Genomic DNA, 112562 nt, shown 5'->3' on the forward strand with positions numbered 1-112562 from the left:
TAGATGAGGCAATTGACTTTCGATAAGACGTAAATACCATTTTAATGCCTTTTCCAAAGTTTTGACAACCGTTTATGAGCGAACTTTATATCATGTTCTTCAATGGTAAATATCGGCTTCTTAATCAAAAGATGCTATTAAACTTATGACAAACTCGTGATAAATTTAATCGCGATCCTTTTCGTGTTGAACAATGTTTAAGGCGCGTCTTATAGCAAGAATACATAGGAATATTTGAAGAAAGCATGATTTCGGAATAAAGTTAAATTTCATTGCTTACTTGTTCTGAAATGTGTTTTCCTATTGAAAACATTCGTCGATCACTATTTTAGGTGTACGTGTGTGTTCCTATATTTCTCTTTTTTTCTATTTTGTAATATGAACCCAAATACTGGTCAGGTATACGAGAATGTTAATAAATGGGAATTAAATTTTCCGTAATTGTGGCGAAACTTAATAAAAATTGTGTGTCAAAAGACTTTCATGGCGTGCGTTTAACAAATAAATGATTAATTGAACAAATATATTGACATCTTTTAAATTAAACTATTCCGAAATAAGAGATTAGGGTATTTTACAATATAAAACAGATCGTATTATGAAAGCTTGGAAAGTGAGCCGTTTGTTTTATTACATCTGTGGGATATAATGTTTCCAAATAAAGAAACGTTATAATGGTCTGCTGGTAACAATGTAAAATAGTTTCAAGCAGATACAGCGATACGTGTGTAGCTATGTATTCACGAATGTTCTCCGCTAAAAACTATTCACACGCATTTTTTTGTTGTTGGTTTTTTTTCTATTCATTACTTGATGTTGAAATATTTGCAAGAAATGGATTCTAATAGATGTTAGAACAGACACAGAAAGTTTATCAGCTAATTGTAGCTAACTAAAAACGTTAACTGGATTATATGTGTTTATTTGTGTTTACTTTTGAACTTAAGAATACAATCTTTTTTTCAGTTTCAAAGTATTATTATCGCGTGAAATAGCCAACAAACTGAAAACTTAATATTATAAATTTTTAAGACGGAAACCAAATCGTGCATAGTTTTTGATTGATGTAGTAAAGATGGCGGCCGAGGAGCTTCACCGTCATGAGGGAGGACCGCTAGAGCGCAGTCACATGAAGGATATGGTGCAGAGAAACGCGCTGGAAAGCGCTGCCTATAACAAAGTGGCCAAGCATCTAGATAACCAGAAGAAAGCGTTTGTAAGACAGAACACGCGTGATGAAGGGGAGATGAAAAATTTACTTTATCGTCTGCAAATGGAACAACAGACAACACTCAATGATACAGACATTGATCCTGGTAAGAACAAAGTATTTCATGTAAATATACGAAATGTATCAAGTAGTACACTATGAATGTATGTGAATTAAGTGTTTAAAATATTTAGTGGGTTTTTTTTAAAGATTTTCAAAATGTACGGGTCGTTTGACAGTTGAAGGTGTTTCTAGATGCCCGACAAAAGTCTTCTTAAGGACACGTCACGGTTGAGAAATTTTAGCATTATTGTCTTACAGGAAATGTATTAAAGTTTTTACAGTCATGATCTGTCGTCATTACATACATCCTCTATTTTCATGTGAAATAACTAATTGCAACATCGGGGATGACTCTAATTAGTGTCAGCTGATTGAAACAATAGGATTTCTTACGTGACCCGGACAGAGAAAACGACAGTAAATTAACAGTCAGTTCTGTTGTTGTTTTGATATATGAGTTGCAAGCTACTTTACAGAAGAGCCTTTTTCAAAAACATCGAACTCGAAGGTAGAAATAATAGCAAACTTTTCATAATATCATTCTGAGCCATGCCTGTCATTTTTGTCATTAGTTTTCACGATCTGTCAAAATTATTCTTATCTCTACATTTTTCACATCGTTTGTTATTGTAAGTATCTTGGTAAAACATTGCTGTATGCAACATTATAATGAATTCCATATCAATTTGTGTGCTTGAAATTGTCTTATTGAGCTTATTGGAGTCACAGAATAATTTCTATTGTTTTAGAGGATAATTGTCGGTAATAAGGGTAAAAAACTCGATCTTAAAAGATAGGAATGGTTCCTTTCAGATGGGTAAAGAAAAACCGTCAGATTGAATCTTAACGTTTATAATTTTAGAAACAAGTGAATACTTTTCTGTTTTCTGCCTTCACCTGAAATGCAAAATGTGGTACAACCTATTGAGGGATTTTGCTGTAATTAGTTCGAATCCAGCGAAGTCGGCCAAAATGGCAAATCTTTTTCATAAGTTTGACCATTGCTTTAGGGAGCCGGATATATATGAAATAGAGTAATATTTAGTAAATATTTGAGGTTTTGTCCCCGTCTCATTTTAAAAATAGCATTTACTTGTATTTTGTTTTCATCGGAACATTCATGACAACTTTAAAAAAGTTTTAAAACTTTCTCCAAATTCCCTGAATACATCGCAATATAAGGTTGTTATAGATAATTTCTACTACAATAGTTTACCCTGTATCAACATTGGCAATTAGATGAAATTTTATACCAAAATTGCTTTGATAGCGTCTAGCGATAACATGTATCAGAATGTTTTAACTGAGCGATCAATAAGTAATTAAATCAATTATTTACCAAAGACTTAAATATTACAAAATCGTTTTATTATAAATAATGTCTTTCAGGGTATAAACGAGCCACTATTTTTAACAATTTCTTTCCCCTATGGCGAATGCGGCGAAAGAGAGAGCTGTATTTTATCTGAATGCATATAAACTATTCTTATTTGGACTATTTTGATAGCGGGACAAGGGCCAGTTTCGTATTGTGACCGGAGTAAAAGTGCTAGACGTATTTTAAAGCCAGCTGGTAATTCGTGATGTTTTTAGAACAAAGGATTCCCACAAATTAATATTTGTGTAAAATAAATGAATGCATGAATTGATTTCCCTTGTGTTTTAGGTATAAAAGTACTAACTAAGTAATCAAGCAGCACCTCAATTTTTTCTCAGTTAAAGGGGCATTTTCAAGATTTTATGTACTTCTATAAATGTAAACAAACCGTGTTTCAAGTGTATTCATACCCACATTTTAGCTGTCAGTCTGGAAAATGTTCCACAGTGGTGATCTGTCAGACCAAAAATCTCTCTTAGAAGGTACATGACCCCTATTTTTCTGGCAGTTTTGTGTAGTCTATAGGTCGCTTATAACCATAAGGTTACTTAATCTTTTGCAAAATGGCCCTGTCTATGTCTGACAACTCTTAGAAGGTTTATTTTACACTGAACATATAGCAGATTTATTTACTACTGTCCTACCTTTAGAGAGGGCCGGGTCTAATAACTTACCCGGGGTATCGAAAATCAGTCAAACCAGAAACGGTCATCGATCTTTTTAGATTCAGCTCATATTTGCGAAAAAGATACGCGGTTGTGGGACACTTTTCTCACCACCGTTGTTTACATCTGGACTTCTGTGTTATTAAGATATGTATACGTTTCAAGTCAGTGATTTGTAGATAATATGGGGCGGGTCTACTAAAGTATAGAATCTGAGCCAACTTAGTGTGCCGTAAAAGATATTTTACTCGTTCTTATCGTAAAAGACAACTGAACTGGCAGGCTGAAAGTACCTTACGTTGAAGTTCTAAGTATGTATAATACATTTGCTCTATTTTCCCTGACATTTTCACAAAATTGCATTTTTCTGATCTTTCTGGGACTGGTATCAACGCATTTTTGCGGAAATTCCAAACCGCTTTAGCGTCCTCCAACTAAGCTGCAAAACACACGAGAAAGTGTGTGTGTCGTGGGGGGTGGGGGGGGGGGGGGGGAGTCCCCTGTTTGTGCAGCATTTATTTCATGGAAACAAATCACTAAATTGCAGTAGATATGACAATTAAAAAATATTTTAAGACCAAGTCCATACCAAAATAGAAAGCTTTTATAGTGTAGCTTGGATTTTTAAAGGCATACGTCAAAATTTGTACAATGTGGAGAAATGGCAATTCTAGTTAAGATCGTAATACCTATATATATAGTTCGGGATCTTGTTTAAGAAAAAACATCATGTACAAGGATTGATATAGATAAAAACAAAGATTCAGAAACCACAGAAGAAGGGCCCTTTTAACGTGACTACTCACAAACAGTTATTGTCTTTCAGGCGGTGGTACTGGCAGTGACATTGACGAGGTTGACGGAACTGGACTCCGACTTCCGGCTGGCCGTCTAGAACAAGAATCCGTTGCAAATCCGTATCCAGTCACTATTATTCCAAGGTTTGGCGGAAACACTCACATAAAACAGTCAGTTTCTTCAAGGGATACGATACACAGACCAGGTATTAGTAAAGAACTTTTATAATTATATGTTCCCAGTCTGGTGATACTGACTGGTTTGTCTTTTCTGTCTACCTTTCATGTATAAATAGTCTGTCTGCACTATTCTTTATACCTAGTTTTGTAGATAGACGGTTCCAAATCGAGATTTTGTTACGTATAATAGTGTGTTCCATATTTTACCTAAAAGCTGACAGTCGATTAATCAGTTTGAATAACATTCCTCAAGCCGATAATCTCATAGCGGTCAGATTTTCTATATTTAGGAGGACGTGCACACTCTTTGCTTGATATAGAAAATACTAAAAACCAGTCTAAGTGTAAAAGGTTTATCCAAGTTCAGTGTTTCATTCATCGCATGCTAAATTCAAAATATTTTTTTTTTCTGAAATTTTGGCCGATCCTGGTCATGATTTATAATGCTATCACTCCACCTTTTTCATAAAATGTCTAAAATGGTCATATATTTGGTCATTTTAAGAAAAATGTCACAAAACCATTAATAGTAAACCTCGGGTGCAAACGTTTTCATTTTCTCAATAAATATATCTTTTGAATGATCTACATTTCAATTTTGTAAATTGTTGCGTCGATCGGAGATTTTTCAACCAGCGATCGCGACAAGATCTCAGATGATTAGAATACATATCTGTTTATTCTAATAATAAATATAAAACTTTGTCCGGACTACATACCGCAGCTTGTTCCTCAGCGGCAGTACCCGCCAAAGATGGCGGTCGGTTTTCGGTTGAATCACTTTGGCAGTTTTACATCAAACTTTACGAAAGTGATCATTGCCGAGCTTAGTTGTGCATATCATCCGCATGGTCTTGTTCAATTATTTTCAGTGGATTATGGCACATGATTCGTTAAAATTTACGATGTTTTGGCTGCTTCTCTTTTATATTAATTGACAAATTTCCACAGTGATCAGTGTCAAGCCTAATTACGCATATTATTGGCATATCCCTGTTCAGCTATGTGCAGTGGAGGTATGGCCCTTGATTTGTCACAGTGTACCTTGTCCGCGCAACTGCCCCGAAACCACTAAGAGGAATTACACCAAACTTCATAAGGTGTGACCATTGATCCGTCACATGTTATGTTTTGGCCACTTCTCTTATATAATTGGGTGAATTTTCCCCAAACCTCACAGGAGTGATCAGTGCCAATTCTAATTGTGAGTATTATCGGCATGTACTGGTTCAGTGGTTTTCAGTCGAGTTATGGCCCTTTACTTGTCCAGTTTTATAGTATTTTAGCAACTTCTCCTACACAGTTATGCAGACTTCCTCCAAACCTTACAGGAGTTATCATTGACAAGCTTATATATGCATATTATGGGCATGTTCCGGTTCAGTGATTTTCAGTGGAGTAATGACCCTTGATTTGTGAAATATTTGTTGGCATTCAGCCAAATTTCATAGGAGTGATCACTTCCAAACCTACTTGGAGATATCGTTGGAATGTTATGGTTCAGTGATTTTCCCTAGAGTTATGACCCTTAATTTGTGGCATTTTACAATTTATGCATGGTAAGTGGTTGGGGATGCCATAATTGCATATCGTTGGTATTTTCCAGATGAATGTCTTAGGCAAAATTAGGGTTTCGTATCGGGCATGAACTGAATTTATTTGAGAATTCTAAATATAGTATACTTATCTCTTGACTTTGCAGGTTCGTCAAAACTCCATTCAAGACGGAAGTCGATTGAATATGAAGATATACAAGAATCTTTGTCTTCAATGACAGTTTCTGATCTGTCTTCAGCATCAGCCATTTCTGAACAGACGATTTCAAGCTCGTATACATGTTTGCCACATGATGATCATTCTTCGCGGGATTGGCTGGCTACACCAGGAGCAATATCTTCCGTAAGACGCATGCGCAAGTCTGTTACGGAACAAGCACACCAAAGAATTTTGAGGAAAACAAGTTGCGAACATTCAGAGTTTTGCGCGCCGAATTCAAATAGCCCTCCATCACACAGCAGAAACAACTCATTGAAAGAGAAAAAGAAATCAATCGCCAGTGAATCAACGTCGCCGAAGCTAGGCTATGCGAAGAGGAGAGGAGGCTCTCTGAAGGAGAGAAAAGCTAGCACTGCAGACAGAACCGACGTTGGGGTGCAGCCTTTGTCTCGTTCATACTCCGTGCTTTCAAAAGTAACATCGTCAGAGTTCAATAAGAAACAGGAAATTTCCTGCAGTGGACCTTGCGGAGGAAAAAGCGAGGAGGGACTAAAAATCAGTAGGAAGAATTCAAAAAAGGGTGATAAGCAGGGTCTATCAAGAAAGTCAAGTAATGACTCTACATCGTCCATTGACGGTAGTTCCCTAGCTTCTCGTAAGAAAACGAATGTTCGGCGTAAAGTGGGTATAGCCGGAAGTGCGGAGTCTTCGCCTGTGATCAGCCCTCTAGCGCGAGATGTAGAGACATTTAAATTTTAACTGTGCAAATATACATTTATTCATTATGTGTTTATGTTTTGATACCAAAATCTTCGGAAATATAAAGAAAACGGAAATGTTGGTATGCTACATCCGGTGAACATTGACAAGTAGGCATAACACTGGTAAATTTCAGGCTACGTGATTTTTTTATAGCTCAGCAGACGAGTTCTACTCTCAAACGTGAATTATAAAATAAATGGTTAAGAAGTAAGTTGCCACTACTTTCAGTGACCCTAGAGATGTTCCTACCAGAACCAGCTTTTGGCTTTATTCAAATTTATTTGCATATGCTCATGTAGTATTGTATAATACCTTGGGTGAAATTAAGTTATCTGTCTGTCTGCCTGTCAGATGTCTATAATCAGCGGAACTATCAAGTGTATAAATGTATACCTCAAACAATGTTCTTAAGGTAATTCTGCATGTTTGATAAACCGGAAGTTATGGCGTAACGTCAATTATCCGGACTGCGTAGAATAAAGTCTGAACTCTGCACATGCAAACGGAAACACGACGAAAATAATTTAATGAATTAATGAAAACTCTTTGAAGTAGGGTCTTAAATGACTTTCCTACTGTCCAAATTCTGTTGGTTGTTTATTTCTTTTTCAATTCATTGATCCAGTAAAATACATCAAAGAAACCAATGTTTGGTTCACCTGGTTAAACTTGCAAGCTTGTTTTGGCGTCCTTATTTGCAATTCAAATTCTTAATACAAACAAACGTAAAACTGGAATTAAATGATAAAGAATTCAGTTTTTAAGCAGTAAACACAATTGAACTTTTGTAGATTTCTGTGCATGGAACAAAAACTGATGTTCAAAGGGTGTCCCATATAAATGAAGACCTGCAACGCATGTAACATTTTTACTGTTTCTCTTAACTTAGTACTACAGAGTATTAACACAACTTCTGCTCTCACATTTAAAGGTGGTGAATCTGATGATTTCGTTCGAAAACTTTAACCTCCGATAATTTACAACTATTCATGTTCACTTTGGACAAAATAAATGTCAGATTTTCACCGAAGATATTTGAATTTTTTTATTTTATCCGGGTTGCCCAATCAAGATAGATCTATTTTAGCATAAAGATGAATTTGATTAACCTACTTTACCCAAGTGATATGCATACAAGAACTATTGTATTACTATGTTAGAGGTAATAATAATTTATCGATGCAAACTTTCCCTGCCTACCAAGCAAGATAATATAAATGAATTACGAAGCTACGCAGTTTTAACTTGCTTTTTGTTTCAGATTTTTGAAGTATCCAAATAGTTATCAATTGCAAGCATTATTGAAATCAACATAAATTATCATCTTTTTATATACTTTCACAATATGGAAATAGAGGTTAACTCTGACGGGAAAAAGCCCATAAAATTAAACAAAATAAAGCTGTTATTCACGGTTACGGATTTCAAGGATAAAATAAGTCAAAGTTAATCATGTCTGGATGATACGCAACCAGGTAAATTAATGGTAGACTCAGTTCACCAGAGGTAATGAAATGTTCAACAGCATCCAATCCACCGCCCCTCTCCTAAAACATGCTTAAACAGAGCTTTAATTTACAAGATTATTATATACAGAAACATATAGAGTGGATTCCATGATCTCAAAAGACAAGAAAATAAAACAAGAGATAAGACTTCCGGGAGATCGAAGGCACTCGTGAGTCCTTCGTACCTATCTTATTATTGTCTACCTTCCTGCTGCCTGGAATTAAAGCTGTGTTACTCGTGTCTGTAGGTGTCTCATTCGGTGAGCGGTGGTCTAGGGGTTAATGTGTCGGCTACTCAACCCGAAGAGCGTTAGTTCGAACTTTTCCCGGGGATTACGACAATGCCTTCTCATATAACGCAAGTAGATTTCTAGGCAGACTTGAGAGTAATTTACATACCTCAAGCTTTTATCACAGTAGAGTTAAAATAAATTAGTTTAAACTTACGAAATACTTAGCCAAACATGGATGGCCCTTTCAATAACGTAGTAATAAACAAACACTTTACCTTTATATAATACACCCTTATGCTCCCCAATGAATATTCCATAGCGGAATTCACTGCGCGCATACCTCTTCTTAACACTGTAGCTTCAAAAGAAGTTTCTTAGAACTACAGCAAGTTGTTGTTGGGAAAAAGCACACATAAGATATGCGCATCTCCTCTTTGAAATGAAGCTTCCGATGAAGTTTTGTGGAATATCAGCCAGGGGTTGCTGAGGAATACTCCCTATAGTTTACTAATGTTGAGTAATCAAATGGTGATAACTCATACCACCGAACATAACATGCGCATCTCCTCTTGGGAGTGAAGCTTCTTTGAACCTTCGCTGCATTCCAGGCAGGGGTTGTTTAGCAATACTTTGGACAATAATGGCTTTATAGTTAACTAATGGTGAATAACAAAAGGGCAATAACTCTGAAAAAAAATCACCAGAATGAAACATTAAGACAATATGCCGATCTCCTACTGGGAGTGAAAATTGCTATGACAGTCAGTGTATGCTGAGAAATACTTCGAACAAGATAGCTGGATGGATGGACGGAAGGACAAAAGTAGCGGCTATATGTTTAATAGCTCGGGAGCACAATAAACCATTATAAATCGACTATGTGTAGTCTTTCTATCTCTAAGTACAAACCAAACATCCTATACATTACACTGGCGATGAAGATGGGATTTAGTTGTATTTAAACAAAAAGTAAATAACAACCAATTGTCATTTTAAACAACAAATATAACACGGCTGCAAAACTTGTTTATCAATACCACAACAATTTATTGTTACAGAACAACACGCAAAGTTGGCAAAGCAATTATTATTATTATTATTATTATTATACCAGATTGATAAAGCGCCCTTTTCATGATCAATTTCACGTTCAAAGACGCTTTACATAGTTCAAATGTAGCCACACAGGGCGCATAATTCATCCTCTACTAGTACAGACACAGAGCGATCTGACCAGAGGAACAGACTGTGACAAAGCCCCCACGACAGAGAGATCAGAAATCAGATACAGGCTTGTCCGGCTAACTTATCCTAGTTCGTTGCGAATAGACAGCCTAGTTCTTTAACGTGCCCAGTGTATAGCACTGATACACGCAAGGATTGCCTGGGTTCCTGACCAGTACACCGCTAGTTGGGTGGGAAACACTGAAAAGCGTTTCTGAAAATTCCTGAGTAGCTGCCGGAGCTCGAACCCCCGACCTCAGGATTGGAAGGCCAGTGTGCAAAACACTGAGCTATCCGTCCACTTTGGCAATGTTTGAATTACAGTGCCGAAAATATAATGAATAATAATTCATTTCATGTTTAGATTGTTGTATGTATGAGCATTATCATAAAGTTATTTTAATGTCCACGTATGGTCGAAAAATTGAAGTTAGGACAAAAAAAAAAACCTATAACATTTTACAGACCTGTTAGAAAAAGATCAAAGTTGACTTTTGACCTTTAAGTATGACCTTGACATTTAAGCTAGAGATCTAGATGTTTTGCGTGACAAATTATTGTCTTTTTATTCGGAGCATTTGAGCCTTGTAATATTAAAATCCTTATGACGGATGACAGAGATATATACCAGACAGGACGAAAACCCTATTGAGCTCCAAGTGTGACCTTGACCTTTGAGCTAGAGGTCTGTGTGTTGTTCATGACATATCATTTCATTCGAGGAATAGTTTTTGTCAAGTAATATTAATTAAAATCCCTTGATTGATAATAGAATTATGGACTAACAGGGGAAAAAATCTATTGACCTTTGACTTCCAAGTGTGACCTTGTCTTGGCATTGTGCTTGACAAGTTGCCCAATTATGGTGAACATTTGTGATAAGTAATATTGAAATTCACCTGCCAATCTGACTGCCGGTATGGCTACAGCAGGCACCCTTGTAGAAACACCAACCTCCCACAAGGCAGCTGGATGGCTGCTGGTAGGCTATAGTGTTGGATGGCAAAATAACATTAAAGAGTTCAACTCCTGGCAAGATTTTTGAAAAAGCCAGACGAGGTGGTGGCAGACTGTCACCACACCCCTACTTTCAAGCAATAGATGCATACCATCTCTTATTCTGTTATGTTGTAAACGGCAAGTTACGATTATTGTAGCAGACATTGTAATTTCGTTTTACAGACATAATACCTCCATCTTGCATTTTTAGTGCGAAAATATATAGAGCTATCTGTCCACTCATACATATAATTGAAAAATGGTGTCCAAAATGGGAAGGGTAGTAGGTGCGACGGATGCGTTTTCTCGGCAGAGATTGCAAATGTTAACCCATTTACATACTTTTAAATGGTATTTTCTTATTTTCTCGACAATCTTGCATTCATATACTGTGTACGTTGTCACATACACAAATATTTTGCGTGCCAAACAGTATTACTTTACATACAGATTAGCGATTTTATACTGCGGTAGAAGTTTGAAGATTGAGTGTAACAATATAGTTAATGTCAGAAATCAACAGCACGCCCAGAAGCTTCAATATATGACCGAGGCATTGTGATGACATACCGTCGCCCGGCACATTCTCGGACCATTAGACTGGAACTTAAAGGTCTTATCTAAATAATGTTATACGGTATGCGTTAATGCAACGCCGAAAAATGGCGATTTTTTAAAACAAATAAAAAATGAAATAAGAGCTTACTCTAATGTAAAAGCCCTGATTGCGACATGCTCTTAATGCCCCCCCCCCCCCATCCCACTTTATACAGACAAGTTGCTAAAATTATATGCGGCTACAGCTCAATCAATGAGTTCAAGTGTTGGCAGGAACTTTTTGAGAGTGGCCACACTCTACAATTTTTTTTCTCTCTTTTTCCGGTACATGTTTACAGAGTTTGACGTTATTACGCAATTGGTGCGAAATACGTCACTGACGTTGTAGGTGTTAACGTCAGGAACGCCAATGTTGTTCATAGTAACATAGAGCGCATTCGAGTTAAGACGACGAAATATCGGCAGCCTTTTTTTACGTAAACAGTTGAAGAATTTATAGCAATAATGACGAAAACACACATTCACAATGTACATGACGGAATCATTTATAAAGGTATGTACAATTTGCGAAAATTAATTAATCCGTTGATTTCTAGAAGACATGAATTGAATACTTCTTGCATAGGCAGATCTAGATCCACCCAATGTATTTTTTTATTTTGAATGTTTCATGTAACAAACATATATGTATTATTCAATAGTTTAAAAGAACAGTTATTATTTTCACTAAAATAGAAAACCTACAGAAAAAATCTACAATATAAATTACCATTAGGTGCGTTTGTAGCACTTGCAAAAATTCATAAACTGAATGAAATAGAGTAAACTTAACCCTTTCAATAAAAAAATACGACATGCAAACAAAGAACTAAAGGAATAACAACAGTTTCATTTATAACTTGCCACATAGATTATCAAGAAAACAACTGAAGAGTGAATATATCCTTTATACAGTTATGTATAAAATACATTTTTTTTTTCGTTCTGACATGACAGGATTTTAAATAATTTAAGTATTCAAAGGTTGTTTCTCCACAGAAATTAGCTAAATTGGTTTTTGTACAATGACGTTAGTGCAAAGTTTGATTTAAAACCACATTTATGTCATTGCAGGACTGTTGTTGGACTGTTCACATACCTCTGGCACAGAACTGGACTACGAGTATTCTGAAAGTCTTCTAGCATCCGAAGATCACAGGTTAGAAGAGCAGACATCAAAGCCAGATAACTGTGAAGTCTTTATCGCTTCTGTTATTCCAAATGCATTCGAAACCTTACAGTCTGCACAACTGCCACCAAAAGAAGTTCTTCGACACCAGCCGTCGCCAAAAGAAGTTCTTCGACCTCAGTCGTCGCCAAAAGAAGTTCTTCGACTACAACAAGCAACAAAAGAAGTAGGATTACAAGTTCTATCAAGGTCAAATGTCAAGGACATCAACAAAAGCTACCACGAGCCTAAGGCTTCAGATGTCCTTGACCTTCAGCGAATGGCTGACAGGTTCGCTAGAGCCAAAGCGGACACATCGAAAGGTAGTTCTTACACTAAATGATTGAAGTTAGGAACTCTTCACGAATTGCTATGTAACAGAATGTTCTTTGTAAAGCATAACCTCACAATGTACAGAGAAGCGAAACGAAATATGAAAACCGCGCTGCATTAACGACGTATAGTAATCAATGAGATCATTTATGTAGATTGTTTAAGAATTTGTATTAAAAGTGGTTATATTTATACAGAAATTAGAAGATTTGAAAAAAAAATACTTTACTGGAAAAAATGTAATTATGGCAATTCTTCATTTGGATAATAATGTTTTACATACAAATTTACAAAGGGATAAAAACACGTCTTAGAACAGGTAATAGTAGTGCTATTTCAAAGTGTACAGGTCTTCGTAACTTATCATTCACATTCACTTTTACTCCTTTTTACTTTAAAACATTTTTCATGTTTTTCAGGCATTGGGAAAATTGTATATGAAACTAGCGGATTTAACTACGGGGTGGTGACCAGAGTTGACAAGTTGTTAGAGGAGGCATACAACATGTTGCATACATTTCAAAGTAAGTTACAGTTGACCTTATAAAACACATGGTGTTTATACATACTAGTCTTTCCCTAAACGATTCAATTGTTTTAATAGAGTAAGTAATTTCTTGCAACTTTAAGGTCACGCGTACACGTAGATTTGTTTTTATATATACAGTCCAAACAAAAAGGAACATCTATAAATTCAAAAAATAGATTTCTAAACTGTATGTAGTAGGCATACATTTTTCTTACAGCGAGCCACTCGACTGATTAATTGGATGGGGATTTTCATCACGCACTCGTACACGTTATGAATTTGAGAAGTATTCTTACCATAAGTTTTATATTTACTAGTATTATATTGGCATCGTTTAATTTCAGAAAAGCTAGATTTTACAACCAGAACCAAGCTCCTCAACTTGATTCTTGCATTGAATGAGCTCCCACACCTTCACGATTCTACACATCGGGAGAAAGGAAAGTGTGCACGTGTTACAGATTGGCTCAATAATCACACCAGTCAACCCGAGCCAGAGTTATGTGGCTTAACAATGCAAGACCCAGTACAGATTAGAAAATTTGTTGCCGATCATATCCAGCCAAGAGTGTCTACAAGTGACACAAATGTCACACTTGGAAAGCGGAAACGTGGATGCGAGGATTCTTGTGAAGATGACATCATCAACGTTCAAAAATGTAGTTCCGACACTCGAGTCCATGTGCATGCTGATTGGTCAAGGTTGAGAGCCAATGGAAAGAGGAAGAGACTAAGAAATAATTGAAGACATTTTAGAAAACTTTAACAGAGCTTGAAGACTATTATTGTTTTTCTTCTCTTGTTGTTGTTGTTATTGTTGATTGTTGATCTGATTTCATTGAATCATTCATGTGTTGGCTAATTTTGAGCTAATCAGGTATTTTGTTTAAAACTTGTGCCTTATGCTTGTGAATTTTCAAAAAAAAAATGTTTGTAAACACGTTACAACGACTTATTTATTTACTCGTAATATTAGAAAATATAAATATACCCTTTAAACAAATGAAACAACGTTAACGCAACGCAAATTTTATCAACTTTTGAAATAAACGCAATTTTAAGTCAAAATGTTAATCGCAGAACAAAAGTTCATTCTCAGAACGTTAATGAATACGTGCTCTGGGTCAAAGGTTACAGAATTAAAAACCAGCTGTTGATTTGTCGTTTCCGAGGAGCGGATCCAGGAGCGGTTCATATAAGCTTGAAGCTCGATTGTAAAAGCTTTCATCACAATCGAGCTAAAATGCAATATAAATTAAACTAAACAAAACATAGGCTGAAGTCTCATTTATTTTCGTGACAGCGGGCAGGTTACTGCTGTGGTGATAATGGTACCTAAGTCTAAATTCGAGATATTTCAACCGGTTAAATACTTGGAAGTTGAGACTGGTCAACAGCCTCAACACTGAAGCATGCCGCAAGAAACTGCAATTCATATCAAAACATATATGCTACCCTTGATAATATAATGGGAGATAACTAAATGTATATGCTAGCCAAACAATTTAGTTACTGATCAGAAATAGTTTTCAGATCACCGAGCTCGACCTCAAACAAAAACCAAAGACCTCATGTGCAACTACTGGCATTATTTCGGGCAAGGGCTGGCAGGTGGACAGAACCACCAAGCTTCAAAGTCAGCTGCATGGATGGGTTTCTCAAATGCTACATACTAGTGAGGTTTCGAACCCATAGGAGTGAGAAGCAAGTAATTCAGTCAGCAGCCTTAAACACTTTGCAAGTGAAATAATTTCATACCAAATATCTTGTATATATTTAGATACATTTAGTGGCATCATTTTGTTGGTTAAACCTACGCACAATTCTATGTTGTACACACTGATGATAATAATCCAATCAGGAGAAGATAATCTTGTCTTTGGTTCTTTTTATTTTGAACCATAAAATAGATTTTTTATCCTAGTGCATTTTCAAAAATTTTCATCTGAGCTTTTAATCCAAACATTTCATGAACTGAACATAAATTCTGGAAATGATTGAACAGTGAATACACAGTGAATACAGCAGTTTGAAAACCTATGTTCTCTACGATCTGAACCAAGAACCTAGGTTCTGGACCAAAAATATGCAATATCTTGCCAGAACCTACTTTCTAGTATTATAAAGCACCACTTGGACTTGAAAACTTATGTTGTCGGAAAAACTTGTGAGCTTTAAGTCGAAAACCTGGTTTCTCAGGTGCGAATGTAGGCTTTGTAATTATTGTGCAGATGTCCTACCATACTACAGTCAGCAGGCTGATTAATTTGTCGTGATGTAATCGAATCAAGCAAACAAATAAATTCCAGAAATTCATTGACACAGTAAACAGTTTAATATAATAATCAATATAAAATTACAAAATTACACACATCATTCAAGTGAATATATCTGGATGCAATTCGATTAACTAAAAAGGCAAATGTAACTATCATGCTCCTTAATCATGATATTGTAGTCTTTTTACACATTTCAGTTGCAGTAAATAATTACGCCCAACATGTAACTGCCTATCGTGTATAAATACATGTAGTGTTAAAACATGGGTTTGTTTTAAATTTCTTAAATATAAGAAAATTAAACTTCTGTGAATAATACCGGATTTACAGAATCTTAATGTTATGATATAAACATTTCAAAATATATCGCATGGCACCTTCTGACATATGATGGTTCTCATATTTTAAAAGGATACCTCTATAAAGGCAAATTGGTCAATCAGTATCTATTGTGCGTATTAAAACCTTAACAAGAACATTAAACTTGAAATAAACTTTAAATAAGCCGAGCCATGAGAAAACCAACATAGTGCGCTGGCGACCAGCATGGATCCAGACCAGCCTGTGCATCCGTGCTGTCTGGTCAGGATCCATGCTGTTTGCTTTCAAAGCCTAATGCAATTAGAGAAACTGTTAGCGAACAGCATGGATCCTGACCAGACTGTGCAGATGTGCAGGCTGGTCTGGATCCATGCTGGTCGCAAACGCACTATGTTGGTTTTCTCATAGCGCGGCCCATTAATAACTACCGGTAAGCTAAGATTTCTGCTTTTCCTTGTTATCCTAGTGAACAAGACAGTGGGCCTTGTATCAAATGACAGGTCATTTTAATCAACAAGCAAATCAGACATTAGAAACACTACTTGGGTGAGCTTAAAAAACAAAACAATGTAACAGACAGAATATCATATAAACATATCAGAAATATACTGAAACAAAGGATATTACAAATATATCCAAAATATCTAAAACAAAAAGTGGTACATATGTCATACAAAAACATTTTATTTCTAAGACAATAATTTGTTGATATAATGTATGAGGTGACACTCCTCTCAGCACACAACCTCCTAATATAGTGCTGCTGCTACATTAAGCCAAAGCTATCAATCTTTCTTATATTCTCAAAGAAAGAGACTGTGTTTTCCCTTAACAATCAATATTCAAAAGATTTGTCAATTTGCTGTTTACAAATACCTTCAGTCTGTTTTGCATTTATTACAAATATAAAATATAAACAAGAGACATGGAAATTCCAAAATGTTTTCCATCTTCTAGTCTTAGTAATGGTGACCTTGATCCTAGTGGCCACTGAATACCCTTAAACCTTTCTGTCTTAATAAGCTACCTACATACCAAATACATACCAATGCAATATCTCATTCAGTTACAGTGACATTACTCTGCGGAAATCATTTTTATATTTTTAGTAACAGTGACCCCAAATACAATCCAAAGCTACATTAAGTTCTTCATATAAGCTTGCTATACCGCAAGTCTGGTGACAGTATGCCAGTCTTAACTAAAGTTACTACACTTAAACCATAGTTTTGCTAATAACAGATAAAATTATTCTATTCTAAGTAATTGTGTCCTTGGCCTTGACCCTATGGCATCTAAATGGCCCTTTTTCATAACAAAAAAAAAACACATAACAATATATTAAAGCCTGGATTAATCTTGGGTTTTCTATCAGCTACCTATAGGCCAAGTTTAATACAGTATTCTAAAGTTACAAAGTTTTAGTAACAGTGACCTTGACCTTGACTCTACTGGCTTCGTATGCAATCCTAAGGTTCATCTTACTATAATCTAACTATAGGCTATGTTTTATTCAAATATCTCAACCTAGACTGAAGTTACTGAACCGAAAAACTTGATGCCGCCCATCAATCCCCTCACCGATTGACCCAATGAACAATATTGCCAATCTAATAACCAGGTTCTCAACCTAGTTAAAAACAAAACCTTAGCCCCACCCCCCAACCCCCCATCCCACTGCAAAAAAGCAAGACAATCACAGCATTATGTTTTTCTGAAACCACTGGTATCTTTTTTGGAATGTATCATACAACAACCTATACACGTGTCAGTAGGACATACCACTCGTACCCTTAAAAATATCAATCTAACGATGTACTTCTTACAACATAACAAACAGCAAACAAAAATAAAATTGTGCTGTTGCATTCAAATTTCACAACTGTAAAATCAAGGTTTTAGTCAAAATGGCTAACTTGCAGAGATATAAATTCATGAATAGGAGGATAAAAAAGAATGAAGACTTCATTTCTTAACTCGTGTTTAATTTCCTGGATTAAAGCAACCATGAAATTCTTGCAAATAAGTCTCCATCATTTATTAATGGTTTTACAGTAGGGTTTAAATACTTAACAATTTAAAACAAACAATCTAAAACAGAAAAATCTCTTTAATTTCAAACGTATTAATTAGGTCAACACTACGGAAGATCTCAAACGATTACAACAGAAAACTGTCAATTTGAATTTGGACTCGTGCTAAAAAACAATGTATTCTAGAAACAAGAGGACCATGATGGTCCTGAATCGCTCACCTCTTCCCACATGACCCAGTTTTGAGTATGACATCGTTTTTTCTATTATTTGACATAGTGACCTAGTTTTTGAGCTCATGTGACCCAGTTTTGAACTTGACCTAGATATTATCAAGATAAAAATTCTGATCAATTTTCATGAAGATCCATTGAAAAATATGGTCTCTAGAGAGTTCACAAGGTTTTTCTATTATTTGACCTATTGACCTAGTTTTCGAAGGTACATGACCCTGTTTTGAACTTTACCTAGAACATTCTCACTTATTTTCATGAAGATCTCATGAAAAATATGGCCTCTAGAGAGGTCACAAGGTTTTTCTATTTTTATACCTACTGGCCTAGTTTTTGACCGCACGTGACCCATTTTCGAAACTGACCTAGATATCATCAAGGTGAACATTCAGATCAATTTTCATGAAGATCCATTGAAAAATATGGCCTCTAGAGAGGTCAAAAGATTTTAATAATTTTAGACCTACTGACTTAGTTTTTGACCGCAGTTGACCCAGTTTCAAGTTTGACCTAGATATCATCAAGATGAACATTCAGACCAACTTTCATACAGATCCCATGAAAAGTATGGCCTCTAGAGAGGTCACAAGGTCTTTTTATTATTTGACCTACTGACCTAGTTTTTAAAGGCACGTGACCCAGTTTCAAACCTGATCTAGATATCATCAAGGTGAATATTCTGACCAATATTTATGGAGATCCATTCACAAGAATGGCCTCTAGAGAGGTCACAAGGTTTTTCTATTTTTAGACCTACTGACCTAGTTTTTGACCGCACATGACCCTGTTTCGAACTTGACCTAGATATCATCAAGATGAACATTCAGACCAATTTTCATACAGATCCCATGAAAAATATGGCCTTTAGAGAATTCACAAGGTTTTTCTATTATTTGACCTACTGACCTAGTTTTTGATGGCACGTGACCCACTTTCGAACTTGACCTAGATATCATCAAGATGAACATTCAGACCAACTTTCATACAGATCCCATGAAAAATATGGCCACTAGAGAGGTCACAAGGTTTTTCTATTATTTGACCTACTGACCTACTTTTTGAAGGCACGTGACCCACTTTCAAACCTGATCTAGATATCATCAAGGTGAACATTCTGACCAATTTTCATGAAGATCTCATGAATTATATGGCCTCCAGAGAGGTCACAAGGTTTTTCTATTTTTAGACCTACTGACCTAGTTTTTGACAGCACGTGACCCAGTTTCGAACTTCGACCTAGATATCATCAAGATGAACATTCAGACCAACTTTCATACAGATCCCATGTAAAAAATATCGCCTTTAGAGAGGTCACAAGGTTTTTCTATTATTTGACCTATTGACCTAGTTTTTAAAGGCACGTGACCCAGTTTCGAACCTAATCTAGATATCATCAAGGTGAACGTTCTGACCAATTTTCATGAAGATCTTGTGAAATATATGGCCTCTAGAGAGGTCACAAGGTTTTTCTATTTTTAGACCTACTGACCTAGTTTTTGATGGCACGTGACCCAGTTTGGAACTTGACCTAGATATTATCAAGGTGAACATTCTGACCAATTTTCATGAAGCTCTTGTGAAATATATGGCCTCTAGAGAGGTCACAAGGTTTTTCTATTTTTAGACCTACTGACCTACTTTTTGGCCGCACATGACCCAGTTTCGAACTTGACCTAGAATTTACCAAGATATACATTCTGACCCATTTTCATAAAGATCCCATGAAAACTGTGACCTCTAGAGATGTCACAAGGAAAAGTTTAGGCACGCACGCACGGACGCACGCTGCGCGATCACAAAAGCTCACCTTGTCACTTCGTGACAGGTGAGCTAAAAACAAAACACTTACCAGGAGTGAGTCGAGATATCTAACAGTATCAAATACTCTGCTGAAACACACTAATATGAACTGTTGGGAGTGCTGCGTATTTGGGTCCAGAAATGGTTCATGACTGGAGACAATATTGATTCAAGTTATCTTACTAACCTTCTCACTTTTTCATGTAACAAAATTTTATATTTCAAGTACATGTGTTATAATGACCTTGAAACAAGCAAACCAAAATGCAACTGACCCTTGGTCCTAAGTACCAACTTTTGTGTAAAGTTTTATGTCTCATTCCTAAGTTACAAACCAAAAAATCTATTTTCAGTAACACTATCCAAGACCTTGACCACAGCAAACAAAACTACAACTGAATCTCAGTCTCCATGGAAGATTCCAATTATTTTCCAAATTTGGTTGCAAATTCTCATTCCTAACTATTAAAAATTACTAATCGATCTTCTCTACATGTTATATGTCAGTATAAAAGTTTATCTACACTATGTATGTAAAGTAACAAGAGGACCATGATGGTCCTGAATCGCTCACCTATCTCCACATGACCCAGTGTTCAACTGAGTATGACATCGTTATTTCTATTATTTGACATAGTGACCTAGTTTTTGAGCACATGTGACCTAGATATCATCAAGATAAAAAATTCTGACCAATTTTCATGAAGATCCATTGAAAACTATGGCCTCTAGAGAGGTCAAAAGGTTTTTCTATTAATTGACCTAATGACCTAGTTTTTGAAGGCACGTGACCCACTTTTAAACTTGACCTAGATATCATCAAGGTGAACATTCTCAACAATTTTCATGAAGATCTCGTGAAAAATATGGCCTCTAGAGAGGTCACAAGGTTTTTCTATTTTTCGACCTACTGACCTAGTTTTTGACCGCACATGACCCAGTTACGAACCTGACCTAGATATCATCAAGCTGAACATTCTCACCAATTTTCATGAAGATCCATTGAGAAATATGGCCTCTAGAGAGGTCACAAGGTTTTTTCTATTTTTAGACCTATTGACCTAGTTTTTGACCCCACGTGACCAAGTTTCGAACCTGACTTAGATATCATCAAGATGAACATTCTGACCAATATTCATGAAGATCTCATGAAAAATATGGCCTCTAGAGAGGTTACAAGGTTTTTCTATTTTTAGATCTACTGACCTAGTTTTTAACCCCACATGACCCAGTTTTGAACTTGACCTAGATATCTTCAAGGTAAACATTCTGACCAATATTCATGAAGATCCATTGAAAAATATCGCCTCCAGAGAGGTCACAAGGTTTTTCTATTTTTAGACCTACTGACCTAGTTTTTGACCGCACATGACCCAGTTTCGAACTTGACCTAGATATCATCAAGGTGAACATTCTGACCAATTTTCATGAAGATCCATTGAGAAATATGGCCACTAGAGAGGTCACAAGGTTTTTCTATTTTTAGATCTACTGACCTAGTTTTTGACCCCACATGACCCAGTTTCGAACTTGACCTAGATATCATCAAGGTGAACATTCTGACCAATATTCATGAAGATCTCATGAAAAATATGGCCTCTAGAGAGGTCACAAGGTTTTTCTATTTTTAGATCTACTGACCTAGTTTTTAACCCCACGTGACCCAGTTTCGAACCTGACCTAGATATCACCAAGATGAACATTCTGACCAATTTTCATGAAGATGCATTGAGAAATATGGCCTCTAGAGAGGTCACAAGGTTTTTCTATTTTTAGACCTAATGACCTAGTTTTTGACCCTACGTGACCCAGTTTCGAACTTGACCTAGATATCATCAAGATAAACATTCTGACCAATATTCATGAAGATCTCATGAAAAATATGGCCTCTAGAGAGGTCACAAGGTTTTTCTATTTTTAGACCTACTGACCTAGCTTTTGACCCCACGTGACCCAGTTTCGAATTTGACCTAGATATCATCAAGGTGAACATTCTGACCAATTTTCATAAAGATCTTGTGAAATATATGGCCTCTAGAGAGGTCACAAGGTTTTTCTATTTTTAGACCTACTGACCTAGTTTTTGATGGCACGTGACCCAGTTTCGAACTTGACCTAGATATCATCAAGATGAACATTCTGACCAACTTTCATAAAGATCCCATGAAAAATGTGACCTCTAGAGTGGTCACAAGCAAAAGTTTACCGACGCACGGACGCACTGACGCACGGACGGACGACGGACACCGCGCGATCACAAAAGCTCACCTTGTCACTTTGTGACAGGTGAGCTAAAAACGGCTGGTCTCTCTCAGGCAATGTTACTGAAACTTATAGGATGGCATTTTCCTACAGCAGTTAACATTTTCTACCTAGTTTTATTCAAATATTCCAAACTATGTCTTACATATGGCTCCAGACGGACTGACTAAAAGACAGACAGATGCCAATACTATATCCCTCCACTTTTGGCACAAGATTATAAAAATTACTTTAACAATAAATTATACATGTGTATAGGAAAGAAAATAGTAACCATATCATCTATGAAAGCACTCATCAAAATGAGGTCGACTGATACTGCAATATTTTATTATGGACGGCTAATTGATTAATGAACATAAAAACAATAAGAAATATCTCTTAGATCTTGATAAATACACTGTAGAGGCATAAAAGAAACACAATACAATATATAATTGAACCGCACCATGAGAAAACCAACATAATGCATTTGCGACCAGCATGGATCCAGACCAGCCTGCGCATCCGCGCAGTCTGGTCAGGATCCATGCTGTTCACTAACGGTTTGAAAGTGAACAGCATGAATCCTGAGCAGACTGCACAGATGCGCAGGCTGGTCTAAATCCATGCTGGTCGCAAATGTACTGTGCTGGTTTTCTCATGGCGCAGCTCATATAATCCTGAATAACAAAGAGGCACTGTAAGCAGAGTTCACGCTGTTTCAAATAAAATATTGTATTATATCTGCATTAAATGCATGCATTATGAACACACAACATAATAAAATATAACTATGTTTGTATAAACAGTCCATTAGAACAGTTCTAACACTGCAATAAGAAAATAAGACTTTCAATCATTAGATAAAAAGAAATGCAGTAACAAACTAAACACATCATTCAGTAACCATCCTGTCATCACGTGTTACAGTAATACAGATCTGGATGTAAATAATGGTGTACAGAAAAAATACACTATACCTTGTGCAGAGGTGATAGGACCTTCATTATGTCAGGAAAAGTTGAAACTCAGAATCTTGAATTCCAAGGGATCAAGCATTTTATTCAAGATAACCAAAATTTGACTTAAATAGCTGGTGACAACATGGAACTGCCCCAGTCAACTGTGGCACTCCAACCACAACTGCCCGAGTCAGCTCTTGCACAGACCCATAGCTGCTCGAGTAAGCCCTGGGACTCAACTCATAGCTGCTCGAGCAAGCAGTGTTTCGTTGTAACCAAAATACTAACAAATTACAGATAATAATAACTTTGTAAATAAAAGCAATAAGAAGAACACTGAATTTAGTAACTGTATAAATTCCAAATACAAGTCACAAGAAAATGGCACTCTGTTTTTCAATACTAGAACAAAACTGTATTAATTAAAATCTTATATGAACCTTAATAACTACAGAAAAAAAAAATCAACAAAATGGTAAACATTTTTGATTTTTAACAATTTTAAATAAAATGAGACATTTGTTGCAACCAAACTCGTCATATTTTTAGAATACGTATTATACTTAACAAATAATTAAGGCCTTCAAGTGGTTTATCGCCTAATTTACCATGGTTCAGAGTTCAGATGTGTAGGAATAGAAATCAAAGCATTTGGACGATGAACTGTGGTAAAGTAGACGATAAATCACAAGAAGGCCTTGATTGTTTTCATTCTGACATGCTCATTGAAATATTTTAATAGATATTATGCTGGACTTCATTAACCAGAGGAGTAATGAACCGGACGTCATGCGGCAATTTCACGTCATAATGCTGCTTGCACTCTTACCAGTCCGCGCGTCAACTGTTGTTTATCGCAGAATATACAGAGCTTGATCTCCTTCTTTGTTTAACTGGAAATCAAATCGAGTCATGTTAGAATGTTCATCTAACTACCTTAGTATTTTTAACACTTGCATGTAACCAAGAAAAATACAATCACAACATGTGTATCAAACTACATATTTTCCTCCATTTAAAAAGAACACACTATACTAATATTAATAATAATTATGCGCTAAATAACATATTCAATAACAATGCATTAGAAACTCTAAGTACAGATTCCGATTAAAAAGTCTTTTGATTTTCTTCACAACTGAGTTCAAGCAAAGATGATATTAAATATACAGATATTATATTATACTCTCAAATGAACAAAAAATGAGATTTCGCTAAATCTTATGATAATCAAAGGAGACTTCATTTATCAATGAAGCTGTTTTCTTCACATACTGCTTTAAAAGCATCTTTGCGTTTAAGAAACTTATTAGGATGAAAATTAATTAAATGAGAAAATGGCAGGCTAATACTTTTTTTCCCCTATTTCTTTAGCTTAACTCAGCTTAAGCTTTAATAATGAAATACAATCAAACCTATACTAAGCAGCAAACCAAGAAAATCACAAAATTTGGCTGCTAGAGACAGATGGCTGTTTACTACAGGTATATAAGGCAAGTTCAACTGTAAAAAATGTAAAAATATATATAAGCAACTGCATGTTTATTAAAAATGCAGGAATAGAATTTTATTTTTAACCCCATTCTTACATAACAGAGGTCCACTACGGGTCCCTGGTATAACCTGGTTCCTCCTGTGGACAATGTCGAATCGAATCTGTGCCAGTTGAGAAATGTCTAACCCCAATACTGCAGCTTATCAAATGAATTTCACACAACTTCAATAGCTTGTTCTTAAATCAATTCCATCAAACTTTGTATAAACAACTACCCCTAAAATGATGGCAAATTGAGAGTGATGATTATTTACCCTTTGAAAAATTCTGTTTAAAACATTGCAGGTAAAATTCTGTGTTCTTGAAATGGACCTTTCAATGAAAAACATTTTAAACATAAATTAGAAGTAAACCAGTATCTTAAAAAGTTCATGAATGGTAAAGAGGTTACTCGGAATGTTCTCTTAAACCATATATAGTCAAACTCGTATTTAGCTGTCAGCTAAGGGAATCAGAACTTTGGTTGCTAATGAAAAGTGGTTGTTTAAGGCAGGCAGAATGTAGAACAAAAAGTAAATATGGGAAATTTGTTAACAGGCTGCATAATACAAGTGTCTGCTTAATACAGGTAACCTCTAAGGCAGCTTACACAGGTAACACACTTTATATCTGATGCACACTTATATGCTTAATATCACAGTAACATAAAATACAACATATTTGTTTGTTGAATAAAAGTGTAACAACAATTAATGTATCAAATAAAATTACAGGGTAAATTTACTGACTACCAGTACACATTCATCTGTCAAATAAACCAACTAACCTGGGAGGAAACATGTGACAATAAAAGAGATCTTTTGCAAAATAGTGTCAAATCATATTATAAATCTCAAAATAAATTCTTATTCTGCAGCAGTTTCAATTTTTTTTATTATTCACCATGTAACATTATGATGTTACACACCTAAAAAAGAGCACATATCTCTAGTAACAGACATTAGGTTTTCAAATATTCATTTGCTATATATTTTTGGAACATTCTAACACTTTTCACTAATTTTGTCATCATCACATTCTTCCATAAAACAAAATAAATACTGTAAAAGCAGAAATTTTCGCGAGGGTTTTTGCTATATTCGCGAGGCCCTACATCTCGCAAAAATTAACCCTCGCTAATATTCACTATTAGTATTAATATACTTCAAATTCAAGTATGATACCATTTTTACAATTTCACGAATATTTAACCTCACAAACATGGTCAAAATTTCAAATTCGCAAAATTTTGACCCAGCGAAAATATTTGCATTTACAGTATCCTATGCAGTATACTAGGTGCGAGCCTTTGAAAAATAATATAAGCCTCAGTCTGATGACATTGTATTTCTCAGGTTCACAATTTCTGCTAACACATTCTAATTCACATGATATTTATACACTGGTATAATGTCAGCAAGATGTGTAGTCAGAACTGTGAAAACTTTACTCAATAAAGGCATTATTTGTATGAGAATTCTGATCATGTGTAATCCCAAATTCATTATCATGCAAGCCCATCTACATAGCAAATTCAGACAGGTAATTTAGACCATTATTTTTATTGCATTATATCAGTCATATGTCTCAAGAGAAGTAGGGTGACATTTAATGGTAAGGCAGTTAAACATGGTAAAATGTTGAGAAAAAAGGCCATGATGTTAAACATTCAAAAGAATACAAAAAATAATAATGAAAGATATATAAATATTTTTCATGAGCATGAAGGTATTGGCAGGTAGTTACATGTATATCACACTTTACATTTTCTTTGTAAATATTTGGGAACAATAACTGACAGTACCAAGTAAAGATAACACAAAAGTTCTACAGTTCCTTCTTCAAAATCTCTACCATATCTTTTGCAAAGATCATCAACTTCCGAGTAAAAAAAACAACCTACCACACCTTCCTAGAACACTTACCATACTGTCAATCTCCACTCCAAGCCTTAACGTTAACAGTATTAATACACAACAAGGTCACATGTTAACAACAGAAGTACTGGAAAGATCAAGGCCATTACAGAGAGACCTTGACCTTGATAAATGCTTATCTGGTTAGACTTCGGATTATCTATCTCTGGCTACTATAATCTCATAAAGTTTCAATTCGCTTTCTTATTGCAGTTTCCACTATCTCTAGACTGTCTCTGTCAAGCTCTTTTACAAGAATCAACACAGCTTGTAACACATGGGCATTCTGAAATTCAGACGAAACCATGAAATAATAAAGACTTTAGGCTTATAATAATCTGTGTTAGCTAAAAGTGACAAATGTAATTCATTTGCTTTGCTTCCTAAAGGTGATTAATTCTATCAATTTTAATGGGATCATGGAGTTCATTCAATAAATGTGTAAGAGTTCTGCTTAAGCTGGTGCTAGGGGCATGAGAGGTATTGCACATTTTATTACCCCTCATGAACAGACTCAACCAAACCAAGTCTGCTATTATACTTTTTTGGTTGCATTCTATGCTTCCAATGGTTCTTTTTAAAGACTTTATCATTTACTTTAATTCATCTTGAACAGACTCAAGGCTCTGATTTGTTCCAAAGCTGAAAACAGACATGCTTTCTCCAGTTAAAGTAAGAATGTAACAAAATACTTCATACCAGAACCATGTTTAACATATCATCGGTAAAAATAGAAATTAGAATATGTAACAGAACAGTTATAGATTCTGTATTCCAACACAATCTTCAACATTTCCTACATAAACATAAAGGAAACAAGAAGCTGCGTTCAATAAACGCTTGATGCCCCTGGTGGCATCCTTGTCGATACAAAGCAACCTAAGTCCAAAACGAGGTCAAGTTCAAGGTCAAACTGAGGTAAGGTGATGTTTGAAGATGAGGAATGGTCACAGGTTACATCTGCATTAGTATCAAGTCATTCTAGTAAGGGGTATTGATGCTAGACGAAACGGTCCCATTTGGTTAATCAAGAGATGGCCCATACAAAGCAACCGAAGTCCAAAACGAGGTCAAGGTAAAGATCAAACTGAGGTAGGTGATGTTTGAAGATGAGGAATGGTCACAGGCTACATCTGTATTAGTATCAAGTCATTCTAGTAAGGGGTATTGATGCTCGACGAAACGGTCCCATTTGGTTAACCAAGAGATGGCCCATACAAAGCAACCTAAGTCCAAAACGAGGTCAAGGTCAAGATGAAACTGATGTTTGAAGATGAGGAATGGTCACAGGTTACATCTGCACAAAGAACTATAAAAATAAATAGATTGGCAACTTGAAAGGCATATAGAGCAAATCTCGCCAACCTCCCGTGAGAAAAAAACGAGATCTCGTTTACCGGAAGTGGCGCTTTCTCCATGCGCCACTTTGTATGCGAAAGCAATTATTCATCGGTAAAATAATTACCGTATGACCATGCTTCTTTCGAAGGCAAAAAAAACAAAACGTGTACTACGTGTTTTAAGACCATTTTACATTAAACTAATTTTGTTTTAGAAGCTAACATGTATTTCAAATGTAGTTTTAAAGGTACAACATGCTCGCCAATGTTTGTATTTAGTAAGATAACGCTGAATCACGCTCTGACACGAGCTCACGCGAGATTACAGCCAGTTGCCATTGTGTATTTTATACTTCTTTGCATCTGCATTAATATCAAGTCATTCTAGTAAGGGGTATTGATGCTAGACGAAATGGTCCCATTTGGTTAACCTCGTACGGACAGACGAACGGACGGACGGACGGACGCCCATACGATTCATGTATTAGGTGGTCATTCCACTGTTTGGAAACAATAGAATGACCACTTAAGGCACAAAAGAATTAAGCGGTTACAGAATGAATACAAAGGATTTCTATTGTCCTAGGCCACACCTCCTACCACCTAAGGCATCAGTAGATGCCGGGGGCATAAAAATATATATAATATTTTATCCTCTATGATTGTAACCTAGAGGAACTGCCTGTATTCCATTATATGTTGTAAGACTTGTATATATACAAACTATTTCTGTGCTAAATGGTAGTAAAACAACACTAAAAAAAAATCACATAATTATCATACATCATATGTTTCGATCTCCGTGAAATTATTCATGTGGGAACTTAATCATGTATAATTTAGCAGTGATGTCATAAAAATACGACATCACATATAAGATAATATCATAACACTGGGTCAAATAACAAAAACTTTGCATTTTTTATTGGATTTGATAATTCTATTCATAAATAGTTTGAGTTGTTAAGATTACTAAGTTATAAATACACTTTAAAATTTCTTAATGCTATGCTTTCCAAACAAAGTGTGCATTGTAACAGCTTATGGCCAGAATGCAATGTTGTTATTAAACACTTACTGCAAAATTTTTGAATGGATAAAATCAATAATAATGAATTTTTCCTGTAACTGATCAGTGAATTAACTATCGGCAAGTCATTCAGATGACAATAATTAAACTGATCGTGCTATGCACTCTTCTTGGATTATTACACATCTAAACTCCTTACTATATTTTATTTACTGATAGAATAAAGGCCCAAATATATTATATCTGAAATAAAATGTAAAAACTCTTACTCTTGTCCTTGTAGAATGAGTTGGTGCCGATTTTGGGGAACCAATTTTCTCTATGGGTAACGGTTTTAAACCAAGTTGTTCTCGGATTTTACTGAAAGAAAGGAAGTATTAGGTCTATAATGTAAAATTGCAATGAAAATAGTCCATCTGTTTAATATTTCATGGCCCTTCTAAGTGTGTAGCAGCTTACAGACATTAATATTTATCAATGACCATTTATGCCATTACAGATTTTAATTCTGCTTCTATAAGACTATATTAAAACATACTGATTACGTATCTAATATACATGAGGGATACTAAGAAACAATTTCAAGAAACTAAACTAATAGTAAAATAATATATGACAGAGGAGGGAGTGTCCCCATAAAATGGACCTGTAGGCCACTAAAATCAATTGGGAGCTTCCTCTAATTGTACTTAGACGTCTGTTACATTTAAAAGCCATCGATGTTATACTTTATGACTTAAGACATAAACCATTTGCAATCTCCTGGTCTCTTTAATCTTGTACTTTGATCTACTGACCTTAAAACCCAATAGTGATCTTCCAAAAGTGGTGTTGAGTTAAAGTTTGAAAGCTGTAGCCCACATGCTTTCTGACTTAGAAAACAGAAAATGTTGACTGTCAGACAATGCCATAACATAAAACATTCCTTTATAAAAACAGGTGTATCATATCATACAGTAACACCATACTTTGACATTATATAATTCTAATTGACTTAAAATTTTAAAATGTCTGTGAATTTTAGTTTTTCAGAAACATTTGTATGTATTAACCCTTAGCCTGCTGGCGGCAAGTGATTTTGCTTTTGCGATCAGTGCACTGTTCGCTATTCAGTCAGTAAATTTTCAGTGGACACCCCTTTGAATAATAAGTGATGCTGCCCAAATTGAATGATGGACCAGTCCATTTTAGAAATTAAGCAGGGTAAGGGTTGATTATATGGACTGATGCAACTGCAAAATCCATGATAGCAGTCCCTCATGAAAATTAATTTCACAGCATGTAGAAAAATAAATCATACTTTGTTTCTTCCCAGCTTAAAGTGACTGGATCTTTTGGTAATGCTTTTGCCTCTTTACTTTCTGCATCTCCAGCAGGGGTTGTCTCCCCATTGCTTACTGTTTTGTCTTCACTCTGTTCACTCCCTTGATCTGGATCAGGCAGTGAGAGTTCCTCCCCTTGATCTTTGGCAGCAGTTCTTTCCTCATCCTCTACAACTACATTAAATATCTACATTTAATATCAGGAAGTTGCTCAGAAGTGTATAGCAATTCACACACATAATGGCAATGACAAAAAAAGCTGTAACCAAAAACTAAGATTTATTAATGTGTCTGTCTAACAAAATTCTCATCCCAACAGGTTTGTCATATTCACTGATTTATTTCTTTCCCCATATATGGTGAGCATTATGCACTTTTCATTCTCAACAAGTTTCAGGCAATTTTGTGCCAGTGTTAGCCTATATTTGACGCTCTGAATTGAAATTTAAAGCAACATTAAAGAAATATTTGAAATGAATAAAAACAGTACAAAATGACTATGATCAATAAAGAATTCCTGCTCTGGTTGGATATTTAGAAATATACCTCAAGAAATAAACATTTCTCAAAATCTGGTAATTATTAGCTTCTAAATCTTACTTTTAAGGATGTATGAGCGAATTTTTTCTAACGTAAAGAATTTTTTCATACTCTGTGAGCTTGAAGAACATTTGTTTCCAAGACAAACAAGAGAAGAAAAAACATAGGTCACCGAACTCGTTTTAATTCTATAGGGCATTTTCTTCACCCACTGCTTAACCATTTCTGAAATTTTGTAAAATTAGAAAAATTGTGGTACTTTATAAAACATATAATATCCCACTTAATGTTATAGGGATTTTGGGTGTTACAGGTTAATATGAATACAAGGTGATGCCAGTATTATATTATAAGCATAAATGTCACTAACAATTCTCTTTCATTTTCACAGATTGACAAAATTACCCCACCCACTTTATTGTCAATGGAAAAAACGTATTTAGATCTACAAAAAAAATTCTGACGTTAAGATTTTCAAAATATTTTGCAGCTTTAATGACCAACAAAAATGCTTCAAAATGGAAAGAAAAAAAGTTGGGGTCACCATGCAACTAAGAGATTTATTAAGAAAAAACTGTTAAAAATTGGTGACTTTTGATATTTTTTGTTCTTTTTGTTTTAATATATGTTTTCTAGATAATATAATGTGCTATCTTGAAAACTTTTATTTCAATTATAGCTCATCATTATATGTATCATTCAGGAAAATTTCAAAACCAAACCTAGTCTACTTTAATAGATATTTGACATTACCTACCCCTACCCCATTGTAAATCTTACGTCGATTTTAAGCAAAGTCCAGCCAAAAATAAGGGTGAAAAATTATTTTTCGCAAAAAGTAGAATATATTTGCTTAAATGGTACATTATTAGCCATATTTTAATTATCTATTATTAATTTTTGGCAAAAATTCGGAGAAACATTTTTCAAAATGGCGGATATCCTGAAAAAAACGCTCGTACATCCTTAAGGAAACTTAAACTCTGTTCACAGTCTTTGCATACAAACTGGGAATTTGTAATTTTGTTACTTATCCAGTAAAATAGTTTTTATAAAATTGAAATGTCTAAAACAGTGCTATGGAACCCAGTATAAATCACATTCTAACATGATGCGACTTCTTTTAAGGCTAAAAACTGTGTTATTATTCAACAAATCATTTTTCTGAAGTCACAATTATTACGTCGGCATAGTGGCACACTTGGAAAAGAAATAAACAGAAATCAGGTAAATGTTTGATGGATACCGTCAAGTAGGTGGATAATAATCCTTGAAAATGTGTTAGAATCAAAATAATATATCTCAAACAATGATTTGCTCGTGAAAAAATCATTGTCATTCAGATGCGTATTATTATATCATTCAGTGTACATGTAGATCATGATCAGCCTGCACATCCATGCAGTCTGATCATGATCTGCACTGTTCGCTATTCAGCCAGTATCTTTTTGGTACTGGTAAGCACCCCTTTAAACAGTTAATGGTACTGTCCAAATAACAATATGGACAAGTTCATTATAGAAATTTAGCAGGGTAATGGTTACAGAGGTTTAGTTTCTTTCATGGACATTTCAAAGTCTATGCAAACCCTGTTAAATGAGTAAGTCTAGATTTATGCTGATTGAAATAAACATAAAAGGTCCATAATTATGTTCATCCACATACATTTATTAAGTAAATTTATTTATTCTATATATATATAAACAGGTAAGTATCATATTTGTCTAGTTTATTTTGCATTTAAAATCTATGATGCAAAACAACAGAAGCTGTTCAGTTTTTGCGTAATAAAATCCATTCTGTTCTATTCATGAAAAGGTAAGTTTGGTAAAAATACTGCTGCTTCCCACATCTTTAAAAATTATGCATGTACCACTTAACAGGTAGGGAAGAGCATTAACATAATAATGTTGCAAGCATAATAATTATTGTTTTGTAAAGTTCTGCAAGATATCCCCTTACAACATGTATCTAGCAATACAAAAATTATACAATCAATAGGAGCAAAACGTATTTTTGAGTCACACCATGAGAAAACCAACATAGTGCATTTGCAGCCAGCATAGATCCAGACCAGCCTGCACATCTGCGCAGTCTGGTCGGGATCCATGCTATTCACTTTCAAAGCCTATTGCAATTATAGAAACCGTTAGCGAACAGCATGAATCTTGACCAGACTTTGAAGATGCGCAGGCTTGTCTCCATCCATGCTGGTCGCAAATGCACTTTGTTGGTTTTCTCATGGTGCAGCTCAGATAATTATTAAAAACATTTACTTGAAACCTACCAACATTATCAAGTTTTTGCAGATGAGGTAAATTTCTTATCACTGTCAATCTGTAATTTTCTCTGTTTGCACATGGGTTATCTGCCAGCCACAATATACGCAACTTCTCCAATCCTTTCAGATAGCAAATATCTGTTAAGTTCTGTATTTTGTTGTTCCTTATATAGAGTTCCTGCAGATTTTCACACTCTTCAAAGTCTCTGAGTGTTGTTATGTCATTTACACTGAAATACACATTATACTTCCAATATTATCATTTTCAGTAAGTTGTTATCCAGCTTGAAAGTGACACCTCCATACATAATAAAATGTCATTGTGAATCTATGTCAAATTTTTTAAAATTTCTAATTGTATATCTACATATGTAAGTCAAATTTTCAAGATTTAAGATGTACATTTATTTTTGGAATTTAAGAGAAACTTAATTTTCTTAGTAGAAGATAAGAAGATGATTCTAAGAGTCCTTTGTAGTATTTAGTTATGAAAAGAAACACACATTCTGCTGATGTTTAGAAAAAGTCTCAAAACTGTATTATAATAATTTAACTCTGAAGTTAATTTGAAGGCAAGTCTCTTTAAATGCGGAGGAAGACATCTGCTAGCCAACGGTCAATTTGCAGTGACATTCACCAACACAGCTATTTGCTTCAATTTCATGAAAGTGGCACAAACTTTTTTACATGGCTCTTAAAATTTGGCCTTTTCTCTAAACAGACTAGAATTTTAATTATGTTTCTATTGCACAGTAAGTGGCTCCATGAAAGTCCATCCCAGGCTAGCCTTCTGAAATTATTTCGCTTAATTTTCACTGGCATCAAAGAAAGATAAATCAAATTGATAAATAATATAAAATTGCTCTTCTTTCTGATAACTTAGGAACAATTTGTGGAACACTTTGGTAGTTCATAGAACTCCCACACAGGACACAAAATTTTGGCTAATCTGAAGCATTAATTGATAAGAGAACTGAATCTATTTTAAAACAACAATAGTGTTTACATAATTATACTATCATCTAAAAAGAAAATTGATAAATAGAGAATTATGTTAATGCTCAATCTTTCTACTTTACAGTATGGTTATCCTTCAGTAGTACCTGGTAGTAAAACTATCCATCTGCAATGTAGAGAAAAATCATATTGCTTAGTATGTCCCTAATCTTACCTGACACTACAGATTTCTAGATTTGGCATCTGCCGTACAATGCTGATATCATCTATCTCTGATCCCCTGAAATAAATATTCTTGAAGTTAAAGACTGTTTAAATACTGTCAAGATGCACTTTTAATTCAATTGTAAAAAACAGCAGAAATCAATGCCACAGAGCTTTAATTCATTGTACATTAACTCCTTTACAGAAGTTTCAAGTACATGTACTTTCACAAATATCTTAATGCATTTATGTCTTTAAACAAGCAAGAGACTCATTAGTTTGAATTTAGCAAGTCTTGTAAGGGGTCAGGGTTAGTAAATGCCAACATTTATTAATATTTGCCTGGCCAGCAGAAAAATTTACTAGCAAATATTGGGAATTACCAGCTTAAAACTAAGGTCTCAAAAGCAACTGTTGACAGTATTGCAATAGCTCTGGTAAGATTCATCAAGGTGAGCTAAAAATTATACACATCAGTAGCTAGTTTTTGTGCTATCACAAACAGTTGTTTTTTATAATAGGTTATCAAGAGAAAACAGTACAGGAGGTAAACATCTCATGTCAGTATTGCTCAGAGGTTGGGAAGGCCATGTGGGATGCATTTCAAAACTAGCATTCCGGGAATGACAATTATTACATAGAAAATATACTGTACACAATGACCACAATTTATCATACAAGAGCACCGTCTATGGGTGCCATGGCTCTTAGAACTGCAAGTGCAGGACAGTATGTAAGAAAAGAGTTACAGTTCAGAACTTCTAAGTACGAAAAGGGCCACAATTCTAACAAAATGCAAGTTAGTGTTATTGGTTCTTAATCTACACGGTCAACTAATAATGATAAACAAGAATGCAAAGTTTCAAAGATGTACCTCTTATAGATTTTGAGAATAGGTGGAATACCAAGAAATGCAGATTTTGAGAATAGGTGGATTACCAAGAAACTCAAATTTTCTAAGTATAAAAAGGGCCATAATTTTGACAAATTGCATATCAAAGTTATGGTTTTTGGCCTACACAGTCACCTAATGATTACTGGTACCGTTGATAAACTCAGACAGAAAATGAGGTTTTTTACCAGTAACTTTTTTATTTCTGCAGATTGTTATCAATGGTTGGTATCAAAATAAAGCTTAACATTTGCTGAAAAATTGACATAATTTAAATTTATACTTAGTAAGCAAACTCACATGAAGTGAGGCCTTTATAGGGGTATGTAAAATGGGGCCTGCACCAACATTGACTGATGATAATTGATAAATTCAACGACTTTGTCTGCATTTAAAAAAAAATTCTCCATTGAATTATATTGAAACTTTCCAAAAAATGCTGCAACAGTCATTCCCGATCAAGTTATGAAAAGTGACCCAATATGTCAGGTCTTCATGTGTTGACAGTGAGCATGTGCAAAAAAACATCCTCTTCCCCAGTAATTTTGGGTAAATATTTTGTTGGAAACAGACTGATTCGGACCGTGGCTGATTCGGACCATGGCTGATTCGGACCAAATATTTTGGTTGATTCGGACCACATACTTTGAATAAAAGTAGATAATGACCATATATTTTGGCTGATTCAGACCACAAACTTTTATTTAACAGTCAATAATGACCATAAATTTTGGATGAGTCAGCAATTTTCAGAAAATAATGTTGATTATAGCTTATATAGAGGTTTAACTTGAAGTAAAGACATAAAATATACACCATACAAACAGGTAAGAAGTTTTGACAAACTAAAATGCATCATTTATGCATTTAAATAAGGACTTTAATTGTTCTTTGCATCAGACATTAAACTTAATACTCATAGATATCATTTTAACACATGACATTAGTGTCAGGAAAAGTTAAACAATTTGGGCCGAATAAGCCAAGTAAATTTGGTCCGAATCAGCCATGGTCCGAGTCAGACACCTTATGTACCAGTCACTTTATGTACCAGACACTTTATGTACCACTTTGACACTTAGTGTACCACCTATATATTATAGAACAGAACAGAAGTTTATTTACAGAAAGACTTGAACATTAAACGTTCATCGTCATATATATACATTACAAACATGCATGATTATAGCGGAAGGTTAAAATATATATTTTATGGAAATAATATGAACACAAATATACACATACAATAAATCTGAATATTGATATGTTTTATGTAATTTATTCATTTACTGATATTTTGTTAATTAATTCTATTAATTAAGACGGTTTTTTATAATTTCGTGTAACAGCTCATTCTTAAAAAATTACTTATAATTTAACTCAACATATAATAGAATCTGTTAATAAAAAACATGAGAGGTAAAAAATCATTCTTAAATCCTGTATGATGAGATTAGTCATACATATTGACTTCAATTATATCTTATCTTTGTCAAGCAATCACCGGTGCATAACACATATCAGCAACGAGATTTTCCATAATACATTATTATAGGTCGATATCTTTCAACTTGCGCACCCCCTTGACCCTGAATTTTCATTTGTTTAGTTCAGACCTATTGATAGGTAATTTTTTAACGGTAATTTTAATGCATGTGCTTTTCCTGAGATTAAGTAGCATAAAATGATGAGATTTTCAACATAATTATACTTTAATACGTTAAGTATGTAGAAATTTTGATCAACGCGTCTTTTCAAAATAACTGTAATCATAGTTTGAAAATGTTCAACATATCAAAAATTCCCTTTTATCAAAATAGGACGGTCCGTATAACACAGGTCAACGGGTAAAGTGCACAATTTGAAAGTAATCTGCCCATACATTACTAGGTTATCAACAAAATGCATACTTAAGTGCAGAAAGGACGCAAAAATCGACAAGATGGTGCGTTTTCTCTTTTGATTTCATATTTATTTATCCGTAAAATATGGACAATATGGTTGCTCTGATTTCATTTTTCATATTCCCCTTACCAGAGTTGAAATGCAATTATAAATGACCCTTATTGCAGTTAAATAGTAACTGTAATCATAATTTCAGTAATGAGAGGCTTGAGTAATTCTTACCGAAATAGAAAATGCAAGAATTACTACCGACCATCAACATGGAGACACGTAAAATAAACTCCCACATACGATATATTATACAGTAATTGTATCTCATTGTGTAGCACTGTCACTATGTGATAATTACCTGTGAAAACAACTTTGATTTAATCAGCTTAAGTCCATAGAATGTTGTTAGCATTCCTATGTGCATATAAATTACCTTATTAATTATGACAATTAACATTTAAATTTAGTAAAAAAACATTTCAAGTAACATAAAATAAAACATTTTCATCAAATCAAAACAAAAATGATCATCTACTATATATCATCTACTATCATCATGTTTCAAATAAATTAAGAACATACAGAAATTTTAAATTTGCATACGAAACAGAACAGTATGTTAAAATGTTAATGCCATATAAACACAGATCAGCACTTTCGAAATTTCGTTGTGGGGTCGCACCAATTAAGTTGGAAACGGGTCGATACGAGGGTCTTTCTATAAATGACAGGATCTGTCCAGTCTGCAGAAATGGAGTAGAAAATGAAATTCACGTTCTTTTACATTGTCCGGCTTATATGGACATTAGAAATGAACTGTATGATAAAGCAACATGCATATGTAATGGGTTTCCAAATTTATCAGATGAGCAAAAATTGTCTTTTATTCTATCTAGTAATGATATTGCCAAGACCGCTGCAAAATCCTGCTACTCAATATTAAATTATAGAAAAAAATGTTTGTATCACTGTCAATAATCATGGTGTTGGATCTGTCTAAATTAAGCAGAAATTGATTATACGGGCTTTGTGGTATAGGGGAGGCAACTGTGTTGATGGTGGTAGCCCTTACGTCGCACAAGCTTCTGTTTTTCTGTTTAGCTTGGAAAGATCCAATAGCAAATGATTAATACATCATTGTGTACCTTTAGAGTAAACTGTTCAATTGTATTACATGTATTCCTTAATAAATTTACATACGGTATGACTCTAAGGAACAAATACAACTACAATGTTGGTATACTTGTTGTTTCAGATGGTATATTCTTACCCTTCTTTTAAGTTCATATGAATTTTAGTGTATAAAGATGTAAACTACCTCTTTTACAGATATATTTAAGTGAAAGTTTTTATCGTTGTTCAGATTATCACTGCTAACCAATTCACCCTTGATCTGATCATGGATGATATCTGCTTTTTTAAGGCATTTTTTATAATGCGCATATAGTGCCACGGGTTTCAAATTTCAGTTTCTTAATAGTACTTAATTTATGGCAGTTTTTTTAATATAAAGGTTAGCGGAGGTAATCTGACTTTTATGCAATGTAATTAGTATATGAATGTAATGTTTTTGTGTCTCTTATAATTCATTTATTGAACGACCAATAACACGTTAGATACATTCGCTTTTTATTATGTCAATTGTGAAAACTGTAACATGTATATTGGATGAGACGTAAATAAACTATATATATATATCATATATGTGGTACATAAGGTGTCCAAAGTGGTACATAAATAAAGTGTCTGGTACATAAAGTGACACATTCGGTCAACTTTATCATCTGTTCAAGATTATCATCAGTACCAGTTGAAAAGTTTCAAAACTGTAGCTCTTAAAGTTTTTGAGAAACGGTGGACCTAAACAAAAATTTCACCCAACAACAGCAATCAAGAGATGACAATATCTCGTAGATTTTTTTTTTTAAAAATCAGATGAGCTAATAAAAACTTGCAATGGACAAATAATTGCCAATTAAACTGCAGATCATTAATTTGGCATCATTTATCACTTGCCGAAATGCATTGCATGGTAATTGTTGCAGGATGTTGAAAAATAGAGTAACACTAGTCAACAGCAAAGGCCAACATGCCAAGCCGCAAAAAACATCCGAAAATCACATATCCGAATATCATTTAAAATTACCGATGTTTGTTTTAAAAGTTAAGAATCAAATTGAAGTTTTACTCTCATATATTAAATTCAATGTAAAAGTAGTACCAGCAGTTGAGTTTTCGAACACTTTCGAGGTCAGGGGCACGCGTACGGGCTAAAACAATCGGGCCTGTCAAACTATTCAATGTTTCCATTTTGCCGGAAGTTTACAGTGCTAACAAAACCCGTTCCATCACGTGCTGTCCGGTTCACAGATCAATGTCCAAAGTTTGCACGTGCAATCTATGGCTCAGTATTTTTGTCATTTGCGTTTGAACATCTATATTACACTTATCTATCCGGCAACCTCAAGTTTTAACCTTTTTATATTGATCACCAAAGTTATTTTTAGTTTCTTCCACTCTAAATTTTTATCACTACAGTAGGCCTATATTCTTTCTCTTTTTGATTTCGAAATCTAAGAGATTTTTAAAGATTTATTTGATCTCATGACCCGATAGCGCAATAGAGAATACAAACATACTTCTGTCTGAAAGTGATACCTTGCCGGTTTGTAGCATATTTAGCTTTGGTAAATTCAATCTTGTAGAGAAAAATCATTGGAAGCAAAGAACTTTACCAGACAAAAAAAAGTACAGTCGATGTGATAATAAACCTACCATCGTATTTATAGTGAAAATTGTTTATTAAGTTATAAAATAACAAATAGATCTATAACATTGTGCAAATGATATTCTGACATGGCCCACTCACTAAATTCGCAAAGAGAGAAAAAAAGAATCCAATCAAAGACAGGAACTACCCATGCTGACAGCGTAACCAAGTTAAACATGTATAGGCAGTGTAGGTCTACTGAATGAGCAATTCTCTTCGGTCTTCAACAAGAATGCCTACTGCATCCATAACCGACATTGGACCAAGTCCCCATCCATCAGTGAACCACATCAGTCACCATTTAAGGTGTACGGAAACTACTTGCTAATATAAAAGCAAGCAGAGCCGCGGGTCCAGACCAGATACCAGGACGGCTGTTGAAAGAACTCCCAAGTGAGTTGGCTCCTCTGCTAACATTATTTTTTCAGGCCTCTTTGGACCAAAGTGTTATCCCAGATGATTGGAAGTCAGCAAGTGTGGTACCAAAGATAGAAACAAGCTGGAGAACTATCGACCCGTCTCCCTGACAGCTATCGTATGTAAGACACTGGAACACATAGTCAGCAGCGCAATCATGAGCCACACGGATTACAACTCAGTTTTAACAGATGCTCAGCATGGCTTCAAGAAACGAAGATCCTGTGAGACACAGTTGCTTCTTACGATACAAGACCTGGCCAGCACCAGCGACTCCATGGGACAGACTTATGTGACTCTGCTGGATTTTTTAAAGGCCTTTGACGAGGGCTTCTTCATAAACTAGAGTTCTATGGTGTGAGAGGGAAACTACGTAGTTGGATCAACAGCTTTCTGGGAAAACGTACTCAACTTGTGAACCTGGGTGGCACTACTTCGGATACAGCCCCAGTCCAGTCCGGTGTTCCCCAAGGAAGTGTTCTTGGTCCTCTGATGTTCCTTCTTTTCATTAATGACCTACCTAATTACATCGCCGCAGTATCAACAGCTAGATTATTCACTGATGACTGTGTGCTCTACTATTGGATTTAGTCAGTGGAAGATGCACAATCACTGCAATAGGATCTGAATGCGCTACAGCAATGTGAAAAGGACTGGCTGATGGAATTTCGCCCTCAGAATTGCCAAATAATACACTTCACCAACAGACGGAAACCTGTCAGAAATCAATTACCATCTATGACCACATATTAGAAGTAAACTATGCGAAGTATATGCATCAACATTCATAAGACTCTCAACTGGAGTGGTATCATCATATTAACATTATAACTAAGAAAGCAAACAATACCAGATCACTTATTCAGAGAAATTTGCATCAGTGCCCAAAGAAATCAAAAGATCTTTGTTATACTACCCTGGTGAGACTACTTAGAGATAGTGCAGCGAAGGTCAGCACGGATGGTCTTCTCTGACCACAGACGAACCAGCAGCGTCACACCTATGCTACATCATCTTCAGTGGCCTTCACTCATGGAACGTAGAGCACAGGCAAATGTCACCATGGTGTAAGGGTTGTCTATGAATTAGTGGATGTGCCAACTACACACCTCATCCCATTGACCACAGTCAGTGGTCATGACTTGAGATTTCTGGTGCCTTTTGCCCGGATCCTGAACTACCAGAAGTCGTTTTCACCAGATACCATCAGGTTATGGAACAGCCTTTCCCAAACAGTGATAAACTACCCCTCATTTGACAGCTCATGGAGGGAAGTGCAGTCTGTAGAGCTTCGCTAAACTCGTACTGGATGTTTTTATATGCACTGTAACTAAAATAGTATATTTTAACAAGTTTTGCACCTGTAAACATTTCTTACACCACGCAAGCACCAGTACAAGTATATGCCAGATGATTAGTATCTGTACTATAAAGAAGAAGAGAAGAAGAAGAGAGATGTTGGAAACATTATTGGACCCATATGACGTCAACTATAATCCATATCGGTCCTATACATAATTGATTGTTTGCTAGGTAGAGTAAAATACTTTTTATTATTAGGAGTTGGAAGTTCGATCTTCGGATAAAGCGAATGTACTTGGTGGTTATTTAGTGAGTCTGAAGTGAAATATGGCCTCTACCGAGAAATTTTGACCTACCGGGTTAGAGACCATCCATTGTTTTCCCATAGACTTCCATTATAACATTATGGTGTGTACGGTCTTCCATAAATCGAAACATGTATATCTAATTACATAGTTTTCAAAAACGATCTTAGTTCGACGAAAAACATATGAATAGAGACACTTTATTTAAGTATTTTTCGTGTGAATGAGATGACCTCCTGTTTACATCGTTGGCATGGCGGGAGAAAAACGTTTGATAAGAAAATTCAATACACATACAATTTAGCAAATTTTGTCAAAATGTATAATCAAATATTGTAAATGCAGCAAAAAATATTCAATTTTGAAAAAAAGCACTGCTAAGGTTTGTTTTCATGACTGACCAATCAGATCGGAGAAGCATTACCTTGTTCTCAGATTAGAACTGATACAGAATCCACAAACCTTTCACGGCTGATTAATGTTGGGAAATTGCTAATTACTGGTACAGAATCCACAAACCCTCCACTGCTGATTCATATTGGGAAATTATTAATTACTGGTACAGAATCACAAACCCTCCACGCCTGATTCATATAGGGGGAAATTGTCAGTTACTGGTACAGAATCTAGAAATCATCCACACTTAATTCATATAGGGAAATTCTCAGTTACTGGTACAGAATCCACCACCCCACTCACCCAACACACGTCTGACTGATGTGAGGAAACCGTTACAGTTACCGGTAAAACATGCACAAAACCCCCACGTCTGATTAATATGGGGAAATTATATCTGTTAATGATACAAAAAAAATCCACAACCTTCTACGTCTGATTCATATAGGGAAAATGTCTGGTACAGAATCCACACGTCGTCCACGTCCGATTCCTATCGGATATTGTCAGTTACTGGTACAAAATCCCCAAATCTTCCACGTCTGATTCATATGGGGAAATTGCTAGTTACTAAGTACAAAATTCATAAACCCTCCACGGCAGATTCATATGGGGATTTTTTTTTTGTTATTACTGGTACAAAATCCACAAATCCTCAACGTTTGAGTCATATGGGGAAATTGTCAGTTAATGGTACAGAATCCACAAACCCCTACGTCTGAATATACTGTTGAAATCGCCACAAAACCGCTCAGATTTTACCTGTAGTGTTTATGGCCTGAAAAAAACAAACTTTTAAAGGCTGCCACATTTTTTGTTATCAGAATAAAATACATAAATTTCTTGTTAAATTATATTTTTCAGTAATAATTTTATCATCTAATATTTGTCAAAGGTTTGAATACTGATTAACATAAAAGGGAGTTCTATCGATTACATTATTCCTGATTACCTCCCTTTATGGTTCTATAGTTTTATAATTTCATGTACATTACTGAAAGTTGCTTTTCTGACTATGTGGTTATGCATACCATCTATTTCGATCGTTGTTTCAACTGTTTTGACAATTTTTAAGCCTTATTGGACTTTAACACTAGTCTCTATAGATGTTATAAATATGTAAAAGTTTAAACTGTTTATTATGTGCGCTTTCAAAATATATTTTCGGGCAGTTTTTGCTTAAAAATCTACATATGACTTGCTAAGATTCTTTTTGGAAAATCTCAGTTTGATAACCTCTAGAATTTTGAAAAGTGTTACATTCAATGCGTTACCAGATTGCAGCATACGATTGATATGAAACGACCGTAAGTTGCCTTTACCACTGTTCGTGGATTATGTAGTGGTTCAAACTTGCTCTGACAATATCCCCATATGAATCAGACGTGAAGGGTCTGTAGATTTTGTACCAGTAACTGACAATATCCTCATATGAATCAGACCTGGAGGATTTGTGGATTTTGTACCAGTAACGACAATTTCCCCATATGAATTAGACGTGGAGGGTTTGTGGATTCTGTATCAGATATGACAATTTCCCTGTATGAATCAGACGGGGAGGAATGTGGATTTTCTGTACCAGTAACTGATAATTTCCTAATATGAATCAGACGTGGAGGTTTTGTGCATGTTTTACCAGTAACTATTTCCTAAACAAAGCCATTCTTCTTTTTTGTCTGTTTCTAATAAAATAACAAGACTTGTTACTTTACAAACTGTTATTTCAAAGTCACGAGACATGAGTAACAAAAATATCCAAATAATCTTAACATACATATCTGATTTGTTGACAATAGAAAGTAAACGTCAATTTAACAATTTGACAATGTGATTAAAAGAAAATTGATCTAGCATGCAATATTCCTTTTCAGCTATGACCAAGTCAACAAAGTTAATCCAGTCTTTTCTAACTCTCCTCCGTTTTCCATTTCCAGAAACACTGAATCTTGACCAGTCAGCATGTACGTAGACTCGAGTATCGGAACTACATTTTTGAACGCCGGTGATGTTATCTTTCACAGACTCCTCATAACCTCGTTTCCGCTTTCCAAGTGTAACATTTGTGTCACTTGTAGACATTCTTGGCTGGGCGGTGGCAACAAATTTTCTAATCTGGACTGGATCTTGCCTTTTGAAGCCACACAACTCTGGCTCGGGTTGACTGGTGTGATTATTGAGCCAGTCTGTAACACGTGCACACTTTCCTCTTTTCCTATGTGTAGAATCGTGTAGATGTGGAAGCTCATTCAATGCAAGGATCAAGTTGAGGAGTTTGGCCCTAGTCATACGATTCAGCTTGTCTGAAAAGTTAATGTGAAAATTTTCATTCAAATGTAACCACACATAATTAGTATTATAACAAGAATGTACGGTGTAGTACTGCACACATATTAATACACCGAGAAAAAATCTAACCAGCTATCGCAGATTTAGCAATATATTTTCAAAGATTTTCAGAATTCGAAAGGAAAATGATTGAACTTCATAGCATACAAAAAAAACTGTAAAATATAGTGAATTATCTATATCATTAATCGTTTGCGACGTTTGTAAGATATCCCAGCACGACATTCTTCTATCGAACTGATTCTTTATATAGCGTTGAAAATACGCGGGTTACAAAGTAGTGCCTTCGAGCGCCTTTTTTGGTAGTTTTTAGACTGTAAATGTGCTAATGCAAACCCAAATAAAAACTTCCAACAGATATATTTATATAATTTAAATTAAAACATTTAATAATGAATAAGTTAAGTTATTTTATCCTTATACTAGGCTAGATTCAATGTTGATAGAAAAATAAAACACATTCATTTTTAGACAGTTTTTGTTGTCCATCAACAGAAATTTCAAGCTTATTTTACAAATGGTTGGTTAGAAGTTTTATGTACATACAAATAGCAAACTATTGCAAAATAATGAAAAACCTTTGAACACATTTTCGAGTTGCGTTTTGTTTACTGTTAAGCTACTGGGTCGCTGACGCATTTCTTAACTAAATTTAAGGTTAAGAAATATTATTCAGTAAATTTTAATGTGACTTACTTCTATATATGTGCAGTATGGTGTATGCTTCCTCTATCAACTTGTCAACACTAGTAACTAATTCATAGTGGAATCTTCCAGCCTCATATACAATCTTTTCCATGTCCGAAAATGTATGCGAGGAGGCAATGTATGCAAAATTCTTGCAAATGATAATTGTGTGATTTTAAGATAGATCTACTTAATTCATAAAAATCGAAAGAAATGATAGACTGCCTGAAAGCCCTGAGTTCAACAAAGACAGTCAATAAAATAACAAAATGTTAATACTAACACGCAATGTGAAAGGAATGATCTGGATAAAATGTGGATAAAATGGATCTATATGCCTGAGTGATTTTTTTTAAAGATTACTACAATTAAAAGTTACGTTTCAGCTTGCCCATTTTGGCATTTGCAAACTTTTCAGCCCTTATCTGAAGGTCAAGGAGGTCTGATGCTGTTGACATATAATAATATTCATTGATCTCAAACTCGCCCTTGACCTTATGTCTTGGTTGTTCATGCAAACATGACTTTTCCTTGAATTTGATGTCGTCTGCTGCTGCTGCACGGCTGACGATGACTTGACACTTTTGGATGACTTAGAGAACACGGGATCGATAATAACTTCAGTGGTATTTGGATTTTTATCCCGTACTTCTAACTTATCATCGTCATCTGAAGCTAGAAGACTGTCAGAATTTTCGTAGTCAAGCTCCGTACCAGAAAGTTGTGAGCAGCCCAAAAGAGCAGCTGAAATTACGTAATTTTAAAACTAAAGCACTTAGTATCTAACGAACAGACGAGCGAGAAAAACCTCATGTTTAAGATTTTGTGTTCAACCTTTTAGGAATCATTTACCATTCGGTACTAAAACATTTTGATAAATATATTAGAATCTGTATCATTAATATGTAAATACTTGTTGTTGTTGTTGTATATTCTAGAAATAATATCCATTTTCTTCCTTGTGTGAAAATATACTAGTAATAATATTTGGATATAGAAAAAAAGATGATTCGCCAACAGCAAAAAACCTAGTACTGATTTTTTTTTCAAAATGTACATTTATCAATGCAAAATGTTTAACTATTCTCCAACAGTAATATGAGCCAAAAGTTACATATTATCCATAGAAACGGCAACACTCAATAAAAATATCGAAATTTTTTAAAACACTTGGAAATCTATGAAGAAACTTATGACAAAGCTAAGCTGATAAAGACAGGAAGCAAAGGTAAAATAATCTCAAATAGATAACAAATTAATTCACATACGAGGAGTAAGAGCCATAAAGGGAAATAATATAAAACAATTGACTCAATAATTTTTTTAATTATGTAAATCAATATTCAAACCCTTGACAAATATCAGAGAAAACAATATACATGTAGATCTATAATGTAGACCAGAAATAGGATTTCACGAGAAATTGCTGTATTTCTTGTTCATAACAAAAAATGTGGCAGCCACTTAATAAAAAAAATTATTGTTATGCCCAATACAATTCTGAGGATTTTTTTTCAAAATTAGAGTTTTTAGTCAAATGAAAGTTTTCTAATTGTCAGAGTTCTGATTCAGACAAAATAACACTTGTGACTTATTTTCGTTTTTTTTGACAAGTGAAATGAAATCTCTCTCTCTCTCTCTCTTTTCCACAGTAAAGTACGAATTTCAAACGTGTCTCGACACGAACATTGTTACATAGATATACGTACCCTCATCATTATCTGTATCGGGTGTGTTGGATTTTTGTGTTTTTGTCATAATGGATAATTCGTTTACGTAAAAATAATGCTGCTGTCTTTTTTTTCCGTTTGCCGAATGCGTGATCTTTGTTACTATGGACAATATAGCCCCACTTGACGTTAACGACAACATCAGTGACGTTTTCCGTCAACTGTGTAATGGCGTAACTGACGTCTTTTATGACACATCTTCGACGTTGGTATACATTCTTGCATAAAACCTTTGTTTTTTGCCGATTTTGGGCATGCACAAACAGGGAAAAAACGTGTACAAACAAGGAGATTCTCGTGAGCACGCGCTGTTGGTGAACGTTTTGAATATGCTGTTGTGGGTCCAACGTAAGCAAATTATGGATCCCGAATCAATTTTGGCCGAAGTCGAAAGGTCCGAGATTTATGAAATCTTTTCATCTGCATATTTATTAAAAATATCATTTTTCAACCTAACTTTACTTTAACTTGTAATAAGCGCTACCTCTCTTGATACGCGACTGAATTGACGTTCCTTATTATTGTATTATTACGCGTATTAGACTCAAAGTAAGTTTACACGCCGCGATTTAATCCCTGAAAATGATAGGCAAACAACAATTTACAAAAATACAATTTCGTTTTCCAAATTAATTTGAGTCGAGAAAGTTGACATGCTAACTTTAAATCTTACACTAAAACTTTTAAAAAAATGTTTGTGTCTACTTTACACATCTATGCAGTCTACTGATGCAGTGATGGTGTGTAATGTAAAGCATAAACATGACGAAGCGTAAAGTTTGAAGGATTTTTCCACAGTTAATGAACATTTGATGAACAGAAGGTATTTATTATGTATTTTTCAATTTATTTGTAGATCTCACCAACCATGTTTGAGTTTATAAATCCAATCTAAGTTGATTATATCGATGTTGGAAAAATTCAAATTTTTGTGTTTATGAAACTTTATCAAACTTTGATCGCGATGGGGTGGGGTGCAAAGCAAAATTTTCTAGTTATAGGCCTAGAGATTTCATTCTTAACGACATGAAGAATATAGGTATTGATACCAGTTTCTATTAAACGATAATATTTACATTTAAAAAGCGTAAGGGGCAGACTATTAATTTAAACCAAGCAGAATTGTGTTCTGTCGGCACCTCACCTGCAAATTGTGTAAAGACACGATGCCGTGTAGGGTTATGAATATGCCCTTTTCTCATAATTCCGAGCCTCTAAAGCTAAAGTTCCTACCGATATATCGGAAAAAGGGGAAGTCATGCTTATTTTACATATATTTAATATTAAAGAAATTACCACAACAAGAATGTCCGTTCGACATGTATAAAATACGCACTGTTTCTGTATGCCCTGGAAATGCATAAATAAAACATGTGTCCGTAACAACCTGAAACGGCCGACTTCGATCGGCTAATGTCAGCTGGATAGTCTTGTTTTTTCGATATTTCCAGCACTTAAGTTGTGTTTTATGCAAGAATAGCGATAACACACGTTTGTTTCGTGAAACAACATCTGCAGAATCCCGCGGGCTATGTTGGTGCTCTCGCCCTACGGGCTCGTGCACCAACCAATCCCTTGGGATTCTGCAGATGTTGTTACACAAAAAAAACGTGCGTTAACCCTACATTCACTTTAAAACTCATTTCAGTGCGAAAATATATACAAATGCAAACAGCGTCTTCTGCCGAGAACGATCAATACATTGCATTTCTGTCAAGTGCCTGGCAAATTTCCTCTTATTTGAAGAATATTAGGTATTATAAGGTAGAAAATCTATATATTTGTCATATTTTGATAAACTAAATCTTTAAACATATTTTGAAGGTTTGTTCTTAAAAATACGAATTTTCTTACAAACGCGTTTGTCAAATAACGGGGTACATAACAAGAGCTGTCCATAAGACAGCCAAGCTCGACTATTCGAAATATTGTCACAGAAGCTGGAAATTATTACCCAAAATGTTAAATATCAAAAGAGTTTTAAGTTCAAAAGGGGACATATCAGAGTTATGGGACTTGATGCTATCAACTAGTTTTATAACCCCGAAGAAACATGTTAAGTTTCAATTCAATATTTGCATTAGTTTTGGGGATAGTAACTTGCATGTAAAACTTTAACCAGAATTTTCTAAGTCCAAAAGGGGGCATAATTTGCTCAAAATACATGTTAAGAGTTATGGAACTTGACCCAGTGAGGTAGGTAATTGATCTAGAAAAAGAATAAATAAGTTCCAAATCTATATGCCTTTTAGTAATAGCTGTATGTACTTGCACGCAAAACTTTAACCAGAATTTTCTAAGTCCAAAAGGGGGCATAATTTGGCCAAAATACATGCCAGAGTTATGGGACTTGACCCAGTGAGGTAGGTAATTGATCTAGAAAAAGAAAAAATAAGTTTCAAATCTATATGCCTTTTAGTAATAGCTGTATGTACTTGCACGCAAAACTTTAACCAGAATTTTCTAAGTCCAAAAGGGGGCATAATTTGGCCAAAATACATGCCAGAGTTATGGGACTTGACCCAGTGAGGTAGGTAATTGATCTAGAAAAAGAAAAAATAAGTTTCAAATCTATATGCCTTTTAGTAATAGCTGTATGTACTTGCACGCAAAACTTTAACCAGAATTTTCTAAGTCCAAAAGGGGGCATAATTTGGCCAAAATGAAGGTCAGAGTTATGGGACTTGGTGCTATCAACTAGTTTTATAACCCCGAAGACACATGTGAAGTTTCAATTCAATATCTGCATTAGTTTTGGAGATAGTAACTTGCATGTAAAACTTTAACCAGAATTTTCTAAGTCCAAAAGGGGGCATAATTTGTTCAAAATACATGTTAGAGTTATGGAACTTGACCCAGTGAGGTTGGTAATTGACCTAGAAAAAGAATAAATAAGTTTCAAAGCTATATGCCTTTAAATGATAGCTGTATGTACTTGCATGCAAAAACTTAACCAAGGTGTGACGCCGACGCCGACGCCGACGCCAGGGTGAGTAGAATAGCTAGACTATTCTTCGAATAGTCGAGCTAAAAACACACATTTCAGCCGAAATGTGAAATTATATGCAATTTGAAAGTTTGTACTATAAAATACTTTTTATTGTAAAGTTAATGATTAAGGAATTTTATAATACTTACCTTAGTAACATTTTACATTGGTCTTACCACACCTTTTTGGGCAATGCTTAACATATGCACATCGATTGCAACACCTTTTGAATCGAAGTCCGACTCAGTTTTTTTTAGCATCCAAAACTGGAGACCGACCACCCATCTTCAAGTATTTAAAAATGCTGAACTAGTTATAGCTCTTACACTGTTCCATTATCAGTTTGAGGCTTCCTCAGCCTTCTTTTTCAACTCCTCCGTTATGGTCCCGTTATACATTTGTACGCGAAACTAACCGTCCGCGGTTGCTTCCTCGAAAAGGAAAGTTAGTAAAGGATACTCTTTGTTCAGTGTTCAGCGGTAACAAAAAAATGACGATTTAACCTTTCTCAGCAGTTCAAATATAAGACTGGCAACTTAAATAGATAAGGAGCATTAATCTTCACAAGGCTTTGAATAATATGTAAAAAAAAGGAGAGAAGTCCCAAGTAGATGGTATGCATAATTACATGGTTAGAAAATACTACTTTAATTCTGCTCATGAAATTTTACACTTAAAGCCATATGTGACAGCCATATTATTGTTTCAGATGTTTCAGATTTATTGGCATATCGGCATATACAATATACCTTTGGCCATTTACAGAAATAAAAAGGATGGCCAAGATATCACAAAATATACAGTAAAAAACAACTATAGGTTCTAAATATATATATTAATCATTAAGAAGCAGCAATATCTGTAAGTTTTTCCTTTCTTAATTGCATAGCATAATATACATATTTGGCTGTATTTCTTATATTTTTATTATTACTTGAAGATAATGTCCTTGTAAATTTATTTATACATGGAAATGACTGAACAATACCATACTTTTGACGAAGATTTCTATAAATTGGACAGCATAACAGAAAATGATATTCAGATTCTACATTTTGTGTACAAAGTTTACAAACACGTAAGTTTCTTTCAACTCCAGAAAATCTTCCACTTTCAATTTCAAGATTATGAGAACAAAGCCTAAAACGAGACATTTCTTTTCTATGTAAATCGTTACCTACTACATCTAAATATTTTTCAAATTTGTACACCGTTTTAAACTTTCTATAATAAAACAATTTGGACTGGTTACTTATCACACCATTCCAGTCTTGTACATACTGGTCACGTAATCTTTGTTTTAGCATTGGCATATAATTAATATCATAGTTCTGATTATTCCACAAATAACTATATCCTAAGATATCCAGTTGTCTTTTAACAGCTGAAGCCCAAGTAGATTCAATATTGTTATTTAACAAATCACACTGTTCTATAAAAATTTTGTGTACAAGTGACTGGGGAGTTTTCATTATATTTAACCAATACTTTAGAGATCGCTCTTTACATATAACAGAAAGAGGGAAACGACCAAGCTCACCAAGAACAGCCGCATTGGAAGTCTGAGGACGAACCCCTAGAATGATTTTACAGAACCTGAGATGAATTTTGTCGATTTCTTTGTAGTTATATATTCCCCATACTTCTGAACCATACAGAATTATTGGAGTTACAAGAGAATCGAACAAAGACAATTTTGTTTTAATGTCCATCTTAATTCGATTAAATACTGACAACAGGTTATTATATGCTTTAAGAGCCTGGTCATTTAGCGTTTTAACAGCATTTAACATAGTACCTGTGTAATTAAATTTCACTCCAAGATAGCAAAAAGAATCTACAATTTCGACATGTTCTCCATTTATAAACCATCTATAATTATTTCTAGATTTTCTCTTTTCAAATATACAAATTTTAGTTTTATTAACATTTATTTTCAATCCCCATTTGCGTGAATATTCAAAAAGATTACTGAGTTGGAGTTGAAGAGTATCAGGATTGGTAGTAAATAATGCAATATCATCAGCAAATAGTAACATATACATAGATAACAAGTTTATGTCGTCATTTGTAAGTTGTGAAAAATCAACAATACTATTTATATCATTCACAAAGAGGATAAAGAGCAGAGGAGAGAGTGGCTCCCCTTGTTTCAAACCGAGTGATATGTCAAAATAATGTGAATATGACATTGTATGCAATTCTTTTATACAGGATTTAACATTTTGATAAATGGCTTTAATCATTTTGATCATTTTACAACTTATACCAGACTGCACTAGTTTTATCCATAGAGCGTCATGTATAATTGTATCAAAGGCTTTTTCATAGTCAACGAAGACACAGTAGAGTTTGGCCTTGTTTAACAATACCTTTTGAATAATTGCATGTAGAAGAAAATTACAATATGTGGTACTATGTTTATCTCTAAACCCGTATTGTACATCATTTAACACCTCGTTTTCACAAAAAATATTGATACGATTACGTAGAGCAAGAGAAAAAATCTTAGCAACAACATTTACAAGAGTTATCCCTCTATAATTAGAAGGATCTTTATGGTCACCTTTTTTATAAATAGGAACTATTGCTCCCTTACTCCATGCTTCCGGATATTCCCCTTTATCATAGATAATATTGAATATCTGAACAAGATAAGGTGATATAAATTCTTTCGAGTCAATAAAGAAATCCGCCACATTTTTGTCAACATCACAGCTCTTATGTCTATTTAAATTTGAAATTGTCTTGCGTATTTCCTCTACAGAGAAAGGACGATCAAGGCTATCAATAAATAGTTATTCGTCCCTATTAACAAAATCATTTTGATTGAAATTGTTCTCATGTTGTATATTAGACACATTGCAAAAATAATCTACAAAATCATTTAAATCAACATCACTACTAGTCCTATTCGATTTACACTTATACTTTTTGATATATTTCCAAAATTTTCTAGAATTGCTTTTACTGAGATTAGACAATGTTTGTTTCTCTTTCATCATATACTTTCTTTTAGAATTTCTCTTCGTATTACAATAATCTTTTCGTGCATTTAAAAATAGCACCTTATTTTCATCTGTATGGTTTTCATTCAGTAATCTTTTACACCTATAAAACTCAGATTTACTTGATTTACACAATTCATCAAACCATGGTGATCGCTTAACATTTGGTCTGTTCTTACGCTTCAATGAACATGTTTTGCCTTGCAGTTGGTAAGAGATATCATAAACTAGATCGGAAAAATCATTAATACATGCATTTATATTTGATTCATCCGAAAGTAATTTATTTGTAATTTCATCAAACAATGACTTTTTATCATTTAATACTGTATTCAATTGATTTATATCACAATTTTCCCATACTATCTTGTCATATGACTGACATCCTTTACCACAATTTTTCATATTTACAAAATTTAAATTAAACGAGACAGGACAATGATCCGAAAATTCGGATAATTCATGTACATTCATACAATCAATCAAAGAAAATACATCAGTATCTGTAATAACATAATCGACCACGCTCGCGGCCATAGTATTTCTGTCATATTATAACAGGTAAAACGACCTGGTTCTAATCGACCATTCAAAATACGCAAGCTATTCTGTTTACACAGCGTTAGAAGCTTATTCCAATAACTAATGATGATCGTATCGGTAAATTTTCAAAAAAGTAATCATCATAAGGCATTATTAAAAAGGCACCATGAGCCTTTAAAGCATATTTGTCAAAGACATTTTAACTTAGAAATGGAGTCAGTGGCGCAGTGGTAAGCAAGTTGGACTACAACATCAGCCATCCGTGTTTCGATTCCTGGTCGTGACTGATATCTCAGCCAGTGTTCAGTGCTGACTGAGTTATATACTTTAATTGCTAATGTTCGTAGCAGTATCGGCCCAGTTTTAATGCTGGCAGGTAAACATGGCCATTGACTGGAAATAAGTTGTCCCAAGATGCAGTCGGGACTTTCGTCGACTCCCCACGCTAATCACCTGTTATACTATATTCGTGTAATGTTTCATGATCTATACACAAATCCATACGTGAGACTATTTCTATTTTAACTTGTTTTCAGTTTCGTTACTCGGCGTGGGTTTATATCAAATGTGTACGAGATAACAAACTGCGGTTTATATTTCAAATACAAAATACAATATTATGAAACTATAAAACATTAAATTTGTGAGGCGACAGATAAATTGTGAAATATTAACATCCGGGTAGGAAATTATGTGGTTCATGGAAAATGGATGGTAGGCCTTTTTCAAATAAGAAAATAATTAGCAATTCAGTGTTAAATATATAGGGTTTCAAGTGTTCAAATCTGGATTTTCAAACAATTCAACTAGCTATGTGTAAAACTGAAATAAAGATAGGATTTGTGTAGGGAATGCATGTTATATCACTGAAATCTACTGTTTATCGAACGAGGTGATACTTATATTTTATCTAGCATGTTTTATGACTGCGTATATTTTCGTATGAAGACTTCAGCTACTAGCAGTAAATAAAGTCTTCTATTTTATGTATGTGAATATTGCCCTTTCTCTTGTAGATTCTGAGATTGCGGGTATTCTTCTAGCTGCTGTAATTGTTCTTGCATTAATAATAACAGTTCTCTACATCATAATTAGGTAAGGACTTTGCTATTGTCTTTGTAGACTACATGATTTCATTCCAATATCTGTTGTTATAGATACGCAGTCAACATTTATAATACATAATACTAATATGCATTTTCACAAGTAGAGCGTTTAATATACGTTGACCTCATGAGCAAAGGCATTTAAGCAAAGTACAAGTCAGGTAACTTGAATACTTCAAGAAGTATTAACGTAAGTTTACTATATGTTCTTCAGTGAATTATCGAAATATTAGAATCACATATATCTGGTATTTTCACAGTGAAAGATATCAAATATATTGAAACTATTAAATGGGTAAATTTAGTTAAAACATGAAATGAAAAGAAAATGTGTTCGTTTGTGTACGATCAAAATATCTTTCACTCATGAACACCAAACCTTACATTTTACTCATAAAAAATATTGCATCTAGTTTCAACCTTACACTGAAACAAACAAATATCCTCTACTGTATGCCCTTTATGGAATGCATTTGGGAAACGTTTTGTTGCTTTACACAGAGTATCCATACTAGAAAAGCTGTCAGTTGTTACATTATGTAACACAAGGGGTTTATCACGGTGGGCAGAAGACATACATGTGCTTTTATTTAACAATACTGCCGAAACTGCCGCGACTTAGTAGAACTATATTGAGCAGCTAACGGGATAAAATGTCAGTGGCATGGATTGTCCGTCATGTTTTGCGCCCTATGTCATTCCCGTTCGGAATGGCCCAGACTACTCACGTCTGAAACTGAAAAAGAATTAAATTAAATCGTATGTCTTGTCTTTAGCACTGTTTTTCTTTAAGAAAAGACATTGCTTTAATAAGGTAGATCTATATCATATCTGAGTAGATTTACTCTGACTGATGTACATTGCAGAACAATGGTCAACCATTCCAGTGTGTACGTGTAACTATATTCATTGTAATATTTCTGTCACTTCAGTTATAGACTCTGGAAAAGAAGCCCAGAAGCAGAGCGGCGAAATTTCTGTCTTAACAGAATATTCAGACATAACATGGAAAGTCGGGAAAGGAAGAAAGTCGACAAACAAAATAAAAGAAATCTTGACATTGAAGTTAACGGAAGCGGAAGTGTAGAGGGCTGTGATAATAAAGTTTTTACGACTGCTGGGTATAGTAACGTACAAGATGACGTGGTCTTAAATCCTGCATCTGTGACTCTAGAAGTACCAAGGTCTCCAATAAGAAAATCAGCTGGAACTTACTCTGTTGTGGACCTTAACGATGACGGTTGAAATTTATTTATTGCAATGTTTTGTAATTTTAGATCTATATGAATACAACAAAATATGACTATTGCGTGTAATTGTTAACATATAAGTTATCGCCCTTGTTCTGATTGACCATACATACTTTCGAATTCTTGATTGCTTTTACATCCTGGCAAACAGTTATTTGTTAATAACTGAATAGAAGATAACCGTTTTTATCCTGCTTACGGATTTAGTTAGAATACACTTATGTCGTGCTACGTTACGAACACTTGTAGTGTGCTTACTGAAACCGTTGTACTCGTAAATTACATGTATATCATATTAATAACATGTAAATATAATTTCAAATATCGGAAATAATATATATCACGCAGATACAAAGGCGGAACTCGCCCATAATGAAACGATATCTGTTTGTAAAGCAAATATGTCCACCATCTTTGATGGCCTGTCTGAGGTAACTGAGAAAGAGTGTAATTTTCTGCCTAAAGCGGACTGGGACCTTGACCTTAGAACTTACAGGAAACATTGAGGCCATTTACTGATAATGAAAAACAAGACAGTCTGAAAAACAGCTATATCCTCCACCCCATCCCCCCGCTGTTATAGATAGTGAAAGGTTTAGAGGTTCAAGGGGTTTACGCGATACAAACAGACACAAAATGGAAGGCTCAAACCTTTGACCTTGAGTTGTGACCTTGACCTTGAGTCGACATGGCAGACTGATGAGTTCTGCACATCGTCTTGATGAGGTGATCATTTGATGGGTCACCCAAGTTTCATGAAAATCATTCAAGGATTTCAAGTTATATGGAGCGGACACAATTGTTACGGATGAACGGACAGAAGGACGGAGACCATTCTTATAACCCCAACCACTCGTGGCGGGGGATTAACAAAGATGTAAAGCTTGGTGGTCGGAGACCCAGTCATTCTCCAGGTATTGATCAATTTCTTATCTTGAACTTTGACCTAGTGACCTACCTTACCCCCACCCTCCTCCAAAACAATAAGGGACATGGATTAATCAGCTGTTTGGTAGCTAAAAGCCCAAAGCCCTCTCCAAATATCGATTAGAAACTGTTTTCAGTTTCGTGGTCACTGTAATCTTGACCTTTCATTATCAGATCTAAAAATAAATGGGGTTATCTGTTGACCACAGACAATCGAAATATGAACTTTGGCAACTGTTCGCCAAAGCAAAGCATTCTCTTGTTACAGGTCAGAAACTGTTTCGTCTCGAGGTAATTGACAATGACCTTGAACCTAGTGATTTCCAAAAACAAAGGTAGTCATTCTCTGACCACAGGCAGTCACACTTAGTAGTTTGAAAAAAGGAAGTATCTAGGGGTACGGATCCAGTATCCGTATCCCTAGATACTTCATTTGACTAATGTACAGCAAAGAATTCTCCATGCAGTTACTTGAACTGAATTCATGTGCATATACAGACCGGATGACAGACCAATGTGAACAAGGCAGTCTGAAAGACAGCTAAATCCCCCGCCACTGCTATGGATAGTGAAAGGGTAAACCTTTGATTTTAGCTGTGACCTTGACCTTGAACTGACATGGCTGACTCATGAATTCTGCACAACGTCTTGATGAGGTGATCATTTGACCAAAGTTTCATGAAAATCCTTCAAGGGGTTTAGGAGATACAGAGCTGAAACCTTTGACCTTCAGTTGTGACCTTGACCTCGAGTTGACATGGCTGACTCATGAGTTCTTGATGAGGGGATCAGTTGACCCAAGTTGGATGAAAATCCTTCAAGGGGTTTAGGAGATCTACAGAGTGGATACCAAATTGAAGGCTCAAACCTTCGACCCTTAGCTGTGACCTTGACCATGAGCTGGCATGGTTGACTCATAATTTCTGCACATCGTTCTGATGAGGTAATCATTTGACCAAAGTTTTATAAAATTCCTTCAAGGGGTTTAGGAGATATAGAGCGGACACAAAATGGCAGGCTCAAACCTTTGACCTCGAGTTGTGACCTTGACCTTGAACCAACAAGGCTGACTCATGGGTTCTGCACATCGTCTTGATGAGGTGATCATTTGACCCAAGTTTCATGAAAATCCTTCAAGGGGTTTAGGAGATATGGACCGGACACGATTTTGTTACGGACGCAAGGACGGACGGACGGAAGGGCGGACGCAGACCATTCCTATAATCCCTCCGCCACGGCGGGGGATTAACAAAATAATGTATCCCTTTCTTCTGATGAAAAGAGGTTCACTGTACAAATATTCTGGAAATATTGAGTTGTGTCTTGGCTGGCTGAAACTAAATTTCACGTAGGTTGGAACACTTGCAGAATAACAAAAACAAATATGTTGCAATGTATTTAAAAGTCATTTGTTTGGTTTAACATATAGAGGATATTTGTGTAAGATTGAAAAATCTTTCATAAGTGAATGCTACATGCCGTATTTTCACGAGTGGCATAACCACCAGTGAAAATGTAAAATATGGTGTGCATGAGTGAAATATATATTTTGATCTAACATGTAAAACGAACATATTTTCTTTTTATTTCATGATCTGACTAAATTTACACATTTTAATGAAAAATATATTTGATATTTTTCACTGTTAAAATATTTCACTCTAATATTTTGATAATTCACTGAAAAACATGTAATGGATTAGCAAATAACATGTCTAAAACTAAATATGTCTTATTTTCAATGTTTTTCTCCTATACTGGTTTACTTTTCAAATTGGAACCAAATTTCTATACGGCCTTTATATTTCTTTTAAACTTGAAAATGAACCTATGTACTGGCTAATATTAAATGAACTTTGTATAAAAAGCTATGCAGTCTATAGTTTAAATGTACATTGCAAATACTGTAATAAACATATTGAAATGAATATACAAACAATAAATAAACAAGAACATTTCGTAAAACACTTCTCTCTTCCTTTATGACCTGTAAGAACCAACTAGATATGTTAATTTGTATACTGTGACCTTGACCTAATAACCTCAGAAAAACAACAGGGGTCATCTATTGACCACTTGCAATCATAGTTCAGTTTATAGGACATAGGCGAAGGCGTTTTCCAGTAACTGGTCAGAAACAGTTATCACTCTCAATGCGATGACTGTTGAGCTACTCGTAAAAACAGAATACCAGTTATCCTGGTCACAGGCAATTATCAAATGGAATTAAGATAGTCGTAAGTCCAGAAGTGGTCCAGGCAAAAGCATTCTTTAGTGATGGAGTGGAAACAGTTTCCAGCCTCAAGGTCACTGTGATCTTGACTTGATTTAATTAATGACTGTTCTAAAAGAATAGGCGAGTGGCAATTTGATTTGTGACAAAGCCGATGTCAACCTTGAATCTATCTATTTGTATTTATTTATTTATTTTGTTGGGTTTAACATCATAGAGACACAATTATGGGTCACATGGTGACTTTCAAGCTTTGATGTTGGAGAAGACCCCAGGTGTGGTTCCATTCATTATTTCATGAGCGGGCACACGCATAGAACCACCAACCTTCCGTAAGCACATCGAGGAGGGGCAAGTGATTTCAAGACAGTGACCGTAACCGCTTGGACATGGAGGTGCCCTAATCTGTAACTTTTATTTTTCTGATAAAAATTAATGTCATGTTGCTATTAGGGATCATGTATGATCTAAATATGAGATGGCATATTTGGCAAATATGTCCATTAAAGCTATTCTATTACAGTTTGTGAGAAAAAGTATATCTTTAAAAGTCACTGTTATGAACTCTACTGCAGTAAGTTCAAAGTGAAGTTCCAAACCTAACTTAGTCTGATATTATTTACAATTCTAGCAAATGCAGCAAAAATATGTAACAGTCCACCTCCCATTTCACATTATTCTACATCCATAACAACTATTAAGGCACTGGCAAAATTAAAATCAAACAGTAAAGCTTTGTTTTTCCATCTATTTATTTTGATTTTTTGTAACTGCAATAAGCAGTTTCAATCTCAAATATATTAAGGATAAAGTATACTGGCACTGGCTCGATCTCTGGTTTCAAGTTTGCACACCAAACCCTTAAAATTACTAACATTATTGGTTCGAAAAAATATGTTGGAAGTCAATTTCAAATCATATCTGCATGATATGCTCTCCAAGATAATACACTGTGGGGAATCAAATGATCAAAATAATCTCTAAACCAAAATAAATATATGAAAAATACAGGATAATATTGAAATGAGCCGTGCCATGGGAAAACCAACATAGTGGCTTTGCGACCAGCATGGATCCAGACAAGCCTGCGCATCCGCGCAGTCTGGTCAGGCTCCATGCTGTTCACTTTTAAAGCCTATTGGAATTGGAGAAACTGTTAGCAAACAGCATGGATCCTGACCAGACTGCGTGGATGCGCAGGTTGGTCTGGATCCATGCTGGTCGCATACCCACTATGTTGGTTTTCTCATGGATTTCAATCACAATCACCTTCTGATTATCTGGAACACTTAAAGAAACTGAGACTTCTTATTTTCCTGTAATTACAGATATCTATCATTATTGTCAACTACATAATAATCTAACAATTTTCATTAGTCATATGATAGGCTTTGTTTAAGTTTCATATCTTATCATGATAGGAAATTTATTCATGTTCTTCAAAATGTAACTTTGGTTTAGAGATTATTTTGTTCATGTGATTCCCCACAGTAAATACAGATATATCTCACACTCTATACACAACACGTCCTCTATGGAACTATTTACACACAAATAACATACTTCAATATGACATAAAAATTTGTTTAACATAAAATCACAAAACAGTTGATTTAAACCTCATCAAATGTTATAATAACAAGTTACAAACTCCAAAAACATGAATAATGCTTATCTAAATTTTCCAGGAGTATCAATGACTGAAATAGGTCTGCTAAAAATATGATATTCAAGCTATTTACTGGAGAAACCATGATTTGTCATGAAATCTTTAATGTCCAGCAAGACAGGATCATTTCTTCAAGCTTTTTTACAATGCTAGCCTGAAACTATAATAAATTCTTCAGTATTCTAAAAAATGCTTACAAAATTCTCTTAAAATCATCCTACTCAACAGGACTATTTAAAATTAGTGATTTGGAGCATAAACTCCAAACAATTCTAAAGAACATTGACTCAATTATAAATTGCACAAGTTTTAATGCAATTTTATGTCCATGTTTCAGCCATGTACTTAAAGGTAGTTAACCTTACCAGTGTAACTGGATTCTGTACCAGTACTGACCTATCCTCCACAATTAACTGACAACTTCACAACATGAAACAGAAGTTGGAGACCAATGACTTCAGACATACCATCTTTTTGTAAAATTTTCAGCTAAACATTTGCCTCTGACTGAAATTGGGTCAGCTCTTAGAGTCAAGACACATAATTCCTATCAGCCCATAATTAAGCCCCATTAACCAACATAATAAAATTGATGTTTTACCCTATCAAACTAACACATCCATTCACATCAGAAAAACAACACAGTTTTATAAACAAACAAAATAACAGTTGATAACAAATATGAGTGATTATCACTTTCAAAAGAAAGAATTCTCCCACTGAGTTCAAAATCTGTACAGAGATCATCACCACATTACAGAAGAGATCACTGACTGAGTTGCTGATTCATCTGTCGAAGGATTCCAAGAACAACTTCTCTCAGTGTCTGAAACAAGAAGACAATACAATACTTGTGACATTGTAAAACATTCCATTTCCATGATAGATAGTATCAAATGTAGTTTTGTTTTCATTAAATACATAAATTATCAGGGTTTTCTAGAAGTTTGTCTGCTTGTTCTGTTTGATTTTTATTTCAGATCATACAGTCACTGTATTTAAGTTTATCATCAGTAACACATATGGGCGACTCCTCCAGAAGACTGTTAGTAATCTTAGTGGGAGAATAGTGCTAGATACAGAAGATGCTCCAATTCCAGAAGATTCCCTGGTTCGTTAGTGTGCCAGGTGTAAAGCCCCTATACACGGGACTCTTATCCCAATATTACTTATTTTTAGTTGGAGGAGCGAGGACCCCAACTCAGACCTCTGATTTCGTAGTCAAACAGTGTTACCACTGGACCACCGAGACTGCTCTATATACAGTCACTTTCCATAGAGCAAGCTTATGAAGACCGAGTCTGGACATTCCAGTACCTGATTGGTTGATTCTGAGCTCTGTCATAAAATTGACCAATTGCAAGGTTTCAAATATAGCTTTATGACCTTACAGTGGAAGAAGTTCTGAGATTCCATTAATAAAATCTGTAAAAAGATCCATTTGAAAGCAAAGAATGCAACCAAGAAGAATAACAGCAGACTTGGTTTGATTGAGTCTGTTTATGAGAGGTAATGAAATGTGCAACACCTCTCATGCCCCCTAGCACCCGCTTAAGCGGAACTCTATTACACACATGTAGCATGGACTCCATGATTCCAAAGGACTAGAAAATATAACAACAATGAACCATTAAGCATATTTTAGGAGTGCTTTGAATCACCAGCCTTCAGTATGCCAGCCAGATTTCCATGGCCAAGCGGTTAAGGTCTTCTTGTGAGGAAGCCATCCAGCTGTGTGAAATAATGCACACAGTGGCACCTGGGACTTCCTCCACCATCAAAGTGACATCACTGTGACCTTGACCTCTGACCTACTGATCCTCTAATACTAGGGTCATCTACTAACCTCCAGCAATCATCCTATTAACTTTGATAACTGTATGCCAAAATGTTGCCGAGTTATTCAGAGGAAACCATTTTCAGTCTCAAGGTCACTATGTCCATGACATTTGACCTACTAACACCCAAAACAATAGGAGTCATCTACTCAGAACAGGCAAGCATCCTATTTAGTTTCATTATTGTACAACTTAAGTATTCTCTACTTATTGATCAGAAAGAAAACATTCTACCGACTGACCAAGCAAAACAATATACCTTTTCTTCTTCAAGCAGGGCATAAAAATATTTATTATAGAAATTTATAATGAACTCGTAGTATCTTTTATCGTGCAAATATTAAACAACTAAATAAAAAGGAGTGCTACTACAATAAAACTTGAAAAGTTTTCACCTAAAACTCTGCCCAAGGATGTATGAACTGGTATCAATTTTTCATCTGAACTTCCATTTATCTTGCATTTATTGTGCTCATACTTAAAAACTGCACATTAGCACTGTGCTAAATCACAATTACACTAAAATAAACAAGAGGGCCATGAAGGCCCTGTATCGCTCACCTGACCTACTGACCTAAAGATCATCAAGATTAACATTCTGTCCAAGTTTCATGAAGATACAGTCATAAATGTGGCCTCTACAGTGTTGACTAGCTTTTCCTTTGATTTGACCTGGTGACCTAGTTTTTGAATCCACATGATCCAGATTCGAACTTGACCTAAAGATCATCAAGATCAACATTCTGACTAAGTTTCATGAAGATACAGTCATAAATATGGCCTCTAGACTGTTAACAAGCTTTTCCTTTGATTTGACCCGGTGACCTAGTTTTTGAATCCACATGACCCATATTCGAACTTTACCTACAGATCATCAAGATTAACATTCTGACCAAGTTTCATGAAGATACAGTCATAAATGTGGCCTCTAGAGTGTTAACAAGCTTTTCCTTTGATTTGACCTGGTGACCTAGTTTTTTACCCTACCTGACCCAGATTTGAACATGCACTATAGATTATCAAGATTAACATTCTGATAAAGTTTCATTAAGATATGGTCATACATGTGACCTCTACAGTGTAAACTAGCTTTTCCTTTGATTTGACCTGGTGACCTAGTTTTTGATCCTACATGACCCAGATTCAAACTGGACCTTGAGATCATCAAGATTAACATTCTGACCATGTTTCATGAAGATATAGTCATAAATGTGGCCTCTACAGTGTTAGCTAGCTTTTCCTTTCATTTGACCTGTTGACCTAGTTTTTGACCCTACATGACCCAGATTCAAACTGGACCCTGAGATCACCAAGATTAACATTCTGACCAGGTTTCATGAAGATATAGTCATAAATGTGGCCTCTACAGTGTTAACAAGCTTTTCCTTTGATTTGACCAGGTGACCTAGTTTTTGACCCCAGATGACCCAATATCGAAACCGTCCATAATTTCATTGAGGGCAACATTCTGACCAAGTTTCATTAAGATTGGGCCAAAATTGTGACCTCTAGAGTGTTAACAAGCTTTCCCTTTGATTTGACCTGGTGATGTAGTTTTTAACCCTAGATGAACCAATATCAAAATCGTCAAAGATTTTACTATGGGTAACATTCTGACCAAGTTTCATTAAGATTGGGCCAAAATTGTGACCTCTAGAGTGTTAACAAGCTTTTCCTTTGATCTGACCTGGTGACCTAGTTTTTGACCCCAGATGACCCAATATCAAACTCGTCCAAGATTTTATTGAGAGTAACATTCTGACCAAGTTTCATTAAGATTGGGCCAAAATTATGACCTCTAGAGTGTTAACAGTCAAATTGTTGACGACGGACGGACAGACGGAAGATGGACGGACCGACTACGAACACAGGGCGATCACAAAAGCTCACCTAGCTAAAAACTCTATAAAATTTTGGTCTAGTGCTAAAACAGTGCTCCACTAAACAACAACGCTTAAAGTAGTATAGCCAAAAATCAAATAACGGAGATAATTACCTGAGGTTTGCAATACTCCTCCAGCCAGCTGAAGACGCATGCTGATAGCTCGGCAAAGTTAGCAACTGAGATGTTAGCATTGAATGTACAAAACAATGCATCCATGATCTGTTTAAACTGTAACAACAGAAAGACGAGGTCAGACATGAAGCACTTCTGCCATTTAAATTGATAAAATATATCATTTTGAATTTATTGCCAAAAATGACTTTGATGAAGTACACTTGAAATTCGGTATCTTGAAGCCCAAGAAATAAAGTGTATTACTCTTGAGATAAACGAAATTCAACTTAAAATGATGTTTTTTGCACATGCTTTTGGGACAGGACCTGAAAATATCTTCAAGATAGCAGTAATTTTGAGATTTTGAGATAAATTTCAACTGTATTTTCCACTGTGAGTTTCAGCCACTTTGAATGTCAAAAAATAAAAAAATTCACTATATTTCTTTATGCACTGTCAGACACGAAATTTAAAGATTTTTTAATTAGCACAAAATCTTCATTAATTTCTGTTAAAAACCACCAGTAAAATTTGAGGAAAAAAATTCAAGAATGTTCGTGTCAGATTTTGAACTGGGAAAGCACATTTCCAGTCATAAAACTCACATTATTAAAGTGATCTGAAAATAAATATTCAGAAAGATCCATCTACCACTCTCGAGATCTTACGAAAGATGTATGACTTACAATGATTATGTATATCTGGATCTCAAAAAACATGGCGAGCATTCACAAACAATGATGTTATGGATTTGATGGATCAACAGTTGTAACAGTTACTCTGAAATCTATACTGATGAAAAAACCATGTGACAATTAATGCAAAACTAGCATTTTTTACGATATCAAATATAAACAAGAGCTGTCGGAGGACAGCAACGCTCGACTATTCAACAGCCTTGTCAACTGAATGAATACGAAAGTCGAAAAAGGGGCATAATTTAGTATCAAAGCAAAATAGGGTTATGGAATCTGCATAGTGCTTATCAGCTCATGACAGTGGACAAGTGTGTGAAGTTTCAATCCATTCCCATTAATGGGTACTCAGATACCAGCTTACATATAAGAATTTAACCCAAAACTCCTATGTTGAAAATGGGGCATAATTTTCGAAAATGCAAAGTTGAGTTATTGACCCTTTGCACTGCATGTCATATCAAGACAGTGAACAAGTGTGTGAAGTTTCAATCCTTTCCCATTCGTGGATACTGAGATACCAGCTTACATACAAAAACTTAACCAAAAATTTCTATGTTGAAAAAGGGACACAATTTTGTAAAAAAGCAAAATAAAGTTATGGGACCTGCTTTGTGCATGTCAGATCATGACAGTGAACAAGTGTGTGAAGTTTCAATCCATTCCAATTAGTAAGTACTGAGATACCAGCTTACATACAAAACCTTAACCAAAAAATTCTCAGTCGAAAAAGGGGCATAATTTTGTAAAAAAAGCAAATTAAGAGTTATGGAACCTGTGCAATGTAAGTCAGTTTATCACAGTGAATAAGTGTGTGAAGTTTCAATCCATTCCCACAAGTGGTTACTGAGATACCAGATTACATACAAAACCTTAACCAAAAATTCGAAAAGGGGGCATAATTTTGTAACAAGGGGACCATGATGGTCCTGAATCGCTCACCTGTCCCCACATGACCCAGTTTTGGACTGAGTATGACGTCGTTTTTTTCTATTATTTGACATAGTGACCTAGTATTTGAGCTCATGTGACCCAGTTCTGAACTTGACCTAGATATCGAGATAAGAATTCTGACCAAGTTTCATGAAGATCCATTGAAAAATATGGCCTCTAGAGAGGTCACAAGGTTTTTCTATTATCTGACCTAATGACCTAGTTTTTGAAGGCACTTGACCCAGTTTCGAACTTCACCTAGATACCATGAAGGTGAACATTCTCACCAATTTTCATGAAGATCTCATGAAAAGTACGGCCTCTAGAGAGGTCACAAGGTTTTTCTATTAATTGACCTAAGGACCTAGTTTTTAAAGGCACGTGACCCAGTTTCGAACTTGACCTAGATATCATCAAGGTGAACATTCTGACCAATTTTCATGAAGATCTCGTGAAAAGTATGGCCTCTAGAGAGGTCACAAGGTTTTTCTATTTTTAGACCTAATGACCTAGTTTTTGACCACACGTCATCCACTTTCGAACTTGACCAAGATATCATCAAGGTGAACATTCCGACTAATTTTCATGAAGATCCATTGAAAAATAAGGCCTCTAGAGAGGTCACAAGGTTTTTCTATTTTTAGACCTAATGACCTAGTTTTTGACCGCATGTGACCCACTTTCGAACTTGATCTAGATATCATCAAAGTGAACATTCTGACCAACTTTCATGAAGATCCATGGAAAAATATGGCCTCTAGAGAGGTCACAAGGTTTTTCTATTTCTAGACCTAATGACCTAGTTTTGGACCGCACGTGACCCAGTTTCGAACTTGACCTAGATATCATCAAGGTGAACATTCTGACCAATTTTCATGAAGATCCATTGAAAAGTATGGCCTCTAGAGAGGTCACAAAGTTTTTCTATTCTTAGACCTACTGACCTAGTTTTTGAAAGCATGTGACCCAGTTTCGAACTTGACCTAGCTATCATCAAAATGAACATTCTGACTAATTTTAATGAATATCCATTTAAAAATATGGCCTCTAGGGAGGTCACAAGGTTTTTCTATTTTTAGACCTACTGACCTAGTTTTTGATCGCACGTGACCCACTTTCAAACATGGCCTAGATATCATCAAGATGAACATTCTGACCAATTTTCATGAAGATCCATTGATAAATATGGCCTCTAGACCTACTGAACTAGTTTTTGCCGCATGTGACCCACTTTCGAACATGGCCTAGATATCATCAAGATGAACATTCTGACAAATTTTCATGAAGATCCATTGAAAAATATGGCCTCTAGGGAGGTCACAAGGTTTTTCTATTTTTAGACCTAATGACCTAGTTTTGGACCGCACGTGACCCAGTTTCGAACCTTACCTAGATATCATCAAGGTGAACATTCTGACCAATTTTCATGAAGATCCATTCAAGGGTATGGCCTCTAGAGAGGTCACAAGGTTTTTCTATTTTTAGACCTACTGACCTAGTTTTGGAAGCACGTGACCCAGTTTCGAACTTGACCTAGATATCATCAAGATTAACATTCAGACCAACTTTCATACAGATCCCATGAAAAATATGGCCTCTAGAGAGGTCACAAGGTTTTTCTATTATTTGACCTACCGACCTAGTTTTTGATGGCACGTGACCCAGTTTCGAACTTGATCTAGATATCATCAATATGAACATTCTGACCAACTTTCATGAAGATCTATTGAAAAATATGGCCTCTAGAGAGGTCACAAGGTTTTTATATTTTTAGACCTACTGACCTAGTTTTTGACCGCAGTTGACCCAGTTTCGAACTTGACCTAGATATCATCAAGATGAACATTCTGACCAACTTTCATAAAGATCCCATGAAAAATGTGACCTCTAGAGTGGTCACAAGCAAAAGTTTACGCACGGACGGACGACGGAGGCTGTGCGATCACAAACTTCTATGAATAGTCGAGCTAAAAAATATTTGTACATGTCCATTATGGGTGATGTATTTGAAGGAGACCTACCACTTGGAATTTGGCAGCATCTGACACCTGATTCTGTCCATGGACTGGCTGGTTCTGGTGTGTCTTTACAATATGCTCGTAGTTACTGAAATATGTATAGCAAATTTATACAAGTAAGCATAGTCAGTAATACTATAGGTACATACAGTGGTAAAGACCCAACTACAACAATACTAGGCACATATATCATTGCAGTCTTAGACTGCATACTGTCTACAGCATGAACACAGCACCATCAAAAGTAATCATATTGCTTCATAATATTGACAGGTATGCTTCAGATGGATATAAATCAAAGAGTTAAGCTAGTAACTACTTACTTCACTTTCTAAAACAGATTTTTTCATTATCAATCACCCTTAATTTGTAAATTCTATCATGACCTGATTTGCTTGTCAGTTAAATAAAGGAAGTCAAGGGCTGTATATTCTACAATTAATAAAGCTTGACACAAAGACAAGTGTGAGAACATTTTGATGGCAAATAGCTGTATCACATCCAGTTTATTACTACTCAAACGAATGACATTCAGCACTTCTACCATCATGTTATAATGAGCTAGTTAGAATTACTACAAACAAAGCCTTCTTGTGGTTTACCATCTGATGTGCCGTGGTATCTTTCATATGCTTGGATATTTAACCACTCAAATTTCCTTGTGGTTCAATTTCCAGATATCTGAACTCTAAACTGTAGTAAATTAGACATTAAACAAAGTAAAAGCCCTGATTTGTGTTATAAATCTATAGCATTCATAAAATGTCATTTGCACAATTATTCCCCAAGACCTATGCTTTATGCTTTCCATCCAAAGTTTTGACAAAACCAGCGTTTTTTTTTCAGTAACTCTGATATCTAATTATATGAGGCTTACGCTTTCATGATTTTCAGCGCCATGACTTCTTTACGAAGTGAGTCCAGCTCATCTTCTTGCTTCTTCTTTTGCTGTACCAAATACTGAATATAGTCAATTGCTGAAAATATAACATGATGAAGTCAACTGCTGAAAATAAAACCCAGACTGTCTCAATTTCTCAAAATAAAACTGGATACAGTCAACTGCTAAAAATGAAACTTTGCATTTGGTGAAATAGTATGAATATGCATATGACTTAAATTGTTTATTGCTTTTTGATACCTTTAAAGTTTTGTTTGACTTTTAGAATTTGAAACAGGCCTTTTCATTATTTGTTTGTAATTTTACAAGAACTGAATAAAAGTCACACCAAATTCCACCGGTTTCGTTGAAAACTTAGTACTAAACTTTTTCGGGTTTCATTTCGTTTTGTTGGGTTTAAAGCCACACTGACACAACTAAGGTCATATGGAAGCTTTTTCAGCTTTTCATGTTGGAGGAAAGTCAGGAAACCTTCTGTGTCAGGCTTGGGCAAGCACCTGGGTAGAATCACTGACATTCCGTAAGCCATCTGAATGGCTTCCTCACAAAAAGAATTCTATATCTAGGTTTTAAACTCACATTGGTAAGGGGCAAATGGGACTTAAACCATTCTGCAACGGATGCCCATTTTGGATTCTGAAAATGACATGGTCATTTTTTACAATTGGATTCCATTAAAACATTACACATGCACACTCATAGATAAGAATAGCAACAATGTGGAACGAAAAATGGCTGTTTTAAAGTAAGCCTAATATTTTCTTCATTGGTCAAAGCATGAAGCATTTAATGGAATTTCGTCAATGTCTAAAAACTCTTAATTAATCTGTACATCATACTGAAAACCTCCGTTACTGTTTTTTCTTTTTTGCTGGATTCAACGTAACACCTACATAATTGTAGGTCTTATGACAACTGTCCACCTTTTATTTGCGGAGAAACACCAAAGGTGCCCCTCCAAACATTATGTCTAGCACAAGCAAGCATTTTGTAGAGTCACTTTCCATAAGCTAGCTAGATGGCTTCCTCACATGAAGTTATTCTACACCCAAAGCGAGGCTTTGAACCCACAGCTGTGAGTGACACGTGATTCAAGCCAGTGATCTTAAACATTATGCCACAAAGAGGTCCCCTCTGCAATCAATCAAAATATTTTATCGCTTACATCTCTGCAGTATGGTAGCCTTGCTCAGTTTTGAAGGACCGAGGGTGTCTGTCTGAGTGCATGTAGGAACAATACCCTGTAACTCATCATAGCCACGCTGCAAATATACAGGTAAACATAAGAACAATATGTTGTATACCTCATTAATAGTCAAACATACCTTAAAATGTTTTACACATTTGCACAACTATTCTCTTCTACCAGTGTAAACAAGAAAATATCAGTAAAACCAATGGATGCTCCCTGAAATTTGCGTATCAAAAGAACAAAAGTAGAATTCACTGTCGAGGCACATAAAGTTTACTAATGTTGAACAATCAAAGGGCAATATCTCATTGAAATAGAGCTTTCACTGAAGGTGATGAATGGTACCACCGCACGCACTGACACAGTACATTGCAATTTGACACACACAAGATTGCATAATTATGTGGAGTATATGTATAAAGACAATGTATATAGTATAGTAACAAAAAACGAAATCCAATAACTCTGCAGAATATTTTTCTGAAAGAACCTAACATGCACCATGCACAAGTAAGGTTAGTACTGATCACTTGTGTGAAGTTTCATCAAATTGTGTGAAAGGGTTCCAGAGATTAGGCACGTACAAGATTGCATATGCAGACTGTATGTATATAGGATATTAACAAAAAATAAAGTCCCATAGCTGTGCAGAATTTTTTTTCTGAAAGAACCTAACGTGCACCATGCACAGCTAGGGTTACTACTGATCACTTGTGTTAAGTTTCATTAAATTGTGTCAAGGGGATGAAGAGAGTTGGTGTGCACAAGATTGTGTCTATGTATACAGTATTAGTATAGTAACAAAAAAACAAAAGTCCCATAACTCTGCATTTTTTTTCTGAAAGAACCTTACATGCACTATGCTCAACTACTGTTGTTACTGACCACATGTGTAAAGTTTCATTAAATTGTGTCGAGGGGATGAGGAGAGTTGGTGCCCACAAGACTGTGTCAACAGACGGACGGACAGACAACCTGAAACCAGTATACCCCCACTTACAACTTTGTTGTTCAGGGGGTACAAAAATCATTCCAACGGATAATGAAGAAAATATGCCAACCTTCTCTTTAGAGTGAAGCATCCTATGAATATTTGATGCATTCAAGGCAGTGGTTGCTGAGAAATACTCCTGACTATGATGGCATTATAGTTTACTAATGCTGAATAATCAAAGGGCAATAACTCAGTGAAAATCATCTGACTAAAACATGAAGAAAATATGCCCATCTCCTCTTGAGATTGAAGCTTCCTATGAAGTTTTAATGAATTACAGCCACTGGTTGCTGAGGAATACTCCGAACAAGAAATGGTACTATAGTATACTAATGTTGATTAATCAAAGGACAATAAGTTATAATAAGTCATTTAATTATCATCTGACCAAAACACGAAGATAATATGAGCATCTCCTCTCAATAATTTAGCTTCCTATGAATTATGTCTAAATTCCAACTAGTGGTTGCTGAGAAATACTCCAGACTATAATGGCGCTATAGTTTACTAATGTTGAATAATCAAAGGGCAATAACTCAGTGAAAATCATCAAACCAAAACATGAAGACAACATGCCCATCTCTTCTTGAGATTGAAGCTTCCAATGAAGTTTCAATAAATTCCAACCAGTGGTTGATGTGAAATACTCTTGACTATTGTATACTACTGCTGAATAATCAAAGTGCAATAACTATGTGAAAAGTCATCCAACCAGAACAAAAAGATGATATCTCTTGAAAGACAAGCTGCCTATGAAGTTTCACTAAATTCCAACCAGTGGTTGCTGAAAAATAATCCAGACAAGAATTGCAGGCCAGCCGGCCAGACAGACTAAGCAGCGACTATGTGCTTCCCCTTCGTTTCAAAGTATGAAAAACAGCCTAAAGCCCCCTGCTTCTTATCAATATTATAAAACTGACCAACAATAAGGTTGTGTTCTGGGTCTATCTCAAAACAGGGGTTTAAATTACCCATTACCAGGTAAAATTGTAATAAACCTTCTATCTACAAATACATAGTTCTTTCTTTGCAACCTAACAAGAAACAATACATCCAAAGTTAATCTCCATTTACTTTTTTAGATATTCAATATTATATAGTGCAACCTCTTTAAAGAAGAACTTTAATAGTATTCACTCATCAAGGGTGTCTTTAACAGAGGTTATACTGTACTTTACCCTGCTAAATTTCTGAAATGGACTGGTCCATCATTAAATTTGGACAGTACCATTTATTATTTGAAGGGGTGTTCACTGAAAATTTACTAACTGAATAGCAGTGCAGACCATGATCAGACTGCATGGATGTGCAGGCTGATCTTGGTCTGCACTGGTCGAAAAGGCTGAATCACTTGCTGACAGCAGGCTAAATGTTAACAACACGTTAACCTTGGAATACTCATCACATTACTGCTTTAGAACTACTGTGTAATATTACATAAGAGAGGCACAAAAACCGCACACTATACCTTGATGGCGTCTCTACGTTTCTGCTCTGCTGCAGTATGAGCCTCTCTACGACGATCCTTGTAGCTCAATGTTGCACGACTACTATCGCTGTCTTCATCATCTACAAGTACAAAAATTGAACACTCATATTTAAAGAAAAATTAAACCAGGAGCTATCTAACTCAGTTATTTCAGTAGGTTCAATGTAGGCTGCATGCAAAACTACGGTTATTACTTATATTAGTGAAGTAACCTCATGATGTGGTATACATGTATGAAGTCTGAAAGAATTTAGTTAGGTAGTTTTAGAGAACCCTGCTCACATGCAAAACTTCTGTGATGCAGACACCACTGCCAACAAATGGAAAAGTTTCAAATAGCTGAGGTAAAAAATAATTACCAGTGTTGTGTGCAGATGATGCTGAAGATCCTGGAATTGAGCCCGTACTTCCGGCACGCCCAAATACAAACTGCTGCGCAGTGGTTGGGCTGGCATTAATCTTCTTCAATTCATTTTCAAGAACTGAAATGTAACATCACAAAAATTTGGGTCTTGAACATAAAAACAACAAATAGTGGTGAGCAATATCGAGCTCTTTTATATTTTCTTCCCATTTTTGCTTCTTTTGATGACTCAAGACTGTAAAAAACCGACTGTCCAAAGGATCAATTAATACGAAGCAGTACAGAAGCCAGATTGCTAAAAGACCTAAGATGTAAACTGATTTGTTGTTAGCAACTCGTAAAACCTGTCCCACTCTTGTTACGGTACTGAATTACTGTTGCATTTGCTAAAAGCTTGATAGTCCTTAACAAGCTTCCAGTATGTACCATTTTTAATGCACTTTAAAATAGAGGCTGTCTGTAAAAATTGTTTTTCTTATTGAATTGTGGGATGAGTACAACTTATAGCAGGACGAACAAAAATTCTAGGCAGCTCCTCCTGTTGGACGAGTTGCTTTTATTCATTGAAATTATCTAACAGTTTTCCATGTCAGATGACCCAAAAATGTGCATTGATAAGAACAAACTCAACAAGCAAATTTGATGAATTGGAATCCCCCGCCGAAAGGGTCAGAGTTGAGGAACGGCAAAAAAATATATCCAGCAAAAAGTTAAGAATTTTACCAAGAAGCAAATAATTTCATTAGTCAAAATCAAATTAAAAGAAAATGAATGGTTTGTTTGGGTGGGGGTGGGGTGAGGATACAACAGTTTACATGCTGATTATAAATATTGATAGAAAACGAAAAATGAAAAAAAAAAAAAAAAAAAAAAAAATGGGGGGGGGGGGGGGGGGGGGGGGGTGACCAAGGTAAGGTGGTGACCAGGTGTACACAACATCACATGTTTATAATAAATGTTCATGAAAAAGAATGAAAGAAGTTTAATGAAATTCTTCCAATTGGTTGGTTTGTTATGTACAGATCTGTGGATTTTTAAACAATTAAAGGGCAATAACTATATGGAAAATTGACCAATCGAAAAAAAACTTGAAGGGCATCGTCGCAGTATCTTGTACATGTCTATTTCAAGTTTGATGAAATTCTACCTGCTAGTTACTGAGAATAGGCTGCAGACGGACATTTTTCATTAAATCAAGGGCAATAACTCTGAGGGAAATTGACCTATCAAAAAAAAAACTTGACAGGCATCAGCGCAGTATCTTGGTTCATGTCTATTTCAAATTTGATGAAATTCTACCTGCTAGTTACTGAGAAATGGCTGCAGACGGACATTTTTTATTAAATCAAGGGCAATAACTCTGAGGGAAATTGACCAATCAAAAAAAAAAACTTGACGGGTATCATCGCAGTATGTTGGTTCATGTTTATTTCAAGTTTCATGAAATTCTACCAAGTAGTTACTGAGAAATGGCTGCGGACGGACGGACAGACGGACTGATTGACGGACTTACAACGCCATTTCAATACCCCCCTCCCGATTTCATCGGCGGGGGATAATTATAAAAAAGTGTTCAAAATGTAGGGCTGTCATTGATTGGGTCTTAGGCGTATCGGCGATACCGATATATCAGAAGACAAATATGGACGATACATCGGTATATTGATTATTAAGTTAGATTAACGACCTATTTGTTCATATGCATACTATATACCTTCCTGTAAATGCTACTTGTAGTTTAATTGCCTACTTTCCACATTTTTTTTTTTATTGTGTTGTATTTGTATTTATGAAATAAAAGAAATACATAACAAGAGCTGTCACAGGAGACAGCGCGCTCGACTATTTCGATGCTGGATAGTGAAACTGGGCACATCTGAGGAAACTAGAGCTGTCACTGGAGTGTTTAATGACTCCAATTGTGGATGATGATATTGCACAATAGCCTGAGTCTATGTCAAAAATATCAGCTTAAAGTAATAAGAGAGGTAAAGATAAAATGTATCAAAACACTATATAAGTATATCCTAAGCAAAAAGGGGCATAATTCATTAAATATTGGTGCCAGAGTTATGCAGCTTGTGTCATATAGTGTGGGTGATGATGTTGAACAACTATTTTAAGTTTGAATCAAATCCATTCAGTAATAACAGAGACAGAGTGAAAGTGCATCAAAACTTTAACCTAAAATTCTAAGTAAAAAGGGGGAATAATTAATGAAAAATTGGTGCCAGAGTTATGCACCTTGCATCATATGGTGTGGGTGATGATGTTGAACAACTATTTTAAGTTTGAATCAAATCCATTCAGTAATAACAGAGACAGAGTGAAAGTGCATCAAAACTTTAAACCTAAAATTCTAAGTAAAAAGGGGAAATAATTCATGAAAAATTGGTCCCAGAGTTATGCACCTTGTGTCATATGATAAGGGTAATGATGTTGAACAATTGTTTAAGTTTGAATCAGATCCATTCAGTAACAAGCAAATTCGATGAATTGGTATCCCCCGCCGAAAGGGTTTGTGGTGAGGAATGGCAAAAAGATATATCCGGCAAAAAGTTAAGGATGTTAATAAGAAGCAAATAATTTCATTAGTCAAAATTAATTTAACAGAAAACAAATGTTTAATTAAAGAGTACATAATAAATGTATGATACTTTGATCCTGACTAAAGAATTTATATTGAATGGGATATGCTTACTGTAATAAGCTTAGCTTTTAAAATTAAATGCAGTTAATTGAAATGTGAGCTTGAAGTTTAACTGGAATGAAATATTGTCTTTGAGTGGTTTGGCACCAGGCGTTGCTGTTTAACATGTACATTTGAACTTAAAAGAACAGATGTCCTTAAGAGAACACAGGTAAGATATCTTGAACATGGCTGAGGGCAAGGTTTGTGCAGTCACAACTTAACATGTTGAAGGTTTGAACATTTAAAAAAAAAAAGGAATGGAAATATATATATATGTATATATTTATTTTTTTATGGGGTGGGGGTGCAGGGGAACAGGAGAGGAAACAAAATTTCACATGTTGATTATAAATATTGACTGAAAATTAAAAATGAAAAAAAAAAGGGTAAAAGAGTGAAGTTGGAGGGGGGGGGGGGGGGGGGGGGGGCAGCAGATGCATGATCAGTGGTGGGCATGACTGGGTGGAGAAGTGAGGTGGGGGAATGGTACAACTTGGAAGGTTTGAGAAAAATCTAAAATAAGAAATGAAAAAAAAAAACATTTTTTTTTTTTTGCGAGGGGGGCAGGGGGGTTAGGAGGGGGAGGGGGTGTGACCAAGGCAAGTGAGTGACCAGGTGTGGGTGCGCAACTTCACAGGTTTATAATAAATGTTCACAGAAAAGAATGAAAGAAATTTAATGAAATTCTGCCAAATGGTAAGTTTGTTATGTACAAATATGTGGATTTTTAGACAATTAAAGGGCAATAACTCTGAAGTTACAGAAGAAATCCGTATAAAATTGTCTGTGCACAACCACATTATAGTGTTCTAAATTCTGTTAAAGTTTCATAGTTCTAGGTCAAATATATCAAAAGTTATGATGCAGAAATTGCCATATCTACAGATCTATAGTACCCAATATAGTTAACACTAGAAACTTCTAAGGGCCATAACTCTGATGTTACTTAGGCAATCTGTCTGAAACTTGATGGGCCCCATAACCTCATAGTGGTGAACATGTATATGAAGTTTGTTTGAAAAAAATCTAAAAAAAGGGATGATTTTTTTTTTTTTTTTTTTTTTTTTTTTTTTTTTTTTTTTTTTTTTGGGGGGGGGGGGGGGGGGTGGGGGGGAGGGGGGGGAGGTGTGTGATCAAGGTAAGGGGGTGACCAGGTGAAGGTACACAACTTCACATGTTTACAATAAATGTTCATGGAAAAGAATGATAGAAATTTAATGAAATTCTACCAAATGGTAAGTTTGTTATGTACAAATATGTGGATTTTTATACAATTAAAGGGCAATAACTCTTAATTTACACATAAATCCGAATGAAATTGTGTGTACACAACCAAATTATGGTGATCTAAATTCTGTTTAAGTTTCATAGTTCTAGGTCAAATATATCAAAACTTATGATGCAGAAATTACCATATTTATAGTACACTATATAGTTAACACTAGAAACTTCTAAGGGCCATAACTCTGGTGTTACTTGGACAATCTGACTGAAACCTGACGGGCCGCAAGAACTCATAGTGGTGAACAGGTATATGAAGTTCTAAATAAATATTCCCAACCATTTCCTAGATATGGCTCCGGACGGACGGACGGACGCAAAGACGGACAACACCAAAACTATATCCCTCCGACTTTCGTCGGGGGATAATAACAGAGATATTGTGAAAGTGCATAAAACTTTAACCTGAAATTCTAAGTAAAAAGGGGAATAATTCATGAAAAATTGTGCCAGAGTTATGCATCTTGTGTCATATGATGTGGGTGATGATGCTGAACAACTATTTTAAGTTTGAATCAAATCCATTCAGTAATAACAGAGGTAGAGTGAAAGTGCACCAAAACTTTAACCTGAAATTCTAAGTAAAAAGGGGGAATAATTCATGAAAAAATGGTGCCAGAGTTAGGCAGCTTGTGTCATATGATGTGGGTGACGATGTTGAACAACTATTTTAAGTCTGAATCAAATCCATTCAGTAATAACAGAGATAGAGTGAAAGTGCATCAAAACTTTAACCTGAAAATCTAAGTGAAAAGGGGGGATAATTCATGAAATATTGGTGCCAGAGTTATGGCCGTTATGTCAGATGATGTGGATGATGATGAGGAATAAGTATTTCAAGTTTGAATCAAATCCATCAAGTAATTACAGAGATAAGTTGAAAAAAGAGAAAGTGCACCAAAACTTTAACCAAGGTGGGGACGCGGAAAGACGCCGATGCTGGGGCGAGTAGGATAGCTCTCCTTATACTTCGTATAGTCGAGCTAAAAATTAATAACATCTTTCATTTTTATTTTGCCTTCACTTCTTTTTTTTGCATTTATCCAAATATACAACTTTGTGAATTTTAGTTGTTTTTTAGGGGCCGAGTGTTTATTTGGGTAGTTTTTTCTCTCTGTAAAACATCGATTTTTGAAAATGGGAATCAATAATCGATCGACAAAAAAATATAGTTGATACATCGATATCGTTTCTATCGATGACAGCCCTATCAAGATGAGAAGCTGTTTAAACTGTTTTCTATCTTTAGTTCTGGTGTCCTCTTAACTGGGCCAAGTGGAACGATTACACTGATGCTATAGAACAAGTTTGATGATGATCCACAGAGCAATTCATGAGAAGAAGCCGTTTAAAGGGATTTGATATTTCTAGTGTTCCCTAAAGAGGGTCAAGTACCCACATTTTAATAAAGTTGGGAGAGGACCTTATAATGATGCACCAGACCAAGGTTGATGAAAATCCATTGAATGGTTCAAGAGAACAAATCATCTGAATGTTTTTCTTTAAACTTTAGTGGCCAAGCCCACCTCTCCCATTTTAACAAAACTAGGGAGCCCCCCCCCCCCACCCCAACCATTTAACCAAACTAGGAGAGTCCTCCAGTAATATTCGTGCTCCAGATCAAGTTTGAAGAAGATCTATTAACCAGTTTGGAAGAATGTGTTCAAAGGTATTTCTGTTATTTGCTCTAGAGGTCTCTAAAACCAGCCAAGTGCTCTGATGTGAAAAATTTGAGGGAGAACCTTATAATGAGGCTATCAAGTTTGATGAAAATACGTGAGAAGTTTAAAGCTCTTAGTCTCTAGCTACCTCTAAAAGAAACCAAGCTGAACAATTTAAACAAACTTGATTGAGGTCCATGCAAGGATGCTACTGACCAAGTCGAAGTAAAAATGTTGATGAAGGACAATGGGCAAACAACTATGGACACTGTCCGACAACAAATGAAGGACACTGGACCACCTATCTGTACCAACAGTTCACCCTGAACAAAGTTCAGGTCAGCTAAAAAGTACTTATTTCCATAAACAGATTACTCGATGCCTCTCGGAGTCATGTTAGGTGTCTGATTACCAGGTGGATTGAACACAGGTTAGGCATCCAGTTACTGGATGGATAGAGTGTGTGTGTTTGGGTTTATCTTTTTCAACATTTTTTCAGTCACATAAACAACGGTGTCTACTTGTAGCAGTGAGCACAATGCCCAACTTTATAGTGCTACCTCACTGGAATATCATGCCGTAGACACGTGACATGATACCCCACCCAGTCACATTATACTGACACCGGGCTGACCAGTCCTAGAACTACCCTCTTAATGCTGAGCGCCAAGCTAGGAAGCTGCTAGTACCATTTTTTACATCTTTGGTATGACGCGGCCGGGGATCGAACCCACGACCTCCCGCACTTGAAGCGGATGCTCTACCACTAGGCTACCAAGGCGGTGGATGGATAGAAGCTTTCTTTATGAACCAAATGCAAACGGTAAATTCTGATAAATAAAGGGCAGAATTTGAATAAACTATAAGTATCGCACAAACTTATAAAATACAGCAGAAAAAAAAACATGGCATTTACTTACAGCTTGACTGATCAAATCCACCATCGCCAAAAGAATTTTCGGCCATTCCTCTACAAAAGAGAAAGATATAAAGAAATTGTTTGTCAAAATACAAGAATTAATATATTTTGTTTCTCTTGTAATGGACCATCACAAAACTCAGAAAATCTCACAAATTATCACCTGCTGTCTGACCGACATTTTCATAATTCATAAAAGAGTCAATCCAAAAGTTCCTTGTTTTATTCGTTTACACACATCCTGAACAAGTGGCAATTCAAAACAGTTTTTTATCAAGGTACCAGGTAAACAATTCTTTTCCAGTTTTATGGTAGTCAGTGTTTTTTTTAGATGTCTGACATTTGAGTCAGGAATTTTGCAAAAATTTACCAAACATGTCTAAATTATTAAATAATGTAGTATACAGATATATTATAGATATATATGATCTCTTAATAAACACTAAATGGTGTACAGTATGCATACTTATATTTGCCCTGAAAACATATTTTTCTGCATAGTTTAACTGACCTTTAAGCGATCAAGACACTCGCTCTGATATAAAATTAATCCCATCAAGGCTGATTCAAGGCATGGACTTGTGCTCACTCAGTTAGGTAGAACAGCATTATATAAATGACTGAAAACAGCTAGATGCATTGGTACTACTACGCCTTACTTGTTTGGCTGATTGGGATGGCTTATTTTACGATATGATATTTTATAGTTGCCTTCCCTCTAAGCCTTAAATACCCATATCTGCATTTTACTTTTAGCAAATCAAAGATATTCAAAAATCAAAAAAACTCATAAAATAATGGTTAGACTTCTTTCTCCAATGAATCAAACATTAATATTCATAATGCATAATTTCAAATAAGAGCTAGACTTTAAATTTGCAAAAATATGTTGTGAACAGATGCGAGGATATATCTGGCGATAACACTATAAACTGCAGGCTCTAAACACAATTTATATAGACATTCAAAAAATGTCAGCGGCCAATTTTATGCTATAATGTCAATATAAATTCATTGTCAGAGATGAATTCATAACAAATAACATGGTACAAGTACAAGAAAACTTTTCCAGAAAGGCTGAGGAAATCCGCAAGACGGTCATGTCGATACATATAGGTAATAAATAGCAATTATTATACGCCGTAATTGGACCCAAGTGAGAGCTAATTATAAATAAAATATTTAAAAAAAAAAACAATGTAATAACGACAACTTTATGACAACTAATCATAACTTTTACCAGCAATAATGTTATACACTAGTAATACATAATATGTATGCCGTCTTACCATATATTCGTGCCCCTTAGTGGTTAATTACATGTTACTCCTTTATGAAATAGACATAAACTTAACAGTTTTCTGTTTTCTGTAACAACTGCACTTCTATCTTTGTTTGAACAACAAAAAACTGAAAGAATCCTACATGTTTCTAAAAATAAACACATCTGTATTAGTCAACCTTGACACTCTGGATCGCTGGAACGCTTATCATCAAATTCGTGCCCCTTGGTTCCCAGCTTTCAGCAAAGGTCTCTATGATCAGGGGAACCAGTTCTATACTTCACAACAAAAGTTTTTTCATATCACTATAGATTAATATAAATTTCATGAAGTTTTGAAAGACATTGTGGTAATAAATGCAAATAACTAAAAACACTGCCCAACTATTTACTAAATTTTAAAGACAAAGTTTTAAATCTGAACTATGAATATCAACATTTTTTTCTTACTTTTTTGTAGATTTATTTTACAATTTTGATATTTTGATGTAGTTTGACATTACTGCTGGTCACAGTTTAGGCATAGGAACTCTGCCTTATAATTTAATGTCAGAAATCTCAGATTATATAAGAATTTACTTTAAAGAGACCTCAATCTATAATTGGATTTTAATTGGCATTTTGTATGATAATGCGTAGCGCAACTTTTCTGTGTAAGTATACGTTACAGGTAATTTTCCATGATCAATATCATGTGACATGAGTGTGTCAAGCGTCTCCATGTTGTTGGAATGCAGAAGATTGTAAACTACGCAAATTTAAGGATTTATGGGCCATTTCAGACAGAATTGAACACATTAAAGGCTTGAGGTGTTAGGGTATTGTTGTAATAGCACTATTTTTACATGTTTCTGTCGCATTTTGACTGTTAAAGTGGCTAATAAAAAACTTGTTTCGAAAGTTGATAGGTACTCGGAAACGCACAGTGGTCGCACGAGGCGCAATACCTTCCGTTTTTGGGGGCACAAATATGATGATAAGGCACGAATCAATGGTAACTGGCCATATATTGATTACAGGACCCCTAGCCACTTCCATTTATAAGGTTTTCTGAGCATAATTTTGTTTTGACTAATTTGTTCTACAATTAATAAATTGAATTGACTATTGTCCTACACTTCAAACCAAGGAATGGCGACTGATTAAAACAGAAACATGTATCTTTGTCCCAGTATAATCAGCGGGTCGAGTTGACACGGGTGCGCCTGGATAATTCTTATCATACTTAAAATCGGCCGACACAAATTATAAGGTCAAATCAGAGACGTAGCATACCACAATTATGTTGTTTTAGATTAAACAGAATAGTTTCATGCTCCTTCTAAAATCTTACCTGAAGGAAATACCGAATATTTTCTGTGATTTTGTTGTTGTGTTTTCGTACCCTACCAATTTCCGATATGGAGAGCTTAAAAACTGTTGCTCCGTACCATTTCGTTCTCTATCCCTACCGCTCCGTTTCCGGTAGGGATAGGGTGCGAAATGGTTTTAGCTTTAATTTTAATGATATCTGTATTTTCTTTTTTTAAAAAGTTTACTAATATTTTATTGCATATTTTCATTTCTACATATATACATAACATTCAAAATAACTAATCATATATTGAAATAATAGTCGTGTTGTGGAACCACTGCCTTCTCAAACTGTACTCCAGCCTGACCTTGAGTGGTTCAAACGATGTCTTGTCCCCTCGGTCCTCTCTTACCGCCCCTGAACTCACAAAGCGGATGCTTTTAATCCCTTTTAACTTGTGTATATTTCGTATTATTTAACACTTTCACACTTTTATCTTCCCTCTAACTATCTTCATTTTTGAAGCCTTCCTTTCACTGCATTTAAAACAACTTTTATCTGGTTGTGACGCGCAATCCGGCTATTATACCCGTGAGGGGAGTCCAGCCGTATACAAAGATAGACAGATAAATGAAAAAATAACAAACAAAAATACAGCAAATGGGTTGGACTTCCAAGTTATGCCAACCTAGCTTATAAACAGTCATCCCCACTTCGTTAACATTGTGTAGATTAAATCGATGATGGAATTTATCTTCAAGTGAAAGACAGATAAAAAAAAGGAAAAAAATGATTGAGTAATGGATGAAAGGGAAAAAATTGATTTGTGCTTCTCTGTTCTAAACCAAATCAGTGCGACCGACCTCAACCACTCGACGTCAAATGCGTTTTCTCTTTAATAGGAGGACTTTACTGGGAACATATGAAACAAATAAATACTAGGTTGGTTTAAATCGACCTGTATTCTTTATATGTTTGTACATCATTTCTGCGTCATTCAAGCTACCTGCACCAAAAAGAAGATTTTCAGAACTTAGAGGATGGTAAATAGAAAAAGTGGAAACTCAACAGGTCGCTCAACACAACAAAAACGAAAATGTTGCAGGCTCGGTTTGATTGAGCCTGTTCATGGACGGTAGTGGAAATGCATGCTACCGTCCACGCCCTCTAGCCCCGGGTTGAGCAGAACTCAACATTTACACATGTTAAAAAGTACAAAAAAAAACAATTTAGAGACATCCGCAGATGTGTAATGCGAGTGTTACGAACCAGCTGAAGCCTTTCATTTCTGAATCTGTTGCATTTGAAAAAGAAGTGCTTTGCATCTTCTGTTCCGTTACTACACTGGCAGTTGGAATCTTCTTTTAAGTGATTCGGAAAAAATGTTGCACATATTTCTAAATCTGGCATGATGAACTGTAAAATATCAATCGCCGTGTAGGGAGGCGTAAAAGATGTTTGTTTCCGGTATCCCGACCTACCCTAATTTTTTTGCTCGACCCTAAATGTTTTTATGGCCTTGGATATTTTTTTAACTGCACTTTTTATGCTTTAAACATGGTCAGTGATGTTAGAAATCAACTTACTGATGCTCTTAAGACATAACCCCCTTATTTGTCTTCATTTTTTAACATGAAAATAATTTCCGAAAAGTCCCCCTAAAAAACCCCCCCCCCCCCCCCCCACAAAAAAAAACAAACAACATTTTGCGCCTTATTAACATTACATGTATTATTAATACATGTTACAAGTATGAAAGTTGCTGCTAGATGCAGCAAAAGGAAACTCCACGCCAAGCAAAGCAGTGTACGTAGTACTGATAGAACAGGAGATAATATAACGATACTGGTGTCTTTGTTGTAAACCCTATAGGCAAACAAACAGTCTAATGGGGTTTCATCAATGTTAGAGAAAAAACATTGCCTTTGTAGTTTGAGCAGGATTTTTATTTTTGTATTCAGTGACCTACTTATTGACTGATCACGACCCATATGCGAAATTGACCTCTAAGTTTCGGCATATGGAATGAAATGTATTGAATACACAAGGTTGTTCTTAAACTCAGGCATACATAGTTGTTCATCCAAAATGACTGAGTTTCAGACTTAGCTCAGATGTTATCAAGACCATCATTCTGATAAATGTCTAATCAGGAATGTGGGCTGTATATGATACTTTCAAGTTAAGTGATGAGGAAGGACTAAGATATACAAGGAAACACAACAGATATCCTTTTATCCCGCCTAGGGCCGTGAAATTCCAGTTGGAAAGGAAAAACCAATGGGGTTATTTAGATTACAAATTGGCATAATTTAACATTGAACTATAATGTCTTATAAAAGTAAATAACGTCCTTGGGAAAATTAACAATATTTCATGAAAAATACTTAGAATACATGTCAGGATTTGCTTTTTTATTTGTGTGTTTGTGAAAGTTACTATTTCAGTTTTTAAAGGTTGAACTATAAAACCATTAAAAAGTTGATAATAATAAGTGTTTCTAAAATACACCTGGGATGACGATAAGTAACTCTAAAAACGACTTCTAAAGAAAACGTATGTAAAATACCAAGGACATTTACAAATATCTTCTTCAATTTACTGCATAAATATGTGGATCGCCTTTTTTTGTTATTTAATGTAATGTACACGTAAAACAGAATGGCTCGGACAATTCACACATTCAAGCACGTCTGATTTTTGCCATTTGTGTCGTTAAACAATTTTGTATAAATGGCCCTCCTATGGAATTTTGTCGGATGTCTCAGTGTATGCTGATTTACCAAACGCGTAAGGCAGCTATGGTAAGGTTGCCCGATGTGCCAATCGTTTTGCTGATTGCAAATTGGTTATTTGCGCTGAGCTATTTACAAAACGTGCAGATTGGCTAAATAAAATGTTTGGATATGCTTACATTTACAACGATATTGGTAAGCAATCAATGGTGCTTGAAAAATGCATGTAATAGAGTTTATGGAAAAAAAACCTGCTCATCGAAACAATTTCTTTCTTGTGCACTCATGAAACTGAAAACAAAAGGAATTTTCCACGTGATATCCGAAAAAAAAGCTTTCTTTTCTGCTCTTTGATTTCTTTCCTGATTCTTTTCTTATAGTGAAACTTATTTTTCTTGTTTGTTGTTTATAAATCTGCTGCCATTTTTATGGACCAGGTCAGACATCAAAAATAAAAATTTGAATTTTGCAAATCGAAAGGAAAGAATCGTCATTTACGACATGCATTGCACTTACAAAAAAAAACATCACAAATACTCAGCACCTGAGGGCGCGGGCATATATTTCCACCTTCATGTATATACTTACGTGAATTTTAACTTCAAGCCTCAGCCAGTGGTAAGTCCGAAGCCGTAACGTCTGTACCGATAAGGGGAAGTAACTTTTTGATCTCTGGTAACAATGTTACTTTCCTTTATCGATGCAGATGTTCCTGCTGGCTATAACATAGTATAATTAATAAAAGTCAGAAATGAATTGACATTGCAATAAATAGCTTTACAGAAGCTCATCTCTAGCTAGCTTTATTTCAATTCATTTATGACTTTTTGATATTAGCGGCTTCCTTTCTTTTTCTTCTGTTTTCTGATATGGTTAAGTATGTGAGGAGGTTGCTCCCATAAAGTGACAGAGATTAGCACAGAACTAAATACATTCAACTTAACCTATATTTGCCACTAATCTTAAAACCAAACGAAGCCTAGATTTACATTACAATCCCATACTTCACTAGTTTGCTTGGTAGAAGAGAGCTTAATAATCAAAACTCAGCGGTCTCGAGTTCACTCAGTCATCAAGCCATCGTGAGTACTTCCTTCTTCACCATCATATTCTAAAAATAATATATATATGTAAGAATAAAAGTAAATAATTTTAGCACATAAAAGGAAATTGATTTCATATATTTTCAAAACATAAGGTCACTGAGTATCATCCGGATGCAGCAAGACCACTACTGAGCAGTACAGGAAATTAGGTTGCTATGTCAAACGAAATCGGAACTTAAGACTAATTAGTCAGCGTCATTGAGATGAATAAGATAAATTCATAAATAATTAGTAAGATATAATAATGATGGACTTTAGAAACGTTTGTAATGCGATACAAGTCATAAGTCGCACAAACAGTATGAATTCATATTAAAGATATATAAAGTACGTTGTATATAATATATTGTGTCATGAATACCATTTATGGAAATATATAAAAAAACAAACTTTTATTATACTATTAAGCAATACAGTAAGACTCAATTAGTCACCACTGTTATACCCTTAGAATGGTGTTAATCAGTATTCAAGTGCGTGTTCCGGGGCAAATATTGTTCTCATATAAATCAGATCCGCTTTCAATTAGATAGACACACACAATTAACAGATCCGTTTGGAGATAGGCGACAATTATAGCTAATGAGTTATTAAGTTATGACAAAATGGATTCAGAATGTAAAACATCTTTGAATTTCGAAAACCTGATGTCTTGAAATTGTTACGAGTTTTCGCTTAGAAATAGACAACAGTATAGTTTTAAATTTCCGTGTGATAAAAATGTTTCGTGCAATCGGTGACTTCGATGGTTCGGATTCTTTAAAGTGTATTTCCTTGATTCCTGGTGACCAGCTCTCAGCGGTTCACGTTCTAGATGAAACTTGGTACATTGGTTTCAATGAGAGATCTAAGAAAACAGGGGCTTTCCCGTCGGCGTGCGTGCAACCAGAAGAAGGCAATGACTATACACCACTCCCAGGTGAATATGTTTCTGTAATACATGTATGTTCTTTTCTTAATAGTAATCTCGTCATAAATCAGAATTAGCATACGAGAAAAGATTATAAGCTGAATAGTCAGTGGCTTAGAAGAAAATTAAAACATGTAATTGTTGCTGGCGCTCTCTACAAATTTTGATATATTTTTATACTTGTCAAATTCACAGTTTGAGAAATGTCATATCATCTGAGTATTAAAGCTGTTGCATTTCGGTATAAAAATCGGGCTTGGATTACAGTGTAGTAAGATATTGGCAGAATGATTGTTTCTGTGAAACTATCATACCTTGATTTTTTGACACCCCTTTTACCCTTATCAAGCTGGGCACGATTGGTTCTGCCTTTGCGACCAGTGTAGATCATGATATTCAGTCAGTTTCTTTTTGGTAAGCACCGCTTTTAACAGTTAATTGAAAGACGGACAAGTTCATTATAGAAATTTAGCAGGATAATGGTTTAAAAAAAGCACTGGCTCATTGTCCTTGATAATCTAATGTTTGCACTAACTCCTTAGTTGTAAACTTTCTTTACCTAAAAACTACCACATGCGTAAAAATGTTTATTTATTTTCTATTTAAAGCCAAAAATGCAAGTACAGAAGGGTTACCAGAGAAGCCTGTGTATGCAAATGTGTCCAAACAAATTCAAGAAAGAAAAGCTTCACTTATGAATGAAGATCAAAGACCAAGACAGAATTCACCAGGACCCTTGGCTTTTGATGTAAACAAACTCCGAAAAACGAAACCTGAAAAAACTTTTAAACTGAAAATGGTCAAAAACACAGAGAAAGGTTGTTATATGTTATTTCTGTTTTCGCACCTTCCTGCATTACAGGTGGCATTTAATTCCCTTGAATTAATTAAGTATTTTCACATATTTTGGGGAGAGAAAAAGATAACTAAACATGTGGTCACGCTCATTATGATAAATAAATGTTGTCACATCAAATCACAAAACACGTTTAATACTTATGTTGGTTGATTTGCTATTGATTTTAAAAGCATTACATTGAAATACACATGCGTAGAAAATGCTGTTTGGTGTATTTAGCTCAAATAATTCAAGTAATTCGCAGACAGTATTTTTTTTTTCTCCTGTATCCCTGTTACTAAAATTAGTTTGTAGGCTGTGTTGTTTTGTTTACAAGACTCTCTGAGGCCATGTGTATTTCGTAATAAAGTTCATTTTCTGTATCATGTACTATCATATAGTGTCCGGTTTCATCAAACAATTTGTAGATTGTGCTGCACTGTATGCTTAACCCAAACAGCATGTAGGATAATTGTTGTCGCAATATGAGATGATAGTCGACATACTTGAACTGTATGTATCTTTTCATAAAAAATGTTAACCTTTTATCACAAACAATTAATCCATTTCAGATGAAAATGAAGAAGAAAAGGAAGCCAAAGCGGAAGAGATTTTTTCAAAATCTAACACGCTGAGAAGTGTCAGGTTTGATGATATCAAAATAGAACATTCAATCAGCATCCCAGAGTCGGTAGCGTCTTGGCAGGATTCATCGTTTGAGGAATCATTCAGGGATCAACTGGCAAATTATGACAATTATTACGGTGAAACAACCAAGGGTAAAAATAAAAAGAGTGCGAAAAAAGAGAACTCGGATAGAGATTATCATCGTTTCGGAAAACTAAGCTCGTTCAAATCCAGTACTGAAAATCTTATCAAAAGTTCAAAGGAGGAGAAAAGAGGGGTTAAGGCAGTAATTGGTGTTATTTCAGGACTGGTAATTGGAGTCCTCATGTTTCTTGTATACCATTATAGTTTTGGATATACACTGGCGGAAGCTGGTATCTTAATGGCCTTTCTAACTGTACTGTTTTGCATTGGTATGGCCTTTTCGTCTTTCATCAGATGTATTATTGCACTAGTTGTTCCTAATTTCTTTACTGGGGTTGGAAGAGCAATTCTGCTTTCGGCCATTTTTGCGTTAATCCTGAAGCACCCGGTGTCTAATATATCCCACAATGCAAGAGAGACCGGAAGTAGTATGGCATGTGTTGTTGAACTAGCAGCCAATCAGACACGAGTACTGCAGCGTCAACTAGCCGTACCTATAGAAGATCTCACGCAGTACATAAGGAAACAGCAAGATGACTTTAAAGATATTACACGTGAAATGCATTCAAAATTCAAACTTGTTGACGACACATTAAAACAGTTAGTAGAAGGAGCAACAACGGCCGACGAAGCGTTAAATGTTATTCGAAAGGTAAAATGTAAATCTTTTTGTACATAAGGATGAATTACTTTTATGACATCAACAAAATAAAAAAGTCTTTTGGATAAAAATATTCAGTGAATTACAAAGTAAGTGGGAGTAATAATAGTTATTGTTCTTTCGTTATTTTCAGAAATGCCGCATTGCTGTTAATTCTTTGGAGACAGATTGTGAGAATCAATGTGCATCTGCCAAATTTCCTGTCACTGAGTAAGTAGTTATATTCATTTTTATTTTTGTTGGCATTTTTGTAATTTGCTTAAGTGGTCGCCGTTTACGTTGTAGAATGATTAACAAAACGTGGTAATTACTATCCCAGACAATTCCAATCAAATATAAAACCTGAAAAAATGTAAAATATTCTTTTGACGTAGTAAATGATGTTGTTTATTCGAAAAAGCTATTTGCGGAGCATCTCTGACAGTTCTAATATGGATTTTTCTAAGAAGTAACGCAATGTTAAAGCTAATCAAAAATATGTTAGATTTATCGTAAAAGTTTTCCAGTATAGTTAAATGCTAGATTAATACTGATATGTAATTGTTGAGGGGAAAAAAGTGTTTATTATAATAGGTAGAGCGAAATGAATATTCGTACAAGGAATATTTACAGCTTGTCAAATCTAATCTTATACTGCAAGGTATTGGCAAAACAATATAAACACGTAAGTACAATAAGACAAGAATTTATATGGAGTTTTAAATTAATCTAACGCATAAATAAAAAATCAAAACTTAATCCTGAAATTGATATCAAATATCCACATTTCGGTTGTCTGAGAGCGACTTTACATGCTTCCAAATATTAGGCATATTATTTATAATACTGTCAACGGCCTTTCGACTTTTTTCTTCTTCAGAATATGCAAAGCAGGGTCACTTTGTGCAGGCTTTGACTTTTCTAAAAGCTGTGATGATATCAAACTCGGTGTTGACCTTTATGACGTTGCCAAGAAAACCAGGTACATATGTGCAAATTGCTGAGAAATTTTTCATGTTTGCAAATATCAATAATGAACCAAAAAATAGACATTTCATGGTCAGTAGATGGCGGCTATATTGGATAAGTAAGCAAATGTAAGAAAAGATAGAAAAGAAAAAAGATCCTTAGCTTTGTAACGAGCCAGCAAATATTGCAAGCTACAGACTTTTCTATTTATCAATCTTTTAATGAAATTTGACTACCGCACACAGAACGACTGAATGGTAGTTCAAATGCAATTGACTTCAACATGTTTCGGTTAATTATTATGTTAAAAGTATTTAAACCAACACGTTTTGGATCTATGAATATACTAAAAAGAGTAAAAAGCAAATATAAAGGTGTAAAATCATTCCTACGTAAGTGAACCATCACTTTACGAATCTGCTGACCTAATAAAAATTGAAATTTATTAGGTATGTACATGAACGCTATTTAAGCTAGTATCTACAAATATTGCATAAAACAAAATCTGATAAAACCACTGAATGCGCACCACCGCACTCACAACATATCTGTGTCGACATAAACAGTCTTCATAAAATGACAAAGTTAAATCATTTTACAGTAAAATAACGCAAATATACATTGATTTATTTTGCCTTTGTTTACAGATCAGCGCTTGATGATGTGATTAACTATTTTGATGTTGAAATGGTCGTCTCGGGAGAATTCAGTGGCACCGCAAACGTCTCAAAACCTGCAGAAGCCATACAAGCTGAAGTAGAAAAAGATATAGGAGGAAAATTAGATGCTTTCGACAGTGTTATGTCAGTTGTTCGAAAATGCCTGTCTTTGTCGCTGTTTCTAATATTCATACAATCATTTTGGTACCTTAGAAATTATCTAGCCAAAGACGGGTACGACAACATTTATATCACAAAACAATTTAAACAAATGGACAAAGAAGCTGAGAAGAACGGTAGAGAAACCGTGCTTCCTTTAAAAACGCGTGAAAAAGACGAATACGTAAATACGTCATCTATCAAACTAAACGCGACTGAAATATCATACTCCAAACTGGGATTAATTCAAGTTTTATTACATTTTCTCCTTTACATTCTTGTCATTATCTTTGACTACGCTTTGTATTATATATTGTACCTGGTAAGAGAATACGGCGATATCGAATTAGAAATTGAATCTCGTGGACGCGTGCAAATAGTTGTAGCTGGCAACGGTCCCGTGGCGGAGTTTTACAAACTTTTAGTTAGAGGTTATAATCTTGATAGAGGTTTCAATATGACGCTTGACATTGAACCTTGTTTACCAGAGCCTAGAGAGCCTTCGGGCGCCATGATTCCGGTCTTTCTTATATTATACTTCATAGCCCTCGCTGTTGTTTTACTACGAGCGTATGGCATGCGTCTGAGGAGAAAAGTCTCGGCTTACTATTGCCAGGAGCAGGAGCTAGCCAGGCTTGACTACCTGCACAAGAAAATACGACATAAGCGTGTGGGATTTCTAAAATTCCTGCGCCAACAAATCAAATCAACCCATAAAGAAGAACAGGTTAAAAACCAACTCCGTTTCTCTTCATGGCTTGCGTTTAATTTTCCTTTCATTGCACAGTTCTTACCTAAGAAGATCAAACTGGAATGTACAAGTTGTGGGCAACAAGAGACAAGTTTTAATAAAGTGAAGTTGGCGAAATGTAACGGGACGAAGGGAGGTGTTCAGTGTGACGCTGTATATTGCGAGGAATGTTACATTGCACTTCAGGAAATATGTCCGCTATGTTCAAGCAACGATATCGTTGTGCTACGAGAGTAGCTGACCATGAAATAACCTTCTTCCATATGAAATCCTGTACCAAACCTCTAAACATCTAAAGAAGAGTTCAATTTCCTACTACACTTTATGGGTTCCTTTACTTCGTTTGAACATAATGTGTTTTTTATGTTTCAATACGCGACAAAAAAATGTGGAAGGCAAATAAAATGTGTTACATCGTTTGGACAGATAGCAAAAACTCTGACCGACGACCGTTCGATCGTTTTTAGATCAAAGAATATCTAGAACAATGTAAGAACTTGATACTTGTCTTAATGTCTTGGGCGTGAGAGGTGAAACTGGGCTTCTTTAGCAAAGTTCATAATCTGTTCAGTTGTTCTTGATTTAATACATGTATGTATTTTATATCAAAATAGCCGACCTATTTTGTCAATTGTATTCATGCTATGGACGTGAAAACTATATAAGGAAAAGAACTGTTCCGAAATGTATCAATTTACACCAATATATTTAAACTCTGTACATTTTTAACTTTATGTATGATCTTTATTTATTGACACACATAAATATAAAACTTTCATTATGGTTTTCGCGTTGTTTGAATCACTTTTCACCCAAGCAGATAAAAACATCCTATGGTGTTTAAAAAACCTTTATACCACCAAGAGTAGCAACGGGCCTCAGTCAGTTTACTACTTGCATACCAGTCCTATTGATTTGCAGCGTATGTGTTATATATACATATTATCATACATTTCATGTATATTTTCACCTTTATGTACATGTATTTAGTCGCGGAAATCTCATTTTCAAGCAACAGTCAGTGATAATCTGCAAGCTGGAACGTCTGTACCGACAAGCGGAAGTAACTGTTTGATTTCTGTTAACAATGTTACTTTCCTTTATCGATGCACATGTTCCTGCTGGCTATGACATGGTGTCATGAAGTCATATATGGATTTACATTGTAAATAGCTTTACAGAAGCGCACCTCTAGTCTTATGTTAATTCATTTATGACTTTTTGATATTAGTGGTTTCCTACTCTTTTTTCTTCTGTTTTTCTTCGAAAACAAAAAGATATGGCTAAGCATATAAAGCGGCTTGGTCCTATAAAGTGACAGAGATAAGCATAGAATAAAGTGTTCTCAACATAACATACATTTACCACTATTCTTCCAATCAAACGAAGCCTAGATTTAAATTACTAGCTCATACTTCATTAGTTTTCTTGGAAGAAGAGAGCTTAAGCATGATGGACACGACTGAGTTTGGCTTTGCGACCAGTGTAGATCATGATCAGCTTGCATATCCGTACAGTCTGATCAAGATCTGCACTGTTCACTATTCAGCCAATATTTTGAAGGTAAGCACCCCTTTTAGCAGTCAATGGTACTGTCCAAATTGAAAAATTGACACGTTCATTGTAGACATTTAGCAGGGTAGGGGTTAATAATCAAAATTCAGTGGCCTCGAGTTCAGTCATCAAGCCGTCGTGAGTACTTCCTTCTTTACCATCATATTCTAAAAATAAAATATGTATGTGTGAGTAAAAGTAAATAATTTTGTATATAAAAGGAAATTTGATGGACTTTAGAGATACATTATCATGTTAAAAGTCGCACAAACAGTATGAATTCATAAAGTACTTTGTATATAATAAATTGCGTCATGAATACCATATATGGAAATATAAACACGTTTATCAGATTATTAAACAACACAGTTAGAATCAACTAGTTATCAACTTTATATTCTTAGAATGTATTCAAGTGCGTGTTTCTCCTATAAATCAAATCAGATCCGTTTCCAATTACACAGACACAAACAATTAACAGATTAAAAGATAGACGACAATTATAGCTAAAGGAGTTATTAAATCATGACATTTGGATTCAGCATGTAACCACTTTAAATTTTGAAAATCTGATGTCTTGAAATTGTTTAGAGTAGACAACAGTAAAGTTTTAAATTTCCGTGTGATAAAAATGTTTCGTGCAATCGGAGACTTCGAAGGATCGGACTCTTTAAAGTGTATTTCCTTGATTCCTGGTGACCAACTCTCAGCGGTTCACGTTCTAGATGAAACTTGGTACATTGGTTTCAATGAGAGATCTAAGAAAACGGGGGCTTTCCCGTCGGCGTGCGTGGAACCAGAAGAAGGCAATGACAATGCACCACTCCCAGGTAAATATGCTTCTGTAAATATGTTCTTTTTTTAATAGCAACCTCATCATAAATCAGAATTAGCATACGGGAATAGATTATAAGCTAAATAGTCAATGGCTTACAGAGGATGCACGTGAAGAAAATTATTGTTATTGCTCTTATTTCAGGATTAATCAAATTTTGATATATTTTTACACCCGTCAGATTCAAAGGTCGAGAAATGCCACATTATCTGTTGTATTTCCATTTAAACATTCGGTTAGAAAAATGTTGGTAGTATAGTTGTGTCGCTGTGAAACTGTCATACCTCGTTTTTATGACAAGCGCATTTAAAACACTGTCTAATTGTCCCTGGTCATCTAAAGTTTACATTAACTCTTCAGGAATAAGGTCAGTAATTCGGTCGAAAATGTGCTTCCGTGGTGTAGTCGAAAGAAGTCCATAATAAATAGATCCTAATTTTCCCATTTTTCGCGCAAATTCGTGTAGAACGAGTGCTTTAATCACCATTTTTCACTACTAGAATACATTCTGCATGAAATGAGACGGTTTTAATGTTCATACACCCCACCTGGCATGTTTTGCAGATCGAAACCGGAAGTAGGTGTTTATTGCGCGGACGAGAGCAAATATGCGCCATTTTTAGGGTAGCAGACCACAACTGACTGGCATTTCACTAGGAACTACATAACCCCCTAATTTCTTTTCATTTTTTCGTTAGCTTGTGATAGAACTTGTATGAAAAATAGGTGTAGGAAAAAGTGATGTTCTCTAAAGATACGTAAAGACGATCTGAAGTTGTCGTTTTTTATATGAAACAAAGAAGGATTTGAATTACTGACCTTTAACCTTCAGTTGTAAACTGTCGTTATTTGAAGACTACAACATGCGTAAAAATATCCCTTTACATATATTTCCTATTTTAAGCAGAAAATGTAAGTACAGAAGTGTTACCAGAGAAGCATGTGTATGCAAATGTCTCCAAACATATTCAAGTAGGTAAAGCTTCACTCAAGAATGAAGATGAAAGACCAAGGCAGAATTTAACAGGACCCTTGGCATTTGATGTAAACAAACAGCGAAAAACAAAGCCTGCAAAAACTTTTAAACTGAAAATGGTCAAAAACACAGAGAAAGGTAGTAAGCTAACTGTGTTAGCACCTTACTTCGTACAGTCAGCATTTACGTGCTTGTGATTAATTAAGTATTTTTTACACATTTTGGAGAGAGAAAAAGATAACTACACATGTGCCGAACACTCATTTAGAAAGATAAATATTGTCACATCAAATCACAAAACACATTAATCATTAGTCGCAGATTTGCTTTTGATTAAAAAAAAAATAACTTTGCAATACATGTCTAGAAAATGCTGTGTGGTATACTTAGCTCTTGTAATTCACGTAATTCGCAGACAATATTTTTCTGTATCCCTATTAGCAAAATCTGTTTGCAGGCTGTATTGATTTGTTTACATGAGCCTTTGTGGCCATGTGTATTTCATAATTAAGTTTGTTTTCTGTATCATGTTCTATCACATAGTGTCCTGTTTCTCCAGATAATTTGTAAAATGTGCTGCACTGTATGGTAGGATATGTTGTATTTATATATGATGATATTCGACATACATGTACCGTATGTATATTTTCATACAAAAAATGTAACCCTTTTAAACAAACAGTTAATTTATTACAGACGAAAATGGAGAAGAAAAAGAAGCCAAAGCGGAAGAGATTTTTTCAAAATCTAACACGCTGAGGGGTGTCAGGTTTGATGATATCAAAATAGAGCAATCAATCAGCATCCCAGAGTCGGTAGCGTCGTGGCAGGATTCATCGTTTGAGGAATCATTCAAGGATCAACTGGCAAATTACGATAACTATTACGGTGACACAACCAAGGGTAAAAATAAAAAGATTGCGAAAATAGAGAACTCGGGCAGAGGTTTTCATCGTTTCGGAAAGCTAAGCTCGTTCAAATCCAGTACTGAAAATCTTATCAAAAGTTCAAAGGAGGAAAAAAGAGGGGTTAAGGCAGTAATTGGTGTTATTTCAGGACTTGTAATTGGAGTTCTCATGTTTCTTGTATACTATTACAATTTTGGATATACATTGGCAGAAGCTGGGATCTTAATGGCCTTTCTAACTGTACTGTTTTGCTTTGGTATGGCCCTTTCATCTTTCATCAGATGTATTATTGCACTAGTTGTTCCTAATTTCTTTACTGGGGTTGGAAGAGCAATTCTGCTAACAGCCATTTTTGCGTTAATTCTGAAGCATCCGGTATCTAATATATCCCACAATTCAAGAGAGACAGGAAGTAGTATGGCGTGTGTTGTTCAACTTGCAGCCAATCAAACACGAGTACTACAGCGTCAGTTAGCCGCACCTATAGAAAATCTAACACAATACGTAACGGAACAGCAAGAAGAATTAGAAGATATTACACGTGAAATGCATTCAAAATTGGGACCTGTTAAAGAAATTTTAAAACAGCTAGAAGGAGTAACAACGGCCGACGAAGCTTTAGATGTTATCCGAAAGGTGAATACATGTTATTTTTTTTTGTACATAAGAATGAGGATAGCAACCGTTATGTCAACAAAATAAAATGTATCTTTTAAATAAGAATATTCAGTGAATTAAAAAGTAAGTGGGAGTAATCAATAGTTATTGTTCTTTTGTTATTTTCAGAAATGCCGAAATGCTGTTAATTCTTTGAATGCAGAATGTGTGAATCAATGTGCATCTGCCAATATTCCTTTCACTGCGTAAGGAGTTATTTACAGTAATATTTTTGATGGAATTATTGTAATCTGCTCAAGTGGTCGCCGTTTTCATTGTAGAATAATTAACAAAATGCGGTATTACTATCCCAGACAATTCCAATCATACATTAAACCTGTAAAATATAAAATCTTCTTTTGACGTAGTAAATGATGTTGTTGATTCGAAAAAACTAAGAAAATATGTGGAACATCTCTGACAGTTCTAATATGGATTTTCTTTAGAAGTAACGCAGTAATAAAGCTAATCCAAAATATGTTAAATTTATTGTAGAAGTTTTCCAGTATAGTTAAATGCTAGATGAGTACTGATAATGATTAATTGTTGAGGGAAAAAAGTATAGTTATAGTTATAACGAAATGAATATTCGTGCAAAGATAAATTTACACCTTGCCAAGTCTAATCTTATACTGCAAGTAACAATATATTGACAAAACAATATAAATACGTAAGTAAAATAAGACAAGAATGTACATGGAGGTTTGAATGAAAAACATGATCCTGAAATTGACATCAGATATTCACATTTCGACTTTAAATGCTTCTAAATATTAAGCATATTACTTACAAAAAAAACTGTCAATTACGGCCATTCCATTTTTTCTTCAGGCTATGCAAAGGACCCCTTTGTGAAGGCTTTGACTTTTCTAAAAGCTGTGATGATATCAAACTTGATGTTGACCTTTATGACGTTGCCAAGAAAACCAGGTATATATGTGCAAATTGATGAGAAATTTTTCGTGGTTGCAAATATCAATACTGAACAATATCAATATATTCATGTTTAGTAGACGGCTATATTGGCTAAGTACGATAAGTAAGAAAAAAAAAAGAAAGACGACCGCCTCGGTAGCCTAGTGGTAGAGCGTCCGCTTCGAGTGCGAGAGGTCGTGGATTCGATCCCTGGCCGCGTCATACCAAACACGTAAAAATGGTACTAGTAGCTTCCTCGCTTGGCGCTCAGCATTAAGAGGATAGTACTAGGACTGGTCAGCCCGGTGTTAGTATAATGTGACTAGTTGGGTATCATGTCATGTGTATACGGCGTGATATTTCAGTGAGGCAGCACTATAAAATTGGGCATTGTGCTCACTGCTACAAGTAGACACCGTCGTTCATATGACTGAAAAATTGTTGAGAAAGACGTTAAACCCGAACACACACACATACACGCACACGCACACGCACGCATACTCATATTGCCTACCATGTGGACACTGCAGTTTTAACCTTCACTGTGGACACTTTACTTTCTAATGGTATTATTCAAACAGAATTGATAATTTTCTTACTCTATCTTATCATTGAGGCTACTCATTCGATGATTTACTGAAAATAGCCAATATAAACGAAGAAGGGGTAACTCACAATATGAACACCAATTAGTCGTTGTGGACACCAGCCTTATATGGTAGGTGTCTACATGGTCATATGGCTTCACATGTGCGAGTGTGCATACTTTTTGGTACAGGTAAAGGATAAGGACTAAGGGATCATTAAACACAATAGTATTTAAAGGCCTAGATCCACTACTATATAAATGTCCTCCACAATTCAATGAACAACTTCCATCTTATCTGCTGCTTATCAGCGATTATGTAACAGTAGCTGATTAAAGGGCAATTAGCTCAGCAGGGTCCCAACTAGACCATGAAGATGTGTGCAGTGGAGTTGAAAGAAATTAATTTTCCTTCAATGTGGAATACCGGTAATAATAATAATTACTATTATTTTGATATTATATAGATAACAATAATAATATAACATTACAAATAAAATAATAAAATATATAGTTATATTATTACAAATAATAATGATAATAAAACAAAGTTAAATTGTAATAGTGAAAACTCAATGATTTCTCTGTGTTGACAAACAAAATTTTCCAATATCATAATTATTATGAAATTCATATTGATGAAGGTGATCCTTATATTTATTTAGAATATTTACAAAAAGAATTGGAAAATGGTTTTCTCGTATTTATGCAATCACCATTATTTGAATATAATACACTGGATAAAATCAAATTATTGTGTTCCATCTAATAGTATACTGAATTTTCAACTTCAGTAAGTTGCCAAAAGTGTACTTTTATCATGCTTTATTTTGTAACACTGAAATGCACATTCGGTTTCAATCTTAGACAAATGTTACATACAGTATTCTGCAAGCATTAAACAAAACTTTTAGATGAGTTAAAGTCACAATTTTCTGCAATATTACACGTCTCCAGACAGAATTTGAAAAATAGAAACCTGCTTTTTTCCTAAAATAAAGTTTCTTATTATTTAATTATTGTGTTTGACCAACAGATATTTTTCTTTACATAAAAATGCCAACAAATAGGTATAACTTTAAAAGTTATCAATATTTATGTTTCCCCTTCTCACTAATTGATACATTTGTAAGGTAGACTGACCTCCAATAAACAATGATCCTTGTTTATTGGAACCATACTGTGATAGTCATTAGCCCCAAACTGTGCTGGTGAAGATAGAAATCCCTTGGCCCACTGCCAAGATCTAGGCCTTAAATTAAAAATTTCTATCACAATTTCTGAAAACAAACACAGTGCAAAGGATGAATAGATGTATTCGGACCGCGAACAGGTGTTTATCGTAAATAAATGTAAATGAATGATAATGGACTAATACTTAAACAAAAGTTCTGTACAAATTCTGCAAGAATGAATTGTTTGGGAGGTATAACTTAGACGAATGGATAAATCTTTAGCTTTCATTAAGAACGACAACCTCAGTAGAAGAACTACAATACTTTTATTTCAGTCAATTTATTATTTTTTCATGAACGAACCCGTGATAGTAATTTGTCGATATATCATGACCTCTTAACATGAACATCCAGCAAAAACAATACTTTACATGAACGAGTGTCTGGGACTTTATGTAAAAAAACACACATAAACATTTTACATTTTGAAAATGTATGTCTGTAAGATTTCATTGCAAGTTTAACGGATGTTTCTTTTTCTGTTAACTTTTTTTTCAAACTGACTTCATTTTTTCTTTAATCTTTGTATTTCATGATGGGCACGGAATATGATGTTCTTCCAGTCACGAGAAAGCAACAGGCTCCCATTTTTCCTTGCTTGTTCGCATTCTTCCTTGTTAGGAACTCTTAAGCAGCGGAGATTTTTGGCGAATGACCTTTGCATGACCGCTAACTGCTCCTCTGTCCAAGAAACGACCTTGATCTTTTTGCCTTGTTTGTACTGGAAATTCTAATATATAAAAGAAAAATGTTTCAGTTACTTTGTAAAAAACTCATAAAATCATAGTATAAAGAATCATGAAGGATAAAAAGAAAGAAAAAAGAATAAAGAAAAAATAAATAAACAAAGCTTTGAAATTAAAATGAATTAAATTTATCATATTCAACAAAGGGTTCTAATTACATTTAAGGTTTAGAAAGTACAAGTGGTAAAGAAGAAATATAAAATTGTTAAGCCTTTACATTAATGTCTAATTTATTTGAATAACAACTATTATTGACTGCAAAAATCAAGCAGTGATTGTGTTAAAACAATACCTGCTTTGCGTTTGGAAGCCGATGTTACACCACTGTTGTTGTTCTCATGACCAATCGAACTACAGACCTTCCTTTGGTATTCACACGCTCTGCGTATTACAGGAGACTGAACTGGCTCACCGTCGCAGTTTTCATTACAAGTCAAATCTGAATGTGCATTAGACCAAAACAAAGTGAAATACCCGGTAATGATTGAAAAAAGAAACATGTTTTTTTTTTTTTTTTTTTAATTGTCCTAAAATTTTATTTAAAAGAAATTACTTCTGGAACAGTGAAGATTGAAATGGAAGTTCTTTTAGGCGAAAGATATATTGATAGAGTTGAACGCTCACTGACTTGGTGTCCACAGTGCGACTTAATGAAAACAGTGAGAGGAATTGTTCACATTTTTTATCATGTTATTTATGATATTTTATTGTTTGATATTGTTCAAATTATATTTATTTTACATATCTGTTGAAATTTATGTTTGTTTTCTCTTTCTGCAATGACTGTTAGTCATTCGTTTAAACAGTCTCTAAACATTACATTGATGCGCTATTTGACAGTAACTATACTTTTAATGGAAATTACAACTATACATTTACTTATAATTGTAACTGTCGTATCTGTAAATATGTTAGGTCGTACTTATGTAATATCAAGAATCTGAATAAACATGTTAATGTTTTATTAACCCCCCGACTGCATTTAGTGTGGAGAATCTTAATTACACAATGACTACATAATCAACTGCTTAGATTATGCCTGTTTTCATAATCAAATCATGTTAGAAATAACATGTGTAACCAGTTACACATCAGTTAGATTCCGATTGTTTAAAAAAAATCGATATTAACATTATATAATCTACAATTACAGTTTAAATTAGGGTCCACAAGGCTGATAGAATGATTAAATGAGCTGTAACTTGGTGTCCACAGTGCAGATTGATAATAGTTGAACGCTCACTGACTTGGTGTCCACAGTGCGACTTAATGAAAACAGTGAGGAGTAAATGTTCTCTATTTTTATCATGTGTTTTATCAAATATGATGTTTTATTGTTTGATATTGTTCAAATTACAATTTTACAGTTCTGTTGACATTTATGTTTGTTTTCTCTTTCTGCAATGTATGTTAGTCATTCGTTTAAACTGTCTCTAAACAGTACATTGATACGATGTTTGGCAATAACTATACTTTTAATGGGAATTACACAATGCATTTACTAAAAATTGTAACAGTCGTTTTTGTGAATACGTCAGGCTGTACTTACGTTATATGAAGAATCTGAATAAACATGTAAATGTTTAATTAAAACCCCCGACTGCATTTAGTGTGGAGAGTCTTAATTACACAATGACTACAAGATCAACTGCTTAGATTATTAATGTTTTCATATTCAAAACATGTGCGGAGGAACACGCGTAATAAATCACACGTCATTTAAATTCCATTTGGTAAAAAATAATCGATATTAACATTAAATTATCTACAATTACATATGTAATTTGGTGTCCACAAGGCAGATAGAATGATTTTGTGGGTTGTAACTTGGTGTCCACAATGAAAATTGACTGAGTTGAACGCTCACTGACTTGGTGTCCACAGTGTGACAAGAAAACACTGATGAGTAATGTTCATTTTTTTTAATCATAAATTTTATTATGATATGTAATTGCTTGATATTGTTCAGATTAGAATTTAACATATCTGTTGAGTTGTTTGTTTTTTTCGCTTCTGGCGTTTACTGTTAGTAACTCGGTTAAACAGTCTCCTAACCATATATTTAATAATTGCTTTACAGTGACTATACTTTTGATTGGAATTACACAAATGCATTTACTGACAATTTGTAACTGTCGTATTTGTAAATATGGCATGTTGCATTTACGTAATAATTATTAATTACGAAGAATCTGAATAAACATGTTAATGTTTAATTTAAATCCCCTACTGTATTTCAAAACATGTCAGAAGTAACACGCGTAATTAATAACACATCATTTAAATTTCATTTGTTAAAAACTAATATTTATCAACATTAAATCATCTATAATTACATATATGTTATTTGGTGTCCACAAGGCAGATATAATGATTTAGTGAGCATTATAGTAGTCGCAACTTGACCGCGGTGGTTGACCTAAGGCTGATTATTCATATCGATTATTTCATTGTAGAAATAAGGGGTGCTTAGGTAGCCGTGTATCTAAATTTATGAATGCAAAGAGAGGAATCGTTTTACGTACACTCCTTTTCAATAATAGGTTGTGCCTCTTTATGCATTATAATACAAAGGTCAACCATCGGGGTCAAGTTGCGTCCACTATATCTTGGTGTCCACAATGCAGACTGATAGATTTGAACGCTCACTGACTTGGTGTCCACAGTGCGACAATAAAAACAGTGAGGAGTAAATGTCCACAATTTATCATGTATGTTATTTATGATGTTTTATTGTTAAATATTATTCAAATTAGATATATTTTACATATCTATTGATATGAATGTTTTTTCTCTTTCTGAAATAACCGTTAGTTATTCGTTTAAACTGTCTCTTAGCCAGATATTGAATCGCTGCTTGACAGTAACTATACTTTTGATGGAGAATCTTAATTATATAAAGAGCGCAAAATCAACTGATTAGATCATTCCTGTTTTCATATTCATAACATGTGTAATAAATTACAGCAACAACTAACCTAGTCGCAAACAGTATAAGATGAGGAACCCATTCACACCAATGACTGTTATTCTTGAATTTCTCTGATGTTTTTTGTCTGCATGATTTACTAGCCGTCCTAACGATGGTTGATACAGTTTTGGTTCCTCTGAGGCATCAATGCTACCAAAAATATGATAATAGCAAAAATTAAAACGTACTGAACAGACAAATGTGTCAAACTAGTGCGATAAAGTCTTAAAGTTAATTCATTTATCTTAGATATACATTTATGAGACCAAATATAATCATGCATATTTCAAATGGATGTTTTTAATTTTGAAAATGCATTTTTATTCACAAGAGTATTTTCATGGATTTAAAGTTACATTATATAAATAAAAGAAAGCATTAACATTAGTTTTCTTGAAGGAATCCGATTCACAAATGATTTATGTAAATGTTACACAGTACTGCCTTGCCTTTGATTACCTTATTCTAAAACAGACACAGATCCGCCTTTGCGTTTGATATCCAATTTTGTAGCTTAAATTTAAAGGCTTGTATCATTTAAAGGTTGAAATATTTTACATACCAGTACTTGACACCATTAAAGTCAAAGAAATATGTGTAGTTTGTATCTTTGTCTTTCACGTCGTCAGCTTTGGATAAAACGCCATGGTATTCCGCAAGGAATTTTCCATTTCTGATCAAGTTTTTCGCAAAAAACACCTCGACCTGAGACATAAAAAGTGAACATAGTGTATTTCATATACGTTAAAAATAAATTGTTTTACTTAGGCAGGTAGTGAAGAAATACTCCTATTCCTGTTTTATTTACTGCAATTTATAGCGGCTGAAAGATGTAATCAATGATTCTTATATTATATAAAACTATAAAATGTTTTCAGGGTAGATTTTTTGTTGCAACGTTTTTTTAATTAGTAGTTTTGATAAGCTGGATATTGTTATACATAATGATGCATTTGATTTACTGACCAGAGCCCGATAAAATGGTCATTAAGCACAGCAGCTATCTAATTATCTCTGACAGATGCTTTCTGCCGTCTAGTTTATCTGTAGCAGTAGAAAGGTTACTGCTAAACAGTAGTGTCACCTTTCACAAAAAGGCCCAAGTTTCTGAGAATTAAGATGAAAACAAAATGGTTGTAATAAATAAATTAAAAAAAAAGATCCTTTATCATGAAATTACTTACTCACGAATAATACCAACAGTCATTACAAACCAATATTTTGATAAGCATTTTTTTCTTTTAAGGTATTAGACACCTAATAGTTTTGTTGAAAATGGTATATTCTTAAAGTTAACCTTATTTCGCACTGTTTCATTAATTTAGGCAATTTTCATCGTGGCTATTTTCATAAATTGTGAATAAATATTAATTCCTCAAACTTTTATAGACATATTTTAAAGCGACGGTATATGGGGCCGTCTTATCAATATCGTAACTTTACGAGAAAATTGCGAAGTCTATTTCTCGTAAGTATATTGTTGAGACGGGTCCAATGTACATAATGTATTCAGAAAATTCATTACTTCAATGTAATGGTAAATAATTGCAAAACACATTATAAAACTTAATATAACTTTTTTCTAGTGCGTCTACAGTAATAAGGATCTAATCAGACAGAAATCTGATTCCGGCGTTAAAAAATTAAGGACCAGGCTTTTGAGACTGTTAAAATGTTGCTTTCTACATTACAAAAATAACCATGGGACTGCGCAATTTCTAATTTCTATTCCTGAAAATTGTTATTTTTTTCCAGCTAAATATTGCAAAGATTGCAATGCTCGATCTGGCATTTTATGTAAGTTATGTTTATGACAATACGATTTTGCACCTATTTTGTTTTTAAAAAAGAAGATAAAATAGGCCTTCAATAGTCAGTTTTGCTTAACGCAGGTAATGTGGAATGCCGCAATGATAACTTTATAAAAATATCAATCATCTGTTAATAGCAGGCAGTGTGTCATCAAGAAAATGGTAATTAAAGCGCGCGCCTGTTATAGTCACAACTTGGTACTAGTATAGTAAAACAAAATTAACACTAGATCTGTATATTGTTGAAAACTGAGCAAAAATGTACCTGCTTCTCAGAATTAAACTCTATTTGAAAATGCGTCGAAATCGTGTCTTTAACTATTATATCACAGCCGTCAGCACTGAAGAATAAATCATTACATATTGATTCATTGACCGGTAAAGAAAAAACGCACATCAAATAACATCAAAACTTGATGACATTGTTTTGCCATTATAACTATTTGCCATGCTTTAATTAATGATACTTAAATCGATTATATGGATAGAAATAATAATGTTCAACTACACGTGTAAAATAAATGATCTTCATTCGATATGTAGAATTCTAATATTATTAATATGAATAGAAATAATAATGTTTAAATTCACATGTATAATACATTATATTGATTGAATTATCTACTACCTTCCAAACAGACAGTATGGATTCATTATTGGATACACATTTCCTTTAACAACCACTTTTCCAAGTGAAGCCTAGAAGTGAGAGAAAAACTATTTGAAATTATTTTTCCTTATCGCGTAAGACCGCAATATGTAAAAATCTTACGATCAATAGCATATAAATCTTTCTCCATATGATCAGTTATGTTATTAAAACACTTTGAAGTCAGAGATTGGTAGCATTTTATTGTTTAACAAAGTTCTTTAAACGCATATTATCAAATACATATTTCTCAAATTAATTAAAGTAAGAAAAACTAAAAAACTATAAGTAACAAGCTATGAAGTAATAAACAAATTACCTTTGCCATTGTTGAAATATTCCGCATTGAATTAACTTTCTCTGTTGACATAAATTAGGGACAGATGGGGTTCACAAAACATATTATCGCCTGTTTTATCAGAAATTACTGCAAATTGCCCTTCAGACTGCCTCGGTAGATATAATTGCTACAATGCGGTGTCAGGTTACCGCACGGATCTCTGTGTGAGCGAAACATAAAATTTACAAGTTTAATGCACCTGTCAAGGTGTGCGTTTCACTGGTCCATAACGTTGGTTGACAGTTCCTGATTTAAAGGGAAGATAACCCCTCTCTGACTTGTCTGGAGGTGTGATCTTTGTGGACACCATGTTCCAGTGTCCACAACGAAAAATGTGTCCACAACGAAGGTCAAAATCATACAAATGTGTCCACAACGGTAGGAATATGAGGGCACGCACGCACACGTACACGCACACGCACACGCACACACACACACACACGCACTCACGATCCTCAGCAAGACTTTTTTTATTTTGTAACGAGCCAACAAATATTGCCAGCTACAGACTATTTTATTTATCAATCTTTTTAAGTCAATAAATTATAAGTGTTTAATGAAACTTAACTATCGTACACAGAAGGGCGTAACGATACTTCTAATACAATAAACATCAACATGTTCCGGTTAATGTTAAAAGTATGTATTTAAAGCAACACGTTTTGGATAAATGAAAAAAAGTAAGACTTAAAACAGCAAATATAAAGATGTTAAGGTATTAGATCACTAATAGAGAACCTCCTTTTTGAAGAGTATTCAATTCCTACCATAAACCTACTTTGACAGCAATTCTTACGGGGGCGTAGGTTCAAGCCCTACTGGGACCAAAATTTTTCCCTTATTTTCCTTTTTTCTAGTAAGTTTTTACTTCTTTCAAGACTTATTATTGATTTCTTGTACAAAAATTGAAAAATATTAATCTTATAAGCGATTTCTTGGTGTTCAAAGTGAATTTACTACTTAAACAGAAGGGGTAGAGTTACACATCTTTAAAAATATTGAGTTACACACGGTGAAAGTTCTCTTTTTTGCTTTCACTCTTAGATTATATATTGTGGAAGAAATTTAGGTAGGTTTTACGTCTGCCCTAAGGTTATTTTTAAATGGAGTAAGCAAAATTCAAAACAAAAACACAGCATTCGACCTTATTTTTTCAATGTTGAAGTATGAATTCTGTCTCATTAAATCCGTTTACTTGAGGCACCATAGAAATAATGATATTGACATTTTTATTTTGTGTTTTATAATTGTTTACCAATAGTTTTATGTTTCTTTTATTAAAATTAATGGTAAAATGAGTTCCCTGCAAACATTTTGAATAGTGGCTATCACTTTGAAATGTGTCTGTACTTGAGCTTGAGGAGATACCATAAGTTATACAAAATTTATAAAAACGGCACGGTAAAAGTTGTTTAAAAATTGCAGAATAGTGCAAAACACGGTTACAGAATATACCAAGCAAAGGCCATTTTGTAAACATTACTATTAGTGCTCTAATACCTTAAATCATTTCTACGTAGAAAGTGAACAGTGTCTGCTTTTTAGGTTAGTATCTACTCATATTGCATTAAACAAAATCTGACAAAACCACTGAATGCGTGACACCTCGCTCACAACATAACTGTGTCGACATATGCAGTCTTCATATAAGGATAAAATTAAATCATTTTAGAGTAAAATAACGCAAATATATTTAATTAAAAATTGTGATTTATTTGGCTTTATTTACAGATCAGCGCTTGTTGATGTGATTAACTATTTTGATGTTGAAATGAACGTCTCAGGAGAAGTCAGCGGCAACGCAAACGTCTCAAAACCTGCAGAAGCCATACAAGCTGAAGTAGAAAAAGATATAGGAGGGAAATTAGATGTTGTTCGAAAATGCCTGTCTTTGTCGCTGTTTCTAATATTCATACAATCAGTTTGGTACCTTAGAAATTATCTAGCCAAAGACGGGTACGACAACATTTATATCACAAAACAATTTAAACAAATGGACAAAGAAGCTGAGAAGAACGGTAGAGAAACCGTCCTTCCTTTAAAAACGCGTGAAAAAGACGAATACGTAAATACGTCATCTATCAAACTAAACGCGACTGAAATATCATACTCCAAACTTGGATTAATTCAAGTTTTATTACATTTTCTCCTTTACGTTCTTGTCATTATCTTTGACTACGCTTTGTATTATATATTGTACCTGGTAAGAGAATACGGCGATATCGAATTAGAAATTGAATCTCGTGGACGCGTGCAGATAGTTGTAGCTGGCAACGGTCCAGTGGCGGAGTTTTACAAACTTATAGTCAGAGGTTATAATCTTGATAGAGGTTTCAATATGACGCTTGACATTGAGCCTTGTTTACCAGAGCCTAGAGAGCCCTCAGCCGCCATGATTCCGGTCTTTCTTATATTATACTTCATAGCCCTCGCTGTTGTTTTACTACGAGCTTATGGCATGCGTCTGAGGAGAAAAGTCTCGGCTTACTATTGCCAGGAGCAGGAGCTGGCCCGACTAGACTACCTGCACAAGAAAATACGACATAAGCGTGTGGGATTTCTAAAATTCCTGCGCCAACAAATCAAATCAACCCATAAAGAAGAACAAGTTAAAAACCAACTCCGTTTCTCTTCATGGCTTGCATTTAATTGTCCTTTCATTGCACAGTTCTTGCCTAAGAAGATCAAACTGGGATGTACAAGTTGTGGGCAACGAGAGACAAGTTTTAATAAAGTGAAGTTGACGGAATGTAACGGGACGAAGGGAGGTGTTCGGTGTGACCCTGTATATTGCGAGGAATGTTACACTTCACTTCAGCAAATCTGCCCTCTATGTTCAAGCAATAATACCGTTGTGCTCCGAGAGTAGCTGACCATGAAATAACATTCTTCCATATGAAATCCTAAACTAACATTTAAAAGATTTATATTTTCTATTTATATTTTATGCGTTCCTTTACTTCGTTTGAACCCTAAGTTGCTTTTTTTTACATATTTCAGTTTTAATACGCGACACAAAAAATGTGGAAGGCAAATAAAAAGCGTTACATCATGTGGACAGATAGCGAAAACTATGTCCGATGACCGTTCGATGTAGTATTATCACTAGTAATATCACTTTAATACTGGTACCAGAAATTGCCATAAATACTTGTATATATTAAATTGGCAAAATTAATCAATTTGTACGTTGAAGTACGTATAAGTTTGGGCGACTTCTTTATTTTATAAATGTATACGAAGAGTACTTTGCGACGCAATGTTAAAGCACTGGTAATCCCTGAATAACATAGTTTCCGTATAATCATAACATGAGCGAAGTTAAGGGGACGCATACTTTGAAATTAGAAAAAAGTGGGTGGGGTATTATAAAATTTACCTGCAAAAAAGTTCAAGGTTTTGGTAAATGAAATGAATACTGTTTCAACTGTTATAACATAAGACTTCTTGTGTACATTCAAAGTCAACAATTAAGACTTTTTGGTGCGAAAATAATAGTGCTTCGCTTTGTCCAAACATTTATCAATGTCCTACAGATTCTAATTTAAAGAAAGAATGTGAAATAAGTTCACTGTCTTGCTTTTCATTTGGCATATGTGAGCTAAAACACAATATTTAGTTTGTTTACAAAGTAGTGCATAAGAAAAGATACGGTGGTCAAGGAATGCCACATTCCAAAAACTAAAAGAGTATATTCCCCTTAATACATTAAACATTTATCGTTACGGAAGTCTAGTGGCTTACAATAATGGCCTAGAAATGTTGCCATTATTAATTTTTAACTTGGTATTCATGAACTACAATGCACTTAAATATCAAAACACATTCAACAAACTTTTGAAAATGTATCTTCTTAAAAATCCCTAAAATAAGGTATGAAATTTGGTTGAGAGGTCCAATCAATGTGTATATGTGCAAAAGCAACATTCTAATCTTGTTCACAAAAGTTACTAATACACAGCAGGAATGTCAATGATCAAAACTGGACGACTACACAGTTATCCTCACTTTAATGTCATTTATAATTTGTCCTTGAATTCTCCACCATACTTTTCATAACTCTGTTTGCACGAGTTGCACGAGAATGCTGTCATTCACGTAAAAAAACGGGGTCAAATAAGTTGTAAATGCAATATCACCTAAACGTAATTAATGGATTATGCAGTTCAAGACAAACTTTATCTCATAACGTAACGAACATGTATAATGTTGTAACAACAACTTTACACTGATTTAAAGTAGCAGTCGGTTTATAAGTGACGTTATTGATTCATTTTGTGTTTTGTTATTGTTGTCAAAAAGTATAACGGAAGTGCCTCACAACTGAAGCGGAAACCAGTTTGATGCGCAAAGTAGTCCACTGTAAGTAATATTTTTTGACAAATGTCCACAGAAATTAATAATTTTCTAATATTAAAGACGAATATCTGAATAGGATTCATTATTTGATAAGAAATTATAATCATCGACATGTTTTTTTTAAAAATCGTACACGTGCTGACACCTAAGTTGTCTCCCGTTGTTTATTAGAGTTACCTTTCGTCCGGCGCAGTAATACATTTGCAGTGAATCGCCGAGAAGTCGTGGGAAAATTAAAAACCATGTAAACAAACTAAAATTAACCACCTTTTCAAGATGAATTTCAAGTGATCGACATTCTGCATTTAACCAGCCTGACCTGTGTAGCATCTTAGATATCAGTTCTAAGGTATTCATTGTGTAGAATGTCATGTTATGCCCTTGCAATGCTAATCCCACTCTGATTTTTTTGTTTACATTTTTTATCAATGAGAAATATGGCGTCCATCCCGAGATGAACTGACGTGGCGTTAAATTTTTACATGTTTAAGCAAACCTGGTGTGTGAGAAAGAAAATCTTATCCCTTCAACATTATTTGGAACACTGTTATTGTGAAAAACCTGTTTTTTCCTTATACAAAAGCGTAATATTTTGTGTTGAATGTACTTTCACAAAGACCTCTGTTTTCCTATTACATTCATAGTACCACATCCTTATCCACAAAATACTGAATATTACAGGTGTCCATCAGTATTAAATCAGTTTAGGAATATGTTTTTTATTTTCCCACCATTGATTTCTTGAATATGCACCCCTTCCACAGTGCTGTATGAACTGTGAATGTAGCAATATGCGTCCCCTTAAGAATATTTAACGGATTACAACCATTTTAAGATCAGAGAATATCTAGAACAATGTAAAGTATTTGATGCTCGTCTTAATGTCTTAATCAAAATAGCCTAAAAGTGGACTGACCTATTTTGTCAATTGTTTGTAAAATTATAAGGAAAGTGTATCAATTTATACAACTATATCTAAACTCTATACAGTTTTGACTGTTATATATGATCTTTGTTTATTGACACATATATAAATATAAAACTTCCGTTATGGCTTTCTTGTTGTTTTAATCACTTTTCGCCCAAGCAGATAAAAACGATCTATTTCTGCATGTGATATGTATTCAAAAGAACTAGGATTACCAGTTTCTCTGGAGCACCTACGTAGCGCATTGTATGGCCCCAGTTTCTCTTGAACGATATTGAAGTACCCTAGGTTTTCTTATATTACTGGCTGATGTATTAGTAAAGCTTACAAGAGGGCTTTATACGGATAAGTTTTGTCATTCGACAGCTACCACGGCATATCTTTTTTTGTCTTTTTTCACTTTCTAACGTTAACACTTCTTTGTGTTTTTAGCTCACCTGAGCACAAAGTGCTCATGGTGAGGTTTTGTGATAACGCTGTGTCCGTCGTGCGTGCGTGCGTCAAGTCGTCCGTCGTCAACAATTAAGTTTAAACGACATCTCCTCCAAAACACTGAATGTATTTTGATGAAACTTGGCCTGGATGTTGCTTGGGTGGTCCTCTACCAAAGTTGTTCAAACGGTCCAGCTTGGTTGCACATAGAGCCGCCAGAGCTAAAAATAGAAAATCTTCAAACGACATCTCCTCCTAAACCGACCGATTTTGAAATAACTTCAAACAAATGGTCCTTATGCCACCCACTACCAAGATTGTTCAAATTATACCGATTCGTCAAAAAACATGGCCGCCGGGGCGCGTGGTCACTTTTCCCTATATGTGTATAGTGGAAACTTTAAAAATCTTCTTGTATGAAACTGCTGACCCGATTTTAGAGTAATTCTACACAAATAGTCCTTGTGCGACCCTCTACCGAGATTGTTCAAATCATATCAATTCGTCAAAAAAATATGGCTGCCAGAGGGCGTGGTCACTTTTCCCTATATGTATATAGTAAAAACTTTAAAAAATCTTCTTGTGTGAAACTGCTGGTCCGATTTTAAAATAATTTCACCCAAATGGTCCTTGTGTGGCCCTCTACCAAGATTTTCAAATTATACCGATTCGTAAAAACATGGCCGCCGGGGCGCGTGGTCACTTTTCCCTATATGTATATAGTGAAAACTTTAAAAATCTTCTTG

At 34.9% G+C, this 112562-nt stretch overlaps 8 protein-coding genes across 13 annotated transcripts; 5 read left to right on the forward strand and 3 right to left on the reverse strand.

Moving 5' to 3' along the window:
* Positions 1–166: 166 nt before the first annotated feature.
* Positions 167–7796, forward strand: LOC123560328 (uncharacterized). The gene is made up of 3 exons (XM_045352534.2): positions 167–1316; positions 4143–4319; positions 5996–7796. The coding sequence occupies exons 1-3, from the start codon at positions 1076–1078 to the stop codon at positions 6766–6768; spliced, it is 1191 nt and encodes a 396-aa protein (XP_045208469.2). The 5' UTR covers positions 167–1075; the 3' UTR covers positions 6769–7796.
* A 3907-nt stretch (positions 7797–11703) lies between these two features.
* On the forward strand, positions 11704–14310 carry LOC123560327 (uncharacterized). The gene is made up of 4 exons (XM_045352533.2): positions 11704–11846; positions 12407–12823; positions 13253–13357; positions 13707–14310. Exons 1-4 carry the CDS (start codon positions 11798–11800, stop codon positions 14105–14107), a joined length of 972 nt encoding a protein of 323 aa, XP_045208468.1. The 5' UTR covers positions 11704–11797; the 3' UTR covers positions 14108–14310.
* An 8151-nt stretch (positions 14311–22461) lies between these two features.
* LOC123561661 (cilia- and flagella-associated protein 410-like) lies at positions 22462–47208 on the reverse strand. Of its 3 annotated transcripts, XR_006688482.2 has the most exons (7): positions 39368–39475; positions 34369–34434; positions 33204–33427; positions 30355–30550; positions 29324–29414; positions 25363–26970; positions 22462–24847 (listed from the first exon to the last, which is right to left on the reverse strand). XR_006688482.2 is itself a non-coding variant. In XM_053553012.1 (6 exons), exons 2-6 carry the CDS (start codon positions 34395–34397, stop codon positions 26866–26868), a joined length of 645 nt encoding a protein of 214 aa, XP_053408987.1. In that variant the 5' UTR covers positions 34398–34434; positions 47079–47208; the 3' UTR covers positions 22462–26865. The 3 variants fall into 3 exon arrangements, 2 of the variants coding, with proteins under 2 accessions (XP_053408987.1, XP_045210107.1); XM_053553012.1 differs by lacking the exon at positions 39368–39475 and adding an exon at positions 47079–47208 and having other exon boundaries at positions 22462–26970; XM_045354172.2 differs by having other exon boundaries at positions 22462–26970.
* Positions 44043–47227, reverse strand: LOC123561660 (uncharacterized). The gene is made up of 3 exons (XM_053553013.1): positions 47146–47227; positions 45379–46113; positions 44043–44636 (listed from the first exon to the last, which is right to left on the reverse strand). The coding sequence occupies exons 2-3, from the start codon at positions 45479–45481 to the stop codon at positions 44143–44145; spliced, it is 597 nt and encodes a 198-aa protein (XP_053408988.1). The 5' UTR covers positions 45482–46113; positions 47146–47227; the 3' UTR covers positions 44043–44142.
* A 6986-nt stretch (positions 47228–54213) lies between these two features.
* LOC123560325 (uncharacterized) lies at positions 54214–56051 on the forward strand. The gene is made up of 3 exons (XM_045352532.2): positions 54214–54353; positions 54656–54734; positions 55678–56051. The coding sequence occupies exons 1-3, from the start codon at positions 54347–54349 to the stop codon at positions 55988–55990; spliced, it is 399 nt and encodes a 132-aa protein (XP_045208467.1). The 5' UTR covers positions 54214–54346; the 3' UTR covers positions 55991–56051.
* A 3837-nt stretch (positions 56052–59888) lies between these two features.
* On the reverse strand, positions 59889–82543 carry LOC123561659 (max-like protein X). 3 transcript variants are annotated; one of them, XR_008372758.1, is made up of 10 exons: positions 82416–82521; positions 79802–79851; positions 73243–73365; positions 72863–72963; positions 70374–70470; positions 69185–69284; positions 68311–68395; positions 64659–64775; positions 60389–61650; positions 59889–60240 (listed from the first exon to the last, which is right to left on the reverse strand). XR_008372758.1 is itself a non-coding variant. In XM_045354170.2 (9 exons), the coding sequence occupies exons 2-9, from the start codon at positions 79845–79847 to the stop codon at positions 61591–61593; spliced, it is 729 nt and encodes a 242-aa protein (XP_045210105.1). In that variant the 5' UTR covers positions 79848–79851; positions 82416–82543; the 3' UTR covers positions 59889–61590. The 3 variants fall into 3 exon arrangements, 2 of the variants coding, with proteins under 2 accessions (XP_045210105.1, XP_045210104.1); XM_045354170.2 differs by having other exon boundaries at positions 59889–61650; positions 82416–82543; XM_045354169.2 differs by lacking the exon at positions 82416–82521 and adding an exon at positions 81090–81176 and having other exon boundaries at positions 59889–61650.
* Positions 82544–86451: 3908 nt separating this feature from the next.
* On the forward strand, positions 86452–92697 carry LOC123561655 (DC-STAMP domain-containing protein 2-like). Its single transcript, XM_045354163.2, has 6 exons — positions 86452–87136; positions 87736–87945; positions 88538–89388; positions 89531–89607; positions 90257–90358; positions 90993–92697. The coding sequence occupies exons 1-6, from the start codon at positions 86938–86940 to the stop codon at positions 92149–92151; spliced, it is 2598 nt and encodes an 865-aa protein (XP_045210098.2). The 5' UTR covers positions 86452–86937; the 3' UTR covers positions 92152–92697.
* Positions 92698–93652: 955 nt separating this feature from the next.
* LOC123561656 (DC-STAMP domain-containing protein 2-like) lies at positions 93653–111502 on the forward strand. Of its 2 annotated transcripts, none has more exons than XM_045354166.2 (5): positions 93653–94298; positions 95976–96823; positions 96974–97050; positions 97676–97774; positions 107829–111502. In XM_045354166.2, exons 1-5 carry the CDS (start codon positions 94100–94102, stop codon positions 108964–108966), a joined length of 2361 nt encoding a protein of 786 aa, XP_045210101.2. In that variant the 5' UTR covers positions 93653–94099; the 3' UTR covers positions 108967–111502. The 2 variants fall into 2 exon arrangements, with proteins under 2 accessions (XP_045210101.2, XP_053408993.1); XM_053553018.1 differs by lacking the exon at positions 93653–94298 and adding an exon at positions 94645–95417.
* The last annotated feature ends 1060 nt before the right edge of the window (positions 111503–112562 follow it).

This window comes from Mercenaria mercenaria, chromosome 10 (assembly GCF_021730395.1).
Source record: "Mercenaria mercenaria strain notata chromosome 10, MADL_Memer_1, whole genome shotgun sequence".
In the NCBI taxonomy this organism is placed as follows: domain Eukaryota; kingdom Metazoa; phylum Mollusca; class Bivalvia; order Venerida; family Veneridae; genus Mercenaria; species Mercenaria mercenaria.

Coding starts and splice junctions, on each gene's coding strand:
- LOC123560327 (XM_045352533.2), top strand. CDS start 11,798: ATGACGAAAACACACATTCACAATGTACATGACGGAATCATTTATAAA. Junction 11,847..12,406: donor TGACGGAATCATTTATAAAG/GTATGTACAATT, acceptor ATGTCATTGCAG/GACTGTTGTTGGACTGTTCA. Junction 13,358..13,706: donor CATGTTGCATACATTTCAAA/GTAAGTTACAGT, acceptor GTTTAATTTCAG/AAAAGCTAGATTTTACAACC.
- LOC123561660 (XM_053553013.1), bottom strand. CDS start 45,481: ATGGAAAAGATTGTATATGAGGCTGGAAGATTCCACTATGAATTAGTT. Junction 44,637..45,378: donor CATACTGCACATATATAGAA/GTAAGTCACATT, acceptor TTAACTTTTCAG/ACAAGCTGAATCGTATGACT.
- LOC123561655 (XM_045354163.2), top strand. CDS start 86,938: ATGTTTCGTGCAATCGGTGACTTCGATGGTTCGGATTCTTTAAAGTGT. Junction 87,946..88,537: donor GGTCAAAAACACAGAGAAAG/GTTGTTATATGT, acceptor AATCCATTTCAG/ATGAAAATGAAGAAGAAAAG. Junction 89,389..89,530: donor CGTTAAATGTTATTCGAAAG/GTAAAATGTAAA, acceptor CGTTATTTTCAG/AAATGCCGCATTGCTGTTAA.
- LOC123560328 (XM_045352534.2), top strand. CDS start 1,076: ATGGCGGCCGAGGAGCTTCACCGTCATGAGGGAGGACCGCTAGAGCGC. Junction 1,317..4,142: donor TGATACAGACATTGATCCTG/GTAAGAACAAAG, acceptor ATTGTCTTTCAG/GCGGTGGTACTGGCAGTGAC. Junction 4,320..5,995: donor GGATACGATACACAGACCAG/GTATTAGTAAAG, acceptor TTGACTTTGCAG/GTTCGTCAAAACTCCATTCA.
- LOC123561659 (XM_045354170.2), bottom strand. CDS start 79,847: ATGGCCGAAAATTCTTTTGGCGATGGTGGATTTGATCAGTCAAGCT. Junction 72,964..73,242: donor ATCATCTGCACACAACACTG/GTAATTATTTTT, acceptor TTGTACTTGTAG/ATGATGAAGACAGCGATAGT. Junction 68,396..69,184: donor GCGCTGAAAATCATGAAAGC/GTAAGCCTCATA, acceptor TACATATTTCAG/TAACTACGAGCATATTGTAA.
- LOC123561656 (XM_045354166.2), top strand. CDS start 94,100: ATGTTTCGTGCAATCGGAGACTTCGAAGGATCGGACTCTTTAAAGTGT. Junction 94,299..95,975: donor TGACAATGCACCACTCCCAG/GTAAATATGCTT, acceptor AATTTATTACAG/ACGAAAATGGAGAAGAAAAA. Junction 97,775..107,828: donor GACGTTGCCAAGAAAACCAG/GTATATATGTGC, acceptor CTTTATTTACAG/ATCAGCGCTTGTTGATGTGA.
- LOC123560325 (XM_045352532.2), top strand. Junction 54,735..55,677: donor GTTCTCTACATCATAATTAG/GTAAGGACTTTG, acceptor CTGTCACTTCAG/TTATAGACTCTGGAAAAGAA.
- LOC123561661 (XM_045354172.2), bottom strand. CDS start 39,456: ATGGAAACATTGAATAGTTTGACAGGCCCGATTGTTTTAGCCCGTACG. Junction 30,551..33,203: donor GCAAAAACTTGATAATGTTG/GTAGGTTTCAAG, acceptor TATTTAATGTAG/TTGTAGAGGATGAGGAAAGA. Junction 26,971..29,323: donor CTCATTCTACAAGGACAAGA/GTAAGAGTTTTT, acceptor TCTGAATTTCAG/AATGCCCATGTGTTACAAGC.